Raw genomic sequence first — 144,179 nt, 5'->3', positions numbered from 1 at the left:
GTCTTCCAAAAATTAAAATCATTTAATTAAAATCAAGCTCTACAAATGCTTGAATATTATTAGATAAAGGATTTGATTCCCGAGTTTAATGTTTCCTCTATCTTTACTGCATGTCTGGAGTTACCCTAAAGCTCACAGTCTCTACAATTTACTCCAGCATAATGGGCATTTACATGCTTTAAAATCATCCTGCAAAAACACCCAAGCAAATAGTTATTTAGATAAAAATTGAAATAGAGGGGAAATTAAGTATTTAAAAAATTGTCTAGTCACATTACATGAATAGGAATCATTATGAGCATGGACTATACCCACTATAAAGGGCTGTGTATTATAAATAGGGTGCAAGTAAGAAAATACTTCAATTTTTGACATTGTCATATAAAGAAATTAAAGTAAAAGAGAAAGACGTCAAAATATTCTCATATTTTATTGCAGGCACACATTGTGCGTGTCATATAGAGCTGATGTTGAACATCCGTTTCTCAACTCTTCATCGATACAGTTATTCACACCTTCCACAAGGACTTGTCTTCAATGTGTGGCATGAGAGATATGAGAACCTTCAAAGCACAGAGGCGGGGCCAAATGTTCTACTCATTACCAGTGGATAGTTTTCGGCCATGAAAGCTACTGTAAGCATCTCATTGGCTGATTCGCTCAGATATAATGTTGCATATCACGGTGCCAGATCATTAAATACCTGCATATCTCTGCTGCTTTTGAAGCGCTTAAAACTTTTGGATAACTTTTTGTAACACGTTAAAATGTTTATGTGTGGTTTATACTGTATGTGGCACATTAATGAATAATGGCTTGAGACTTCATGGCAAAGACACTTAGACTAGACTGACCAAATATGGTTATGATCTGATTAAATATCTAGGAGGAGAAAAGGCAAAATATGCACCCAAATTACAGAAAAAATTCAAAATGGTTGACTTCATGTGGGGTTTAGAGCTTGGCTCCCAGATACTTTTTTGTAGGTCTTCAGGTGATTTATGATCGCATTTCGTACCTGTATGTTTAACGTAGCAAATGGGCTGCTCTCTTGAATTTTTGTAGGTGGTGATATAGCCATTTTTACACCCCCATTTTTGAAGGCGATACCACATTTAAATGTTCGCCACATTTAACACATGTGCAACGTTTCATGACTTTTTCAGCTCGTTTAGGCCCTCAAAAATGTGATTCATTCAGTGGTGGACAGTAACGAAGTAAATGTAATTCGTTACTGTACTTAAGTAGTTTTTTGACGTATCTGTACTTTACTCAAGTACTTTTATTTTGGGAGACTTTTACTTTTACTTTACTACATTTTAAAGTCAGATATCTTACTTTTTACTCTACTACATTTTGAAAATTCGGTCGTTCCTTTTTATTTATCAGTGGATAAAAAACTTAACTGGATAAAATAAAGCTGCAAAAAAAAAAAAAAAAAAAAAAACGCACACGTGATGCGTCAAACCACCAATCAGGGTACAGCATGCGCTTTTGAACTTGTTTTGGTTGCCGCGCTGGTTCACGAAAGCTAGCGAGTGCAGCAGCCAGCGTATCGTTTGGAGAATAAAACTGCATTTAAAAACAACGGAGGAAATGACTTGACCGGCCACAACAACAACGGCCTTATTTACGCGAGTTTTTTAAGTCCTTGAAATAGAAGAACGAGTCCTTTGTGTCTTCTCAGCCTGCCTCGAAACTGTGCTATTTCTTTTTACAAGAATACTCCTTCAAATCTAAGGAAACGCGTAGAGGTAAGCCAATTTTATTCTGGTTATATTTTTAAAGGAGCAATCTTAACAGTAGCTTGCAGAAAACTGTTTCATTGTGTAGTTAAAATATATACGATGTTATCATGAATGAATTTTAAGTAAGTTAGCTATGCAGGCTGGAGCTATTTTTAGCCGTATAGTTAGTGCTGCGTTATTGTGAAATGACAATCAATCGCTATCAACACTGTTGTAAAATATAAATGACATTTTGACTAGCCATGCAGTGTATTTTGCTTAAACAGGCAGGTGGATTGTCCTTATACTACATATTATAACTAATATTTTCAAAAGTTTTGCTTCCAAATATATTAATACATTTATTTATGTATTACAATATACATATGACATGCTAAAGCACATTAAATGTTTCTTAAATTATATTCTGTAAGGCTTATTGTATTTGCCAAAGGAAGGGAGACTGGTTTCTAGATATGTATTTAATGTCTGAATCTTTTCTTTTGCAGAGAAAGCATGGTAGCCAACATTAAAAGGTATGTTACTGTAACATCATCAAGGAAAAGAAACCTGGAAAGTGAGGAGGCTCCATCAACCTCCAGATAGTAAAAGAAAACTCCTGTGAACCTGTGCTTAATTCAAGTTTTTACTACACTTAAACTGTTAAATTATTTAACAAATAAATCATGAAATGAGACTTACTGCTCTCAAATCCTGTTATTTCATTTGGTGTTAAAGGAATTGTTTGGCTTTAAGGTTTTAGGCTTATGATAATTTTAATAGACATCAGTGTCTGAATAATTAATGTCCTTCTATTAATAGATTAGTAAGCCAAGAGAGTTTTTTCACATAATTTGAGTTTCGTGACAATATGATACAGACATAATAAATCACAGTACTTTTGTACTTAAGTACATTTTAAGGCAGATACTTTTGTACTTTTACTCAAGTAAAAATTTTAAGCAAGTACTTCTACTTTAACTTGAGTAAAATTTTACCCTGGGTATCTTTACTTTTACTCAAGTACATGATTTGTGTAATTCGTCCACCACTGGATTCATTTAACCATATTATTGAAGGCCACCATGGACACACCCTTTAATGAAAAGCATTTGATTTAGTACAGACTTGAGGATGCTGTCAAAGCAAAACTGGCACGTACTGTATACAAAGAAGTTAATATAAAATGTCAAAAAAAATTTAATATATTTGCATTTTCAAATTAAGTCTCAACTTATTCGATTTTTGGCATTCTTTATATACACTGCATTGTGCATGCTCTGTTATATGGTGTTTTTATATAACGTACAAATGTACTCTATGAAGAGCTTATATGCAAAACTCTAAGTGTGTCTTACATTTTATTTTTTGTAAAATAGCATTTTTTTACCAGGCTTTTATGTTTAGTTTCAGTAATTTCACTTTAAAGGCAATTTAAAATGCCTTATTTAAATGACACTTTTAGTCATTTCATTGCTATTTAACAAAGTTGACTGTCTTTAGCTGTAAAACTCTCGCATGCAAGGTTTTTTTTGCGACAACCTCCACTTCTAAAATAAAGATGCAACTAGAAACATTTCAAATGATAAAAAAACAGAATTCAAAAGGTAAAAAGTTCAGAAATTCGTTCTGTACACCTCCTTTAGTCAGAAAAAAGCTCGACAACTGAAATCCGATGTACACGCGCCGTTGTTTGTTCATCTTCTATGCACTTAGAGGATTTTGCTGAAAAACCTGATGTGGGTTTAACAGATTCTGCCACCAAACCAGTATTTCTGAAGGGCCTATATATTATATGAGTAAATGTGTAGTTAATGTATTAACAGCTAAAGGGTTTTCTAAGAAAAGTCCTTATGTCACTGTGTCATTACTTCACCGTTATTATGTTATTTTACCTCACTCACCATTATATTAGCATGAATTAGGTCAGGCAGTAGCATGATTATTTGTGCTCGTATAGCAAATTGATACTCTCTGCTCTTTAAATATAAAATGGTACCTTACAACCTCAGAATATTCATATCACATAAACAAACATCCAGTAAGCTCATTTAAACATTTGAACGCTTGCCCATGCAAGTCATGATAGATTCAGCTAACTCTAACTAGTCTATCCAGTAGGCAGCAGTGGTCAGGACTAGGGTGATATCACTGGTCTTCTGTGGTCAGAACTCCTTTCTTGACAGGAGTCCCATTCTTGGCCAGGACCTTTCATCTCCCTCTTACTTCTGAAGGCCGCAGGACAGGCGGTATATCATTTCAAAAAGAACAGAAAAGCTTTCAAGTAAGCATGTCCCTTGAAACATTAGCCAGACTGTAATTATAGTGTGGATTTGAGCTTTGAGCTGTGCTGAAGATAACTGTGGTGACTGGGACGATTGCTGCCCTGCATCTCTTGAGAGAGGAAGAACAAGAGGGAGAACTGATGGGTTTGGGGGTTCAATCATGTACTTCCTCAAAGTACCACCAAGATTTTCTTGCTTGCACTGAAGCGCACAAGATGATTTTCAAATGATTCAAGTGAAACACGGATCAAAAGGTTCTGCACAAATTTGTAAAGTCTATGCCACTATCCTAAAAATAAAGATGCTTTGAAAGGTTCTTCAGTAATGCTACAGAAGAACCATTCAATCAAAAGTCTTAAAAACAATGTTTCTTAAAGGAAAACACCACAGTTTTTTTATATTTTACTATGTTCTTACATTAGCTTAGACAAATTAATACATTCCTATCTTTTTTCAATCTATGCACTTAATCCTTGTACAGCGCATCATGAATGTGTTAGCCCCCATTAATTCCTATGGATCCAAACAGGGATGAATTTAGAAGCCACAGAACACTTCCATGTTTTCCCTTTTTAAAGACTGTTGTGAGTAGTTACACAAATAAGTATGGTGGCACAAAACAAAACTTGGTGATTTTTCTAAGTAAATAAAAAACGAAAACTATTTTAATATGGCGGAAAAGCACGTACAGTAGTTTGCAGCACTTTGAGATCGGCGTGCATTTACATCATCACTTCTTACTACTCACCCTCTCGCTCAATCTTAAAATAGTAAAATATTGGTGTTTTCCTTTAAGTAAACTTTTGTGCAATAGAAAGGTTTTTTTTTGGATGTTAAAGGTTATTTATGGAAACATATATCCAGATGTATTCATGTATCACCTTTATTTTTAAGATTGCAGCCTATATTGTCATTGTTGTTATTACAGCAAAAAAGTGAATACCAAAAATTAAGACATTCTACAATTTTTCAGTTCCATGTTTTACCCAGAATGTTAATATAATTTCTAACAAGAAAGGTAATAAAATGAAGTATTTACACCAGATTTTTGGATCTCAATGTAATAAAACACATGGAACAGACCAACGGCAAAGCAGGTAATGGCTATTATAAAAATACAAAAATAATGATATGGTCACATGATAACGTCCTTATTTTCAAGCATCGGGTGAAGTTAGTCATACGCAGGCTCTTTTAAAACCATTTTACCATCTGTCTCACCAGCATACTGTTTTTCAGTTCTTAAATCTGTGTATGTGTCTTAGACGTTTCAGTGGAGGAGGAACTTACAAACGAATCAAATGAACCTGATGTAAACCAGATGTTTGGGTTGGGTGATCAGGTCAGATCTCAATCCCAAAACTATTAATCCAGTGTTTTGCTCTCCTCTTTTATTGTAAAAGTTTAAGCACTTGAATACAGTCACAGCATTACACATCTTTAATACATGTCAATGTCACTTCAATAATGACAGTCAATTTGTTTTATCTAAAGCAATCATTTAAAAATATATTGATATTGCAGTATTTTGACCCTGGACCATAAATAACCTTGAACACTGTTATTTTTGCTGCTGACGTAGAGACTTAAACTCACAGCCAGCAGCTTCTGCCAAATTGCAAACTTTATTTTTTATATAAATATATAATGATATATGTTTAACATATAAAGATAATAAAAATTATTTAAAGCAACCTTAAATAAATGTGACAGGCTATGAAAGATAAAGCCAAGTTTCATTACAAAAAAACTCTAGTGTTGTAATAGGGATATATATATAGAAAATAATTAGAAACTTACAGTATTAAAACTAATTATAAAAACGAATTAAATCTGCTGTTAGATTATTAAAGTGCACAAGTTCGCTTAAGGAATTATGCAAACATACAAGCAGTTTCCTATTGTGCAATCTGGTTAAACCATTGAGGGTGGTTAGTGTAAAAGGACATAGAAAAATTAAAGAAAATGTTTGTACTAGCTCATTGTGACAACACAATGCATATCCTTGACTTCAGGTCAGTGTAAGCAGCTGAATGTGTCTCTTTAGCGTTGTATGAAGCTGTGGATCTCATCCTGTACATCTTTAGGTATCCAAAAGCTGCTGAGCTACTTTGGGCCTCCTGCAGGGTCGCTGTGCCGTAACCTTTCCCTCAGCATCCACAAATCACCTCTTTCTGAAGGACCTGTCATCCACACGGCAGTGAGATAGCGTTAGAGAGAGACCTCCATCTTCCAGCAAACAGTCGAGAGATTGTCTTTGTTTCCTTTGGCAGCTTTGTTGGTCTTACACTGTGGATATATAACTTGTTCTGCTGTCTACATGTGACAGTTCATGCGAAAAAAACATTACATTACAGCACAATGCATTAAAAGTTAAAAGGTCTGAAGCCACTCATAAAATGTGAATTCATCATTGTAAATTTTATTATCATCATAACAATTGAAGTAAATAAATGGACAGTATTGTACAGTATATCCAACTACACATGTGCAGGGAATGTTAGTAAATCCTGTGTGGAAGCAAGGAAATTGTCTACAAAAAAATTCAATTGTGCTGAATCTTTATTTTACACCCTCTAATCAATTTCAAGCTAAAAATAAAAACAAATCTTTGTTTTTGCTCCAAAACTTTTAAACCCATCAGTGTATTTTAGGGAATGTGTTACTTGGTCTTTTTAAGGTCAGAGGTGAAGGTCAAAGTTCATGACATTCACACACTGATAAGACACATACTGTAGGCAGATGATCCGAACAGACCTGGTGAAAAGCCGCACTGAAGGGCTCTGTCATTGAAACGTGCCCGCTTTGACCTCCGGGTCACCGAGGGTGAAATTCTTGCTTAGGTTAGCATGCTGTGTCAGATTGCATGAGGGTTTGGTGGTGATGGAGGAGTGGACAGGTGTGTCTGTTCCAACAGCTGTGTGTATAAATCATAACATGTAGGGCTTCGCTGTGGATATTTTATCTTTTCTCACATTGATACAAGTTTATATAGTGCCTTTTACAATTTTGCATTGTTGCAGAGCAGCTTTACAGTAAATACAGATTAGGAAGATTTACAGACAGTGGAGATTTAAAGCTGCAATCTGTAACTTATCCCCTGTCTATCGCCATCTCTGTTTAAAATATAAAATTGCTGGTTACCTTAAAGGATTAGTCCATTTTTAAAAAAAAAAATCCAGATAATTTACTCACCACCATGCCATCCAAAATGTTGATGTCTTTCTTTGTTCAGATGAGAAGAAATTATGTTTTTTGAGGAAAACATTGCAGGATTTTTCTTATTGTAAAAGACTTTTATGGACCCCAACACTTAACAGTTTTAATGCAGTTTAAAATTGGCACAATTTGTGCAATAGAAACAAACAGCACACTGTCGAAAATAAAGATACAAAAAAGACACAAAACTGTACCTTTTTTGTCACTGGGGTGGTACCCTTTTTGCAGTGGCGGCTGGTGACTTCTTTTTTTGAAGTGCACAATGCGAAGGTCGTCACAACATGTATGGCAATGGCAATGGCAATTTTATTTATATAGCACCATTTAAAACAACACAACAATAATACAAAAAATACAACACATTAAAAACCCATACTAAAAGAACATATAGTACATATACTAATCTAAAAAAATGAGAAAAAATTAGACTCTTAAAAATAAAAATCACTTAAAAGATTGTCACATATTAAAAGCTAAAGAAGACAAATGTGTTTTTAATTTTGTTTTAAAAGCCTGTACTGTTGGTGCGTCTCGAATATTGTTAGACAAACCGTTCCATAATTTTGGTGCTGCAACGGCAAAAGCAAAACGCTTGCGTTTGCCAGATACTTGCATAATCTCATGCGTGATCAGAGTTTACTGTTAAGGGAGTGTCTTGTGTGTATTTAGGGAACGTGAGCGTCTCTTTTATCATAAATGGTTTTTAAGCGTGTGCAGCAGGCACTTATTTTGACAAAACACATGATGCACACAGGATCTCCCCACACGCAGGACACATATTTTGAAAAGGAAACCACACACGTGACAATCCGAACACTTATTTTGAATTAGCGCATCCTCGGAAGAGCAGTCACGAGCCGGCACTGCCTTTTTGGTTCATTTTTGTACCTTTATGGGTATACAACACATTGAAATGCTGTACCTTTTAAGGAACAATATTGTGTAGCAGGCACAGTTTCTCAAACCTTTACGGTGTGCCCCACCCCAATTATACAATGTAGTGATGTTGGTTAGTAGGCTTATTTTTTGAGGTTTAATTACACAGAAATTATGAAAAATGTATATATTTTATAAAAAGTTATAAAACTGGGGCACCGTTGTGACCCCCAATTATGCCACGGTCCCCAGTTTGAGAACCACTGCCTTAAGAAAACATTTTGCCATTTTCGATTTTTACCTTTGAAGGTACACAATAGATCCTTAAGGTATAGTTATGTACCCAAAAAGGTACAAAACTGAACCTTGGGGTACCCCAGCGAAAGAAAAAGTACAGATTTGTACCTTTTATCTGAGTGCACCTCAAATTCTGTGGCTTGGAAAAACGACCAACAGTAGACTTGCATTGAGTAAAGGATTAGAGACATCACAGTGGGTTATTATGTCGTCTTTCCATGAAAATCTAGTTTAAATAGTTTACTCATGGGAGAGTTAAAGTGACAAGCAGTGTTACACATCCATTTACATCATCAACATGGGTATAAATTTCCATAATTGCCTTCAATGTTTATAACTTTTTTGGTAAGCAACAGTTGTACACTATTTACAGGTGTACTGTATTTTTCCAGTATTTCACCCTGTGGCTGAATACAAATGCACAGCAGGCTTGCAGTCATTTAGTACCATTAAAGGCAATGAGGCGATGCATACCTGAATGCTACTGTAGAGCCCAAACTGGCCATGCTCTGGGGATTATATGAACCAGTGGCGGCTGGTGCTAAAAAAATTTGGGGGGGCGCAAACACACTAAAAATCAAACTTTTACTGTAGTAATGCAGTACTCTTAATAGCCATTTATCAGGTGATGAGTATCATTAGCATTTAATGCTGAAAATGTTACAGTTGAAATCAAACGTATGAAATAAATGTACTATGAATCTGTAATTAACTAATATCAAGGTAATCATTCACACGCACGCACGCACGCACGCACTCACGCACGCACGCACGCACGCACGCACGCACACACACACACACAGAGCAACGAGAGAGAGAGAGAGAGAGAGAGAGAGAGAGAGAGAGAGAGAGAGAGAGAGAGAGAGAGAGAGAGACATTTTCAATCTCCGTCATTTTTTTTTTTTAAAAACAGCGTTGTAAAGAGTCCTTCGCAGTCATTTATTATCCGTCATTTCATGTTTTAATTATTTTCATTTTCGTTCACATGTCCATTTCTAATCATAAACTTACAAGACGAGCATACAAGTCAAATGTGTTTATTCATTTGTTTAGAGAACAGATAAACTGAGACCGTGCATCACTTTACCATCACACGAAGCAGATGAATTAATGTTTTTTTTCTCACAGTGACAGCGGAGGCAATAAAACACGGAGCTTTATGCTGAACAGGCAAATATGAACAAATCAAATAACAAAATACTACTGCGATTATAATATCAATAAACATGTAAAAATCTTAATTAAACTAAACTCATCTGAAACCATCTTATGTAATAAACGCATGAAGGCAGATTAATGCAGACTCTTGTCATTAGATTTTGTATCTTTACCTTAGACAGGCGTCTTGTTGCAGCGCTCCTGACCTGTAGTGTTTAACTTCAGCAGCCATGCGCAGACCAATCAGTGTATGACATCAAAATATCGCGAGAATATCTAGAAACCAGGGCGTCATTTGAGCAACACACTGCCACCAACTGGACATACATAGGAATTACATTCTCAAGTTGAGTTGTATGGGCATCTGCCAAAATGGCGCTCATATTTTCTTTATCCTGCTTAAATTTTCTCCGTCAAAGACTTTTCTTTTAACGCGACCGAATACACACAAAAAGAGACACTAAAGTTGCCTAATCACAGGCTCGTATGTTTCTTTTTGCTTTTATAGCAATAGCACAAGCACATTTTTCCCTCACAACAGGGAGTACATACAGTCCATCAGCTCAATATGCACGGTTCGTGAAGTTTCCTTAAAAACAGTTGTTTTCTCGTGGGTGCTTTTTAAACTCTACAACACTGTACAACAACAAAACTAACAACAAAGTTGACCAAGCCACGAAATATACCGGATTATATGAGCAGCACTCGCTCTCATTATGTCCACGCAAAACAAGCTCAAACGCGCCACAAAAGTTCATGTCGTGACGTGCACGTCTATCACGCATTCAGACTTTAAAACAGCAAACAGGGAAAAAATAAAACTCAAGAAGACTTACATAATATCCAGCTAGCCAACTCCGTTTGCCATGAGAAGTGGTGGAGAACACAGACTGCCATCATTTGACTCCGTTGGTCGATCTAATCCAAGCTTCTTAATCCTTTATTTATTCATCAATTAAATACCTTGTAAAGGGTGATTTTGTAAGGATAAAAGCATATTTTCCTTCATCTCAAGATATTTCACTTGCTTTCGCTGATCTGTACTGTAGCTATCAGTTAACACAGCAATCTCCAACGCGGTTATGAGACTCTTCGAACCATCCAATCACAGGAGGTAAAAAACATTAAAAGCAATATTGATTCGCTTTCAACATAAGTGGGAGTGTTTGGGACGCACAGTCCTGCGCCCCAGGGCGGATCCGAAACCAGCCACTTAGAGCTCAGCCTCAGGTCACATGTTTTTACCCTTTTTCCTGACCTACATAGACACTCATTAGGGGTGCGCCCCAGACACACAAACATGACACACACACAACGAACTCAGTTTTGATTTTTAATTGTTTTAAATAAATTATAACATGACTAACAGTGAAATAGTACAACTAAATGAATTTATTTTGTATTAATTTGCACTATATATTTAACTTTTTGGTAACATGTTAAAGTAGCTTTCCTCTCTGGCCAGCTTTAAGGGGGCGGCGCCCCACCGCCCCCTAGTGACCAGCCGCCACTGATATGAACGCTTCCTCCCCAGGGTCAAGGACTTGGCTCGGTTTGCGCTGCCAACAGGTCACCACCCCATTATCAGTTCGGCTCCAGAGGTCAATGAACCTACTTTACAAACTCTGTGTGGTTGGCCACATCTATTAAAAAGTGGAGACGGAGCTCAAGTCATAGCCTGTGTGTCTGTGCTGAGGACACAGTCCTTTAGTGCAGATGTGATAGTGCCCCCTACTGGGTATAAAAATCCTTAATAGCATTTACAGTGATGTATACATTAACATTGCAATGTGATTTAGGAAAAACAAGAGTGATTTGTTTTGAGGACGGAATATCACCCATGTCAGAAAAAAGTACCGCTTTGCACCTTAAGATTACTACCTTAAAGGTAATTAGTATTCCACATGTATACATATCTGTACCTATTAAATGGTACATTAGGACCTTTTTAAAGGACACTGACAGCTGGTGTATATTTTAAACATTTTGTGAATGACATACAGTCCAAGGCGTATACAGTACATCTATAAGTGTGTTTAAGTGTGCCAAAATAATCATGAAAGTGGAAGAATTGAGTTGTGACTATTATAATCATATCATGTATTGTACATGAATGTAAATACTAGGGGTGTAACGGTACGCAAAAATCACGGTTCGGTGCGAACCCCGGTTTTGAAGCCACGGTTCGGTTCATTTTCGGTACAGTAAGGGAGAAATGCAAACATTAAACTGCAGGTTGTTTATTACTTTAAACTTTTTTTTACAATTTGTTTACACTTTTTTAAACACTTTATTAAAGTATAAAATATATATAAAATGAAAAAATAATAAATAAAATACTACTGCAAAGTTATTTTTTACATTATTTTATAACAGAAGGTAACTCTTATCTTAACCTTCTCTTAAACTTTTTCTACTAAAACCTTGAACTAACAAATTCAATTCCTGAATACATTAATGAACTATTAGCCTACATTTTTGCCACCAAAAATGTTCTGTTTTGATTTATTTTGGATTGTTTAACTCACAGAATTGAATTGGTTATGTACCATCTCTGTATAAAAATAATATTACTGCTCTATGTGTAACTGCATAGCAAGCAACATGATGATATACTTATTATACACTCATTTTGAGATTAGTGAGCTGCATACATAGCCATCTTTGATCTTTTGCACGTTTCTCCTAATCTTTGCTTGTGTCATCAATGTAAGCTGTGACTTTACTTACGAACCCCTCCGCAGCTGAGTAACAGCTGAGTAAGCCCGGGTTACAGCTCTTCTCTGTCCCGACCAGCTGATCGCATTGTGACAATGATATGATTGACGTGATATGCAGATGAAAAATCTGATCACGCATTCCTTATTCTTGCTGTCACAGAAAGCGCGTCTCATGAATGCGTAGCAACGAAAGACGTGCATCCTCTCACGCACTTTTGAAAGAACAAAGCAGCGCGTTGACACGCGTTTAACATGCGCTTTTAGATACGACACGTAAACGTTTACATCAATAATCAAACGGATATACAACTAAGTAAATAAAAATCTTTCTGCGGGCCGAATTATGTTATATGTTTGACAGAAGACTTGCGCTGAACGCGGAGACTTCCGCCACTTAATATGTTCGTGCGGAAACGCACGTATTATGTTCCGCACAGGCACACACAAAATACTTTCGGTGCACGTGCGCACCGTGCCGAAAGCCCTGAACCGAAACGGTCCGGTTCGAATACACGAACCGTTACACCCCTAGTAAATACACATTTTTAGTCTTATGACTTTGTTTATTGGTCTGTTGTCTATGCAGGGTTCAGTACACTATCAAAAAACATTTGTACCACAACTGGGGCGTTACCCTTTCATAAAAGTACAGCTTTGCATCTAAAGAGTTCATGATAATAGCCTAAGAGGTGCATACTGGTACTAAAGAGTGCTTATTAGGATCTCAACGGTACATATTGGTAAAAAAAATGTATTAATATATTTACCCAATGGTACATACATTAGGATCTTTTCAAAGGGTACTGCCCCAGTGACAGGAGGGGTACATATTTTTTCCATTTTTTCTAACAGTGTCCAACACATTGTTTTTATGTGTGAGGTTGAGGTGATCTGCTTTTCCTCGTAATACCTAATGCTACTGCTTCTATATTTATCCGTCATTGTTTATATCCGATACTTATCGTAGACTTCAGAGAGACGCACACATGAGCAGGCTGCGTGTCACCGTGCCTTTGAAATTCAACACTGTTATGTGATGTTGTTGCGGTAACTGACAAGCCAATAAACAAGAGGACTAAACAGTATATATCAGAGTTGTCAGGAGGTAGTTAGTACACATGACTATCACCTTATCTTTCATCAAAGCAACAAATGACCTGGAGACAAATATCAAAATAAATTGACCAAAAATACAGTATTATGCTTTTTGTTAATACTGTAGTATTTTACATTACATACCTTGCAGTGCAAGTACATGTGAATGCAATGGTATTACGGTGCCAAAGAATGCATTGAAATAATATGTTCCATTTTTTTCTGATATGTACATAGAAGGTATGTGGCTTTATTAAGAGCAAAAATTATCCAGAGATGGTTTTGCATGTCCATTTACAACCCTAGTGTTTGCCTTTAGAATGAAATGGTCTATTATTACCTTATTTAAAAGGGTCATGCAGCTCTGCTTTGATTGGCTGTTTCACAAAGCAGCTTCTATCAGTAGCTCTGTGTGTGTAAACAGACCTTGGGCTCTATTTTAACGATCTGAAACGCAAGTGCGAAGCGCAATGCGCAAGTGACTTTGTAGGCGGATCTTGGGCGCTGTTGCTATTTTCCCGGCGGGAGAAATAACTCTTGCGCCAGGCGCAAATCAATAAGGGGTTGATCTGAAGTAGGTTCATTATTCATAGGTGTGGTTTAGGCGTAACGTCAAATAAACCAATCAGAACGCTATCCAACATTCCCTTTAAACGCAAGGGCGCAAGTTCCATGGCAGGTTGCTATTATTATGACGGATTTACCAGGCGCACGCCAGGAGCGGTTTACAGCCGAGGAGACCGACGTTCTTGTAAGAGCAGTCAAAGACAGAGAAGTTGTTTTGTATGGGGATGTTAAAAAACCCGCCCAAATCAGCGTCGGTTAAACAGGTGTGAGAGGAAATAGCCACAGTCTCATCAGCTGACATCCCCATCGTTGCGCCAAGCGCTACAATGATGTCAGGAGACGGGGGAATCCCAAGCTTGCCAGCATAAATCGGGCACGCCGTTTAACGGGAGGGGGATCTGCCTCTACACAGACGCCAGCAGAGGACATCGCTGCGTCCACCCTCACCGCTGAAAGGGTTTGGGGGCTTTGAAATTGGACCCAAGAAACGCAAGCAAGGTCCAACCCCAAAGTACTCTTACAAATCAAGTTCATATACATTAAGGTTTCTTATGAAAATATTTTAACCGTTATTTGCATGAGAATTTTTTAACGCAGCCACACAATAAATAAAAACTATCACCACAATGCTCACCACAATGATTCCCCTTATCTCGTGTGTTAATATTTTTTATTGTAACAATTTATGATTTGCAAAAATAACTGTTGCATCTGTGTAGATTAGATAAGCAAAGTGTGTGCGCGTTGTGCACGCTATACATTATGGTCAAGCATGCGCCCTTAAAATAACATAATGAACCACGCGCAACGTGCCACTGACTTTAGACTAGTTTTTTTTTTTGGTCAGTGGCGCAATTGTTTTTTGAAACTGCAAAATAGCATCAGGGATGGTTTGCGCCGCAACACGCCTCCTTTTGTGCGCTGAACCGCCCAGGGAGCGCAAGTTCATTCCCTAGTTTGCTGACGTGCGTCTGTGGAGGGAAAAACCCGCTGTGCGCCGGTGCAAAATACGAATGATACATGCGTCACTGACAAAGTCAATTGCGCTGGGTGCAAGATAGGGCTCCTTATGTTTGAGTCTGTATCAGACAAATATACAGATTTTAAGGGAATAATCAATTGTTTGGAGATTGTTAATGAAGTTTCTCAGTTGTAAGTTTAGTATGGACCTGCAAAACATAACTGTAATGTTAACAGTAGAACTTTAGCTTAAACACTAGCATAAAGCATGAACTAGCATATACTCATCAACCACAACTTTGTTTTTACCATTGTAACAACATTTTAATTCATTTAATGTGTAATTTAATGTTTGGGGTGTACATCTCGAATGTAACGTCACAGTCTGTGTTATGTTGACATTGGTCTGTTTTCCAGCTGTCTTTTGCATGCACAAGGTTTACATAAGAAGAGGAAATAATCATGTTTGAGGCTCGCGATGTCATTACCATGTACAGAGCTTGTATTATTTATCTATGTCTAGTTAAATAAAGTTTTACATTCTACAGCACCTTTAAATCTGATTAATATACAGTACAGTACTGTGATACCACTATAGTTGTATAATCTGATACCCTGGAACAAGACCACTTTTTTGCATTTGTTGCACTGCGATTTAAGTTTGGATACACTTGACTACATGTGTTTTATACTTTTTTGTAAATTATTGATATGGTACACGCATGAAATTAGAGTTGGACAAAAATGTGACCCTGTCTGTGAAATCCAATGAAATTATGAGATTAAAAGCATCAAAGTTTGATTTCAATAATTGATTTAAATTTTTGAAATCCTTACTTAGTCAATATTAAAGATATCAAGGTTATATTTCACAGAATGTTCTTTACATTATGTAAGATGATTTTATGTAATAAGAAAAATGAAATCACAAAACTAATAACTTTAGCTGGGTTTCCACAGACAGGGTTATAAATATTTTTAAGAAACAACCCAGCAAGCAAAAACCAAGCTGTTGAAATGATGGCTAACTATAGATCCATTATAGTCTGGTTATAAGTAATCCACTTCTACCCTGAATAACCTTGAATTTGGTTAGATGCCATTTTTGCCAAAATAACTTGAAGATGATTTTCCAACATGTAAGCAAAGTCAACAGGTGTTTATGGTGTTTGCATTCATTTGTTTTAAACGTATAAGTATCGTCTATTCTTGGGCTATGGTAGACGTCTATTAGACTTTTACTGACAGCCCAAATTTAGCCTTGTTTTAGCCAAAAATGCTTGCTGGGAAAGTGCACATCCCAGGATGCACCACGTGACATTTGTCCTGAACTGAATATGCAGAACTGAAATGTGGCTACTTTGCAAGAAGTAAATCATGATATAGTTTTGGTTTTTCATCCTATACATTTATTGTGGTGTTTCTTAGTTTCTATGCTAAAAATATTTTTTTTCACACAACATGCACTGTTTATCTTTATGAGTATGTACTTACTATACACAGAAAAAGAAAAACTGAGTGATTGAGCAGATGGGAACACGGATGCTGGGAAAGACGCTTCTAGACACATCTGTATTTGTGAGGGCAATTCTATACGTTGCTGTCTTCTTTCTTTTTTAAGAAAGACCCCCATTTCTGCGGCGGGTCCTGTTGCCAGCCCGTGATAGCATTTATATCTCACTGGATCCTCTGATTTATGAACCAGACTCTTTTTCCAGATGGATGCAAAACTGCAGCAGGAAGTTCGGCCAGATCCGAAGGCTTCTCCAGGTTCGACATGTGTTGAATGACACACGCTCCTCCAGGTATCCAGCTGATGTTAGAGGAGGGTCTGTTCCTTTTCATGTCAAGCCATTGAGACCTAAAATGAGCATTGGCAAACACTTTGCAGGTTGAACTCTGAACTAGTTTAAATGAGCGATTTGTATTCATATAATTTTAAGTCAAATGCAAACATGTGGGATGGGAAAAATCTGCCAAAACATTTAAAGAACTACAATTCATTAACAAAAAAATCAATGGCTTTTTGGCAAAAATAATGTTTGCGTTCATTCATTTAGCAAAATATAATCATTATAAACTTTTTTGTGGCTGAAGAAATTATAAATCTTTCTCACTTTTCAGCCTCTTCCTTTCAACCACCTGGCTTCAGTCTAGGATAAATCATGTTGGCTCAACTGGTACAGCATGGCGCTAACCAAGCCAAGGTCATGAGTCTGAATCCCATATGAACTGATACAAATGTATTCCCCAAAAGCACTAGGCTACTTCAGATAAGGACATCTGTCAAATGCATAAATGTTATGCAATGCCAACTTTTCCCAGCACAATCAATTCCGGATGGATCAAATCATGCACTTAAATTTTCTGTTTGATTCAGGAATACATCATGAAAGTAAAACTCGCAGGTGTAAATCATATAATCTCATTCAGTAAATATGAGGTCATGGAAAAGACATCATTACAATCTTAAAAATAGATCCAAGTCATTTTACTATGATGAGGAAAATCTAAGCTTTTTCCCAGGATGATAAACTCAGTATGCCAGCTCTGTCGAGCTTTTCATCAACGATTAGCCGATGTCACGGAAAACATGCTGTCATCGCCATCCCGTGTATCTCACCTTGCATCAACACAAAAACAGGCACTTATTCAAGCATGTGTGACATTAGGACTGGATTCACTATTGCTGCTCTTGTTAACAGGGAAGCTGTCTTGTTCAGTTCACACACTTCTAGTGATCTATATCTCCCTGTGGGAAGAGTCAAGGGAACTCTTGTAATGCAAAGTAACAGAAGAGTGACATACGGTATGTGACAATCTGCTCCGCTAGGCAGCGGATGCAGAGATTTGTGATGCACTTAAATTTAAAGGTCTCTGAGGGAAAATTGTGCGAGTAATCCTGAATGTACATAATCAAACAGATTCAGTAAGGAGTAAACATCCCTGCTAAAAAAATTATAGAAACCATCACAGAAATTCTATTGGATTTATTGGTTTTAATGGGCATTTTATTGGTTGTATTGGAAACTGTTGGTCCCTACTGGTATCTGTTGGGTTCTATTGGTGGGGCCATTAAATCCTAATGGAATATGTCCCAAAACACACTACAAAAAGGAATTTTGTAGTGGTTTTAATGGTTAAAGCTAATGGTTGTTATTGGTATTTTAATGGAAACAATTACGAATTTCTGTAATGGTTTTATTGTTTTTTTCAGCAGGGTTAGTGGCCTGGTGCAGGGGTTTCCAAACTTTTAATTTCGACCCACCCACCAGTATATTTTTAACTGGAAAAATATGAGGAATAAACTGCACTGTAAAAAAATGGTTTAAATTGAACAAAACATGAGTTAATACAACAACAAAAAGGTTAATTGTGTAATTTTTAAAAGGTTCTCTTGACAGAAATGCAGTATAATATACATAACAATATTATCAGTGTTTACATAATAAACTGTATTTTTAGCTGTTTTATCTGCATACACCATGTGTCCCTTACATGGCAATCGGCGTCATTTCTCTACAGTAGCCCTAAACGGAGTGTTTCATCCCTACGTTGTCTCAGATGAACATGTTTGTCCTGTGACTGTTACCATATGTGTTTTATAATTGACCCTTCACTCGAAAACCGCCACAGGCCAATCATGGTTTAGCAATTGTAACTAGGCGCGGGGGTCTGACAAGCTTTTGAGCGAGGGAAACATGCCGAAACGTCGTGAATATGGATTGTGTAAATCTGATACCCGGTATCCTAAGAGTTTGGATGGGGTGGTGGATTTTCCCCTTCACGAAACTTAAAACCCAAGTAAAGAAATGTTGGACGTGGATCAAGCATCGACAGGATTAACAAAAACACATAGGCTAACCCAACAATGGTTTAAAACAACACAACGTTTTGGGTTGAAACACTTAACACTTGATTAAAAATAACCCCACTTTTTTTGAGTGTGTTTGGCAGGGAAACATGCAAAGATCGTGATATCCTTTGACGATTAATACAAATGAAAAGATGAAAGAGACAGGTTTCATCAATATCACACCAAAGAAAACATCCTTTCACGTCGTTTTTTATCTTAATAATCTGTTGTGTTCGGTCACTCTGGCATTCTTCATAGAAACATGGATCAAAGCAAGCGGTCAGCTTTTCTACAGCTGCATTGTGTGTCCGCGTGTGTGTCTGCATGTGTGCGTGTGAGTGTCACAGTACAGTGTACAGTAGTTTCGGGTTGGACCAGAGCTACTTTGTAACATATAGGATAAAACCAGGCATGATTTTGCTTGGTTCGGAAATTACCATAATATGCACGACCAGAAATATCAAAGTAAACATGGTTGACAAATACTTATTTTTAGACAGGCCTTGTCTAGGTGAGCATTTGTGTCACTTTAACAGGAACAGGAAATACTGCAGATTGCCTGGGACTTGATACTCTGCCAGGTTTAAATGCCACCTCTATATATATCCGGCAGGAATGTTCGACTTGGCAAAGGGGTAAGGTCGACGGCCCTCAGTTTGTCGCCACTCTTAAGGCCTATATTGACACGGCAGGTCCTTTTGAGCGCAATCTGAAACTCTTCCTCTGTTTCTCTCGATCTCTGTCTCTCGCTTTACAGCTCTTTCTGCAGTGGATCTCTCCATTACTGGCCATCAGGGGGCGGTTTAAACAGAAGTGGGGCTATTCCCAGCATCCCAGGGGTCATTTCTTATTGAGGATTTTGGTCTGGTGTGGGAGACGCCCCATCGCCTGCTTGTCAAAGTTTAAAAATACCTGGCAAGGGGAGTAATACCTTTGAGTGCTGAGTGTGATGGTTGGGGTTTTTGCTATCGAGTCATGACTTGGACAGGACAGTTTGTCCCTGTTGAGGACTCCTCCCAAACAACCTACGCACTTGTCTTAATATCAAAAATATGGATGGTATTATAAAAAGTATTTCTATGTGATCTTGTATCAATATTACACAATTTAAGTATTTACTAAAATAAAAAAAAATTGGATTGAAAGGCACCATGAGATTATTGTTAAAGTTCTGTGTTTAAGTTTTAGATTTTGGTTGTGTGTAAATAAAAACAAGCCATTTACTAAACCAAAATTTGGTAACCAGTCACAAATTAGTATGCGAATATTTGTATTAAAAAATTAAAAAATACACACCTAAGCCGACATTTTCTAAATACGCTCTCATTAAGTGGCTGAAGTTGAAATAAATGCAGAAGTTTATGTTTGCATCTGTGGTGAAAAATGCCTGGTGGAGTGTTATAACATTGAGCATAAATGATGACACAAAAGACTATTAAATTGTGTAATACTACAATGCAAACTACTATGACTAACCTACAGTAAGAAGCAGTTCAAGTTAAACAACCTGTGATGGATATCAGTCAACACAATAGTAAGCATCACATCCCTTTGCTAAATGATACCAAAGGGCAAGAAGACAGGGAGGGAACCACCATCCTGAGGAACAGAGGTTAAACACCATAGAAAGGAAAGATAATAAATACAAATGTCCAAGTGAACATGCTGTACAAACCACAAGGACGTTGTTTTAGCATTGTGTGAACCAACAGTGAACACACCTACAAAACAAAAATGATAAATGAACACTGTAAAAAAAAGTAACTTGGTTTTGCAAGTCAATTCAATCTACTGTTTGACCTGAAATAAGTTGACATAACTTATTAAAACAAGTTGAAATTGTTTAACTTCATATATTAAGTTAAAGTAACATAAAAATATATGCTGATTTGACAAGAATGCTATTTTTACAGTGTATGTTTATGTTTATACACACATGCACACTTAACGTAACATAACGCAACCCTGCACAAATATACATCACATTACAATCTTTCAAAAACCAAGTCATTGTTAATATCCAATACTGTCACTCTTTTAAATAATAATAATGTAACATGCAGTGAAAATCTAACCTTAAGGTCATGTCAAAGGTCATGTCAAAGATTGAAATCAATGTAAAATCAATAACTGAAATCAGACATTGATGCTCCTAATCTCATCATTATTTTCTGAGACTTTTACCTGGATTTCATGGGAAGGGTCTTATTAAATGATAGCATTTGAGTTGTAGATTGCATTTAATAGAGAATTAGAATTTGAATACACCTTCAGGTGCTACTTGGACACGTCATCAGTGAAGAACCCGGGGTCATGGGGTGTTTCGGGTCTTTAATCTTCATACACCCTCACCCGGGCGACCCAGCCAGGGGTGATCAGTCCCCGGCTTGTGTCCAAGTGGCATGTTGCTCCACGGATCCCCCCTACGGATCCACAGCCACCGAGAGGCCCTCTCTGCGGCCTCTAAGATGTTTGTGGTGGCTTTTTTCAGTTGCAGTCCTTTCACTCCAAGGAGTTTGAGGGTTCGCAGCAGAGAGCGTCCAGCAAAGCCTCGGCACCCGACCTCGACTGGCTCGCAGCGAGCTTTCCAGCCGTTGTTCCGGCACTCCGAGCTGAGCTCTGCATACTTTGCCTTCTTACGCTCGTAGGCCTCTTCAATACGGTCTTCCCAGGGAACAGTTAATTCCAGGATAACCACTTGCTTTGTAGACTCAGATGTTAGCACCATGTCTGGGCGGAGAGAAGTGGCTGTGATGTTACTTGGGAACTTAAGCTGTGTTCCGAGGTCGACTTGAAGCTGCCAATCACGAGCAGTGGAGAGGAGCCCCCCCATCGAGCTAGGCCGGTGGTGTTGTTCCTTCTGCCCAGCTCTAATGAAGGTGATTGTTTGTTTGGGGGCTGCCTGGGTTTTGCTGAGCTGGATCGCTGTGCAGATGGAGTTTGCCAAAGACTTCAGCACCTGGTCATGGCGCCAGCGGTACCGCCCCTCCCCTAGCGCTTTTGAGCAACTGCTCAAAATGTGCTCCAGTGTGCCCCTCTTCTGGCACAGCTTGCAATCAGGAGTGTCTGCCAGACCCCAGGTGTGCAGGTTAGCTGGGCTTGGGAGGACGTCATAGACGGATTGGACAAGAAACTTGATCCGAAATGGCTCTGCTTTCCAGAGCTCTGCCCAGGATATTCGGCGTGGATCTGCATGTTCCCACCTGGTCCATGCTCCTTGTTTGGGCATGCCAGCCATTTTGGTATAGCGTTCTTCCTCCACCTCTGCTCGAATCTCGTCCTGAATCAATCTGCGCCTCTCTTTTCCCCGAGCCAGATCGTAACGTGGCTTGGGAAAACAACCAAGACCCGCTCGCCCCGTTGCCACTGAGCCCACCACCGTTTTGTGCCTTAATCGCGCCTCTGCTTTAGTGACTGCTTCCTGCGCCCGCCACTTCCTCCCGGTCTTCACAAGTATTCCTGCTGCTGCGACTTTTCTGTCTCTGGAGTCCCTGTACATCAACACCTCTCTGGAGCGGGTGACTTTGAATTCCTCCGTTAGTCCAGTCAAAGGAAGATGCAGCTTGGTGGAATGGCTGTACAGGGCAATGCTGCTCAAGGACCGAGGGAGCCCCAGCCATTTTCTGAGGAACTGGCTGATGGACTTCTCTAAATCCTCGACTGTTGATGTTGGTACCTCGTAGACTAGCAGGGGCCAGAGTATTCTTGGCAGGACTCCGTGCTGATAGATCCAGGTTTTAAATTTTCCGGGGAGGCCAGATCTGTCAATCACTGTGAGCCAGGTAGACAGGTCGCGCTTGGTTTGTTTTATTGCAGCTGAGTCCTTCAGGGAGCTATCAAAGATCTTCCCCAGGCTCTTGACCGGTTTTTCAGTCACCGATGGAATCATGGTCTCTCCCAGGGCAAAGCGGAAACGGTCGGACACTTTACCCTTCTTTAAGACCAGAGACCTGGACTTAGTAGGCTTGAAGCTCATTCTTGCCCAGGAGATGAGCCGTTCAAGCCCCTGGAGGAGCCATCTGCACCCTGGAACTGATGTTGTCATTACTGTTAAGTCGTCCATAAAAGCTCTTATAGGGGGCTGACGGGTCCCAGATCTTGACTTTGGCCCTCTGCATTCCACCTCGGCCGACTTTACAATCATGTTCATCGCCAATGAGAAGAGAGATACGGAGATTGTGCAGCCGGTGATTATCCCCTTTTCAAGTTGATGCCAGGAGGATGTTACTTGCCCTGAAGAGACTCGCGCGCTGAAGTTATCGTAGTAGTCCATGATGAGGTTGCGAATCTTCACAGGAACGTGGTGTCTAACCAGTGCGATTTCGACAAGCTTGTGTGGAATAGACCCGTAGGCATTTGCCAGGTCAAGCCAGAGAGTTGCCAGATCTCCTTTGCTCTCCTTAGCCTCCCGGATTAGCTGTGTCACCACTCCTGTGTGCTCCAGACATCCAGGCACTCCTGGGACTCCTCCCTTTTGGACTGAGGTGTCAATATAGGTGTTCTTCAGGAGGAAGTCTGTCAAACGTTTGGACACTATTTTGAAAAAGATCTTGCTTTCAACACTGAGCAGCGAGATGATACGAAACTGATCAATGTTGCAAGAGCCCTCCTCCTTCGGGATCCAGACTCCCTCAGCGTACCTCCATTGTGCAGCAACTTTTCCTCTCCGCCAGATCACCCTCAGGATCTTCCAGAGACGTCTGAGGAGCTTCGGGCACTGCTTGTAGACCTTGTAGGGGACCCCACTGGGACCGGGAGCGGAGCTGGATCTTGCCGATCTAACAGCATCTTCCACCTCTTTCAGCGTGGGTTCAGCACTGTCGAATTGGGTCCCTGGTTCAGGTGGCGCCACCAAATTCCTACAAGGTCCGAGGTCGTGGTCCCTTGAGGAGTCACTAAAGGTGGCATGGAGATAGTTGTCTATCTCCTCTACTGTGCACGCGAGGTGGCCACTTCGCTTCTGGCCCAGTAGTTTCTTAATAAAGCCAAAGGGATTACCAATGAAAGCACTGCGTTTCCGAGCCCTTTCCTTGCCCTTCCTTCGGTGCCGTTCTGCTCTTCTCAGTGAAATGAGTCTTTTCCTTATGATGTCTGTGAGTTCTGACAAGGCAGTCCTTTCTTCTTCCTTGGCCATCTTGAACTGACGTCTCAAGGATTTTAGTTCTTGTCTCAGCTGACTGATCTTGACTCCTCGCCGATTGAGCTTTGCTGGATTACTGTCTCCTCTTCTTTCCTCAACACCAAACCTCTCTGCTCCCATATTCATTATGATGGTACACATGGATTGGAGCTTCTGGTCGACCCTACCTTTTGAGATGGATTCCAGGCATTTGTCTACATCCTCATCCAGCTTGCGCCACTCCTTGTTGTTTGCGGCAGGCCACTTCACCCTTCGGTGTTCCGATTTCCTGCTTGGTGGGGGGTTTAGTTTGGCTTGGAGGTTCCGGGTACTGTGGGGAGATTCCGGACCTGGCTCCTCCTCCGTCTCACCAGGTTCGGCAGCCGGCATGACAGTAACTACTGCCCCAGCTACCGTACCTGAGCGTAGCTTCACTTGATCCCTCCTAAGGCAGGCCATCTTTGCCTGGTGGATCTTCAGGCCCTTCAGGTTTTTGCAGACCTTGCCGCAAATGCAGACTGCACACATATTCCGTTGTCCATTATCTTGGTTCGTTACCAGTAATTCCGTCCGATTGGGATACTCACTCTCCCCCCCTCTCGGGTATCCCTGGGGGTATATTTCTGTAGGGTTCTTCGTAGCTTGCTATAGGCGCTCCCTCACAGGAGCTGCAGGTCGGGGGGCTAGCCCTCCCTGCCCCGATTACCGTCTTTCCGAGCTGTCAGCTGTCTCTCCAGCCGTCGCCACTCTATTCGTGGATGTCATCCAGACTTTCCTGGAGGTCACTGGCTATGCCAGGTGGGTTAGAATTTGAATACACCTTCAGGTGCTACTTGGACACGTCATCAGTGAAGAACCCGGGGTCATGGGGTGTTTCGGGTCTTTAATCTTCATACACCCTCACCCGGGCGACCCAGCCAGGGGTGATCAGTCCCCGGCTTGTGTCCAAGTGGCATGTTGCTCCACGGATCCCCCCTACGGATCCACAGCCACCGAGAGGCCCTCTCTGCGGCCTCTAAGATGTTTGTGGTGGCTTTTTCAGTTGCAGTCCTTTCACTCCAAGGAGTTTGAGGGTTCGCAGCAGAGAGCGTCCAGCAAAGCCTCGGCACCCGACCTCGACTGGCTCGCAGCGAGCTTTCCAGCCGTTGTTCCGGCACTCCGAGCTGAGCTCTGCATACTTTGCCTTCTTACGCTCGTAGGCCTCTTCAATACGGTCTTCCCAGGGAACAGTTAATTCCAGGATAACCACTTGCTTTGTAGACTCAGATGTTAGCACCATGTCTGGGCGGAGAGAAGTGGCTGTGATGTTACTTGGGAACTTAAGCTGTGTTCCGAGGTCGACTTGAAGCTGCCAATCACGAGCAGTGGAGAGGAGCCCCCCCATCGAGCTAGGCCGGTGGTGTTGTTCCTTCTGCCCAGCTCTAATGAAGGTGATTGTTTGTTTGGGGGCTGCCTGGGTTTTGCTGAGCTGGATCGCTGTGCAGATGGAGTTTGCCAAAGACTTCAGCACCTGGTCATGGCGCCAGCGGTACCGCCCCTCCCCTAGCGCTTTTGAGCAACTGCTCAAAATGTGCTCCAGTGTGCCCCTCTTCTGGCACAGCTTGCAATCAGGAGTGTCTGCCAGACCCCAGGTGTGCAGGTTAGCTGGGCTTGGGAGGACGTCATAGACGGATTGGACAAGAAACTTGATCCGAAATGGCTCTGCTTTCCAGAGCTCTGCCCAGGATATTCGGCGTGGATCTGCATGTTCCCACCTGGTCCATGCTCCTTGTTTGGGCATGCCAGCCATTTTGGTATAGCGTTCTTCCTCCACCTCTGCTCGAATCTCGTCCTGAATCAATCTGCGCCTCTCTTTTCCCCGAGCCAGATCGTAACGTGGCTTGGGAAAACAACCAAGACCCGCTCGCCCCGTTGCCACTGAGCCCACCACCGTTTTGTGCCTTAATCGCGCCTCTGCTTTAGTGACTGCTTCCTGCGCCCGCCACTTCCTCCCGGTCTTCACAAGTATTCCTGCTGCTGCGACTTTTCTGTCTCTGGAGTCCCTGTACATCAACACCTCTCTGGAGCGGGTGACTTTGAATTCCTCCGTTAGTCCAGTCAAAGGAAGATGCAGCTTGGTGGAATGGCTGTACAGGGCAATGCTGCTCAAGGACCGAGGGAGCCCCAGCCATTTTCTGAGGAACTGGCTGATGGACTTCTCTAAATCCTCGACTGTTGATGTTGGTACCTCGTAGACTAGCAGGGGCCAGAGTATTCTTGGCAGGACTCCGTGCTGATAGATCCAGGTTTTAAATTTTCCGGGGAGGCCAGATCTGTCAATCACTGTGAGCCAGGTAGACAGGTCGCGCTTGGTTTGTTTTATTGCAGCTGAGTCCTTCAGGGAGCTATCAAAGATCTTCCCCAGGCTCTTGACCGGTTTTTCAGTCACCGATGGAATCATGGTCTCTCCCAGGGCAAAGCGGAAACGGTCGGACACTTTACCCTTCTTTAAGACCAGAGACCTGGACTTAGTAGGCTTGAAGCTCATTCTTGCCCAGGAGATTTGGTAAAAAGTGTTTTCTTGTCCTGTTTTTTCATTGCAACCGTTTTGATCAGCATGTGTCACCATTTGTTTGTATGTGTTTTGTGCATATTTCTGGATTTTTGTGTGTGTTTCTAGATCTGTTGTGTGCTTGTATGTGAGATTATGAGAGAATGATACAAGAGACGTATGGGTGCTGTTGTTTCTTTCACAAATGCATATGTTGCTCGACAAAAAAAGAAACATTGATCAAACCCATATATATTATGTAAACTGCACCTTTTGGAAAAACATTTTATTTGCATTGGCCATTTTGCTCACATTCATGGCACAATGGCCAATGGATTTGAAAACAATATGTGTTTTAAATGAACAGAATATGGTATCGAGTTCACATTAAAGATCTTAATCTTAAAATCTTAATCTTGTTATGCTTTATGTTTTTATTACTACTCTGCCAGGGCTACATATTTTTGGGGGAGCAGTCAAAAACTTAGCACAGTTAAAGTCCTTCTCTGTTAAAGTACAAAAAAGTACTACAAAATATGCAGAAGTTGAAATGAGAAACCTGAGCGTATCAATTATGACAAAATTTAAGAACATACTGTGACAACATGAGGAATATATTGAAGCGTAGGTTTGTGGACGCCATGTATCAGGAATTATGGGTTTTAGTCTATTCAAAAATGCATAAAAACAAAGACTTAAAGGAAATAAAGCATACATTAACTATAATCAGTTATTATTGTTTTTGGTTAACATTCTCCCGTGGCCTTTGTCGCATAAAGCCAGTTACTATAAAGGTGCTTCAAGATGCAATCTAAGAATCAATTTTGGTTCCTCAAAGAACCATTTAGTCAAAGAAGGTTTTTTTTCTGGCATCGTGAAGGATGTAATTCTTGAAAACTAAAACTTGAAAAATTATCAATTAAATGAGTTTCTGTAAGCATATGTCATACAGTGGTTATATATGTGCTCAATATAAAAGAGATGGTGGGAGCCCTTGTATACCATGTCCAGTCATTACCAGTTTATTATTAGATAATTCATTCTGTGGCTGCTGACTCAATCACATACTTTTCCCCAACATCATCCCCTCCTAAAAGGAAGACAGGCTCTATCCCCAAAAATTGCTTTGAAAGATCATGCAGGGCTTGGAAAATCATTTTCTCTAGCATAAGGAATCAGCCACAAACTGAGTATAGCAGATTGAGGCCCAACTAACCTGTCCATTGAATTTTTTAAAATTTTTAAAAATAACAACATTACATTTAGTCATTAACATTTAGTAATTTAGAAGATGATTTTCCTTGAATTACATTACAATAATTCAGGGGTATATCTGGTATTTGTTAAGGGCAGGATACGTGTAATGAATTTAGGGCTGTAAATACAGAATAATTAATTTATCATTTGTTTACAAACCGACACAGAAAAATAATTCTAAAAAAATCTACATTTAAAAGTTTAAGAATTTGCTATTAGGACAAATACATATTACAGATTTTAAAATAGGCCTACAGATGTGTAAGGGTTGTTTGTTACTTTATTATAACATTTATTAGGAAAACATAACAATCATTAACAAACATAACATGGTGATCAACACATCGATAGTTAAAAAAGTAAAATGTTTCTGTTTTAATACATTTCACTGTGCAAGGCACACCTGGTGCATTCATTCAGAACCTGTTTCATCTGGCCTTGTCTGATAGCGCTCCCTTGTGGAAAAAATGAATGAATAAATAATTCAACAGAATAGATTACAATGGTGGTCTTTTACTGCCCTCTACAGACAGTCTGTAATCTAACAGTGAGGAGACACTAAACGTCACTGACAGCTAGGCCACATTATTCGACCCTTGTGCGATTTTGCATTAACCAAAGATTAATATTTAAACCTGAAAATAAATGTTTTATTTAAATTCATTAGAAGGTTTGATTTTTAAGGACACCAAATTTGGGAACACGTTGTAAGGACGGGCTTAGGTTTGTCTGTATGTGCATATTTTTTAAAAAGTGCATTATAAAAATTGCGTAAAAGGACAATGAATTAAGATCAACGCTCCCTATTGTAGAGGTCAGCAAAAGTGACATTTTATAGTAAGTACTTATTTATAACAGACACCTGCAGCTGTTAATGACAAAATGCATTTGCATGCAGGTCTGTACAATCATGGTATACATTATTGTACATATATATAATATTTTGGATGCATCTATAAAATGCATTACTGAGCGGATATTTTTTTCTCTTCTTTTTTGGTCTAAAGCCTGCCTCCATCGACAGTACGGTGGTACTGAATGCTGTAGTTTTTCCTTGCTCTCTATTTTTTTTTAGGAACAGCAGAGGCTCAGCACACAAGGACGAAGAATAGGAATAACACCAGGAACTCTTCCTTTTGCGCCTGTCTGAAGACAGATTTATTTCGTACATGACGCATTTATAGAGGACAAACAGGTATTGTGAGTTGATGTTTCGTATATTTGCGCTCGCGAAGCATGCGAATACTTCCTGATGATTAGCTGGAGCCCCCGCGTACGCCGCACGCGACGCGCGCGAACAGACCAGATCGCTCCCGTTATAAAACCGACGCAAACAGCGCTCGCTCGCACATCACACGGCTTTATCAATTATAATGGCAACGTTGTAATTGTGTCGCGACGCCTCTCATCCCTCGCTTGCGATGCAGATCGGCTCTTGCTCTGTGTACAGTATATAAACGCAGCGGAGGGAAAACAAAATGGGGGTGAGTTGGGGTGGGAGGAGCGCTGTGTAAAAGCAAAAATATGGCATTTGTGCACAAGCAAACCTTTATTTAGCAACCACTTTCGGCTTGAGTTTGCATTTGAAATCAAATGCAGTGAAGTTAAAGCGAGTGCTGCTTTTATTTGTGCGCGTGCATGCCGGATTATTGGGTGATGGCCTCGCGCGCACGTACCGCATCCTGAGGGGTGAATATAATGCTGTTCATGTGCTGCTGCTGGATACTCGGGAAATATTTTCATATATTTGACGAAACTTTTTGTGGGGAGGGGGAGGGATGGCGCTGTGTTATTATTAAACATGCTGCTGTTTGTCAAACATGCCTCGCGTCTTTAATAGTGGATATCTCTGTGGGGTCGCTGCAGGCTGTGTGGACCCTGTGCCTTTCACTTTCAACCAACAATTATATGATTTTTATGCTTTTAGTTGACAGGGGAATTATTGCTCAATATTGTAATTAGGTTGGTTTAATAAAAAAATGAATAAGAAAGACTCTAGACCAAGCAGTGATCATTTATATATATTTTTTATATTTATGTAAATTTGTCAATAACATTCATGTGTTATGAAAATGCATTGTATTTTGCATAAACCGCTAGTTTTTAGACGATTTAAATTGTTTTGCATTTTTCCATGACTATTAGGAACTTTCCTGAGCCCAATTAGAGAATATTAATAAAATGAATGCGAAATAAGTAAATAAAAAAGTTGAATTAAGGCGTCCGCTAAATTAATAAATATTAATGTAATTTCCATGCATGTTCCTAATTACATTAAGTGGATTTATTATTTATTAATTATATATTTATTATAGATTTATTGATTAATAGTTTAGTCAAACCCCCTTGACCTAAATTATTTATTTGAATTATTTTACTTGAAGTATCCCCCTGACATTTTACTTTTTTAATATATTTAAAATGTTTAATTTAAAAACATTAATTTTTTATTAGTTTTTAAAGTTTTTATCGGTAGTATTTAAATAGTTATTTTTATTATTAAAGGTTATTGGACCTTCATCTTGTAATTGTCTTTGTACATACATATTAGTTCATTTTTGCATGAGCTCCTTAGTTTTCTGATATCTTTATTCTTTGCATCATTTCAGCATCTATGGCTATATTTATGGCAAGCACTAGTAAATCCATAAAGCAGTTAATCCATACACAGGTTGGGGGAGGGGAAATTTAGTGTCTCTAATTTTCCTAACTTGCATGTTTTTGGCCTGTGGGAGGAATCAAAGTAAACCCACGCTCCACAAAGAAAGGTCACCTGACCTAGCCGGTGCTCGAACCAAAAACCTTGTTGAAGTGAAGAAACAGTGCTACCTACTAAGCCACTGTGCTGCCCTATTTACAAATATACTGTTGTGTAATGGTCACACGACATAAGGTGTGTTTTATTTTGATTTTTTGATTTTAAAAATTAGTTTATTTTAAGAATTAGTTTTATTTATTTATTTATAAGAAAGAGAATGGGTTGCCTTTGATCTTTATCCGTTTGACGTAAAGGAATCTGAGTTCACATTCAGAGATCGTAATGAATTTAATTTTTTTTCACTGTAGGTACTCCATCCAGTGGCACTGTGAGTTTAGAGGAGGTGAGTCCACTGTCATTTACTCTTGCAGCGGATGCATCTATTCATTGTGTGTTGTCGTATGGACGGACGTTTGGATCAAAAGATGATAACAGTGTATGTGTTTATTTTCTTTACAGCAAAGGCAGGATGTCAGCCAGAGGAGGAAAGAAGAAGACCACCAAGCTGTCTCGCTCTGCCCGGGCAGGAGTTATTTTTCCTGTCGGGAGAATGATGCGTTATCTGCGCACAGGAACCCATAAGTATCGCATTGGCATGGGTGCACCTGTGTACATGGCAGCTGTCATTGAGTACTTAGCAGGTAAGGGCTCAAAAAACACAATCCTCCACAACAGACAGTTTTCCTGTTAGGACCGGTCTGCTTCTATCATTCCTAAAATGTTGTCGACTGTTGCATCACCACTGATGTTTCTGTAGCTGAGATTTTGGAGTTGGCTGGAAATGCAGCAAGAGACAACAAGAAGGGAAGAATCACTCCAAGACACATCAAGCTGGCAGTGGCCAATGATGAAGAACTCAATCAGGTAATGAATGATTTGTTTATATAGGCCAAGGGCTGGTAAATATTTGGCATATAAAAATATGTTTACATGCCATACACTTCTGCACAGGTTTTTGCTAAAGGGCACATTGAGCATTCATTTGTTACAGACTTTTAACAAAAATTATTACAAACACATTTGTGAACATTTGCAAACAGAAAGCTATTTAATTGACAATCTACATTTTATTTTTTCTGTGTGTGTGATGTTCAAACGTAAGATTAATCTGGAACTGATGAAGCTTTTAAAAGATTTATGTGACATCTTAAAAAGTCTTGTGAAATGTGCCCTTTAATAAATAAACAAAATCAAAACTGCAATAATGTTGATGTATCCTGCTGTAGATTTGGCACCTTTTCATCAGTAGTTCAAACCTATACTAGTTGTGCTACTAAACTCCTCCACATATTTAACAATTGAATTGAATTGAATTGTGCCTGACTCTGTTTATAGCAGTATTTTTAATGCAGTTTGTTATGGTACTAAACAGCTCCTCAGAGGGGTGACCATATCAAACGGTGGAGTTCTGCCTCGCATCCATCCTGAGCTGCTCTCCAAGAAGAGAGGAGGCCGGGTGAAGGTGGAGACTCAGGTGGCCGTTCCAGAGAAGAGGGCGAGTCGGATGAAGGCCATCAAGAAACCCAACAGAAAGAGCAAAGGAAAACCAGGCCGCAAGCCCAAAGTAAGGACAGTTAGGGCTGTCACGGTTATAAGATTTGGCTGACGGTTAATTGCCTAATAAATTGTGACGATTATGACAATTAATTGCCTGTTTTAGGGCTTTGACGTTTAATTCTCAAGATTTTTTTTTTCATGAAATAATTTTCACACATTGTTGTGATTATTTAAAGTAAATCTATTGCAAGGTTTACCTGGCAGTAAATATTAACACACATAACACATATTTAAACGTAATTATTTAATGAATATATCTTTTCAAAAACTGTAAAAAAAATCCCTATATTTGTAATTCATACTACTTATCAAAGTTTTGCAGCATTTCTTTAAACGCAGTTTTTTCCATTGTATTTAATGGCTTTGCAATGTATCATGTTATATTGTCAGTCAAGGAGCGCCATTTAATACTGTCTCGTTTGTACAGGCGCTGCAGCTCCCCCTTGTGTTTTTTAGAGAGAAATGCAATCATTGCGGTGATCTGAAATCATTGCGATGAGGTCAAAAAAACACGATGAGATGATTATTTGATCATTGTGACAGCCCTAAGGACAGTATCAGCTGATAAACCTTAGTGCTGTTAAACCAAAATGAATTATATTAACTCTTTCCCCACCAGCATTTTTTTTATTGCAAGCCAGCACAAGCATTTTTTTATGATTTTCACAAAAGTTTAGCGCCTTCCCAAATTTTTTTCTATAAATTTATAAACATACAATATATCAAATAAAAAACAGACCCTCAGCTTTCACAAAAATACAATGGGAAAAAACTTTTTGTTCTACAGTACCTTCATTTGTTTGATTTTACCATCTCTCAAATATGGGTAGGTTTTGAGATAATTGCATTTTTTTTAAAGGATTTTTGTTAGCAATCGGATTCAGAATAATGATCAAAACAGTTTTTACTGTTTTTGTATCTGTGGGCGTTTAAGTGTTTTAACTCGTCAATGGTGGGGAAAGAGTTAAGATCTTAAATGTGACACTGCCTGTGAAAACCCGGCTATAGTCTTTATCTTATACATTAAATCATCCTACATAATGTAAAGAACATTCAGTGAAAAATAACCTTGATATGTTTAATATTGACTGAGCAAGGTCATATCAAAGATTGAAAACAATGTTAAGTAAGTGAATGAAATCAAACTTTGATGCTTCTGATCTCATCAGTAGATTATGAGACTTTAGTCTGGATTTCACACATGTTTTGTTGTGATACATTATTTGTTTCTGAAAATGAGAACTGTTTTGCAGAAAAGCACAGAAAATGACAAAGAAGCAGACGCCAACACAACATTAGAAGATGGACCAGGAGAAGGATTCACCATTCTCTCCGCAAAGAGCTTGTTCCTTGGACAGAAGGTCTGCAGCTTTGGATAGCTTTGTTGTACTGTATATCAGCTGATATAAATACAGTAGGGCTAATACACTGGTGATTTATGGTACAGTACAGAATTAACCTTGTATCCTTCAGCTTTCCCTTACAGAGAGTGAAATCAGCAAAATTGGATCAATCAAAGTGGAGGGAATCATCAATCCCACGAATGCAGAGATTGACCTGAAAGAGGGAATCGGTCAGTAGTCTACAAGAATAACATTATGCTTAAACATAATATCAGGCTGTCAAAACTATCTGTAAAATAGATTTTATGATTCAAACTGATGTATTCTGTGGATACAGGTAATGCCCTTGAGAAGGCAGGTGGAAAAGATTTCCTCGAGACCGTTAAGGAGCTGAGGAAATCCCAAGGCCCCTTGGAAGTCGCATCAGGTGAATTTTCAAGCACGCTCCGACTCCCTTGACACTAGCAGACAGGAAACTGATTTGATTTAGTTTGCATGATCTAGCAGCGTTCACAGTGGTGGGAAATGACCTTGATAAAACTGCAAGTCTTAAAGGGATAGTTCACCCAAAAATAAAAATTATGTCATCATTTATGTTGTTTTCAAACCTGTATCAATTTCTTAGCTCTGATAAATATGAAGGACTTGCATATTATTCTTTTTTCCCACTATGGAAGTGAATGGGGCTCATGATTGGTTTGGTTACAGACATTCCTCAAAATATCTTCCGTCTTGTTTATCAGAAAAAAATAAATGTATACAGGTTTGTAAGAACATGAGAGTGAGTAAATTCATTTATTTTTTTGCGTGAACTATCCCTTTAAAGTTGGAAAATATTTTATTATTTGCAAAAATATGCACACAAACAGTATCCTCCTATCATCTATGATATCTCCAGTATTTACAAATAAGAACCGTCATGGAAATGTATTGGTGAAAAGTGTGGGAACCTTGAAAGTGAAACAAAAGATAAGAAACCCATTGTAGTCTCTCTGCTGATGGAGTTGTGATCCCAGCGTTTCTTATTCCCTATGCTCTGCAGTGGCAGTCAGCCAAGCCAATGGGATGGCAGCACGTTTCATCATCCACTGTCACGTCCCCCAGTGGGGCTCAGAGAAGTGTGAGGACCAGCTCGAAAAAACTGTCAAGAACTGTCTCTCAGCTGCCGAGGAGAAGAAACTCAAGTCGGTGGCATTCCCCTCGCTACCCGCCGGACGGTGAGCTACGATCGCAACAAGATTAATACTAGCCATTCTGACCATTATAATCTCCTTCATTCATTTCAATACCAGTGACGCATCTTGTAAATACTAAATATCTTTCCTAGTGTCTTTGAAGTACCCTAATGATGTACTACAAAAAAATTGTAGATCCATGCACATGCCAACAGCTGATATTATCCACAATTCATTGCGAAAGAGAATTTAATAGACAAAATTATATTATAAACATTGCTTAAGAAATGATCGAAAAACAGCTTAAATAAAATTTTGCGGCTTTGGTTATATGTTAAAGCGGCAAAATAGAAAAATATCCATATTTTAAACTTTATAAAATTATATAAAACTAGCTTCCGGTAACAACACCATCTTCCTGTCTTATGCCATCTGTCTGCACGGTGAAAATTATTAATCCTTTTTGTTGAACTTTATCAGTAACATTTAAACCTTTAAAAACTACTGAATACTGATAAGTTACAAATTATTAATTTAAAATGTAAACCTTTCAAAAATATTAGCGGTGTTTGTCATATATATGCATAGCTGTTTATTGTTTCCTTCATTTGTATACATTTATTCATTCCACTATGGAGAAAATTTGTAGATTGAAAGATCTAATGCGTCAAGGCATCAAGCGCAAGTGATTTCAATGTTAAGTTAATGTGAAGACGCGTTGATGTGCGTCTGGAGGTCTCGCGGCATGAATCAGGCGTTTAGTGCGGCGCGGTAGATGCGACTCCATCTAGTTCGTGCGAATGGCGTGAATTGAGCGTTGCCGTGAATTGGCAAATGCGCAAGTTGAAAATTTTGAACTTTGAAGCGAATTTTCACGTGAATGTCTCTGTGACTAGAATTTCACGCACAGCTTTCACACGCGAATGAAGCGAGTGAACTCAAAATGTTCAAGTGGCAAACTAGACACGGTAGATGCGATTTTGACGCCTCAAACGCACACTGGAATGAGCTTCCCTCCCATGTCGGCATGGATTAGCGACTAAATTGAAAATTCATTTCGACTGCCACTAGGGGGCGAACTCCGACAGTCGTGTCTAAATGTTGTGCACAGTGGAATGTGTAAAAAGTAATGTTTGAGGAATTATGTATGGTTGTTTCAATGTTTCATGCTGTATTGTTTGCAGAAAATCTAAATAATGATGTGACCTACTATAATTTTTTCTCAGAAATGGTTTTCCAAAGCAAACGGCAGCCCAGCTCATACTGAAGGCCATTTCAAACCATTTTGTCTCAGCAACCAGCTCGTCTCTGAAGAACATTTACTTTGTGTTGTTTGACAGCGAGAGTATTGGAATATACCTGCAGGAGATGGCCAAGATGGACAGCAAGTGATGTTCAGTCATGGATTTGATATATTTGAAAGTGTAACGGCCTTGGACGCCTTTCTGTTGTAGCTTTTGTTTGACTCTCTGCCTCAGTGCTGTTAGATGGTACCATGAATTGAGCAGACAAAAGCTTTAGCAGATAAAGCATCTAGGCCAGTAGTGGGTTGTTGTGCAGCTTGGTGAAAGATGTTGTAGGTATATGTTTTCGAAAACAGATTATTTGAAGGTGTTTAAACAAGGATGTTTGTGACGTACTGTACACCATTTCTGTTTCACTGTTCTTTAAAGAATAGACATTCATTTAGATTAGATCAAATTAATCATTGTTTGCCATTGTTATCCTTAGACTGATCTTGGTTTTACATTCCATGTTCGGAGTTAAACTTTTGACAGTTGTTTTTGGCTAGATATGTGTGATTTATCAAGTTTTGATTTATCGAGGAAAGTGTTTCTTGTTCTGCTTTGAAATAAAAAAATGTTTTACACCACAGTTCGAGCTTTTTTCTTCCACAGAATACTAAAAAATGTCAATTAACTGGCATCTATTTAAAGCGTGAGTATTTGGGGATTTACTAGCTTTTAGAAGTAGGCAATACTGTACTGTATATTCTGCTGTAATATTCAACCAATAATGAGATTTGAAAGCACTGAAGGATTTTTGTTTAAGTAAATGTTCCAAATTCCAATCTAAAATCTCCTGAGAACTTTAAATACAAGTCATGCGGACCACCATGATATTCTGGAGATCTCAGAAAGAGCAAATAACTTGCCATCCACTTTTCTTAAATACAGTAGTGTCCCTGTTTAACTCTGTGGTAGAGCATTGCTTTAGGAGTGCAAAAAGACTCGTGGATTTGAACCCAGGTGTTGACATACTGATAAAATTTTTTTACCTTTCTTAAGGTCACTTTGCATAAAAGTGTCCCCAGGTATAATATTGCACATAGTAGATATTTAATTTTGTACTTAAGATACGAAAGATTAGTCTTCAGTACTTCTAAACTTAAGATCACTCAACTGTTGTACTTAAAAGGGAAACTACACCACTTTTTTTTTTTATATTTTACTATGTTCTTACCTCAACTTAGACAAATTAATACATACCTATCTTTTTTCAATGCGTGCACTTTTAATCTTTGTACAGCGAATCTTTGTTGTGAATGTGTTAGCATTTAGCCTAGCCCCATTCATTCCTATGGCTCCAAACAGGGATGAATTTAGAAGCCACAAACTACTTCCATGTTTTCATTATTTAAAGACTGTTGTTACATGAGTAGTAACATGAGTAAATATGGTTGCACAAAATAAAACTTTTGTTTGGAGCCACAGGAATGAATAGGGCTAGGCTAAATGCTAACACATTTACGACCAAAACACATTTATTTCAAAACAACAAAAATCTATTTAAACATGTATGGTATATATTAGTATATTTTAGTACATTTTTAAGTACACTAAAGTGCTGGTGAAGAAGATTAATACTTTAAATGAGCAAATTCGTAGTGCTTTTACACTTTTATGCAGTAAAAAATAACAACATACTACAAATGTACTTGCTGGTATTTATGTATCTCCAGTGTTGGGGAAAGTTACTTTTAAAAGTAATGCATTACAATATTTAGTTACTCCCCAAAAAAGTTACTAATTGCATTACTTAGTTACTTCTCATGGAAAGTAATGCTTAAGTTACTTTTAAGTTACTTTTGCATTACTCTTTCTTACTTGGCTGAGGCTTGATCTCTTTCAGGCTTTGCAGGTGTTTTTTATGACAGAGAAGTTCTGCATTCAGGAATTGCATATTTCCATCGCAAAAATGTTAAGTTCTGGCCTGCCATCTCTGTTTCTGACATAAACTGTTCCCGCTCACCCGCAACACATAGAGTGTGTACTTCTACGTTAATATGTAAGGTAATAATTGATGACGGGCCATTGAATTAGTAAGGAATAATTAACGACGGGCCATTGAATTATAAGAAAATAATGCACACCCGTGCCGTTACACCACAGGTGTGCATTATTTTCAAATAATTCAAAGGACTGGAGTCAATTATTCCTCTTATACCACGGTTACCACAAACATTGCTCTGGTGCCTATTTTTAAGACATTTGACAAGTTAGGTGTGCGGTTATAAGAAATTAATGCATACCACGAAACATTTCTCAGCCAATCAGAATACAGCATTCAACATACCTGTGGTATAATTGAAAAATAATGCACACCCAACACCACGGAACCAGAGTCAATTATTCCTCTTACACCACAAACATCGCTCTGGTGCCTATTTTTAAGACGGGTTAAGTGTGCAGTTTACAGAAAAATAATCAACACCCCTGGAACATTTCTTAACTAATCAGAATTAAGCATTCAACAGGCCCGTGGTATAAGTTCAGTTTAATTCAATACATAATTTTTTATCAAATTAATTAAACTGAAAAGTAACTCGCATTACTTTTTTAAAAAGTAACTCAAATATTAATGTGTACATTTATAAGGTAATGCGTTACTTTACTCGTTACTTCAGAAAAGTAATATTAATACGTAATGCAAGTTACTTGTAATGCGTTACCCCCAACACTGTGTATATCAATGGTGTAAAAGTACTTTTACTCACTACTCAAGTAACTGGACTATATTAAAGTATTTTTATTTAACAAACTTTTACTTTACCCTTAATACTTAAAAAAAATAGTACTTTCTTATTAATACTCAAGTAAACTAGATATAGTAAATAGATTTAATATTTTTAATGAAATTGGGCATTAAAGTGCACCCATTTCATTGCTAAAAAACGCTATTTTGTGTATTTGGTATAATACAATGTGTTCAAGTAGTTAAAGGTTAAAAACGCATTATTTTCCACATAACACACATTTTTTGCTCCAGATATAATGTTTTCCTCAAACACATTGATTTTGTACAAAACTCATCGATTTGAAAAGTTCTGTGTCCCCGATTGGCAAGCGAATCTGTACGTTATGATTGGTCTGAATACGTCTGACGTCAGCCGGAAATGTGACGCTCCTTTCCATGTTTGAAAGATTCGCTCACAATGCAATGCTAACAGGAGTTAACTTAGAGGCTGTGAGACAAAGCGGGAGTAATTATGATAATGTCGGTCTTGTCCACGTCAACAGACCCAGGAATTAAACCGTTGCCTACAATCCGTGTGTTTGTTGTAGTCCAAGAAAAGAGATTTACGTTGGAGACGATAAGTCGCATCATCGTTTACTTTAGGGTACGTAACTTTTGTAAATCAATAACATGTACTAATACACACTTACACACCAGAGGAAATGTAAAATTGTGAACTGGACGATAGTTGCTCTTTAAATTAAATTTAATATGAAATGTAGTGGTTTTAAAAGTATAATATTATGTTTTAAAATGTAGTAAAGAAAAACACTGATAAACTACAGATACTTGAAAAATTTACTTTATAGTACGTTTACACCAGTGATGTATATTAGTACATTTGAGTTAGGGGTGTAACGGTACGTGTATTCGAACCGGACCGTTTCGGTTCAGGGCTTTCGGCACGGTGCGCACGTGCACCGAAAGGCCGAATGCATTTTGTGTGCGCCTGTGCGGAACATAATACGTGCGTTTCCGCACGAACATATTAAGTGGCGGAAGTCTCCGCGTTCAGCGCAAGTCTTCTGTCAAACATATAACATAATTCGGCCCGCAGAAAGATTATTATTTACTTAGTTGTATATCCGTTTGATTATTGATGTAAACGTTTACGTGTCGTATCTAAAAGCGCATGTTAAACGCGTGTCAACGCGCTGCTTTGTTCTTTTAAAAGTGCGTGAGAGGATGCACGTCTTTCGTTGCTACGCATTCATGAGACGCGCTTTCTGTGACAGCAAGAATAAGGAATGCGTGATCAGATTTTTCATCTGCATATCACGTCAATCATATCATTGTCACAATGCGATCAGCTGGTCGGGACAGAGAAGAGCTGCGGGCTTACTCAGCTGTTACTCAGCTACGGAGGGGTTCGTAAGTAAAGTCACAGCTTACATTGATGACACAAGCAAAGATTAGGAGAAACGTGCAAAAGATCAAAGATGGCTATGTATGCAGCTCACTAATCTCAAAATGAGTGTATAATAAGTATATCATCATGTTGCTTGCTATGCAGTTACACATAGAGCAGTAATATTATTTTTATACAGAGATGGTACATAGCCAATTCAATTCTGTGAGTTAAACAATCCAAAATAAATCAAAACAGAAAATTTTTAGTGGCAAAAATGTAGGCTAATAGTTCATAAATGTATTCAGGAATTGAATTTGTTAGTTCAAGGTTTTAGTAGAAAAAGTTTAAGAGAAGGTTAAGATAAGAGTTACCTTCTGTTATAAAATAATGTAAAAAATAACTTTGCAGCAGTATTTTATTTATTATTTTTTCATTTTATATATATTTTATCTGTTATATTTTAATAAAGTGTTTAAAAAAGTGTAAACAAATTGTAAAAAAAAAGTAGTAATAAACAACCTGCAGTTTAATGTTTGCATTTCTCCCTTACTGTACCGAAAATGAACCGAACCGTGGCTTCAAAACCGGGGTTCGCACCGAACCGTGATTTTTGCGTACCGTTACACCCCTAATTTGAGTAGACTATTTTACCTGGGTCTTCTAAATGCATAAATGTATAGCTGCTTGGACAATCAGTCCAAATCTTTTGTTTCATGGAAGGCAGGAAAGAATACGAGATTTAAACGAAAAGGGTAAATAATAAAAATGATGGGGTAAACTATTTTTTTTTAAATAATACAAAACACATTATATATAGGAGGCAAACACACAAGGACACAGGATTATAATTTTTACCATATATATTTATTACACTGTAAAAAGTACATTTACTTTTATTCATATATGTATATATATACACTGATAAGTTTCATTGAATGAACTGTTGACTACAGATTTAGCTCCGGCTGTATCTAAGAATGCAGTACAACAAGAGGCAAACAAAGAAAAGACAATGTCTGTTTCACTTCTGACACGTGTTAGGTTTGTGTCAGCGCCATTTAAAGACTGCTTTCTCTAAAGTAAGGCAGTGACGATCTATATTAAATTAGAATATTATTCCTTAAAATCTACAGTTTCTTGAGCCATGAAGGTGAAACCACCAGTAGTTTCTGTCAGGATCACATATTGTTCACTGTCAGATGCACTATATACTGTAACTATTCTTTTGAAACAAATAAGCTGGTCTTGACTTAAACAAGCTGATGGCCTGAGAACGATTACATTTTGAATAAGGGACTTTTTTAGCTCCTTTAAGGATGAACTTCTCAGGTTCATGAAGTGGTTAATAGTTAGAGATAAACCATAAATAAAGAGGTTATGCATTATTACTGCAAAGAAGGGCCTCTGTAGTGTGCATCTGAAAGTGCCCGGACTGATCTACGTGTTATTTTTTTTGCAGGACTTAAAGCGATACTCCAGGAAAATATCAAATTTAACCCATGATTTACTCACCCCATTTGGAGTTATTTTAGTAAATGCCCTTGCTTTTTCCAAGCTTTATAGTTGGAGAAATCAGGGAACAACTTCTGACATCAAACCCCAAAAAAGTGCATCAATCCTTCACAGAAGTAATCCACATGGCCACAAGAGGTTAATAAAGGTTTTTTGCGGGTAATCTCGCTTGTGAATCCAAGATGGCGTCACTACCGGAAGCTAGTTTATAAAGTTTGAAATATGGATATTTTTCGTACAAAAATTAACCCCTTGGAACATGTGGACTACTGTGAAGGATGAATGCACTTTTTTGAGGTTTAAAGTCAGAAGTTGTTCCCTGATCCCTGATATCTACCATTATAAAGCTTGGAAAAGCAAGGACATTTACTAAAATAACTCTAAATGTGTTTGTCTAAATATGATGGACATATGTATCACGGATGGTTTGAGGGTGTTTAAATCATGGGGGTGATTTTGATATTTGGCTTTAAGAAGTTTCTGGAAGTCTTTAAAGGTCAGAACTGCCAAAATGATACAGCAGACAGCATGAGAAACACTATGATCTCTCTTTAAGACAACTTATGAATAAAAAAACATAGAATAAGATAAAAACCTGACATTTTTAGAAATCTGCTGTATGATTTCATAATGGAAAAACAGAAAACCGATTGAAAATGAACAAGGGTGGAATGTAGTAGTGGTGCGCAAAATAAATTGAGGGCATCTCCAGTCATACTAGACACAAGCTGCAATTACAGCGTTTTTATCCAAAAGGACCATTTTGTAGAAATAATCCACAAATGTCTGCCATCAACGATTCATTACTGGAAAATACAAGTGGCTGCTGCTATGTAACTCCGTCTTTGGACCAATTATGGCAAAACGAATGTAAAAGCCAAAGAAACGTCCTGTAAATTGTTTTCTTCATTACCGTACAGTTTACATTTAGTTTGAACTGTGATTAAAGCTGTAATGATTGAACGGTTTCTTATGGTTTCTTTTGCTGAACCCGCTTTGCATGCGGTCCCAATTAGACATTCTCTGTGATCAGCGCCTGAGTAAATCTCAGGAGAAAGAAATTAAAATCTGTGCAGACGGGTACTGTTAGCCTTGACTCGGAAATAAATCAAATCCCATCAATAATAAAACTGCCCTTCATATTTTCAGTGGCACCTTTCTGGTTTGAATAAATATTGTTATTTATGTAGCACATCTAACCGAAGGACGTTCAAAGTCCAAATGATCTGGGTGTTTCTTCAACCATGCAAATCAATGTCCTCTGTCTCACGCTCTCTTATTCCACGTCCTGCTGTTTCATTTCATTTAATAGTGTGAAGGAGCGTGTAAGCAGACAGGAGAACGGTGGAATAAGATGGGTTTTATTCCTTAAAACGTCACAACACTCTCGTGCCTTTTATCTGACGGCTGGGTCAGTCGGTTGTGGGCCGGGGCAGCAGGGGCACAGGTGAGGTGGCCTCTATAAGAGCAGGGTTCAGAATGATTGGCAGAGACATTGGGGGCACGCCCACTTGCAGTGGCGATGCGAGGGGCTGTAGGATAAGTGGAGACTGACTGAGAGGGGGCGGGGCTTCTGCAGAACTCATCTTTGACGGAGTGGCCATGGGAGGTGTCGAAGGAGGTACTGGAGATGATCTATCTGTTCCTGTCAACAGAAAATGAAGCAGACAACAATACAATAAGACTAATACATTTAGGAAGCCTAAATATATATAAAGAAATTTGCTCAATTTAAATATATCCAGGGTGTGATTTGGGGGGATGGGGGGATTATCCCCCCTTGCTCTTTATATCCCTGCCTCTGATTAATTATTTTTATTCCCGTTGGAGACAAAATGCATCCCCCCATGATTAATGGTCATCAAACATATAATAAACGCTGTCCTCCTCTGATTTTTTTCACAAATTACACCCTGTGTATATCAGTATAACAGTTTAGCATCATAAGCAAATGTCTAAATAAAGCTTCTGATCACCGTTGGCACTAGGTGTGGGGATATCCTGAGGTGATGTAGGTCTGCTAGGGACGTTTGGCTCTGCAGGAGCCGCTGGCACTGGCGATGGGGCTGGCACTGGGGGAGAGGCTGGCGTAACAGCGATAGGGGGTGGGACGGGCTCCGCAGGAACATTACAGACCTGTTCTGTGGAAGGATGAAGAGACCAAACTTATGTTACTAATCTAAGTATTCATTAGTCTGCGACAGACGTGTCCGTGTGGATGCAATACCTTGAATGACAGCTTGTTTGAAGAGCTCTTCTTTGAGTCGGGGCAGGAAACAGTCAATTCTCTCCCAGGTGATTTCCCACAGGTCCGAGTAACCTGTACGAGAGTCTGCACTGTGAAAGATCCCTGCGGTGTCCATCACCAACAGCATGTTCTTCAAAGATTCAGGGATCGCTTCCAGCTGTAAACCAAAGTTAGATAAATGACAAATTCATCAATGCTGACCAAAACTGACTAGATCAAATTAATTTAAATTGGGCATAAACTGCTCCTAACCAGATGTTGGAAAAAATGTGCACACCCTATATACCCATCATAAATAATTTGTGTCTTCTGGCGTGAATAGTGGTGCAGGAAACAAGTACAGCTGTCACAGTATTTCAATATGTGCTCCACCAACAGAAGAATGCAAACATGCATGCAAGTCAGGAAAATCATTCGGTTCTGGTATTCCGACTGATTCCCAATCTCAGTCAACACAGTAGATAACTCAAGCAGTTCTCACCAGCAGGTCGCTGGAACCAGCATGCATGTACTTGTCCATGAAGTCCAGAATGGTGAGCCAGAGGGCAGCAAATGTGGGCAAAGAGAGCAGGGGAGAGAGATGCTGTAGGAACACCTGAGGAGGCCATTTGATATTTATTAATAAATAAAAACAACTATTATATACCTCTATGATTTGACTTTTTATATTCAAGATGGAAACAATGAGATGAATAAATATGGCATACTTTAGAAAGCAGCGTGCATGCCCTCATCCTGGTCTCCTCCATACCGCCCACATCGGCTGGACTGACGTTATCTAAGAGTTTGGTGAGCAAAGGAAACAGGACCTGGGTACGGAGAGAAACTTCAGTCAGTTCTTTGTATAATTTTTAAAGCGTGGTGTTGCTACCAGCAATAATTGCTCACCTTGTTGAAACAAGATTCCCACTCCACAGCGTCCAGAGTTTGCAGGTCATGAACCAGCAGCGCCCTCTGCAGGTAGGTAAGCGCTTGCATGCGCACTTGTCTTCGTGCGTCACAGCACAACCATGCCATGCCTACATGGCCAAAACACATAGTCATTGAAAAAAGCTCATTCTAGGTTGCTTAAGGTTTATAAAAAAAATCATAATTTTTTCCATTCTCCATGTAACCAATTAATGGTGATCATCATGGGTGTCAAACCAAATGTATTTTTATTCTGTTTATGTTTGACTTATTCAAATATAAACTGGAATAAAATTAGAAAATAATATATTTTTTTATAACATAATCAATCTCCATCCACGTTCATTGTATGAGAGAAAGCTAAACTTCTCATTTGGTGCTCCACAGTTCAGACAAAAAAAATGATGACAAATATTTAATTTCTAGGTAAACTATGCTCAGGTATGAATTACTCTTACATAAGCCCTTCCAAGTATTGTAAGCAGATTATTGCTATTATTTTATTATTATCACTGGGGTAATCTCTAACCTTGAAGCAGAGGACACCAGCAGCTGGACCATAGAGTCTGAGAGTCCGCCTCGATCTTTCTGCCACTGGTCTCAAGATGGCGCTGTTCCTCTGCCCAAGAGCTGTAGATGCCGGCTGCTCGTGTGTGCAGTGTATGCATCAGATCTAACAACTGCATGGACAAACAGGTACTTTAATAATCCCCTAACATTCGGGACATTCAGTTTGAGGTATTAAAAATAAATATTTACTTTATTAAAAAGAATCTACTAATGGTCATAAAAAATGATTGTTATGCACTCAATATTGAGACATGACAAATAAACAAAGAGACAAAAACTCATGCAACATGTTCAGAGAACAGTATTGTTTATATGTCCTGTTAGGGCTGGGCAACAAAATAGATTTTTCGATTAATCGTTTTTTTTTTTTTAAACATGGTCGATTAAAAATCAATTCTCAAAGGCCACGAATCGATTTTTTTTTTAATTAAATAACCTGATTCTGTTTGATCAAGGAATGCAAGTGTTTTGACTTTTTTTCAGCATACATTTTTCATCTTGCATCAAAATTATATTGTATTTAAAATAATTGTATGCATTTGAAAATTAGAGATGGGTTCTGTTTTAATGAACCCAAGTGTACCTAAAATAAAAAAAGTGTAATATACAGGTTGGTGGCTCTTAATTTCTTTTTAATAATTAACCACTTGTAAACTTATGTTCACTGTTTTATTTATAAATAAATTGTATTACATCTATATTCATTGAATTGAGTTGAATCGAGAACCGTGTATATAAAATCGGTCCGATAGCTTATGAATCAAATCGATCCGGAAAATCTGAATCAATACCCAGCCCTAAGTCCTGTTTAAAATCTAGAAATATCAATAAAATATTATTTGCAATAAAATTGTCAACAAACAAAAATAAGCAACAATAATTTTTATTCTATTCTTTATATTTGATCCATTATCTGATGTATATACAAATGCACTTAACAATTTAGCATAGTTTTTTTTTTTTGCAATTTTATGATTAATAAAACTTGATTTTGAATGATTTTTAGGGGGAATGAGAGCGAGTGTTTTCAGATTTACTGATTATTTAATTAATTGTTTGTTTTTTGCTTTACTAATTGAGTACTTCTAACTAAACACCTAAAAACTTTACAAAAACTAACTTTACATTTTACGTTTTTTTTTTTTTGTAGTATATTTGTTTTGTTGCTTTAATAAAAATTACAAACTTTAATATTTACAAGCTTAAAAATTGAAGCAATGCTTAGTTGGGGAAAAGTTACAATTTAATTTAATTTGTTAATATTTATAACATATATAAAAAATGTGTTCTCAATATTAATGCACATTCGTTTTGTAAACAAAATTGGTAATCTGAGACCATAGAGCTCAGAATAGTTTCAAAGGCAAATCATAGCTGTTTGTTTTATTACTGTAGAGATTTTAATGTGAAACATTTCATCTCATTTCCCTCCGAGCAGATCAGTAAACATGATGATGGACAGATAAAGGTATTAGGGAAAGGGCTGTTGTACTTACGTCCAGACTAACCTGAAAAGACACCGTGTGGTAACTGGCCGGCACGCCCTCATCTTCCTCATCGTCGCTATGGGAACGGGCGGGCCGCTGACTGGACGTTTTGGCTCGTCGTGATGCGCCTTCCTTGTCCCTTGGCTTCTTTCTGAGCCGGCTTTTGGAGTCATATTTGTGAATCTTTTTCTTCTCGTGTGTGCGGTACCCTGTGGAGGACGTGGAAACCATCAGCAGATTGACAAACAAGAGAAATCAATTTAAGCTTTCAAGCATACGTCGACCCTTTCTCGTGTCTGTCAAGCACTGTAAAAGCAAGCGGTGTTTAATGATGACTGCAAATAAGGTTATGACAATAATTCACATCAAGCTTTCTCTACCGTGACTGTCCATCTTCACACCCTTTCATTTACTCTGTTAGAAGAACCTGCATGTGACATATCTAGATCAATTTTGAGACTCCATGAAAAAATACTGTATTTTGTTTCCTGTTAAAGTAAAATAAAGCAAATATCTATGTCTCTTCATCAAAGTGCTGCTTCCATTAAACATTCAAAACATATAGCTTTGATCAATAGGTCTCAAAGTAAGCGTGTAAGCCTCTGCTGACAGCAGGTGTCTGCCCAAATAAACAGAGGCCTTTAAGTCATGAAAAAGCCTTGCTGAATGGCAAAGCAAAGCTACAAAGTGCTGAATGAGTCTCGGTCGAGCCTGCTGTTGATCACCGACCACCTCGAATACAGAAACAGGGGTTGAGGGAAAGATGAATGAAAAGGGTGAACAAGGAACGCAGTTGGATTGCCCTGGGGTTAAATGACTCAATAATACACCACAGTTCAAGATATACCACCAAAAAGTTTGCAAGCACAGACACATCCTATCGCAAAGCTTTTGAACCGAAGCAGAAGCCCTAATCCCCTGAGGAGTCAAACGGCCCATATGAGGTTTGACTAAAATGCCCCCTAAAACTACTGAAGGCTTGTTTGGGTTGAAACCCATTAGAGGAAATCATTGTGATGTATCATGGTAACGTAAACCAGCTGCACTGGTTTGGTCCTATATAAAGACGTACCAAATAGCACGCAATGAAACGTTTCTCACGAAATACAGAGCAATTAAAACATACAGATGAGTTATTTAAAAAAAAAGATACGTACCTCCGTTGAGGCTCGCCTCCACGAACACTCGTATGGCTTTAACACAAAGCTCAAAGTTTTCCGGTGTGACATGGGCGGCATCGCGCACGATGAAGGAAAGCGAATCCACGCACTTGATGAGGGACTTGGTGTCATGCAGACCCATGTCTACTCCGAGAGTTAAACTGTACTGGTTAATGAGAGCAGGGAGCAGGGCCTTTGGAGCAGGGACCACCGCTGTCTTACTACCATCCAGGTCATCTTTGCCCACCTGCCAAAAAACAGGAAGCAGTTGTTTAATTTAGTACATGCTCCTAGGGATGCATACCTAGATAGCAGAATAAAAGTTTTTGTTTACATCATATATGTGTGTGAACTGCGTATAATAATTATGTATATATAAATATGCACACATGCATGTAAATTTTAAGAAAAAAGTATATGTTTATATATTAAGTATTTATATATTATATAAATTATACATAATATACAAATGTATTTACTAGGGCTGTCAAAATTAACGCGTTAATAATGCGTTAACGGAAATACATTTTAACGCTCCTATTTTTATTAACGGCGATTAACGCAACGCCATGGTCCAGCCTGTAGTTGGACATATTGGGGCGCAGCCTTCCTGTGACCGGTGTTGTCTAAATGAGTCAGAGGTTTTCATAAAAATAAAAACATTAAGCTCTCATCTAGCAAATCCAGTGCTCTAAATAGTCGTTAAACATTTAAAATGATTTTTTTTTGTATGTTTTCTAAGAGGTGAACCGTCATAAATGATCTAATGCAAAGATGAGTCTCCATCCACGTATTTTGGTTTTGCTTTTAAAGAATTCAGACATTTAAAAATAAAACGATGTTAAAAGGGCTATTAAGAGAGATAAAGTTCGGGACCGGATTAATATTTAAAAAAGTTATAAAGAGCAACAGGACTCAAAAACGATCTTCCTTGCATGCAGTTTTATATAATAAAGAATGTCAAAATATAAAACATTTATATAAAAAAAATTATACACATTTTATAAACATTTGCTCATTCCGACTTAATTTGTCAGCACAGCTCGCAAATGATGCAGCAGCAAACAGAAATGGAGAAAGAAAAGTGTCTTCTGAAAGGAAACTTTATATACAAAACAATGGCTGATGGTTCTGTTCACTCTTAGAACGAATGTGTTAAAAACAATACATTAGTGTTGATTCTGGGATAACACACCAAATGCGTTGTCCCAGAATCCACCCAACTCTGTTTTATTATTGAAACAATAAATTTTGTGTTACTTTAAACACAACTTATGTTATATTTTAACACAAAACCAACACAAAATGACACATACTGTGTTAAAATTACACATAATGTGTTAAAAGCTTAACGCACAAATATGTGTAAAAAATTAACACATCTTTTCTAAGAGTGTTGAAAATGTAAACAGGCTGGTGTAACATAAATTTGCATATAGCATATATATTTGTCCACACCCATGTTTATTAGAGTATTAAAAAACTGAAAATTGTTAAATTAAAGTAAATTTAGAAACAGATAAAAATCTGAGATTAATTTGCGATTAATTGTGAGTTAACTCATGAAATCATGCGATTAATCTAGATTAAATATTTTAATCTATTGGCAACCCTGGAATACACACATGTAAACATTTCTTAAATATATACATGCATGTGTGCATATTTATATACATAATTATTATTCACAGTTCACACACACATATGATGTAAACAAAAACTTTTAGTCTGCTATAGATTAATCGCGATTAATTGCTATGCATCCCTAGCCCCTATCCAAAGCAACACACAGTACACTTATTGAAAAGACAAACCTTGAAGTAATCTTAAGTTAAATGCTCTGCTCAGATGCACAATGGTGACTGAGTATCTTAGTGGAATTCAAACCTATAAACTAGGGCTGTGCAATATTTAAATAAATGCAATAACTTGCTAAATAATGCGATACAGTAATGCTTAAAGTTTGTAAAATAAATTTAAATAATAATAAAAAAAAATTAAAAACTAAAAATTATATAACAATATTGTGTGTGTCATATTCCAATAAATTCAGTATATCTTGTAACCCTACTATAAATATAGAAATGTTTGGGTTAAAAAAAATCTGTCAACAGCAGCTGTGATTTGCTTAATTACCGATCACATTAGTAAAAATAGGTAAATCTGTAAAAACAGTAATCAAAAAACTATGTGTGTTTACAGTAATCCACTAACAATGAAAGATTAACACTTAAAGGCGGAGTCCATGATGTTTGAAAGCCAATGTTGATATTTGAAATCACCTAAACAAACACGCCCCTACCCCAATAAAATCTGGACCTTCTGTTGATAGACCCGCCCCACACATACGCAACCCGGCATTTGATTTGATTTGATTGGCTATAAGTGTGTTTTGGTAGTCGGCCCGTCTTCTTTTCCAAACCGTTTTTCAAACATCGTGGACTCCGCCTTTAACGCTCCAATAAAAATGTGTAAATCTTTAAATCTGCCTTTTTCTTTGAGGTGGAGCACCTGTTGTAGGCAAATTAATTTCTGGTTATGTTTATCCTGCGGATGGCTTTTTCTCTATGTAAACAGTCTCTTACTGGTATCATTGCACCTATTGAGCAAACGCTTACGCCAAACCGAATATATGCGGTCATGACGGGAGTTGACAAACCGAAAGTAACCGGTTCAATTAGAGGCAAAATGTGTTTCGTGAACACTTACCACAAGCCACCCCACATCGACATCTGTAGCCGAACGAGGTAATCTGGACTTGCCATGCTCGGTGTAAACTTCGGAGTCAGACGTGTAGCCTCGGTCAAGACTGACTTCACTGTGGTGATATGAGCTTAGCTCACTGTCTGACTGAGCACCTGGAGAAAAATCATACAATAGTTTGTGTTTACACCGTGCCAGTTAACATGGTGAAAAAGATTTACTAATACAGCTAACCACTTACTTTGGACCTTTGTGTAAAAGCACATAAAGAGAGATATTCTGATATTAAAATTATATTAAATTTCTAGAGTATCCCATGAGGCAATGGCTATAAATGATCTGGTGTGATCGGTTATCCAACTTTTTGTATACTTCCTGGTGATATAAAAGATGCTGATGGTGGTTCTGAAGGTGGTACAGGACGTTTTGTAATCAGTGAATAATGCCTATTTAGCAGCAGTGTCTGCTTGCTTTGTCCTAAATTCGACAATGGGCCGGAGGATTATACTAGATAAGCCACTATGTAAATAGTCATCCGGAAATGATCTTCACGTCACGGTCTGCTGTATCTGAAGTTGCATTACAGATCCTATGGCTGAAAGCATGTGGGATGATTAACTCACCCGTGTCGTTGTCTGGGCTGCTGTTGGCAACCTGCAAAGCAGCCGGAGGTTTGACCCCAGTCCCGATGCATTCCAGAAGGGAAAAGAGCGTGTACCAGTCGTCAGTACAATGTATGTTGGCAGCGTTGGTTTTAAGTAACTCGTGTAAGCCGTAGGCGACCTCTCTACAGACTCTGGACAGAACGTGAGGCTTCATCATCAACAGCAGGCGAAGAGACAGAAGAACCTGCATATAGACAATGGGACAAATACTGTCTAAAGGTCAAAAGCAACTGCCTGATTTTGACTTTCTCTGTGTGTGTCTCGTATGTCTGTGGTCTAATTTGGTTAATTGTGAATAGTAGCACAGATGTCCCAGTTCTTAAAACCCATCTCCTATCCTGCACACACTCGGGTTCATTTCTATCCAGAGCTCTCTGGAATTAGTGCAACACACATTGAGGTGTTAGGGAAGATATTTTTAAAACTGTACAGCTACTTGGCGGCCATTTTGTAACATTATAACAGGTAGTGAGAGTTTGCATGCGCATCGTACCTGTGAGCCGATGTCCTCTCTGCGCAGCAAACGTATCGCAAGTCTGAGCAATCCCACGACAGCTCTCTCCACCAGGAAGCAGCTCTCATTAGCGTGGACACACAGCTGATATAAGTGATCCCGTACCGTCTGCCATACACACGATACCCTATCCCTGTAAACACACAGTTGTGCCTTTATATCACAGACCATCTTGCTCTTTCTCCAGTGACTCTTTAATGTTAAATTGATGTACGTGCACTACCTGTTTTCAAGAATGATACGCAAAAGCATCTCTAGACAGAAAGCAGCATCTTCTTCATCATACGTTTCCTCATCAGGGGTCACAGAGATGAGAGCCTACAATAAAAACAAAATATATTCAAACACAGGTTACTCCCTTGCTCCCAACAGGCATTTATTCCCTGTGTGCACTGTTTTTTTCTATGGCCGGCATAGCATGCATAGCACTCACGCTTCATAAATGCAGCAACATTACAAGTTTAATTTATCATTTCAAATCAAGCATTTTTTTGTTAGAAGCGCCTTGTTAAGAGCTTTTTCCTCTGTTATGCTCCTGTCAATCTTTCGCCATCTCTCACTCTCCCTCTTGACCCTGACTGAACAAGCACACGCGCGTCCACTGCTCAACATAAGTGCTGCCTATTGTCGCAAAAGTGAAATGTAAAGGCTGTGCGTTCGACCGTGGGTGTACGTTCGTGTACACTTAAAAACGGTGTACGCGAAACCCCGGGCTAAGCGTCGTTACAAGTTTCTTAAGTTGGAGTAATGAATATGTAATTGCATTTTGTGCAATAAAATAGAAGATTGGATTAATATCCGTTAAACCAAGACTCATTTATGTGGCCGAATGTAAATGGAAGAGTTTTAACAATTTTAACAGTTTTCCAATCAGAGAAGTGACCCGGTGTAAAAAGACCCTATAATGTGTGCTGGAATGTTAAAAAATGTTTACTGTTAAATAATGTGAAATAAATATTAGTAAAAAGGAATTTCTGAAAATGTGACTAATTCAATAGTGATAAAATTGGCAAAATAATAAGGAAAAAAAAAAACTTTCAGTTGTTCGGTTTTCGACCTTCGGCTGAGTGTTTCATTTATTTCCGCTTCGCCAAGAATTTTTTTGGACTTGAAGGACGTGGACCCCGTAACTTCACATTTAATTAACTAAAAGATCTAAAACATTTTCTAAAATATCTGAAAATGTGTTTGTCTGAAAAACGATGGACATATGCGTCTCAAAAACCTTTCCATTAGGCGCATTTTCAAATTGTGCAATTTGAAGGGTAATGGAAACACGTCTAATGTCACTTTTCACATAGCTATCCAATCACAGTGGAGGAGAGCGGGACAAGCACCACACCAACCAACCGTCGCCTTGTACAACGAACAGAAGTACCATGTTTAAATGCTTTGGTTGAGATAAGGCCTTTACTCTCATTCGAACCAACTATGATCTACCAGTTGTGTTAAAGGAAAGCTCAAATCTTATAATAAACTTTTTTTTCTGTGTATACACCCAGTTTTGGTCAAAAGGTCCACCTCACCTTCATGAGCTCCTGTAAAGACTCCAGCTGCAGGAACTTGCTTTCTGTGATCAGTTTCTCTGGGTCACATTGCTGAGATTGAGAAAAAAAACTTTAGAGAATGTCCTCATTTTGTTCACAGATCTCTGAATGAGTGATAAAGCAATTGTGTGATATGCACCTTTATGCAGAGGATAGCAGCTTGTTTGGCTTCTTGGTTTTCAGTGGATGGGCCTCTGTTTCCAGACTGCTCACTTAACGTTAACCAGCTCACAAAGCTCAATACGGCGGACTCACCCCTTAGAGTAACAAAAATACAAAAATCGAAAGATGAATTTCTATTATTACAAACAAACAGCCCTTTCAAACTGGTATTTTGATACTACACATTTCATAACAACATTCATGTTACAAAAGTGTGAGAATGTGTGTTTAATGTGTGTACTAAAATAAATCCCTACACTGACTGTGTAGGATAATATAAACAAACATTACAAAATATACTGGCTAACAAATCCTTAGCCGCAAGTGATGTTCAATGTCATCACTTACTGTAAAAGCATGCTTGGCTATTGCGTAACCTCAATAATTCGTCCAATATAAACATTTGTAAAATTGTGTTTTTGTAACTCAGCCTGCTTTCAATAAGCTACCTGTTTGATGGCGTTTCTTCACGCTGTAAAGAAATCTTCTCATTCGGGTCCACAAAGTCCTCAACCTTTAAATGACAAAGATTATGTCAGTAGGTGGCAGTGTTGCATGATCTATGTAGACTGGACAGCTTGACCATACCCATCAGCAGAATATGCATTCAGTTTCTCTTACGAAATTATAGTAGTATGTTAGTACTGCACGTCAACACTCAAATCTCACCTCGACCATGGACTTGGGTAACAGCTCGGCCCTGAAGAGTTGCAACATGGAGTCCATGATGTTCTTCCATCCCTCTCGTAAGATGTCACCGTGACGATGGGCCAGACTGAACACAGTTTTGGCAGCGATTTGAGCCTTCCTGTTACTGCCAAACACGGTCGGCAGGTTCTCTACAGACTAAACGCACAAACACAAAGCCCAATCAGTCCCGTATTAACATTACCGTTGTGTACTGAAGACATCTGGTTAGGGTAGCTCAGGTTTTACCTCGGAGCTGAGCGTAGTGAACTTGCAGAGTGAAATGATTAAGTTGTCAAAAACATCGCTGAAGCCGTAGTGTGCAGATATCATGGCGCATTTCCTATAAGAGAGCAGAAGATTATAATATCATCTCACAAGCATTTAAATCATAGAAAATGTGTGACTATCATTAAATACACAAATTCTGGGATGAGGTCAACATTATGGTTTAAAGGCTCCTTTTGAAACACCCAAAATGTAATTTTGATCAAATAAAAAATATGCATTACTTAAAATAAGCATTGTATATGAGCTTGGTTATCTCAGAAGTCATACATTTTTCTAAACCATGACATTATGGTGGCTTAGAAAACAGTCTAAAAATACCTTTACACAAAAATGATGTTTGTTCGTTCATTGGTAAAGGATAACTGCAGCAAGAAACTAGTTTTGGTTCCATGCACAGCCAAATATTGTTTTTTTCTAACAATGCACCAGATATTTCCTAATCTTTCAGGATCTTACCTAAACCCAGCAATGGCCTTCTGAATGATTGTGTCATCCAGACTCTTGTCAAAAACATAGGAGAGGGCGGCAATAGTGGGTCCCCAAGTCATGGTGAAGAGGTCACGATCGTAACTGCTATCTGGCACATGGAGGAAGAGCCCTTCGGGTGATGTCCCTCTGTGCAGCAGAACACTCCACACATAGTTTTCCTTTACCAGTCCCGTCTGCTCATCGGGCATCACAATCTCCTCATTCCTGCAGGACAACAAACATTTATCTCAGCTGATCCCACTGTGTATATCTTTAATAAGAGCCATGCACTATACAACACAAGCGCTATGGGTGATGATAGCGTTAATAAATACAAGAGCTCAACAATAAGGGGTTTTCCTGGTGGTCTAGTCTTTAGATTTAATCTAGTAGTTCAAAAAGACCTCATAAACAGATATATATTTAAAGGCATAGTTCACCAATGATGACAATTATAATTTTGGGGTGAACTTTCTCTTAAAGCTTGAACTAACTTGATGGCATTGTAGATGTCTTCCAGCATGTCTTGATCAAAGTCATTCCCTCCGTTCACGCCTTTCAGATTCTTCTTGAATTGCTGTACAAACAGAAAAAAACAAACAAACAGCAGGAGGAAACTGATTAAAATGCCTTCATTCCAATCAATTACTGCGACATCCTCAAACTATCGCCTTTCAAATCCAATAATTGGTCTCGGTTTATTACCGCCGGTGTCACTTAATAGGTGTTAGTGTTAAGCGGGCTGGTCTAAGGCCAAGCTCAGCTCAAATAAACACACAGACGTCTGCTGCTGAGTGATGGCGTTAGGCCACTGTTTTACTGCATACTTTCTTAATGGCAGGTAAAGCAAAGGAAACTCGAGCTCCCCTCGAGACCGAGATGAACAGAAGGAGAAATAAACAAGAGTAAACATAGGGAGGGCCCGCATTTTCCACGGCCAGGGGCAGACGCACACATGCAGGCAGACGCAGAGAAAAGACAGCTGGACAAGCCGTCTGCCAAAAGGCCGCTCGACTTTCACTCTGTCGCCATTTATCCCCTCTGTGCCGCGGCTGAATACCTGCTGATTGCCGTCCTCGCTGCTCTCTGTATTCGTTTACAACGCGGCACGGTTTGCGTGATGATGTGTTTAAATGGAGCTAATGCTAGTGTGTGGAAAACCTGGGGCGTCTGTGGAAGATAGCTAAAAGAAGATGCCGACTGTGGCTCGTTTGTATATGTAATAGTGAACCTAGCACCAAAACATGCCCAGATCATTTCACACCACAGTAAGGAAAATTAATACTATTTAGCCATTTGAAAAACTATTATACCAATTTTCTTATAGTGAATAAATATTACTATTATAGGGAGAAAATTAAGCCTTATGAGGACCAAAGGAATTAAGAGAATACTAGAATATAATTTTCAGTTTTTCTAAATGTACTATTTATAGGGGGTTTTTTACCAAATACCGACAACATTTCTGCCAAGTTTCAATAAATAAAAATCATGGGTTTTTTTTGCATTTATTTACTAAAAATTTAAATGGGAAAAGCATGGTCCAAATAACAAAAAGATAAAGCGTTTTCAGATTTTGAATACTGCAGAAAACAAGTTCAAATTCATTACTCAATAACAAAATGCTTATGTTTTTACATTTGTTTTAGGAATATTTCTGAAATATTAATTTTATGGAATAACCCTGATTTTTAATCACATCTTTAATGTGTCATAGTATCCACTCAGTCTTTTACATTGCTGTTGGGTCGCTCGTGAGGTTTGCTTTTGTTGGAATTCAACAGACACTGAACATTAGTCCAATGGTCTAAATTGGGGCGGAACAGACCGGAACCTATTTCGGGGGAGGAAAACACACCCACATATATAATAAAAAATAAAGACCTTACCACCTTGGGTGTGCATTATTTTCAAACAATTCAAAGGCTCGTCATCAATTATTCCTTAGATATCATGCTGTAACAACGCTCCTTATAAAAACATAATAAACTGTAATTTTAAAGTTTTTTACGTCACTATAAAAACTATGTATTAATAAAAAAAATTACATTATATTTAGATTTATGCCTTTGACAGACTATTTAATCCAAAGTGATTTATAGTGCATTTAAGCTACACATTAGTATATTTGTTCCCTGAAATCAAACCCATGACCGTTAAGCAGATAATGCAATGCTATACCAAATGCAACATATTAGAGTTAAATCGTCAATTAAAGGGGACAGAGAATGAAAAACGATTTTTACCTTGTCTTTGTTGAATAATGGTAGTCTACCCACATTCACGAACATACAAAAAGTGCTAGACATCCTAAACATCTCAGTCTCATAGAAATTCCTCTTTTAGAAATGTCAGCCAGAAAACGGCTGAAAAACTGATGCTTATGACATCACAGGCATCTCACTGCCCCTCTACTTTAAAATAATTGGCCACATTTTTTGAGTGCCAGCAAAGTCAGCCAATCCGTAATGAGATTGCAAGTTAAGACAGTAGGGGGAGCCAATTAGGCGCAAAACCACTTGTTTAAAATCCCCCACCTTAATAGAGCTATCTGAGAGGGGTTTTTAGGAAGCTTCTAAGGCATTACAGACCCAAACTAAATTTTTTTTGTCTACATGTCACATCACAGAACAAGGATAAATACCCCGTTCAATCATTCTATGTCACCTTTAAGAGAAAATGCTTCCCTGCCAATGACGAGTATTTCTGGCTTTCCACAATACCGTTATTATCCTCAAGTAGCGCTCTTCCACAACTTATAAAACCTGAAAGTATCGCCCTAGGGCAAACAGCTGGTATGTCCGTGTATGATCACTCTGAATCTGATCTCTATCAAAAGTCCTTCACAAAAATGAAATTATCTCAGCTTTTTGCTCAAAAATTTTTATTTTTGAAGAAACCTACCGATATTTGAGACTTGATAAAAAGAGAACCAATGAAGGTAGGATGAAACTTTTTTTTTTAAAGCAAAGCAGATGGTCTGTTTTTTCATTTGATATATAGTAGGTCTAATATTATAAGAGGAACATTTTCTGGAAGGCATTAAACTTTTGTGAAAATGCTGGCACTGGCTGGAAACTTTTTTTAAAACGCTGCCGGAGAAAGAGTTAAAATATATATTTTTTTTACAGTAATATGAATAAAACATTTTCACCAAATCGCTTTCATTTCTTTCATTTTCATTTTAGGGGAATGTTTGCAGAATGTAAAAAAATTGTCTAGCAAATTTCCTTTCATATAATATCCTATTTCTTTTAAGTGTGAAATATGACCAAGACCGTTTTTGTGAGAAGTGTAACACACATAAAACACATTATGTTTGCAAGATAACAAATAACAAAAATAGAAAGGACACATGCAAGACATGGATACATAAATTTCTGTTGTGCTGCTGACCATTGTGTATGAATCATGTACCAGCAAAACACTGATGCTATTGCAAAAATACCCAGTTTACAGTCTGCCATGATTCATTTATTTTGCTAGTGAGAGAGTCCAGTAAAGGAGGGTTACGAAGATGGTCATGTGATTTCAAAATGTGGGTGACACAATCCAAAATAAAACAGCTTGTATAAATAGTCAGCAGTCGTTTTCATTTCTCATTAAAGGATAATTCCGGTATTTAACACTTTGAGTCTCATTTCTGGTTTGTTTTGTATGAACTACAGTGACGGACACAGAAATTTTGACAATGGGTCGTGTCTTGAGTTTTTGACTCGTTTAGAAGCGTCTCTTGACTGCTTCAGAATGGAAGTCAATGACCATCCACAAACATGTCATTAAAACAACACTTAACGTTCATTTTCAAAACTGTACTACTCACTGAGTGGTTTGTGGTGTTCGTTGATGATTAAAAACAAATATATTGGCGCAATGTATGATTTCAATCCGTGTTATTTGCTATAGTGGAACTATTTTTTCAGATACCTCACAACCGCGTATATACTGACGTATAGACTAAAGCTGGTCACTGAGCCATCAAATATGGGAAAAATTTCTTCTGAGAGAAACTGAGCGAAAAAAACTACAACCACATGTAAACAGACCTTTTTCTATTTCCCGGCCGCGGAGTGATATATAAGCGAGCAATGAGTCTTCCAAGAGAAGTCGATGGAATTTTACAAAATTCCAAATAAAACACAACAGAAACTGTATTTCGCTACACAACTTGTTTTTAAATAATCAACGAACACCACGAACCACTCTGTGAGTTTTGAAAATGAACGTTAAGTGTTGTTTTAATGACATGTTTGTGGATGGTCATTGACTTCCATTCTGAAGCAGTCAAGAGACGCTTCTAAACGAGTCAAAAAGTCAAGACACGACCCATTTTCAAAATTTCAGTGTCCATCACTGTAGTTCATCCAAAACAAACCAGAAATGAGACTCAAAGTGTTAAATACCGGAATTATCCTTTAACTGCTGATCTGAAACCTTTGAAGGTTCGTTCACTTTTTGCGCAAAAACTATCCAATCATACTGCAGACACTTCAAGTCAAACCAGCATTTGTGTTTTTGTTCATACAAGATTTCCCAGCGTGACATCTTTGTTTTTTATACAGTACCTGTGCTTAAATCTTTACTCAACCGAAGCTAATAGGTCTGGCTGCATAACAGCAACCTGAATGTGTGTCAACATCTGGACCGGTGGTTTCATAATACACATAACATGTAATACACTTATCTCATAGTGTTAGGTCACAGAGGTGAAACTGATCTCTCATAGACTGCGTGCGTGTGAGACCCTAAACATGTGAGACCTTAACTTACCTCTACAGTCATAGGGATGTTCTGCTTACGAACATTATGGTTGTGCTGGTCTGTGTTTAGCATGATGACTGCGTAAGCCAGAGCGAAGCCAGCATCGTTGGTCAGGAAGGGATTACCGTTCACTTTCTGCACACAAGAGACAAGTTCACACAATCATCGGAGGCCACAAGAACACGATCATGTACGCTCATCTTTACAGATTCGCTTTAAACGACCATTTACCTCGAGAAAAATATGAAAGGGCACTGTAATTCCTCTGGGGTTTCTTCCTAGTGTAAATGTCAGAAACTGAATCTATTCCAGGTTTGATACATTGCTGCATCGGCAGGGTGCAACCCCTGTATCTACCCATGAGCTCATTTAAAGCGACTGAGAATGGAGACTAAGAAAAGAAATTACTAGGCATACTTTCCAGGTCACTCGCGAAGAGCTGCCTTTAGTTCACACGTAGTGAGCATGTTCGAAATGTCCTCGAGACGCTTTCTGCGGTGCATGGATAGAGTATGTCTCACTTCCCACCGAAGCATTTTCCTCTACCCTGATTACCTGCGTGACTAAAGACCCTGTCCTTGATCTCCAGTGAAACGCTGTTCCACTGTCCATAATTACCCGATGATGGGGCCAGTTGCTGACCAGGATTGCGGTAATGGAAGAACCGTGTCTGTGTGACAGCGGCTAGCCTACAACCTATTTCAAGGGTATATATGTCTGTTCCAGACCCGCTGTATATACACTTCCCTGCCGATACGAGGGCGCGTTTGTGTTTTTACACGGCTTGCAGCTGACTTACGTGCCAGTTGTCCGTGAAGGTTTCCAGGAGACGATGAATGACGGGTGCTTCGCCGGGAAGACGGAATGCCTCCAGATACAAGCGGAGAGCTTCGTCTATGCGCAGTCCTTGGAAGGTGAACGTGCTGTGGATTGGAGAGAGATGAGGACAGATGTCAAATAACTTTATGGTTAAATGATTAGAATAATACTTTTAATGCTAACACATGGTTCAAATTCTTAAAATTCAAGGACCTTTCAAGGACTTTGCAGGTCAAATACCCTCAAATTCAAGGACTAACTGTGGGGACACATTTCAAGTGAAAGCAAGGTTACATTGTGTTACCTTAAAGATACATTATTACAGTTCCCTTTTGAGGGAACTCTCGCTGCGTCACTGCGGTGACACTTTGGAAACGCCTCCGCACGTAAGTGCGTCTAAATGTTTTTATCAAATTCAACCAATGTTGAGGCTTAACAACAAAGACAGTGTGACGTGACAGACAGGAATTATATAGCTATCTGAAATATTGCCAAAGACGACGGGACGCAGGAAGTATGGCAAGGGAGACACAGCGTCTCGTTCCCTTCTCAGGGAACAACAGTTACATTTTTAACCAGAGAAGTTTTCATTTGTCAAACACAACTATGCAAAAAAGCATTTTGGTATGAATCAACATTCGCATAAAGAAGATATAAGCATTCAAAGCAAACAGTTAAGCACGTGTGCTTAAAAAGTCTATTTTTATGATATTATCCTACACTACACAGGGAATAATATAGATTTTTTCCAGAAAACTTCTTTTCACAAACTTTCAACGATTTCAAGGACCTGTGGAAACCCTGCTAACAGCACACTATTCTTGACTTTAAACACCTTGACATATGTGGCCAAGCTACTGTACACAATCTGCCTCCTAACAGATTTTTCTGGTTTTAACCCATGTTAGCCCAAATTGCATAATTGGAAAATGTAAACTACTAACTAGTATCAGTAATTACTTTGATCTTCTTCAAAAGTTGTTGGAGAGGTGGGATTGTAGGCCCTTACTGCAAGCACGAACCCTAACAGCCAAAATGTCAAATGCAGTCAAATAATAGACTGCATCCTTTTAATTTATTTTCAGCCTTTTGACCACTATTATTTAAAGTCATGGTGAAGTGATGATAGGATATAAATAGAAGATGGATGGGGGTAAATTTTGTGAACCAGTTTGAAGCTCGTATCACCTACATGAGTGTCGCAGCTCAATCTTCTTCTGTTTCCAGTCGGTGAATGTGACAGACCCGCAAGTGTGGAGTGACAACATTTCACAACATTTGAGAGGAGCATCCTCTACCATTATTAAGATGTTTCAAGTCGGCTAGATGGCAGGTGACCCAACCCTTAAACCCAGAAAAAAATGGCATAAAGAGTTTTACTTGACAAAACTGTCCAGCAGGTCTGTGTTTCTGCGGTCGCTTATGAACTCTCCGATCATCTTCTTGTCCAGACGGGGATTTTCTTTCAGCCACTGGGCCACCTCATTATTGTCCATTGGACTGCTGAGCAGGCCTTTCTCCTGGAGGAACTGAATGCCTTTCTTTGGAGACTGATTGAACTGCTCCGTACCGGCGATGAGAAGCTTCAACATACAAAAAAGCAAACATTTATATACATATATGGGTGATTCTCACGAAACCATTGAAACAACACGGCATTAATGATTTATATGAAGCTATAAAATGTGTAATATAGTAATATTAAAAAGCATCAGAATTAACACAATACTGTGTTCTACCTTGCACAATGTGTGAAGAATTTATAATTTGTCAATTTTATCTCATTTTCTGCTGAAATTCTCATTACCGCAATATGTCCGGCTGTGTTTGAACATGCGTTATGTTGTAATTTAATCAAATTAACTCAAAAATATTTAGAAAAAAATAAATGGATGTTTTGCTAGACTACTTTAGATGACAGAAAAAATATTTACTGAATATTCATGTATAATAATAATGAAGAAAAATTAGGAAAATGATGTGTCCATGCCTGATGTTCTCATCCTCCGCAACACTTTTTGAGAACAGTTTAAGCACACATACAGAATTTTAATAAAGTTTGATTTTGAGTGACCAAGCACATGGACCAGTTACTTCAATATGGCTACCAGGTAAGATCATTTTTTACAGTTAATTTGAAATATTGTCTTGTCAGAATGCTTACACGACATTTTGATTATCATTACCGCAACAGATGCTTATTAAATGTTAATTTAATTAATAGAAGCATAATACTTTGATTTTAAATGCATGTGCAGAATCTCCAAATTATGTTCTTTCAGGTTTGTCATGTCATTTTGAAAATATGTCAGTGTTGATGTTTTCTGACTGTTGCGGTAATGACTAATTTTTTAAATTATGTTACAAAAAGTGTTAAATGATAAGTAAACGTGTTTAAATTAATGTTCCCATTTACTCCAGACTTTGTTTTTCAATGTCTGGTGGGAAAAAAAGTAAATTTAAGCAATTTTTATATTTTCATGCTTGACATTTTTAAAACAGTTTTCGTGAGAATCACCCATATAATGTCAAGAAAAACTTTATACATAACTTATAAACATTAGAGATTTAAAAAAGCACAAGCACCTTCTTCTTGTTCTTGATCTCTAAAAGTTCCTGAGAACCTGGCAGACAGCTGGTAAAACGTTGTGGCTTTGTAGGGCTTTTCTTCTCTGCTGGATTATGACAATGAAGCATTTGGTTACTCAAATTTCTATGAGGTTCGCTGCAAGCCAATGACTCTTATTTGTTGTGTTATTTGTTTGTTGCATTTCACAGGCAAAACACCAGTCAAGTACCTGAGTCAGACTCTTCCTGGTCCTGTCTACCTAATCTCATCTTCTCTGCCATCAGATGACCACTGGTTGGAGGACCAGAGTTGGCCTCTGATACCACACTATTCTGCCCATTGGGTATGGATTTGCCAGCCTCTGTATGCAATAAGCCAAATAGTTAAACAATTATGTTGGTTAAACACAACAATTTAGCTGAAGTTCATCCTTCGACTCTGCCCACCTGTGGTTGAATCTGTGAGTGTGTTAACCGAACCGTTGGCTTCTCCTGTCGTTGATTCTGATTGGTCCTGCTGTGCATCACTGTTTAGCACTTTGGCCTGACAGTGAGCCTCTGTGCTGTCAATCACAGTCAACAGGGCTTCAAGAGACAGGAGATGGGTTGTATAGAGCTGCCCAGACACTGGGAAGGCGTTCTGCAAACACAATACATAAACATAACATAATCAGAATAATCTTTTTTATATCATGTTGTCCCTTATGACATATATGCATCTACAGTGTCTATCATACGGTCACCAAGATGCCAAAGCATGTTAGATGTGTTCAAATCGCATATCATCACTTGCATTTTACATTTTACTTTGCATCTGGTTGGGGTGGCTCACCTTGGAAAGAAGTTTGGTGAGGTCCTCAAACAGGTTGGAGCAGTAAAAATCACAGTCATAATTTATATAGAGCTCTGTAACAAAGCTGGGGATTCTCCAGAGCTGTACGACAGCCTCAAGGGCCATCTCCTTCATTTCGTAGGGCATTTTAGGGTTTTCTGAGGTAATAATGTCCATCAGCTTCTTCAGGTACATCTATGAGAGGTACAAAGAATGACTTTCTGATTCTGGGATGATGGATGAATGTATGGTGTACGTCTTACCGCAAACATCACGACGCGATTCAATCAATCACATACCTCAAGCTGAAACTTCAGATGCTCCCTCATGCTTTCGAATATAAGAAAGCAAACGCGTATGGAGGCGGTGTACAGATTCATTCTATCTATGTTTAACAACTGCAGAGGAAAACAGAAAATGTTTACTACAGTCACAAAGATAACCAGAGAACAACACCACATTTCAAACACTGTGAGCATTCACCTGTATTAGGTGCCTACAGAGCTCATCTTTGACCAGACAGAGGAGTGACTGATAGGGTGCAATGTGAGCAGCTTCTAGGGCCACGTTCAACAGCTGCAAGCCCATGTGCATCATCACATCCGAGTTATGCCGGTCATGTGGGTTAGTGAGAGAGATGAGGAACCGGAAGAGCTCTCTCAGACACGGAAGTCCGTACGGGACTAGAGCAGCACCTGGAGAAACATACATTTACAATGACTTTCCAGCCAGCATGAACAATAACTGCTTTCATATCTATTCGCAGAAGTTCTCCTACCTTCTCTCTGGGTGGACTGCATGAAGCGCACTCCTCTAGGGTTTACGTAATCCATATCATGGATGGATGCCGAATCTGACTGGTCAGCCAGCAAGTCTCGGTCTTCCAGGACTTCAGGAATGGATTCCACTGATGCCGACTGGGCATGCTCGACTCCCCTGGCCTCAGACTGATGATACAACACAACACCAACCATCACAACCACAATCTGTCATGAGAAGCAGCGGTTCTGAGGCAAGATGTAAGAAGTAACCTAGTCTGGGCCCCAGATGGCATATACTCAACTTTGTGGAGGATTTCTCAAAAAAATATGGAAAAAGCTTTTTTTTAAAATAAACTGCAATCAGATTCAAGTTCATTCAGTTCAACACAATTTTTAGCAGTAGGGTACAAGAACAAGGTATTCCAGGAAACAAAACTGTTAGGGGAGTCATTTCACGTCATTTGCGCGCTCAAGTTTGTTATTTCAAATGTAGACACAATGGGTGGATTTTTATGTCCAAACATCTTGTAAAAGTGGATGTTGCATAATAGGTGCCCTTTAAGGGGCGGTTCAAATTTCACGTCTAAAACCGCGCGGAAAACGCAACTGTCTGTTGGTTCGTTGTCACATGACCTGCGGTGTGCTTGCAGCATTCTAAAAAGTTGAAATGTTTTTAACTTGATGCGTTTTTTAACGAGTTACATTCTATTATGAGCATGCATACCGTGCGGTTTTAGACGCAAAATGTGTTTTTTTTTTCAGTCGCGTCTGCACCGCATCGAGTTAAAAACATTTAAACTTTTTAGAATGCCGCAATCACACCGCAGGTCATGAAACAAGAACCAACAGACGGATGCGTTTTCTGTGCAGTTTTAGACAACCTATTATGCAACATCCACTTTTACAAGGTGTTTGGACATAAAAATCCACACATTGTTTCTTTCTCCACTAAACGAAGGCAGTCTCATTAGACATGCTGTTTTGATTTTATTGTTAATGTGACATCACACTGATAAAGCGCCACCTATGGCCACTTACTGACAGTTCTGCGCTCACATAATTTTCGCCCTCAGCGAGTTGTACGCTCTCCACCATATCTCAATAGTGAGATACTATTGTCTCAGACTGTATTAACTCTTTCCCTCCCATTGACGAGTTATTTCGTCAATTAAGAGAAAACGTTTCCCTGCCAATGACACTTTCCTGATGAGTTTTACAGTAATCTATAATTCAGCTAGTTGAGCTCTTACCCAATTTATAAAAAACTGAAGCATCAACTAATTCAACAACATTGTAAACTCAGTGTATGTTTTGATCATCGTTCTGAATCTGATCTCTAAAAAAGGTCCTTTACAAAAATGCAATTATTTCAGCTTTTTGCTTAAAATTTTGTGTTTTTGAAGAAACCTACACATAAAGTTTTTTTTTTAATTTTGCTTGTTTATTTGTTTGAAAGCAGAGGGTCATTTATTTGATATATTGTATGTTTCTATATTAATAGAAGAAAATTTTCCTGGGAGGCATTTTGTTAAAACATTTCTTGTAAAAATCACAAAAAATTCTGGCAGGCAACTTTTTTAAAAAAGGCTGGTGGGGAATGAGTTAACAGGAATCAAATCTATTTTAACTGAACGTGCTCACATTACTTTTGGTAAGGGAGTGAAGAGCAGTAGCTCATTTGCATAAGTGGGCAGTTTTTTTACAAAATAAACTTCAGTGTGGATCAAACTAATGCCAACAGAAGAGATTTCGGGTTACCTGTGATTCTAGTCGGCCTGACTCTCCAGAAGGCGTTACAGGAGTGGTGGCCGTTGAGCTGCTCTGCTCCAGGTCTGTGAGATCTTCCTTAGAGGTGGTTTTTGAGTCAGCGTCCATGCCACTATCAGTAGGGCTGGAGATAGAGGAAGTTGCACTGTCTGGACCTGGAAGAGCGAGGGAAACTCCACTCTGCTGTTCTATGAATGGAACTCCACCTGCAGATGAAAATTGGGATGATATGAGTTGCCTGTACTTAATCCATACACGGTGTGATGTGAATAGTTAGATAACTTGTGCTCTGTTTGATATATCAATATACCCGAGAGGTTGTTGGTAAGAGTACTGGACTGGGCTGGATCCATTTGCCCTGAAGCACTGCGCACCATGTGACGAGGGGGTCGGGGTGATCGCTTTTGCTTCTTCCACTTGGACGACTCGCTCATTCCCCCGGCTCTCATCTTTAGCTTCAAAACAAACATGAATTCTTGTTCAATTCTGAGTTGACTGCATAAAGTCAGGACAGCAAGACATAAAATATGATGAAATATCAAGTTAACAAGAAAAATGCTAACACACGAACAGATTCAGAAATACAAAGTGTTAGTGCACAGAAACCCTCTTAGTTTTGTATGTATGCTAGTTGATATACATAAAAAGATCCAGCTCTAATTTACATAATCTGCTTGAGCTTCACACCGTTACCTCCGTTTTAATGTACATAAACTTTGCATTAAAGTAAGGCCAACATTCGGTTTACATACTTTTTTATTATCGCATTTATTTTACTAATACTGCTATTTTGTACGTTGTTACCCGAGCAATTCCATTGTTACGGATGTGAACACATAAGATGCCGATATTAAATACCAACATGAACATGACAGAGTTTATCCTGGACCTGGCAAAAATGTCAAAACACTGACAGATCAAAAGCATGGGGCTTGAACAAAGTGTACAGTAAGTCTAAAGTCTCTTCTTCCTTACCTGTACTCGTTTGTTTTTCCATAAGATATTGTAAGCCTCAGGAGAGAAGGGGCAGGCCCCAGGATTAGTGATCGTGTCACAAGCTTAGACGGAGACGCGTGATGTGGGAGCACATATACAAGACCACCATGCACGGGGTAAACACATGGGAGCAAATGACACGCATACCAAGACTACGTCCATGCATTTCCAATGGGGAAAACGACAGCACACACACATACTCCTCACTGTCATTAATTCATCAACACGCAGAGTCCCAATGCATCTCTAACAGGAAACAGGGGGTGGCATCTCAACACACAGGACATTACAAACAAACATACACTAATTGTAGAGACTAACTAAGAATAGGGAATGGGTTCGACGAACAGACCAGAAATAAGCAAACAGAGCATGCAAATAAGCATTCAAATAGGATTTCTGGTCTTTGAGAAATTAAAAAAAGAGAGACATTCAAAAAATACTATATTTAACAAAACTGTACTTGTATGAAAAGTGCCCGTGTGGTTTAATCTCATACGACTCATTTGCATAAAGTGGATTTTAAATATGTAAAATTGTTCATCAATCACTCTTCATGTAGGACTTTAGCAATAAACTGACATTCATTTCCTCAATATTTTTTTTCACAATACACCGTTATTACAGCTAACCTTTCAACAATACTTGCCCCTGGATGTGTGCATTATAACTGCATTACTTCAAACGCAAATTACAAAAGGAGTTCATTGTCTGTATTTATCAATGCCACAGATGTTGTTTAACAAATGTTAACTTGCACTGAATCCAAATCATTCCTCTGATAACGCAACAACATCATAGTTGCTAAGTGGTCCTCACCAACATGCATACAAACATAAAGCCATACGTATTTAAATGCACTAGCTGCTGCAACCCAATAAAAACGCTGCTTTAATGCAAGTAAATGTTCGATACCCTCTCTAAGCCCGTCTGATTGGCGTTTCTAGGCTGATCTGCATAAATAAAATCCTGTGTGTCCAGAATACAGCCTGGGATCTGTGAGTTAAAACAGGCAAATGGGCAAAGGATGAACTTGACGACAACAATCAGGTATGAGAAGACAAGAGAGGAGTGTTAATCCTTCAGAATTATTGCGGAGCCGGGGTCCAAATGTAGAACCCTTACTTATCTATCGTTAAAAAACACAGTTAACTCTGACTAGATACTATTTCAATCTCCTGATCTGATGGGTGACACACACACAGGTATTATAATCATTTACGGATATGGGGGCATCCAAGTAATACAAAGTATATGAATGAGGAATGCAGGCGGGGAAACAGGTGTAAAGGATCTGGAGAAGAGGAAGATTTGGAGATCTGGGTTGATTTCATATTTACCTTCTTCATGTTAGTTCCTACATAACTCTTGGCCTCTTCTTTGAACTGTGGTAATCTGCAGAAACACAAATATGAGTTCTTTGCACATGTTTCGTATAACATTACCATATTACAGGTGATGTGTGCATCACTATTTTTGCATCGCTAGTGATCCAGCTGGGCATGTAATGCTGGGTCAACATAATGGCATTAAAAACTTTCGAAAAGCACCACTGGATAAGCAATATGTCCGAGAGGCCACCAACTTTGTTCCCAAGGCGTGACTTTTGACCCGCCTTGCCGGTTCATTAGCCGAATTAGATGGATGATGTTTTCGGCCGCTGGCGCATTGTGCGTATGTGTGCGTTTGGTGTGGACACTGCGGCTTTTCCTTCGAGTGAGATGTTCGGGTGGGCTAGGAGCCGGCTCCTGATGTTAACTCTGCTCTGCGTTAATGGAGTGTTGTCTTGCCGGCTTGATTATGGGATGATCTGTGAGTCCAGCAGATTAACATCCCTAATGCTTTCAGCAGGCTGCTTAAGCCTCTTTCTGAGTACTCAATAAGATCCGCTGTTCATTACTCTGGCTCTCTCGACCACACACACACACACAGCACATCTATGGCTTATTACCCTTAGGCACACACAGAAATACACACACTCATTATTAAGGCCTTTCACACCCTCATTGTGAAGACGACGTGGACAAGAGGGTCTGAGCAATAAGAACGTGCACAATGGGAGCAGCACAACTCAGGTTGTGTGAGAGTTTGTGTTTGTGTGCATCACAGATTAAAAGACGCCATCAGCTGTAATTAAAAAAATGTATTAATCAAAGCTTCGCATTGGTGCACGTTTGTACAAACGGGATGTTTACGTGGTTTGGGAACCAGGTCAAAACACCATATTATTATTCAGGCGCTCATGCTGGATGCAAAAAATGAACAGTGTTCATTTTTGATTTATTATTTCATAAGACACCAAATGATGTCTTTGTTCCAGATATAGGTGTGTGCGCGTGTACATCCCCTAATCTATATGCAGATGGTAGAGTGAGATGTGTTCGCGGTCTCATCCTCTTGTCTGTGCACGATGTGACTGGAAGTCTAATGCGAGTGGATACGTACCTCTGATAAATGCCACCCTATAATCATGTTATTGCATTAGAGCAGCAGTACACTATGACCCGCAAAGGAAGTTTAAGGTCTTCCACTTACAATTACTGCACAATTATAGCCTCTGTATTTTATACATGTATATATGTATGCATTATATATGTATATGAATATGTGTACTGTATATGTATATACACACATTTGTTTATTTATTTGTTTATTTAATTGTTTATTTATTTATTATATATAACCCAAAAGTGTATCATTTTAGATTTGATATAATTAATGCTACATTAAGGTATTAATTAATAAGCTTGTATACTCATATATCCAGTAACGTGCCTATAAAGTGAACTATAGCTGTACTTTGTATACTTGCATCAATACATTTAGGTATACGAATTAGCTGGAAAGCCTTGGTAATTAGCAATGCTTTTCACTGTCAGAAGCGTTCACCTGTCCCTATTTGTGTGGGAAGTTAAAAAACCTCCGGAGGTAATCTGAGAAATGTCCGAGAGTGAAATCGGAACCCATTACGGAGACAGACCCAGTTTCCTGTTGTGTTTGGTCTTAGGTTGGGTTTGATTATGTGAACAGCAAGAACAGGACTCTCTCTCTAATCCCCATTCCTCCATCCCCTCGTCCATCCCGTTTTCTAGTTACCTGGAGAACAGCAGCTGCACCATGTCCACCAACGTGTGTTCAGCTGACTTTCTCAGCAACTCTGTGATGAGAAAAAAGCAAAAACAAAGAAAAACAATAGAGGAAATCTTAGTCCAGCGGACAAGAGCAGCTCTGGGTCTGGAGTTTGTTTGGTCAGGATTAGTAAAGGGTTTTTAAGGTCCTGGAAGTTCAGGACTATAAACTGATGATGGATGCTTTGTATGCTAAGCAACTTATGCTTTAAATTATACATAAAATGTATTTTTACATGTATGCATTTGACAGACTGTTGGTCCTTTTTTATACTTTATTCGACTTACCGCTTAATCTCATTTCAAAGCATATACGAAAACAGGACTGCATGATCTCACAAACGGACTCATTAGTCAGATGGGCTCCTACTGGAGTCAGCAGCAAAGTCCTCAAAACCTGGAAATATCAATAAAGGAACTTATATTCTTCTAGCATTTTAGACAAGCATGCAACTTTGTCTGCTACATATATAATTTTACACAAAATTTATATAAAACTCAGAGCACAGTGTGCTTTCCTCTAACCTGAAGGATTTTCATCAGCACCACTTCATCGCTCGCCGGGTCTGTACCTACAAATCTCGCATGTGTGACAGCATCAGCCATGTTCTCGATGCCCTCTGCTGCCGCTTCATGATTGGCATCTGTGAAAGAAAAAGATGGCAAAATTTGAAAATGTCCTAATATATTAACACTCGTTGTCTTTCTTAATGCATCTGATTCTCGGCCAGATAACTTGTACGTCGGTCATAACGACCTGACCACAGTTACATGACTAATCTTACACAATTAACCTGGTCACCAGTTTACCCCCCCCACCGCTATCAACTGACCACACTGCACCACACAGCCATCTGACATCTAATCACCAGATGTGCACTCTCGTGGATGGCCTGCCTGTAAATTGGCTGTCTAGGCAACGATGTTTTGAAACCAAAGCAGGGTCAGATAGCAGGCTGGGGCCGTGCTGCTTTCTTTCCCATCGCCTTTAAAGAGCATTTCATTAACTAATAAGCGGAGGCTGCCTGGGGAGGAGGCCGGGTTTGTGACTGCAGGTAAAGCCTTGACACAAGAGTGCATTTCACTTATTAGCAGGCAAAAAAGGGAGAGATTGAGACACAGACCAGCCTTTAGCAGCTGCCTAGTTATTAAGGTCTAATGGTTCAAACCACCCAACTCTTTAATATTCACCCTTTCATTGTGGGGGTGATATATGGCAAGAAATGATAAACCAATAGAATGCGAGTATCATTTATAGTGCTATTAATACATAGTACACAATGTGTGCTTAATACTTTATTTTTAGACACCATGCAATACTAGAGATGCAGGAATAGCATGGGTGATGTGGAACTGACCCATGATTAAGCCACGCCCCCTTAATTACAAGCATAAAAGGGAGAGAGGAAAGTGATAGGAAATTACTTGGGATTATTAAAATAACATCCGGAGTACTAATTTATTTAACGTAAAAAAACAAACGACGCTATCATTCACATAAAAACATTGTGTCATTCATTACTGTAGATTTTGAAATGTAAAAAAAGTCGTGATGTGTAACGTCAACCAAAAAAAATCTCTCTAGCGGAAAATTTGCAGCGAGTGAATTGAACAGCCCTGAAGAGGCAGGCCCATAATAAACACAGGACCCCGTTCCAAACAGCCGATCTCCACGGTAACAAGAGCCGGAGTCTATTCAGCACAACATCAGAAGTCATCTAAAACACTAATCCTCACTTGGCACGGGCAACATAGCCGAGCGGGAGAGTCATTGTTGAAATAACTGACGTCTGGGTGGGGCTGGAGGGTCTTTGTGCATGTGTACGAGTGCGTGTATCAAAGAGGCTCAAACAGCTGTCATGTACTAAAAGGTTAAGCAAAAGTACATTCAGACACCAGGGTGTCCCTCAAGTAAAAGAACTGCTCATCTTGGAAAAAGGTGCGTGTTTTAACCCTGAAAAAGCGAGTGCGCGTGGGAACACCGATCTGGCTCTGCAAACAAACAAAATAGAATATGGCCTGTCTACGGGTTGTTTCGAGTCTATTGTGTCAATGGAACGACTAATGAACAAACCTTTTCTTATATTGCTTTTTAAACAAAAAATAAATTCTACATCCAATTTCATGTAATGTACAAGACACTGCACATACATCTACGAGTGCGTGCGTGTTGGCCGTTGTACTTTTCACCAAGATAAGTGGCTATGTAAGTGAGCCTTTGGTTTGAGTGCCGGCCAGGGAAAAAGCAGAGTGGGAAAGAGAAAGTAGGAAAAGTGGGATCTGGATATCTGTCAATACGGCCATCCCCCCGAGCCCACCGACCTCAGGCCTGAGATTGAGGGGAATTAGCCATTCACCAAACCGAACCTCTGAATGTGTGCATGTGTTTTTGGAGACAGAAAGAGACCCCCCAGTACGGGGCTCGGGTCACACTGTATACAGTTAAGAGAAACAAGGCTTGGGATGACATGGTGAGATTAGCCGAAGAAAAGAGGAAAAAAGGCTATCCTTCATAAGCGAAGCTTTTGCTACTTGTGTCAGACTCACCAGTTGGGTTTAAATGGTTGGACTAAAGCAAATTTTTAACTTGTAATAAAGATCTGATCACAAAGTAGTGATGTGGGAGAGGTGAACAACTAAACAATCTTAATAATTAAACTAGGGGGTGTGAGATAATGCGGGGGGGGGGGGCCCAGTTTTATGACATTTTATAAATATATATATATATATTTTTAAACACTATTTGTAAATTTTCCAAATAACACATATACAGTTGTATTCATTATATTACAAATTATTTTATAAATTAATTTAACATGAATTCTGTGTAATTAAACCACTGAAAAATAAGGTTACTAACCAACAACACTATTTTATCATTTGATAAGTTTTGTTTAATTCATATTCCAAGTTTGAGATTGTTTTACATCATACATTTTTTTGGGGGGGGGGGTGCATGGCGATGCAACGGGGAGCACATGCCGAAAAGTTGAGAACCACTGCTATAGGGATTAGATTAAAATAAACCAAGCATTTTTTATTGTCTGGTCAATAGATGGCAGTATTCTGTCTCTGTACTATAAATGGTAGTAAGTTGAAGACTCACTTGCCAAAGACACTTTATCCTCCTGGGATTCAGCAATTCACTTTTGTCCTCTGTAGAGGTGATTTGCTTGTAAATAATTACTCTATAATTTATCTAAAAATGTTTGACAACACAAATTCTCAGCAAAGTTTTATTAATTTTTAAGTAGCAGTTGTATCTTAGCATTCGAGTCTAGCTGTTTATGAAACTCTGGAATTTATTAGATTCATTATCAGATTTAAGTTGCTTTATTAGTTGCTTTCAAAACACATGAATAAAAAAGGAACACCACTTTTTTTGCTCAGATTTCATGAATTATGTAAAAGCCAAAGAATAAAAAAAATTAATAAAATTCTGTAGTAGGGCTGGGTATTGCACCCAATTTGGCAGTGTGATTCAATTAATTTTATATGGTTCATAATCTTACTCAATTTTGATTGAGTCCAACATTGATTAGGTAAGGAATAATTTACAATGAGCTGTTGAATTATTCGAAAATAATGCAAACCCAAAGTGGTGATGTAGCACGACGCAAAGTGCTGTCACACCGTGGGTGTGTGCATTATTTTTGAATAATTCAAAGGACTGGAGTCAATTACTCCGTTTATACCACAGACATATATAGACATTGCTGGTGGTTATTTTAAGACATTTAACATATTAGGTGTGCGTTTTACAAAAAAATCATCAACACCCACTGAACATTTCTCAACCAATCAAAATAAAGCATTCAACAGCCCTATGGTATAATTATCAACATTTCATTCAAACTTATTTTCAAACACAAATTTATTTGGTGTACTGTCACTTTAAGAAAAAGGTGCGTGATTGTGTGAATGTGAACAATTATGGCATTTTGAAAAAAATTCTACAAATTATAAGCATGAACCAGTACGTGCGTGATGTCTGAGCCTTAAAATGTGGCTTGTGCCGGGCGTGTGCTTAGGATGAGTGCATGCACAAAACTTCTGAAACGCTCGTGAGTAGCACACAGAAATCTGTTTCGTGTCATCTTTGCTTAAATATTTAAATTGGCCTGACAAAAAACATGTGCAAATGATAAACTTTCGTGATGATGTGGCACTGGACCGTGCGAGCAAATGATAGTTTTGTCGTCTGTCCCGAGCATCATAAACGGTCGCCCTGGGCTATAGTGTAGTGTGCACTCCTTACAACCTCTGCTTCTGAAGTAAAGCACGCACATTAAGAATCTATATATCGATATTGTTATGTTTAGAGAATATTGTTCCCAGCCCAATTCTGAAATGATTGTCTATAATTTTATGAGACATGATAAATTATATCCAATGAACATTTATGCTCAACACCATTCAGTAATCATGTAAAAACTAAATATTGCTATCTACTAGCAGTACAAACATACTACAAAAGCGTGCACAGCATACTACAAAAGTTTTAGACCCCAGAGTCATATTAAGCTGTGACAGAGCTTTAAATGGAAGAACTATAGTGTGTGCTTGTATGTCTATGGAATGCTAATTGGGAGTAATGATAATGTCACTCTTCATGGCAGATTAGTGGAGTCTGAATGAGCATAACCCATCAGTCAGCACACAGCCTCTCACATACCTAAAGGTCATTTAATCACACACTCGTACGAGTGCATTAATATGTCACGCCCGCCAGGAGTGCTCACCTGGGATTAGCACAGCTCTAAGAGTGTGGATGTGCGTGTGAGAAGAAAGAAAGTAAGATGAAAAGAAAAATAAATGTAAAAGTATATTATAGCTCTACTGGGGGATGAAAGATTGTGTATGTCACATCGGGATGATGTTTTGTGTTATTTACATTCATACACTATTAGACTGACCTGAAAGATTGACAAAGGGCCTATAACGTCTCAAACATTTGGTCTTTGAACTTAACTCTGATCCTAAAGCAAGGAGGGCCAAGGTTTGGGGAACTACAGAGACGGTTGCCATAGTAACCCTCCCTGAGCTTCCTGATGAGATGCTGGCATCAGGGGGGATTACTGTATGAACAGTGGGGGATCTGGGGTGACAGAAGCTGTCAGGATGTCTGGAATTCATTTATTTGATTGGGGGAGGTGTTTCTATGAGTGCATCTCATTTTGATGGACATCTATATGATTGAAGTATACATTCCCTCATTTTATCACCTAAACTTGGGGTTCCGAAGTATGAGGCCACTGGTGCTTCTATACTCTTATTTAAAACACATTTTATTATTAGCATAATTTAAGTAAAGAGTGAATTCCATGCCATTTTCTTCTATTCACTAAGGATCATTACTATAAAGTTTTAAAATTCACTGTAAAGGCAATAGCTGAGTCCATACCACAAATTGAAAGATAAAGGTAAGGTAGAAAGATATCGTTGTGATCCCGTTAAATGCAATTTTTCTAGTTGAAATAGCAAACAAGCTATGATAAACCTAAATTTTGATGGTATAAACTATAGGGTAACACTTTACCTGAATGAGTGTTCATAAGACTGACATGACACATTAATAATCATGACATGACATGTGCCATGAACATGAAGGAGATTTTATGCACGTTATGACAACTGTCACTAAGTGTCATTTGTTGAATTATTTCATTTTTAATGCAAAGATGACATTGTTTGAGATGTCTTTGTTATGACAACTTGACATTAACCATACATCATAACTTGTCATGAAATCTTGACATTACCAAGACAACAACTGACCACTTTTTACCAGTGATACAAATGTAATTTGTCATTTAAATGTCATTAAGTGTTAATACTCTTTTAAATAGTTTTATAACGGTGTCATAAATATTTTTATTGAACTACAGTGGTACAAATATAATTTGTCATTAAAATGTCATTGTTTATACAGTGTCAAATAGTTTTATAACAACATCATGAATATTCTTCAATTCATAAATGTTTTATTAAGTTTCCACAATGCGTTTAACAAATAAAATCAATCATTTAATAATAATATATAAAAGTGATAATATTATCACGTGTCATGTCATGATTATGAAGACGTCATGTTAGTCTTATGAACACCCCTTCAAGTAAAGTGTTACAAACTATAGTTATCATCATAGTTATCATTATTGGTCTGAACGGGCCTTGAAAGAGTTAACATTAGGGATGCACCGATATGGAAATTTTGGCCGATACCGATAACCGATAAATATATAGGCCGATAAATATTCATATTAATTTCACAATGAAAATCTCCCAGACCGCGGACATCTTGTATTTGCGCTAGACTAGCATACTCTTCTTAAGCCTGCAACATGTGTTATCTTGTGCTATGTCACAGAAAGCACCAATCAAAACTCCACATGGCCAGCAATGAGCAAGTGAAGTGGTTCAACAAACCGAAATAATCCATCATTTATCGGCTTTCATTTATCGGCCTAATTTTGCTATCAGGCCGATAACCGATAATATTAAAAATAAGCAGTTATCGGCCGATAACGATATTCCAGCCGATATATCGTACATCCCTGGTTAACACAAATTTGCTTATAATTGATGAATAGTGACTCAGAAATTGTGCAGAATCCTAAAAATATATATTTTTAAAATCCTTATTTTACTCAATCACATATTAAATTAGATTTTGAATCCCAGATTTTCTATGTGATCTCAGTCCTTTGGACCCCACTGTGACTGAGAGAAATAAACGGACCAAGATTAACATCCAAGATGTCCGATTTTAGGTATTTCTTTGAATTACACAGTGGTAGGCGTCTCACCACTCTTTGCTTTATAAAATATGCCTTTGAATGTGCAAAGCACACATCTGCTTGACAAGTGTTGTATTTATTCAATAACTCTGACTATTTATAGGAAGAGAAAGAAAAATTAGCAAAGGTTAGCATCTGGAACCTGGAGCATTTTCACATTATGGATAGCAGCATCTGGCCCTACGTGAGGACAGTTTGTGCTAATCAGCTTACTGCAAGATTTCCTACGTCAGTAAGGAAACATGGTTCACCCATAAGAATCTAACACGGCAGATAGCGGAGAACTGGCTTCATAAATGTGAAAACCTGTTAACAACATTACATTCAAGAATGGCCTTAAGTGCAATAATAAAAACTAGAGGCTGTTTAAAGGATAGTTCACCCCAAAATTTTAATTTACTTACACTCATGTTATTTGAAACTCATATGAATTTATTCAGTTTAGGACTAAATGAGTTCAGCAGAATGTCTGAGCAGGTCTCTTTCATAAAATGAATGTGAATGGGGGCCGCAGCTACCAAAAATTGCAAAAAGAAAGTGTTCTTAGCCACATGATATCTGTGAGGAAGTTGTTATCCTATGAACCATTTGATGTTTACTCAAATTATATAAAAAAGTTTGGACATTCAGGTATAATTCTGGTATTATTTACAAAACATAAGTTGCACACACAACAAAAAAAAAAAAAAATAGTTGTTTAAAATAAGAATTATTTCTGATGTTTTAATGTTTGAAAATTAGAATTATTGAATGATGTTTAAAATGTGTTAATGTAAAAACTTTTATTTTATGAGTTAAATGCTGAATGCAGACATTAAGCATATTTAGACTCTACATATTCGGAGGAGCCCAATCAAAGTCCCCATTTATAAATAAATAAATAAATAAATAAACTTTTTGCTAAGAAAAGTAACAGCACACCTCTTGCAGGCACCTGTTTTATTACGCTACCAAACACTTTCAGGCATAATAAAAGCTTACCTATAAGGCCATATGACAAGAACTTGTTGACAGAGGTGAGAGCAAGGCCCGTGATTGGTCCAGTTGTGTCCTCTGAACGAACGACCTCCAGAAAAGGTCGAAGGAACACATTGGGCTCCACATCAGAGAGATCTAGAAAGACATGTCACAAGGTCAGAGAACAGCCACTACTGGTAAAAACACATGACAGATGACATACCAGCTGTTTATCTCAAAGGACAAATTATTCAATTGTCGAAACATCTTATGAATCAGACTTCACAAGCGATGACATAAATGTGGCGTCAGATGAAATGATTATTAACTTGTGCACAAAAAGACGTAACGGGAGAGAAAGAGAAAGTCGGAGAGCGGGTTAAGCAAGGGCTGTTTCTTATTCACCTTGGTAGAGTCGGTATCTTATTACAACTCTGTTTCCAAAAGCTTTTTTAAAGCAGCTGTGTAGGATGTAGGATTTAGCATTAATGAAAACGACTGAACTGGCTGGGGTGGGAGGACACTGCTGGTCTGCAGAAGGAACAGCTGCTGGGAAAATGAAAACCTCGCTCACATCATTAGAGATGTACCAATACCACACTGACAGCATAAGAGTAGTCATACTTTTGGGTTTTTAAATCACCGTAATCGATACCAGTATTTTTAGTAATAAATGCTGTAATTTTCAAGAGGGTAGTGGACCGACTCCACTATTTCTAAAATGCATACGTGTTATTTAAAAGCATTTTAAAGGCACTCTATACAAAAACGTTTCGTTTTATTTTTTAGTTGGTGTCGCAAGTGTAGGTTACACAGGAATGATAATGTGAGACAAATAATTGAAAACATTCATGTGCAAACAAGCAAACAATTGTCAATCAGGCTATCGCTATTGGGGATATGACATTGGCACAACCTTAATTTGCGTCCTCTTATCATTATCAACCGGTTTGATGTTGTTATTAACACAAAAAATAAGCCAACCATGTCTTTTAGGTTGTAAACAGAATAACCTAAAAGTAGCAAAAAGTACAAAGTAACAAATGCGCCATAAAAATAGTCAAGAGACGATAGTCAAGTCATATGATAGCCTAATGTTAGGAGCCTTGTGGGTTACTGAAAATCATACCCTCTTTAAACGCTCTCAAATAAAACATGCCAATTGTGGAAAGTAAGAGTAATGCCTTAAATTTCAGTATACTTGTTACACAAAGTCAACTTCAGAAGACTTGGGATTTTGCGGAGGAGCCATATGAACTCGTTCTCGGGTGTGGATGGGAAAAAGACACTGCACTTGAAGTGTGTTTACATAGAAGTACAAAAATTCTCCATTTTGATTTACATCCCATATAGTAATTTCTGATAAGAAAAAGACAATAAAACAAATGCTCAGATGCGATATATGAACACAGGCATCCAGCTTTGAGTTTATTGATGAGTTCTTATAAGAAATAAGCTTAAATCCACCACACATAAACTCTTAATCTAACAGAGCCAACAAAACACAGCTGCAGCCGAGGATGCAACACACTTCATTATCCCCGCCGAGCTCTTTATTTGTGGATGGGAAAGCACCCCGGGCCAATCCACCAGGGCTTGGGGAACAGCTCCTCTGAGAGAAGCGGCAAGATGGGGGCGAGGGCCACAAAATACAAACCAGGTAAAACAACAATGGAGAAATTAGTGGAGTCACGAAAACCTGCCGCGAGTGTCGATCTGAGGCGCTGCTCGCCGTAGCAATACTCCCTGGATTAGGGCTCTCTCAAACAGCTACTTTGACGCATAAAATAACTTGTGACTTCAAAGCCGGCGCCAATTTTACAGAGCGCACACATGACCGTCGAGTATTAGCTCGTGATATCTAATATGCCTGCGGCTTGTTTGGAGATAAAATATAAAATAATTTGAAAATTTCCACACTTTGTCTTATCCCCGGCCAGGTCGCTTCTAGACTCGCTTCCAAAAGCAAATCTTACTTTGGGGGACTTGATGTTTTCTTTGTATTCTCATGGGAGAAAAAGCTCAGAAATGCTTTATTCCTACAGTGAAAACGCTTTGACACTCTTGCTGTATCTGATAACCGAGGTTTTGAGAGCTTACAGCATAGCTAAAGTTCATGAAAGAAAAAAAAGAGAAGAGAATCGCACAATTGAAAAATAACAAAGTTACTTTAAAAACCAACTCTGCAAAATGTTTGCGAAGCTTCAAAAACAGGACACAATAACTAACAATTTCGTCAACCTCTGAAACTTTTAAAGGTGGGCTTAGACTATATTACTTTACAGTGGGAAAAGGGGAGTGTGAATTGTGGGGGGTGATGAAGGAAAAGGGATCTCAAATGAATCTGTCAATAGAGGCTAATAAAGTCTTCATCAGAGGCGATCACCCCATAAGTGCCACCTTCGCTACGGCTAGTCTCACAGATTGGAGAACTCAATTGTGTTGTATTGATCCGTCCAGCCATCGGCAAGCAGAGGCATTCCATCAACGGCATGCTCCTACCCCCACCATGCACCAATTTTCTTAAATAAAGCCTAAATATGACTCGGTACTTCGGAGCAATCTTCAGGAGCATGAAGGGAAATAAAGAAATCACGGAGTTGGACCATGATGGTGAGACAATCACAACGTAACCAGGGTGACCTCTGTGTGACATTGCCAAAAATGAAAAAGGGATTAAAGTCGGCCACCCATCCATGTTTGCTCAGGTTAAGGGTTTTGAGTCTAGAAGTATGCGAGTGTCCTTGGAGAACAACCTCGGAGAGTAAAGCAATGGCATGGCACGGCTCCTAACAATCTCCCCTAAGGTTCAACAATGCCTCTACTTAACTAGCAAAGGTACTGTAAGTAAAAATAGATGCCGCAATATGAAGTTGAAGGCTTCATGATGTAGTGCTGTTAGCAAACTTAACAAATTCCCTTAGTGTTTGTACCGGCCTGCACGGCAAAACGCAGGTGTACTTTGTTGCCATATCTGCATGGTGTAGATCAACTTGAAACACTGATAAGTGGTGGATCGAGTCTGGTTTAAAAGCAGCAGAGTGTGTCTGGGACCACTGCAAATAACCTCAGACCCTCGACCTCCGGGGACGCCCTAGAGCAAAAGATGCTGCTTCCATACATTACACATGCACATCTATTGGCACTGATGCAGAAAGGGCTTAAAACAGAGCACAGTTTAAGCGGTTGAGGGTCTAAACTATGGATGAACAAAGCAGCAGGGCACAGTTGAAGATAGAGCTGAGAAACCACATTAAAACTGTCTTTAAGTGATTCAAAGGGATTTAAAAAGAAGTGGATCAAATAGTTCTTACAACGGCAAGGAGCTTAAAATGGTACACAATATACTGAAAACTTGCTAACTACAGTATAATGCAAATGTTGTTTAGCATGGTTTTAATTTAAGATGATCATTTAATCCATTTATAAAATGGTATACACATTTGCACAGCTACAAGGGAAAACAGTCAAGTCGTAGAAAAATAGTTAAAACTAACATTGCTTAAGTCTAGCCTTGACCTAAATTCGCATCTCTGTAATTTTGGGCTGAATTGCGTAAATATGTACATGTTTTCGACAAAGTTTACATTGAGAATGATTTCATTGGAGATGCACCGAAAGTTCGCAAATGAAATAATACGTTCGAAAATAGCTAAACTCACTTTCGGTGTTCAAAGAGCGAATACATTTTACTGAACAATGAGGTCTTTGATGACACAATCAAATAACAACCAGGGCAAAGTGAGAGGCGAGAAAATGCAGCAAACATGTTGGTGAAAGCGCTTTAAAGCGTGAGAAAGACGTGAAAACACACAGCACTACAAGTTTCTTTTATCATTTAAAATCAAGACATCCTAAACAACATGCACTGTATAAAAAGACACGGCGGTGATACTGGCTATTTGTCTGCTGAATGCACAACCACGAAGAACAAAAGACTTTAGCACTTCATCTCATGTCATAGATGAGAAGAGGCACGACGAAGAGTGACTGAATGTAATAAAAACTACCTAGAAGTCGAACAATGACAACAAAACTTATATTAAACAAGAAATAAAAAAGCTTTTTGTTAGACTGAAGCGCTTTAAGTTTTTTAAGTGCCTCTGTCAGGCTCCTGTCAGTCTCACTCTCCCTCTGCTTGTGCTTGACCGTGAAAAAGTTTATGTGGAATAAATATAGTAATATAGTAAAAATTACATTCTGAAAATAATAAGGAAAATGAAAAAAAAAACAATTTAGGTATTCGGCTTCAGCTGATTGTTTCACTTTATTTTGCTTCAGCCAATAATTTTCCTTTCCGCGCATCCCTAGTTTACATGCAAGTCAATTCTTCATGTGAGATGCCACAGTCATCTTTATTAAAAGCACATGATGAAAATACATTTTAAAGATAGGGTTTTTTCTACCCGATTAAAAATATACAGCTGCACAACATCTCAGCTGGTTGGAACGCTAACGTCTGACCTCAGTGTACATTTCTGGCTGAGCTTCTGTTTCAAAGGAGGGCCATATTAGATCATACCGATATAGACGATATTGTCTCATCCCATATCCCACTACATTACCAAATCTCCATTTACCACCCAGCTCTAGTCACAGCTGTACATAAATTAACTTTTACAATCAGTTTCAACAGGACAATTATAAATCACTATATGTCGCTTTAACTATTTTTTATCCATTTTTATACTAAAAGTGTCACACATTGTGCACTGCTTAATCGCATGCTAAAATTTCAGTTTGATTGGAATTTATAAAGGCATAAAAAGCAGAGAAAAGATTTAACTAAAAATTGTTCCTCAAAAAGTGAACTGGTTTTGGTTATACCACCCACCCCATATTGGTGGGTTATTACACAGACTTTAAATAGACCATTTTCTACACAATCTACACAAATGATCCCATATCCAGTTTCTCAAACTGTTTAAGATTTCCCCCTTGTAGTAAATGTAACTGAGCCACCACAGACACATTAGAATTCCATAAGAGCCACATGTTACACCATGCAAACAAGAAAAAGCAATTTTCCACTCGGTTTTATAGACTGTGCATGTATGTGTGTGTGTGCGCGTGTGTGTGTGTACTGCTATTCAGAGCAGCAATGATTAGGCTACACCAGCAGCAATGCAAACAGTGGCTGACTCTCAGTACTAGACTTGCTGGGCCTTTGTATTTGCTTAATTTCAACACAAAAGAATGAATAACTTAATTTACTAGGCAGCGATGTCACATATTTTAGTCAATTACATGAGCCTAGTGCCTTGTGTCAGGCTATAAACAGCTACAATGCCCTTTACTATCAGGAACTTAATATTACAAAATATAATCACATGCTTGCAAAACTCTAACCGGGGAATACAACTGTAGACTCTCAGAAAAAAGGTACAAACGCCGTCAATGGGACAGCGCCCTTTTAAAAGGCCCTAATATGTACCATTTATGTAGACATTTGGTACCAATATGATGTACCTTTGAGGTACTAAAATGGACTATTTATATACAAAGGTGTACTTTTTGAATGGGTAACAACCCAGTGACAGCTTTTGTACCTTTTTTCCAAAAGGAACATCTAAAAATGTGCATTCATTATAGCTCCATTGCAAAACAGGCTGCCTTGTTGTCTATAGCCTAGATAGGCAACTGCCTTCAAATGAATTTATTTATTGAATAAATTACAATTTTAAAGAAAGTCCAGCATGGATTTTCCAGTGGTGCTTTATAACATTGTCTTCACAATGGATAAATCTGGGTATATAAGAAACTGCAAAGCTATAAACCATTGTTTAGTTTTTGCTAGTATTTCATAATCATGTTTTATGTCTATACTAATTACCATGTCTATACTCATGTCAGTACCAATATTTATTTACTGTTAAGCTGCTTTGCAACAATGCAAAATTGTGAAAAGTGGCATAGTGATTTGAATTAAAATGAAAAATTTTAATTTGTGAAATTAATTAAACTGATTCAAACAGATAACTTGATTTTCAAAGTCTGGTTAATCAATGCATTAAAAAGGACAAGAGCCATGTATGTACTTTCTTAATAAATAAATTCTTCCCATACACCCTGTTACTCAACCAACTCAATACAGGCAGTGCCAAATGAGACTCAATAGAGACACAGTTCACAAGCTCACAGTAAATATTACCTCCAAACAAAATGACCCGCAGACCACAAGGGTTACAAATGGGGGTTAGAAAGCAAGGGGTTGGAGAGGTGGGGTTGCGGGATCATCCCATGACCAACCCAGCAGCCCAAAACCAAATACTGATGGTTATTGATCTGCTAGTGGAATTAGAGTCGGACCTTTCCAGCAGCACGCTCTAATGCTGTGAGAGAGGGGACGAGCTAACAAGGCCGGCACGGCTAAAACGAACCCTCCGAGACTTCTCATCTCAGGCCCCAACCACAGCCTGATCCATCAGCGGGGAGGAGTTTGACGCATGTCAACGCGGCTCTCGTCCGCCCGCTCTCCTCTCTTGAAGAAAATTGGCACTTGTCGAAGAGGGCAATTAGGTTGTAACAATGTTATGGAACTCCATATGGTCGTTCTCGACAACCCGCAGCGGTGCTTTATAAATGCGCCGAACAATGCTCACCACAACCTAAACAGGCAATTTGAAAGCCCCAGAGAAATTAAAACTTTTCCAAGAGCTTCCAAAGTAACTCATTGAAAATGTATTTTCTTGTATAGTGTCATATCACAGCAGTATTTTAGCATGAGGTGGATAAAATATTGCTTGTATTCAAATGGTTGAGGTTACCTGATTTATCAATTTAATTTACCATGAAAAAGTAGCATTGAAATGTTTAAAATTACATTTACATGCTTTGCTCTTATTCAAAACTATCAGCAGTGCATTCAAGCTATACAATTGCACTATGTGCATTGCAACCCATGGCTTCTGTGCAGCTAATGCAATGCTTTACCAATTGTGCTATTAAATACTAACATATGCTCTTAAAAACAACTTTATTTAGACTACACAACATGCAAAATGTAAAAAAGGCAAAAAGGTGCATTATAAATTGCAATTCAGCAAGCACCTGTTTTTAAAAACCAAGGCTTTTTACACTCTAAAAAATGCTGGGTTGTTTTTAACCCAGGGCTGGGTCACTATTGGACAGAACACACTGCCGGGTTAAAATTACCCAACTGCTGGGTTGTTTTAACCCAATTGCTGGGTTATTGTCAATCAGCCATGTTGAAACAACCCAGCAGTTGGGTTAAAATAACCCAGCAGTTGGGTCATTTTAACCCGGCAGTGTGTTCTGTCCAATAGTGACCCAGCCCTGGGTTAAAAACAACCCAGCATTTTTTAGAGTGTACATTAGTTAAGCTAATACGCATGGGACTGCAGAAGTGCTCCTACATTAAACCACTACCTCACAGAGCACGAGGCACAAGGAGCAGCGTGTTTTTCATGTGGGGCATGAGAAAGTGACAGCACAGCACTACCTTCACTTCACAAAGATAAACAACTGGGCTGTTTAGCTAGTCCTCAACCCTAATCCCTGCCTCTCCTCCACCTCATCACTCTCCTGCTCTTGAGGAGCAGCCAGGGCTTTGTTTGCTGCACCTTGAGGCTGATATTAAAAAAAGTGCCAAAGAGATTTTGAGTGACAAAAGCAAACAAATAAACAGCAGGGCCGAGGACGACCTTTGACCTGCGGGGCTTTGTTCAAATCGCCCTGCAGTCATTTCAGGCAGTTTTAAACGCTGCTAGGTTGGACAGGGGTGAAATGCTGCTAGTGTGAGAATGTGAGAAGATTTAGGGGAGAACGATGATACAGATTTTACACGTAAACCTGTATATGCTAATAAACATACTCATTTCTTCTCTAACCGTCTAAACAGCATTTTAGCTACTGAATTGGCTAATGAAAAACATGATCAGTGTAGGGAATGTTACTTTAAAAAGAAATAAGTTACTAGTTACTTCTCACAAAAAGTAACTAAGTTAGTAACTGCGTTAAATCATTATAAAAGTAACTAAATATCAGGGAAAGTAACTAACTAGTACTAACTAGTAACTTCAAATATTTTAAATAACTTGGATGCCCCAATATTAAATATGATAAATGAATAAAATCGACACTAAGGAGAAAACCCTGATTTTGTTGCAGCATGTAATGATGTGAGGTGCTTCATTAGATCAGAATTACTTGCCACAGACGTGGAGAGACTCTTTCTTCTTGGGCATAAGTTGCATGTTACATAAACATTTTTGCCTTTCACCTCAACAATGGAAAAGTAGTGCTTATTCAGGCTTCCCACACCTTAGTTAACTTCAAATTCAAGGACCTTTCAAGGACTTTCCAGGTCCAATACCCTCAAATTCAAGGACTAAATGTGGGGACACATTTCAGGTAGCAACGTTATCATGTTATCTTTAAGATACATTGCTAAGTTCCCTTTTGAGGGAACTTGTGCTCCGTCACTGCTGCGACACTTTGGGGACGGCTCCAGAGGTAAGTGCGTCTGAATGTGTATATCAAATTCAACCAATGGTGAGGCATAACGACAAAGACAGGGTAACACGGGAGCCAGGAAGTATATCGCTATCTGAAATATCGCCAAAAACGGCGTTACAGGGCCGCAGGAAGTATGGCAAGGGAGACGAAGTGTCTCGTTCCCTTCGCAGGGAACAATAGTTACATACGTAACCAGAGACGTTTTCATGTGTCAAACACAACTATGCAAAAAAGCATTTTGGTACAAATTAACATTCGCATACAGATGATACAAGCATTTAAAGCGAACAGTTAAGCACATGTGCCTAAAAGGCTAGAAATTTTTGGTATTATCCTACACTCCACAGGGAATAATATGGATTTTTTCCCCAGATTCACAAACTTTCAAGGATTTCAAGAACCCGTTGGAACCCTGTTATTATACTTCCAGTGTTTGCGAATGCTACCTTTAAGCCCGTTCTACTTGCCATCACACTGTCGTTGTGGGTGTTTGCGACTCGGAGGGATTGCTGGGGCGAGGACCGGGCTGCCTGTGAGGGCCCTAAATCAGGGATGGGACCCACAGCAGCATTACTCGCAGCTCGTTCATCAAAAAATTCCCTTTAAATCTGCTTAATCCCAGCCTCAGGCATTCAGAAACTTCGGTTTGTTGGCAGAATCCTTTTTAAGCAAAGTCCTCTAAGTGCACAGAAGATCAGGTGAAGGAGGTATACTGAATATGTTAGGATACCGATCAAATTTTTAAGCATTTTACCTTTTTTCAGAAAGGACAGTGTAGGGTAACCGGAAAAAGATAGTGTGGGAGGGGAAAACGACAATGACAATTATACTTGGGTTCTTTGTAAGTACTTGGACCTGAATACAACCCTAAAGGTGGTTGAGTTTCTCTAAACATGAGCTTGATTAAAAGATGCTCAGTTAAACACGAAAAAATGTTAGATGGGTTTTGCATCCAACATTTTTACGTGCCCTGATAAAAAATATACACTGAATACAGTATAGACTGAAAAGTCGCTATACGTTGCTTTGGATAAAGCATCAGCCAAGTATAAATATAAAGATAATGGATGAGACATCTTTAAAGCCATCTAATTGGTAACATTTCTTTTTTACATATGCAAAAACTATTTTTCATATATAAGAATTTTAAAACATCTATTTAAAGGTGTAACTTACTCATTACAAAACAAGATGTTTATCAAGAACATATTGTAAAATACATAAAAAACAAGAGCCCCTAGTCCAAAAGTGATGCATTCATAAACCATGACTTCATTAGTGGACATTCCCTGCCTAGCTTGCACCTGTTATCCTGCAAATAAAATGTATTTTGTATGCTGCATACTTTGAACAGAAGCCACATTATTCCGGCGGACCGCAGACCAGAGCAGAGATGGGCAGTGAAGAGCAGGCCTGGCTGTACTGTAATGTGTTTCACAGCTTGCTGTCTGCTCATGATGGATGGACTTGTGCTCCAAAATACTTTACGCTCAATCACCTTATAAATAACGGATGTTTTATCATGCTGAATTAAAACATTTGAGAGATGGCAAGCATACGGATTCCAGTTCCGCTGTACTTGCGTGTGTGAGCGCGTATCCAGTGAGCGCTTCCTGAGGAATGTGCGGCTGAAGGTTTCTTCCTGCGGTGGGAAGTTTTCAGGAAGCGCGCAAGTGCATCCTAGTTGCAGTTGATTTACTGACGCTGGCGGCGTGATGTGGCAATCCCAACGAGTTTCAGTGCTGAAACATTAACAACCGTGCGAAGTTGCCACAAATTTTACAACTCCAGTTGCCTGTTTCCATGTTTGTACACATGGAGATTAATTTCATCTGATGCAATTCAATGGATTACAGTTCAAATTTGAAAGCATCCATGTTTACTCTTTAAGTTTAAAAGTCTTAAAGAAATAGTGCACCCAAAAATCTAATACACACACTTTTTCTTCCAAACCTATATGACAATTTTCCTTGAGATGTCAATTCCAGTGTTCCTCAATAAAAGTTCACTTTACATTTAACATTTCTACTTTCTTTAAAGGGCACCTATTGTTTGATCCAAAGTAAACGATGACACGAGTTATCGTCTCCAAAGTAAATCTCTTTTCTTGGACTATAATAAATGGATTGTAGGCAACAGTTTACTTCCTGAAATTGGTGATGTAGACAAGACCGACATTATCATAATTCCTCGCGCCGGTAAGTTAACTTCGGTTCATTGTGAGCGAATCTTTCAAACATGGTAAGGAGCGTCACATTTCCGGCTGACGTCAAAGGAATTCACGCCAATCACAACGTACAGATTAGCTGGCCAATCAGGGACACAGGGCTTTTCAAATTCGTGTGTTTCAGGAAGAGAGTAAAATCTGGAGCTACAAAAATGTACGGTATGTGGAAAACGATATGTTTTTTAACCATAAACCATTCAAACACACTGCATTATACCATATACACAAAATAACGTTGTTTTTAGCACAGAAATAGGTGCCCTTTAAAGAAGACAGCCACATAGGTTAGGAAAGCCACAAGGATGAGCGAAAAAGGAGTTTTTAGTAAACTAATTTGTCAACTGATAGTGATGACAGCTCTTGATGATGACATTGAGACTAGCATACATGATCTCCAGACAAGACGTTCTCTTCCCAAAAACTATTTCACACCACTTATGCTCTTATATGTAGTAAGATTCAACCATATCCTTTTCATGCAGATATGGAAGAGTGCTTAGTCCGTCAGTCGGTGGACATCATGTCCTTCAGCTGGAGCGGCCCCAAATTAGCACCTCTATTTAGAGAAAAACAAACAGCCAATGCAAGACCTGCTGTTCCCGCTCCTTTTCTCTGATCAAGGACCATTGCAGGATCCTCATGTGTCTTCAGCGAGGGCATAGGGGCCAGCGGGGGGCTTGGCTGGCCTACACTGAGGGGTTAAAACAGGGAGAGCGGTCAGCTTGGCAGGATAAATCACCACACATGCTCTGGCTCGGAGCACATTTCACAGCACTCCTGGTGAGTACCATCATCCACAACTGCATGGAAAGAACGAGAGAGAGAGAGAGAGGGAGCGAGAGAAAGAGAGAGAGAGAAAGTGAGGTGACGAGAGGGAGAAAGAGAAAAAAAATCTGGGCCTTATTCGTTTCACCTGCTGTGTTCCTTCAGCTCTACACTAATGGCATTCCCATGGGGTACGAGAGCATATCCCACAACCACGCACTGCAGATTTAGACAACAGGCCTGGGCTACTGTGTTAGCAAGATACGATAACCACAGACACAGAGGCGCATACTAAAACAAACCCTGCCTACAATTAGAGTGCCGCTTCAGTCGGCACAGGAAAAAAGGAGAAAGGAAAGAAAACCTGGTTGAAATGTGCAACTTCTGGATTCATACATATGGAATTGGCATGTTCTGAAATGCATGCAGGTCCTAATCCCAACATGCAACATTTCTTTTATTTTGTCCCCCAATCACTTCCTGTCCGTTTTTTAAAACATTATAAATAAATTCCCATGGTCAGAAAGATCTATCAGATCTATCAACTATTATGAGTAAATCAGTGACAAAGGTGCTTAACTTTACATTTTATGAAAATTCTAGTTACACAACTAATGACCCCAAACCTTCCAAACACATGTTAGTACAAGTTATGGACAGGTTATGCACTGAAGTTGTTAGTGTGCATCTAAAGGGGTCTGACATTAGCTTGTGTCCAGCTGTGTGCTCTCTGTTGAAGAAGAGTATGTCTGATGTCCCGGGTGCTGAGTTTTCTCTTGGGCTCCTCAGTTTAAGAGAAGGCAGCTGTGTTGCTGCTACCACAGACGGTCTGGATATTACCATAACCCATAGAGCGAAGGATTTATCCATCTAAGCATCAATCGGCATACAAATGAAACCTGGGATAAACATTTATTTTTTTTACTGTTTGTATTGACCGACAATAAATGAAAATGACTTTAAATAGGGATTCGATACACCAGACTCAGACTGGAATCTCCTGCATGTGCATCACTATTGAGCGCTCTAATTATAAAATAAACTGATCTAATGTGCATGCTTCCTCCCTTGAGAAACCCTCTATCCACACTCCATCACAACACGAGCTCTTCATTCACCATGCAGCAAAGTCTTAATCAGAATTAAGTATTAAGTATCAGACCGGGGTGTATTTATAAGTGATGCTGTGTTTCCAGCCTCCAAGCATTGACAGCAAATCCTGCGTGTGTGTTTTATAAAGTGCGGCGGTTAGATGGGCTGGATTAGGCTCAAGTCACCTAATGACTATATTATGAGCCATTGCATTAAGGAGGATTAATCTTAATCTGAGCTGTTTCGGTGTGCTGTGTGAGAGAGCGAGTGAGAGGGCAGAGGAACAGCCCAAACGGAGCAGAAGAGTATTAATGATAAGCTCTGTAGGGGCTGAACTGATCAGCCCTGTGTCCATTCTCACCTTTGCGAGTCAGAGAGGCTGTTTACACCTGGTATTAAGATGCGTTTTGGTCGATCAGATCACAAGTGGATGATGCTAAATACAGGTGAAAACGGGGTGTAAAACGTTTGAGCTCGTCCACTTCGACACATCGAAAATGCATTCGATCGGATTGCTGGTATAGACGCACGCGCATGTGATCGAATGTGTTTGAGCAGCCACAAAAGACTGCATACTCTCTGCCTCTGATGTACCGAGCACAATGTTTTTACATTGGACATGACTTCTACCATGAACCAACAATGTTCAGTGTGATCTTTAGGCTTTCATTGATAAATCTGGAGTGGCTGCTCTCCCGCTGTCGTTCCTCCCGCTCGCAGTTAAACAAATGCAGAGGGACTCGCCCACAGTCTCCACAGACCATCTTCACAAAGTAATCAGGACAGAAGCGGTCGAAAGTGGACAAAAGAGATGGATTAAAATTCCAGGTGTAAACATGAATGTGTCTTTTTGGTCCACTTGTGATCCGATCAACAAAAACGCATCTAGAGTGCTAGAGTGTGTTAACATTTTAGGGGATGCTAAAGCTTTGGGTCTATGTTGACTAGATGTGGATCACGTGACTTCAGTCGCCCTTGTTGAATACATTAAGTGTGATTATTCATTAACTTATTAACTAATCAACCAGTGGGCTACTTTTCTGGATGACAAGTCAACAACTGGTAAAAATAAAGAGTTGGTACAGGGGTTCTTCTGCAAAATGCAATTGCGGTTAAATGGACCACACTCTTATAAATAAAGGCGCTACAAAAACGTTCTTCACAGCAATGCCTTAAGGGGATCGCACACCGGCCGCGCAGCGCAGCGTTGTGCCTTACCACATCGAGTCGCGTCTAGGAAAACTCGGAGTTAATGTAAACCGGAATTGCACATTAAATAGCGCGAGCTTCGTCAGATAGCGTCTACTTCAAAATGCAAAATTTATGTTAGCAGCCAATGTTAATCGTTAATGATTTGGGACAAATATGATGTTATTTAATGTTAAACTATGTGAGTGGCGCTGTGTGGCGTGACAGGGATTTGAGCAACTTCCTGAGTCACAGCTGGGCGGTGCGGACAGGCGCCACTTGGCGGCGCCGGTGTGCGTATACTCATAGAAAACAAGGTGTTCGATTTTTTTTAGAACGCCACGGCGCTGAGCAGCGCGGTCGGTGTGCGATGCGATCCCCTTTAGAAGAACCATTTTTGGTTCCCCAAACATTTAAAAAAAAATGCTGGGTTATTTTCAACCCAGCGTTGGGTCAAAAAGGGACACACCCAGCCGTTGGGTTAAACTAACCAAGAAAATGTTTGTTTTTGACCGAACAATAGATTAAAACAACCTATCATTTTGGACTGAAACAACATAGGCCCAGCATAGGTTAAATTACAACCCAACAGGTTGGGTTCGTTCCCTTTTGACCCCAAAAACCGGAACAATTTTCAGAGGGAATCATTATTATAGTCTAAAGAAGCTTTCGTGAACCAGAAAGCTTCTTGAAGGATTTTTATGGAGCCATACAGCCAAAAATAGTCATTTATATGGCATTGTGTAGCACCTTTATTATGAATAGTGCACAAGCATCTCATTCCTTCATTTCCGTCTATATTAGACAAAGAGCTTATGGGCAGTGCGATACAATTTCCAAATCATGTCTGGTGATCTACAAATGGAGTCTCTGCCATGTGAAACTAAATCTTCTCAATTTTTTTACATATTGGTAATGTGTAACAAAAAACATTCTGCTCATATAAAGTTTACCAAACTGAAATGCCTTCATCTAATCATGTATTCAACTACAAAGCAGTGTATTTCAACACTGGAAAAACACAATCGGTGTGTAATCATCCACTGACACCAGATGAACTGCTCATGTCAGTGCCAGAGACTCTCTCCATGGTAACAGCTGGTGACTTTGGGTAACACAGGCTCGGGGACAACATTTCTGTGCAGTGATACCATAGGGTCCCCACAGTGGGCAAACATTAAAGCCTATCGGGTGTACTCCCTGCGGGATATTGAAATGCTACGCTGAGAGTGGCGGGCAATGCCCTGTACAGCTTAGCAGACCAAGGCGACAACTGTCATAAATTACTCCCCTGTGGGTCAGCATGTCTGCAATACTGTAACCGGCCCTGCATGGAAAGAGGGTGAGAGAGCACAACGTGATCTCAACAGTCCAAAACTATTGTGACGATCAAAAGCAGGCGGGCACACAGCGACGCACACACAAAGTTCAGACGGGGAAGAAAAATTACAGAATGACTTCAAGAACGTGCACGACCTCAACTCCCTCTTAGTTTCCATTCACGGGCTGAGAGTTTGAAGAGCAAAAGCAAAAGTACTCCAGCCAAATTCCCATCCCATCTCAACCTTTCCTAGTGATGTCTAAAGTGCACTTCCCTGGGGTTTGCTGTTTGTCATAAAACATCTCTCAGCACGTAATTTACCCCAAACCGGAGAAGCAAAAAAGAAATACAAACACAATTTACAGAAGTGGTGGAAGACCAGAATACTGCAGCAGTTTGCCAGGAGTGCGGTAATTTTAAACCATGTGGCGTTAAGTGGTTCTTCCACCATACTGTGTGGTAATGTGGGACAGCTGAGCACATGGGCCCTCGGCCAGGGAGTGCATTATCTTTATGAATTCATGACAAAATTCTTCGTAGATAGCAACACAAGATAGGTGTTTGTAAACATTCAAGCTCAGTTTTCACATGAGAACGTTTCGAACAAATGGAGTACTCGAAACGTCTGCTTACTACGTAAGCCGTCTTTCGTGTCCTTCGACTGCACCAGGGGTTTTCAAACTTTTTTGTCAGCTGACCCCCCTAGACCTAATTATTTACTTGAAGTTCCCCCTGAGATTTTAAGTAAATATTCAATAAATTAATAGCACAATTGTATTTTAAACTTATTTTATATAGTTCTTTTTATTATTACATGTTTATGGACCTTCATCTAGTAATTTTCTTTTATTGGTACACTAAACTTTTTTTAGTTTTCTGATATATTGTAGTGATTAATTAAAGTATGGTATTAAATTTATTAAATTATTATAGCTATCATTAAATCAATAATTTGATTTTAAATTCCATTGTAATTAAATAATAGCTTTTAATCAACTCACGAACCCCCTGCAATTCCCTTGCGAACCACTAGTGGTTTGTGAACCCCAGTTTGGGAACCCCTGCTTTACACAATGTCCAAAATAACTAGAAGTACATGGTTTCTATTATTCATTAAAAAGCCAACACGATGTAAAACTTTGAAAACATTTAAAAAATGTCTAAAAACACAAAAAAGCATGAATCAAATCATACATACAATCATAAATAAATTATTAAAAACAAACAGTCTAAGGAAAACAACACCCATAAAGTATGCCCCACGCTCATAAAATGGTCAGGTATGATCTAAAACTATGCTCTACGAATCCACATGCCAGCAATGCTCTGAAGATTTTGGACTAAACTTGACACAATGTTGCTTACATTACAGGCTTTGCTAGGATTAGTTTGTAAGTGCATAATTGAGACCCTCATTCCCTTTTACACTTGTCAACTAGCCATGTTTTGTAGCCAGTTCAAAGATAAAAGGATGACATTGCGCAATTAATAAAGTCATATCAGTGACAATTGAACAACTTGGTGTAGGGTATCCTGCAATCTGTTTTCATTTATTTCCTCTATGGATTTAATATTTAAAGGAGCATTGACACATTGGTGACAAATTTATTTTCTTTAGCGTACTTCTAGCTCATCAAAGTTTGCATTTCATCACTTGTTTTTTGTTATTTTGTGCCTTATGACAGAATTCCTTCCCATAAATCAAGTTTTTGCAGTCTGTTGCATCTCCATCTCGGCCCGTTCATTCTGCACACGCAAGGCTGCGCCTATCCAATCCGACTGGCATCACGGCCATGGAATGCTGAAGTCCACATTTTTCCCATTCAGCAAGGAAAAGCGGCCTTTCAAAACCAATCAACTAGAAATGTTGCTTTGTTTTTATTTTCAACTGAACTTCCTGGAACCTATTATGAAGCTGTCAGGGATGTATATTTAGCTATGGCAACAGCGGGCCTCTTCACTCACTTGCGCCAATGGTCATGTCACCTCTGATAAACAGAAAAACAATTGGCTATCCGCCTTTGTCACCTTTAAAGAAAATGGCCGAAAGTGCACTGGGTAGAGATGGCAGAAGATCTAAAACTTTAAGATCTGATTAATTTGGTGGGACTTTTAGGAGGAATAGGGGATGTGTTTCATCCAATTGACCACCAACCTTTAAAACCTTTAATAGGCCTTTTCCTTTTAATGAAGGGTCCCATGAGACGGGGGCTAACTAATTCAAAGAGATTGATTAAAAATGTGTACATGGCACAACATATTCAAGACACTAAGTTTCTCCCTGTGCTAAATTATAAAGATAATTACAAGATCCTTGCCAAAGCTTCCTTACACATCACTTTAATAACCAGGTAATGTGGGACCCATTTCACATTCATCAATAACTGTAGTACATCATAAAGATTATTGTAGGTTCTTGGCTTGGTATATTAAGATCAGAAGTATATGTGCTGTTGTTTTTGATGGAATCTGTGTATTAAGCTCAGGATTAACCCAGCCTAAACTTGACTAAATGGTAACAGAGCAGCCTACTGGTTAACAAGTTCAGCCCACTGTGACCTCAGCCCCCAAAACTGACACACAGCAACTCCATACATATTGCCAAGTCATAAATTCAGAGTCAAGCTTATATCCCTTATAAACACAGCCAGTTAAGCAGAAATGAGTACAGTTTATCAATACTGGCTTATGAGCATAACTGAAATAGTTAAAGTCTGCCCTGTACATAATAGATCAATGAGGGGATAAGATGTGACAATCGCACAGACAGATCGGTGATAAACACACTATTAAGCATGCAGAAAACACTGTTACTGAGATCATGCTGTGCTACAATCCCAAATGTTATAAAACGTTTCCTTTCTGCTGTTACACTCTAAAAATGTATGGGATATTTTTGACCCATAATGGGTAAATATTGGACAGAACATACTTCTGGGTTAAAAATGACCCCATTGGGTCATTTTAACCCAGCATGGGGTCATTTTGAACCCAGCATGGGGTCATTTTGAACCCAGCATGGGGTCATTTTGAACCCAGCATGTGTTCTATCCAATATTTACCCATTATAGGTCAAAATAACCCAGCCATTTTTAGAGTGTACTAATACTTATAAAATGAGAATTTATAAAACAAGTACATGTGCATTTGGGTAATTCATGTGAACCTTTAAATTTGAAAAGATTAAACTTGCAATTAGATCTTGCCAATATATATTTTTTTTACATTACAGTATTTTTTATATTTTTTATTTGGCTTTTAAAAACCACTCACCAGGGGTAAAGTTAATAACTTTAAGCCATTTTGGACCATAGGACTACAAGTCAACAATTCACAGAAAAAACAACAATGTTGTAAATTAGGCATGGGCCAGTTACCAAGGTTTTAAAGAGTCAAGGTTTCAAAACCACAAAAAAATGTATGTGATACCGTTTTCAAGGTGTTTACACAAAATTAAGTTAAATAATTAAGTCATGTAATTGATTTGATGTTCACATTTAATATCATTACTATTAATATATTTTAATTGTATTATTTTTATAATAAAAAAAAGATTATAATTTTAAGGCCTTATTTTTGCCTGGCATACATGTTGTATGTTGCTTAAAAATAAAATGAATTGTGTCCAGTTGAAAAGTTGTTTGTTTATGCAGAAATTTAAAAATAACACATTTTAGTGTTGCAACGGCAATACTGCAACACTGTGAAACCGTCGTATTTTTGCTTAAGGTTATCATACTGCCAAAATCTCATACCGGCCCATGCCTATTGTAAATCTGTTCTTAAATGCTTTGTAACTTGAATTATACTGTAAGGAATCTATGCCTAAATTCATCAACATTATTTTACACATATTCTTTATTTATAATAAACAGTAAACAGACTAAATTTATGAGTACTACAAATGTAACTATGAGAATTATGATATGACAAGAACATTTAAATAAATCAAAACTGGGACTGTAAAAAAATGCAGCATGAAGTTAAAACAACTTCAAATCAAGAGCAAGTCAATTCAACCTACTATTTTAAGCTTTGGCTTGTGATTGTGAAAAGTTGAGCTAACTTACAAAAATGTAGTTAAACAATTTCAACTTGATTTTATAAGTTAAAGTAACATAATGCCACTTTTTTGGAATACGAGTACGAGTACTTGCATTTCAGTACTTGCCGATAGCGATACCGAGTACTTATTCAAAAAAACATGATTTAAATTTACAGGTAACAGCTTTGGTAATATAATAAAAAAAAAAAAAAAAATAAAGGACTAGTTTTCTAGTTTGTTGTAAATTCTGCCTCTTTGGACAACACAAGAGGCATTAACCCCTTACACGCCGCTCAAACATAGACAGGTATCGGGGGACTTTTAACGAGTACGAGTACTTTAGAAAATGTGGTATCAAGGCCGATACCAGTATCGGTATCGGTGCATCCCTAATAAAATATATGTTGATTTGACAAAAATGCTGCGTATTTTTTACAGTGTAGTTATATTTAAGCATCTTGAAAGTAGCAAACCTGTAAGTACAATTTGCAAAAATGTTTTTTTTTTTTGTCAATTTAAACAAGCAGCTTCATCATGACCAACCCTGAGACAGTTAAACAGTAGTGAGTCAGTTCACATTAGTAACTTTTTTCACCATGATTGGTCCAAGTAATCAATTTCAAAAATATTTTTAAAATCAAATTTTTGCTTTGTAATTAAGGAAATTACTATGTTGGCAAAATTATAATTGCAAACATTTAAGCATACATCATAAAAAAATTGATAACTATGATGAACAGCATTTAAGCGTGACCTTAAACTTTTAAACTATAGGGTATACTTGCATTACCATGATCTATTGCATAATCAAAAAATATGAAAATATTTGCCATGTTATCATTATTGCCAATCCGTACATGCAATGCTAGGTCAAAAATCTTAAATGCTGCCAAGTCTTTGTCTGTGAGTGGAAGCTGAATTGCAATGGACATCACCATGCAAGGCAGTAAAAGAAGCATGAGGGTTTGGGGAGGGCTGCTGGCACTGCAGCACACCGGCAGGTCTATTTTGCTTTCAGAGCACTCATCACCTTCTTGTTGTCCTGGGTTGTTAGCATGTTCCCTGGTCAGCTGTGGGGGCTGTGCCCGAGCCGCAGTCTCCTGTCCCTGTCAGCATGACGGCTTTTGTTAAAATTTGTAATCGGCGGCGCTGATCTGATTCTATTTAGGAAGGACTCGTCAACAGGTTTAAAAGACCGGCCGCACATGTCACCTCTTTCGATCGAATATTTATGCAGCCACCCCCCTCACTACGAACGGCTGGCAGTTGTTTAATCATCTAAGAGCGTCTGTTTCTCCCCCGCGCCCCGATGCCGACAAGAAAGTTCTGACCCATGTCACCTTTACAACGCGCTCTAAACTCAGCTGCCACCCAAAAATAGTAACTGTTTTTTTATGCCAGCCCACTTGAATGTTATTGACATTGCCAGCGTTCTGTTCTTTGCCGACAGCGGGCAGCAGGTTTAAGGCCTTTAATTGTACGGTTAAGCTTTGTTACAGCGGTTCAATGAAGAGTAATTAAGAGTGATGGGCAGCACTGGAAAGTGTCCATGATGGGCAACAGCACCACATGGGCTTGGACGTAGATGTGGAAATATTTTCAAAACATCTTGTGTATTTTACAGAAGCTAAAGCCTAGAGCTAAGGAAACATCCAACTGCTTCCCTTCAGATTAAGACCACAGTCATTTTCATTAGGTGAGGAGAATGAAAAGAGGCTTGTGAAATGAATGACAGCCACAACTAGCCCGATAAAAATCCAGAAGCTGAGAATCTCAGCTTGAACCTGCACAATTTGTCCAGATGTTGAAATATTAGTAAACTGATATAAATCTTCCTTTTTATTTAAATGTTGTTTCACTTAGAAACTATCCACAGTGGTACCAGAGTTGCAAAAATAACACTTATCATTGATCTATTGCAGTTGTTTCCAAAATGATGCCCGCGGGCACCAGGTTGCCCACACAGAGTCTGTGAGTTGCCCGCCAAAGCACATTCTATTTGCCTCAATTTTAATATTTATTTCATATTTGTTTTTATATAAGCTTGGCTTCTTTTGTGTGTGTTAATATTTTAAACAACGATAAAACATATTAACAAGTCAAATAAAATCAACAAGTAAATAAAAAGTTTTGAGTAGACTATTTTAAAAAGTAGCCCTCCAGATTGTTTTATCAATAGTGGTAGCCCCTGGTCACAAAAAAATGTTAGAGACCACTGATCTATAGGGTATTTGGACCTGAAACTTCATAGGCACATCCTGGGCACACCTTAGACTAATATTACATCCTGAAAATTTGCCATATTCATACCTTTAACGAAGCTAATCACATGGGCAATGTATACAAATACATGTGTAATGTATATAATACAGAATACACTTCTGAACTCAAATATGTGGCTTGAAATATGGTTGGGAATTGTAGGATATATTAATCATTAATCAAGTGTTATCTGGCAAAGCTGATGTTTTTAAACATTTTTTACCATGATGTTTGGGCTGTGACTATTTGGAGAGCGACAGGATTTAAAATCTGTGCCTGTGCGCTTTAATAGCACACCTCCGACACGCCATCAGTGACCAACAGAGTGTATCGTCACTGTGTTAGCATCTAGCCGTTTGGTTTGGTTCTGTACACAATCATTATGCAGATTTAATGTACACACGGTCGTCACGACCAGAAATGTTCTGGAGCGAATTTGGTTAGAGTATGCGGTTGTCGCTCCCATAAATAACCAAACTCTGTGTGTACAGAACGGGCTCAAGTATTCAGAAGAACAGTGATGGATGCAACTACCTTCAGGGCATGTGACCAAAGAGTGTTTGAGCAGTTTTGAATAACTTACATTAACCTGTGTCCTCTGGCCGCAGTTTACGCTTTATCCAAATCTAGCTTTTCAATTCAATATGAAATTGACAAAAAAAATTAAGAGAAAAATAATGGATAAAAAATCCTTTAACCAAGCTTCAAACATGGTTAAATAAAAAGAAAAAAATGTTTTAAATAATAAAGAAAAAAACAAATAATACGGCTACAGTACAAGGAATAAAGCGTTAAAAAGTATCAGTGACGAAATACCCATGAAACACCATCCACCCATAAAACTATGGCTTTTGTGTGCATGTTATTTATGTGACACTGAGAGAGTATTTGTTATAGCATTGGCATGGCAAAAGCCTTTAGAGGTTAATTCGCCAATAAGCGAATTTTTGTCTGTGTATGTGTAGAGCAAGGAGTGGGACAAGACAGTTGGACTTGGATGCACACACCGATGCCTATTTAATTAGATATGTGTATTAGAATGTTCGTGGTCACAGGGTCCTTATGGGGCATGAAATAACAAGCAGCTGTGTTCGGGGTGTGTATGCATGTGTGTGTGGAAAGGTTTATTAGCTTGGTCCATAAAGGCAGTCTGGGATTCACATAGGGACGCCCTAGGCTTAAGATCTGAACGGCACACAAGCAAGGCGCTGCCTGTGAAATACTAATATTGGCCCTTATTTCTGCAAACCCCCCACCCCAGACCATTCCCCCACTACCAGGGCTTAGCCTGCTGCTGGTCTGCTGTGTGCTTTGATTTCTCCAGCCTGAGAGCATTGCAAAAAAAGAAGCCTCTCAACATCGTAAGTCTCTCCATTGTCAATAAAATCCGAGTAATCTCTACTCTTGCTCTAAGGTTGTTTCAACCTTTGTCCTCAAAGAAATCGGACACCATTATCATACATCTTTTCTATTTTGGCTTAGCTAACGCTTGCCAGATGAATGCAGTCAGCAAACACAACAACAGATATCTCTAAAGCCATCGAAGGGTAATCATTTATTTCAGAAGTGGATGTCTTTGCATTGATTTAGCTATGCCTACATGTGAACCGGAGCCGATTTTGTAAGATCTGGTGTGATGGGTTTCAGGACAGAATACTTGTAGTTATGCTGTTGGATGGATAACCACTTTTTCTGGCCTTTGCTGTGTAAGAGTTCACTAAAAACTAAATGATTTAAATAATCTTTTGTTAAAAAGCTCTGCACTATAAAGATTTTGTGACATAATTTGAAGCAAAATAGTAAAAAGCAAAACTATTGTTTTTTTATCAGTATGGGTAGATGTTATTCTAAGTAATCGAATATTGTATCATCACAGACATTTTGTATCTGTGAATCCCTATTTCAGAAACAATACAAAGTATTTTATATATTATTCTCAATAATGACTTAGTCATGCAGAAAAATTAGAATCCATTATACGCACAAGCTAGATTCAGTGTTGCCCACCTATGCACTACAGTTAAACGTACTGCACATCCACTTACCTGCTAAGCCACAGTCCAACAACCTTATCAATCTTTAAGACATTAATGGAAAGAATATTGATACCAAACTGGTTTAAAATACTCTCTGACTTCATACTTGACTTAAACACAACCAACAAATGGTTTAATTCTTAGTCTTAGCTTGGCACCTTACTGGTTTACAGGGATTACAGGGAAAACAAAAGTAAGTCTATGGGACCTTCTATGTTATGACAGGAATGCAAACTGCAGTTCTTCAAAATAATTGATCATACATAGACTCGTGCTGGTATGAGACGCCAACAAAACGGCAGATAAAAACAACCCAGAAAAAAGACACAACAATTGAGCACCTCATCCTTCGCTAATTTTACCCCAGCCTTGTGTTGGTTAAACATAGCACCAGTCAGTACTGCACAGCGACGCACTAGCCGCTTCCAAAAACTGCAGATACCTGGTCATTTTGTCAATCTTGGAAAAGCAAACTGTCCCATCAACATGTCAGCACACTACGCCATGGGTTGTTTTTAGATAGGACCCTCATCGGAGTTGAGGGATGATGGCAGAGGTGTTGAAACTGCCCGAACCCACCTTAATACCCCTCGCTTTATGAATGTCCTCAGCAGTTATTTGGGGCCAGTGCCCTCTCTATCTGTGGTAACAGAGTGTACAGGCTATCACAAGTCCACAAACCTTGGACAAATTACCACCTCATATGAATATGCTTAACAGAACATTAAAGAAGAATTCAAGGGGCGCTTCGCAGAAACTCTCAATCTTTCTGACGATTACAGCTGACATCACAGACTACAGAGGAACCTACAAGATTCAAAACACAGATCAGATCAGTAAACATTTTTAGTGAACGGGCTATTAAAAATGAATGAAGAAACTGTCCTGTTTATCAGGATATTTAAAGTCCCCATGTGGAGAAAAACAAGTTTGCATGTGCCATGTGAATGCTTTTGCATCAGTGCTTGTAAACATCAGCCCCAAAATAAAATTAGTGTTGCAAACACATAGCTCACGTATGCATTGTGAACTCGAACTTTAGGGTTGTAGCGGTGACAGAATTTCTGACACCGCCTAATCAGCGCGTGACAAACCTAGTGATACCGGTATCACCAGGTGGGATGGGCTTATAAATGCGCATTGGGCTTATAAATGTGCATTTTACTTTCGCTTTTGGAATAGACGCAACCGTTTAAATGCATCGCTTACATACGCTGTGTTAAATCACGTATGAATCTGCATGCAATGCAAGTGCAAAAGGTGGTTTAATCAAGTGCTTAAGTCAATGTGCGCATGTACTTTTGACAGAAATCCACCAGTCCCAAGCTGATTAATCGTCTCTTAAAGCGCTGCTTGAATAAAAGGTTTATTATTATTATTATTATTATTATTATTATTATTATTGAAAAACTTTTCTTGCATTATATACGCATATTATAACAAAAACGAGTAAGCACGCGGCCTCTGCCATCGTCTGGTCAGTCAGCTTGCCTCGCACACTCTGAAAGTAATAAATTAAATCTGACACCTGCTGCTCTGTGATGTGACGCTCGTTCAGCTCCGCTGAATTTAGGCAGAAGACACATTCATTTAGTTTTGTTAGGGCGCACTCACACTATCCAAACCAAACCGCGCTTGGGCGCGTTTGACCCCCAAAGCCTGGTTTGTTTGACTAGTGTGATCGCTCTGTTCCGTGCCCGGGCGCGGATTGGTTAATCGCGCCGCGGCCAGGTTGCAAAGGTGGGCCGGAGCGCGGTTCACTTGGGCTCAGGCACGGAAGGCTGTGGTGTGAGTGCAATCGCGCCTGAGCGCGATTCAAAAGGTGAAGACGTCAGTTGCGTGACCACTCACCTTCATCTGCCTCCGTAAAAACCTTTTGATGCGCGCAGCGGGGTTACATGAATGTCCGAGCTGCACACGTGACAGATCAACTAAGCAATATGATGACATGTGAGAGGGCTGTCTGTAATCGCGCACCAAATGACTCAGAATAAAAAACACAGACTTATCATTACGGTGGGTTCCAGTGTTAAGAGAGAGCTTTACTTCCTGCTTTTTTCAAAACAAACGCATCTTAATGACGAAAGCGCGCCCGGACTCGGATCGATAAAAAGTACAGTGTGAGTGCGTGCACCTGGGGGAGTAGGGAGGTGACAATCGCGCTGGGGCATGGTTTGGTTTGGATAATGTGAGTGCGCCACTGATCTATATAAATGACTGGATTGCGCATGACGTCACACTTGTGAAGCCACCGCGTCCCCATGTTGGTATACCCAAACGTTTTATTAAATCAATGGACGTTATCAGATTTTAGGGATAAAACATCACTTTACTCGTCTTCGTTTTTATATGTGAAGTTACCATGTACATTATTACAACACAAACGTCCTAAGCATGTAAATAGTTATTTACTGAAAGTTGTACATTTTGCGTTTTAATCGGTTATTATATCATCTTTATTACAGTATCAGATCAGCAGACATATTTAGTTTTAATGACAATAAACGTGCTCATTCTGAAATCAAAATAAATAATCATGCTTTGTACCGTATGTGCATGCAATAATTTGCTAGTTTTGTAATTAGGTTGTAAACTTACAAGTTACCTAAACTTATTTAGAGAAATAACACTGACCGTCACAGTGTAGCTGAATGTCAAAAAAACTTTATGTATACCCGTGTCATTAACAAATGCAACAGACACACTCACCTTAACAGTTTTTTATAAATCCATTATCCTGCCCGATTAAAACATAAACATTGCAAATAACACCAGAATTAACAAATAATTAACGTACACATATCCTAAAAATTAACCTCGTGTAACTGATACGCTGTAAAGGGGGTACATTTTGATCATGATTTTGAATGGAAGTCAATGACGCTCTCTGCCGGTTGGGTATACCAAGATGGCGGCTCGAACTCTGCGCTGGCTTCACCTCATGCAGTTACGTCAAGCGTTCTATGCGCAATCCAGTCATTTATATAGATCAGTGGAGTGCGCCCTTGGAGAGAGCAAACACGAACTGATTTATTTACAAAAAAAATCAAAACGACAGTGAAAGACGGTGTCGCGAAAGACGGTATCACCGGTTATAGAGACTATCGCAGCAAGCCTACCAGACTTAGCAGATTTGTATCTGAAACTACAGAATGTAGCATCTATGCACATATATATCTATGGACTACAGTTGAAAATTAGCCTGCTGGCTAACACTGGCACATTTACAGAAACTTACAGTGTCATGTACATCAGGGGTTTTCAAACTGTGGGTCAGTCCAACTAGTGCAGGGCTGGGCATCGAGGGCCACAGTCCTGCAGAGTTTAGCTTCAACCTTAATCAAACACACCTGAATGTCATTTTCAAACAGTCCTGAAGACTTCAATTCAATTTTTCAGCTGTGTTTGATTAGGGTTGGAGCTAAACCCTGCAGGGACACTGGCCCTCAGGACCAGGAGTTGCCCACCCCTGAACTAGTGGGTCACACAGTGGGATCAGGTGGGTCGCACAAAGTTACTTCATTGTTGTAGTGAATGACACAAAAACAGCTTTGTCCTATTAATGCCAATTAATCCTGGGTGATAATTCGTTAATTATAATTTTCCCCGATATAAGTTTTTCCAATAAAAAATTAATACTTGATGGATGGATGTGTTTTTTGGAGCTTCACCATGGACCCATACCACAATAAAACATGATTGCATTTTAATATAAAACTGTATTATATTTGGGTGAACTACTATAAATATACTATAATATATTTGCAGAAATGAATTTTAGGGTTAAACATGATTTTGAAAACGAGACATTCACCACACCTCCTTACATGATGAGCGAATAAGTCAAAGCTGGTTTGAAGGACATTTTATGCTGCATTGAAGGAGCACTGCTCTCAGATCAGCAGAAGCTCTGTTTACATGAGAGCAAAATTAATTCAGAAGGCAGAAAGTAATTAAACAGTCTTGTTTGCTAATCATCATCTGCGGTGCTGATGAGGGATTACTGCAGACCTCACAACAAAAGCTGCCAGTGTAACTTGAGTCAATTAGCATGTCTTCACCACTCTCCACAAGAGGAGTCTGACTGTTCTCAGAGTCTCAAGTACAAATCAATTCTTCCTCAGTGCCACACAGAACTACCACTGTACATCTATCGGTCGGTACAGTCCATTATTAATTGAGAAGTTAGGTAAATGGGCAAGCCAAAATGGTTTTGTTGATATGAGTGGTAAATAACAATAACCACCATAAAAATCCAACATATATAGTGTAGTGTAACGTTACACAAAAATCACTGTGATACAACGTCTGTGCTTTACAATTGTGCTTTACCATCTATTCCTTCAATTATGTAAGCGTATGAAGAGATCATCTTTAATATTTACACAAACCAGGGCTTAATATGGGCTGAATAAATGAGTGGATCCTTCATCTAATACATCTAAATTTTCTATGCAATAAAATAGAGAGCAGCAGGGATGATGTAGGCAACTCTCTGTGATCAAAAAACATTATAATGCTTACATGTTTTATCCAGCAAAAATAATCTTCACAAATTAGCATACATTTTATTGTCCAAATGCATTGACTACAAATAAAAATCTAACCTTAGTCTATAAGCATATTACACCACTGTCACTCGACTTTAACATCAACGCCAAGCTTCTGACAACTTAAACTCAAAACTTTGTCAAATACAAAAAAAGGTTTCCTAATAAAATTGTGGATGAATCTTTTATAGGAATTGTGTCCAAAATGTATTGCTATTGAGATTTTCATGCTTAATGATTAGGGCTGTTGAATATAATCACTTTTACAATGCATTGCGATGGTGAGGTTTCTGCATCGATGCATAAAACAAATAAACAATTATTTTAAAAAGCAGTGAGTGTGCGCATGCATCTCTCTCTCTCTCTCTCTCTCTATGAGGCAAGTGTGCGTGTGTAGGAGACTGTGAAGCACATTTTATATTTTTGAACTTTGACCGCTGTGGATGTAAAAATGTAATGCGCTTAATCAACATGTTAAAGATACCACATTGCGTCTCTATGCAATATTATCAATGAAGCATAAACCTCTGGAGCAAAGTTTTAATGCAGGACTTTGACAAGACAGACGAGAAAGAAACGCAACAATAAAAACGTGAAGGAGAAAAATTGCCTGTGCAGTAATATTAAAGATACACGTTTTTACATTTCCTTTGATGTGTGTGTATTAGTACTAGGGATGCTTAACGATTAATCGCGATTAATCGTTAGCAGAATAAAAGTTTTTGTTTACATCATATATGTGTGTGAACTGTGTATAAAAACTTTGTATAAATAAATGTACACACATGCATGTATATGTTTTAGAAATTTTTACATGTGTATATACATTTGTATATTTATGTATAATTTATATTATATATAAATATAAATACTTAATATATACTTTTTTTTCTTAAAATTATACATGAATGTGTTCATATTTATATATATAAATATTTATTATACACAGTTTACACACATATGTGATGTAAACAAAAACTTTTATTCTGCTAACAATTAATCGCGATTAATTGTTTAGCATCCCTGATTAGTACGTTAACGATATGCACAAGGTACACACCCCAAAGTAAATGATGACAAGAGTTATCTTCTCAAACAAAGTTCAATTTTCTTGGACTACAACAAACAGATTGTAGAAGGGCTGTCAACTTTAGTTGTTTAGTCGACTAATCGGTCGATGCCGACTTTGTCGCCTGAGATTTTCATTGGTTGACCAGTTGCATAATTTATTTATTTTCACCAATAAAGAAATTTTCATTGATTTACTCCTTGATATTTATTTCTTGTGTTCCAAATTATTAACATTTACGTCTTTTAGGCTATAGGTAAATTGCAGATTAAGTTTTGTTTTGTAAATCCTCAGACATTATTATTACCACTTAAAGGAGCATTTCACCCGTAGAAACATTAATCTTTATTGAAAGTGTGTCATATCTGTAGTCGAAATGTAACATACATTTAGAATTTGGTGCCTATTTGACCAAGAAAAGGGGTGTTTGTAGTCTCATCCCCTCAACAAAGATATTGGACTTCCTTCTTTCAATGATGCAAAATGATGATTTTTACATCATCGAAAGAAGGAAGTGCAACACTGAAATCTGTATTTCTCCTGTCTCAGTGGCAACTGAGGAAATGATGCATGACCATTCAAAAACATGCCTTGGGTTCTAACTATACAAAGCTTAATGCAAATGGGTGAAGTGTCCCTTTAACTAAGTTTTGCTTTATAGAAAGCATTTCTTTAAAGTGAATTTCGTTTTGTATAAATTGTTTCTTAATTTTAATAAATGTTTCAGCAACCAACTGCATGTATTTAATAACTTTTAAATAAAAAGCAAATATAGCAGACAATATAATAACCGCGCATGGAGGCGCCAACACGGCGCGTTCACTTGCATTGCATTGTTAACTAGAACGCACCTCGTTATCAATTAATAAAACTCAGCATATGCCTATATGCCTCATACATTAGCATTTAATATCTTTGCTGCGTTCGTTCTAGAAGATGACAAGGGCATTTCTCGCACACAGTGAGTTAGACCCGCCATGGCTGGTGTGTCTTTTACGCATTCTTAAGGTGCCTGTTTTATCCATTAGTTTTATTGTGTTCCAGTCTATTCAGCAACATTCCGCATACGACGTGCTTAGATTTGGAAATATATTACATCTACATTTCAGTGGTAACAGATACGGTGATGATGATCATCTTCTTTCTTTATTGTATCTCAAACTAAAGTGGAGTCTCTTCGGAGCTGTCATTTTCTTAAATGAGCTGCGGCAATGTTTCAAATGAGCTTCTAACACTAGACAAACGGCTTTATTTTCAACACGATCACCTTTTACCCAAACCATTTCGAAACTAAGGAGCCATTTGTCCTCCGATTCGGCGTTTGCTGGACTTATGTTTTTGTTTTTATTTGTACAATTGACACGTTTAAAAATAACTTAAATAATGTAACAAAAACATAATAAACCTATAGGCCATCCTACTATACAGCCTATTATTATTAGGATTGTTTTTAGGCTATTTTTGAGTGTGTTTGTGTGTGTGTTTGTTTTAAAACACCTACAACCCCAAAACAGAAAAAGTTGGGACACAGTAGAAATTGTGAGTAAAAAAGGAATGGAATAATTTACAAATCTCATAAGCTTATATTTTATTCACAGTAGAATATAGATAACATATCAAATGTTGAAAGTAAGATATTTTGAAATGTCATGCCAAATATTGGCACATTTTGGATCTCATGAGAGCTACACATTCCAAAAAAAGTTGGGACAGGTAGCAATGAGAGGCCAGAAAATTTTAATATACATATAAGGAACAGTTGAAAGACCAATTTGCAACTTATTAGGTCAATTGGCAACATGATTGGGTATAAAAAGAGCCTCTCAGAATGGCAGTGTCTCTCAGAGGTCAAGATGGGCAGAGAATCACCAATTCCCCCAATGCTGCAGCGAAAAATAGTTTTCTGAGCTTCTCAGAGAAAAAATGCAATGAGATTGAAGTTATCATCATCTACAGTGCATAATACCATTCAAAGATTCAGAGAATCTGGAACAATCTCTGTGCGTAAGGGTCAAGGCTGAAAAACCATACTGGATGCCCGTGATCTTTAGGCTCTTAGACGACACTGCATCACATACAGGAATGCTACTGGAATGGAAATCATAACATGGGCTCAGGAATACTTCCAGAAAACATTGTCAGTGAACACAATCCACCTTGTCATTCGCTGTTGCCAGCTAAAACTCTATAGGTCAAAAAAGAAGCCATATCTAAATATGATCCAGAAGCACAGGCGTTTTCCCTGGGCAAGGCTCATTTAAAATGGACTTTGGCAAGGTGGAAAACTGTTCTGTGGTCCAACAAATCAAAATTTGAAGTTCTTTTTAGAAAACTGGGACGCCATTTCATCCGGACTAAAGAGGACAAGGACAACCCAAGTTGTTATTAGCGCTCATTTCAGAAACTTGCATCTCTGATGGTTTGGGGTTGCATGAGTACGTGTATCATGGGCAGCTTACACATCTGGAAAGGCACCATCAATGCTGAAAGGTTTATCCAAGTTCTAGATACATATGATCCCATTCAGACGTCGTCTCTTTCAGGGAAGACCTTGCATTTTCCAACATGACAACGCCAGACAACATACTGCATCAATTACAACATCAAGACTGCGTAGAAGAAGGACCTGAGTACTGAAATGGCCAGCCTGCAGTCCAGATCTTTCACCCAAAGAAAATAATTGGTGCATCATAAAGCGGAAGATGCGACAAAGAAGACCTAAGACAGTTGAGCAACTAGAAGTCTGTATTAGACAAGAATAGGACAACATTCCTATTCCTAAACATTGGTCCTCCTCCAGCTGTTCCTTATATGCACATTTAACTTTTCTGGCCTCTTATTGCTACCTGTCCCAACTTTTTTTGGAATGTGTAGCTCTCATGAAATCCAAAATGAGCCAATATTTGGCATGACATTTCAAAATATCTTACTTTCAACATTTGATATGTTATCTATATTCTACTGTGAATAAAATATAAGTTTATGAGATTTGTAAATTATTCCATTCCTTTTTTACTCACAATTTCTACTATGTCCCAACTTTTTCTGTTTTGGGGTTGTAGATCGGCTGGACAAAAGTCAACCCATAGCTTTAAATTAAAGAAAATATACAGCCTGTATAAACGAAAGCTTTTATGAGTTTTCATTATTTGGCAGTTTTAGCAGTTATATTTTTTGTAGCGTGCGGGTGTGGTCAGGTGCGCGATTGTGACTGTCACTATAGACCTAGTACAGAGCTCCTCACTTTGCAGTAAAAAATTATCACTTAATTTTCAAAGAATTGTATTATTATAGTTTTATGTATTATTATTGATGTTTTTTCGTTGTTGTTTTATAAATTCTCTATGACAATTGTTTAATAAATGTTCAAATCAAAACATTGCGTCTTTTTTTATTTTTAGTCGACTAATCGATGCGCAGGAGAGGACTTTGGTCGAATAAGCATTTCTTTGGTTGACTACAGCCCTACATTGTAGGCAACAGTTTACTTCCTGGGATTGGTGATGTAGACATGTAGTAAAGAGGAACATTATCATAATTCCTCCCGCTTGGACTGACAGCCTGCACTTTAAAATTTGAGGATGCAACGCAACGAAATTCACATCCCCATTGATGACATTTAAAGTCTCAGAAAACATCTTAAAGAGGAAAAGATCACAAGTGGGGGGGGGGGTAACACTGGTGTATTTTATATTGTACAATATAACGTGACAATATCTCGAACTTGTGTTATCCCAAGATCTTAGCACTCCCTAAGTGCTATAATGCAAACCAATTTCTGGGTTTTGCAAAATACATCACCCCTGCAACTCTTTATAATGTTTGTAACATGAAACATAAAACCCACAAAAAAGTAGTGACAAAAAAACACAGACACAATTATAAAGTAGAAAATCCTGCTTGTAACAAACTTGTTATAAATCTTATTTATATATTCTATTACTTTCAACCAACTTTCAAAGTAAGCACCAACTAAAACCTACAGACAAAACCAGATTTTATCTTGATACACATTGTATGACACCACAGAATGTATTTCACTTCTTTGGCCTTTATAGTTTTAGCCTTGCAGCTCACACACTTTTAAAGTTTCCTCTATAGAGCCCAAGGGTTGGTGAGTTTAGATGTGTTAAAGTCAGGACTCATGTTTTCCAATGTTCCCATTATTATATCGACCTCCCCCCCACCTCCACCATCTCAACCATACACACGTACCCACCTGCGAGATTTTCACAGCCCCAGAATGATTAATAGTTTTGCACGCTGGGCCCCTGGATGCACTCAGCACATTGTTGAGAGGCACCGAAACAGGACAACAGTTGCATCCCCACCTAACACCGGACCTAAGCCCTGACTGTCAGTCTCCGGTTAGAGCACTGCTAACTGGCCAGATTTACAGCTACTAACTAGCACTGGGTGGCTGCTTGGCAGAGAGGAGACAAGCATCCATCATCACGACTTATGGAGCATTTTATTGCAGCGGGACAGAGGCCATGATGAGCACGCTGCCACCCCGAGTGACACCAGCACAATGCCGAGGGGTGTTAAACTTACCACAGGGACGGATTACTTACATATGAAGCATGTAGTCTGGATTTACAGTGCTAAAGTCACACTTCAACACACCTACATATGAGAAGCTAGGGATGGCCAAGACATCCTAAGTACAACAATCTAAATTTCACATTAATTTATTCCTGTAGTAAACAATAAACGATAGCTCAAAATTGGGTCTCATTTTTAATTTTGGGAATGATTGCGGCATTTTTTTAAAAACTTGATGTACATTTTTAGAGGCTTCAGTCAAAAGTCCTCAACACTTACAGGAGTAACTTTTGGAGTGCAGTATACATTTACATCCCTATAGGCTTAGGCTACTACTTTTGTTAGCCATCTCTACAACTCAATCTAACAGTAAACCATGGTGACATACTGCAGTAAACTTTCATACGAACAATAATTTAGGCTTGTCAACAAGTCAGCAAAATCAACAACATGTGGGATCAGTTACAAGGCCAAACATTAAAAAGTGATGCATCCCTTGCTCTTAGATCTCATTAAGATGCGCAGACGAATGCGGCAAGGACGACTCGGGGACAGTTGATTGTTTTGTGATGGAAACCCGTGATGCCAGATTTGGTGTAATGGAAGGAGGCCTTCCACCTCAGGGGACAGCAGTTGTAAATTCCTTCCGGCACTTTCATCTGATTGTGAATGGTACCCAACATTTAAACCTTTAGCTTAGAATTAAAAGTTCATGATAAAAGTTCAAATTAGGTTAATATGGTAAGATGCATAAGAGCTTGAACAGAAGTACACAAAAATAAGGGTCATGTAGGATAAACGTGTCAAGCAGAACTTCAAATTCTTTCCATATTATTCTGTAATTTAAAACGTTAAGTGATGTCCCTGCAGGAGCAATCATCACATTCAATATTGAGAACACTCTACTTACTATTTGTTTGCGGTCTCAGATGACGTTACCAAGGACATGATTGGCCGACCCCCATGTGTTTTTTTTGCCTGACCCATGTAGACTTACAGATTATTGAGACAACAGCTGATTGGCCACATAAAATATATATAGATATATAGATATTATTAATAGGTTATTGCTGCTTAACAGCACATTATGACAGTACTTTTTTTAAATAATCAGTACGGTATACATTTAAACACAAACAGGAATTTTTTGCTGCTCATGCCATAAGTAAACATACAGTATTTACATATGTGGCGGTCTCAACAAAATTATGATCTCTATGATCTCAGTGTTGAGCGGAGAACATTCCTGCAATTCATCTGGGTATGATATACATGCGGATATCAAATGGCAGGAGAGTCCATAGGGTCTCAAGAGAGCAGGATATTCCCACATGCCCCGAACGAAAACCATGCTGGGACAGCGGCACACAGGCACAGCTGTAAGCCTGCTAACACTTGACCTTGAGCTCTAGGACACTTTACATGCATGTTAAGATTGAGGGTACGTTTACACAACAATGATGTGCTAAAAACCAAGAAGTTTTTCCCAAAACACTGTATTATGCATGCCAGACCAGTAGTTGGCGACATCACATGATTTCTAAACTACGTTGACCGAGAGGGAAAAACAACAAATCCAAAATCAAAACGACAACAAAAAGAAACACCAAGGCAAATCTAAAAATAAACACAACAAATCCAACAACAAATTAGTGTTGTCCAATTAGTGATAACTTTTCCATTAACGCAACCTTTTCAGGGGTGCTTTTCCCAAAAGCATCGTTAACAAACTAATGTCGTAAGTTTCGTCGTTACTGACAAAGTTCAACGATTTGGTGTTTCCCAAAACCATAGTTCAAACGAACATTCGCAAGCTGCATCGCAAACTTGTGTAGTTTGAACGACAGCTCTTCACCTGTCGTTAGAAGCATAGTTCCTTGTTATTATAATAGACTTACGCTGATCATGCTTTTGAACAAAATAAACAAAAAACATGTAGTACAACGTATATCCATCATTCTAAATATATTAAAAAATTATTTTACGTCTAAGTTTGTAAACAGAATTAAAGTGCTGCATTTGAAAACCGATCTGTAAGACCCTGGGGAATCCCTGGGAGGAGTGACGTAAGAGGGAACTTGAGCATGAATTAAATATCTTTAAAAAAACAACAGATAACTAAATAACGATAACAAAATCAGTCGTCCTGTGCAATATATGTTATTTACAGCAGTAATCTGACATTAAATCGATTTGAACAGATTAATTAGTACTCTACCTCCCATGTGACATCATCAACTATGTTGTCGAACCAACATGGTTCAAAAGACGAATGTGCGACAAAGTTACTATGTTTTCGGGTCTTGACAAGGTAGTTCGTTTTTGCATCTAACTATGGTGGTTCAGCAGCGAGTTACGTCATTGTTCGAGAAACGCACCCCAGGTTGGTAGATTTGTTGCGTTTTGTTTTCTGACTTTTGTCATCACATTAGCTTTTTATTTTAGTTTTGCCTTTGTGTTTTTAATTAATTTGTATAGCAATTTTACAGTTTACATTGTCGCAAGCAGCTTTACAAATGGAAAAATTAGCATTTTATTGTTTTCAAAAACTTGTGCTTTGAAAGCTGTTCTTAAAAGTTTGCGGTTTCAGGCCCCAAATGCCATCGTTATGTAAATGAATTGCCAAACATTCTTGAATTTTTTTTTTTTATAAATGGTCCCCGAGACACAAGAAAAGTGAATCTTACAAAAACGTTTGTAGAGGCAAAGTAAACTAGACAATTTGGTGGACAAACATCTTCTGGTCTTTGGGCTAAAACTTGATAGACACTTGTGAAATTTACACACAAACAGAAGAGTAATAATTTAGCTACCTACTAACAGTGCAATAAAAAAAATGCACAATTAAAGTTACTATTAATGTGCATTATATCATTAATATTGAAGCAACATGTAACAAACATATACTGGTAAAAACCATACCACATTTGAGGAATGGCTTTGGGTACAGACTCCGATTAAGTGAGAGAGTTGTCAATCAAATAAAGCTCTGGTATTGGATCTATTGGGTGTCATCTTTATACCTGCATTTGTATGAATAAAAATGAGAGGATTTAGTCTTCCTCTGCAGACTTGTCAAAAATCTGACCTCTGATGCAAAGGGAGGGGGAGGGCTGCTAGAAAGATTCAAAGCTTCAGGAAGACTAAGGCTGGGGCTCACCATCGTATAAAAAGTGAATACTGTGAGCAGGTGAGACATCTTCATTCAATGCATCGTTTTCATCTCTATACCCATTGCCTCTTGTACGACAAAGCAGATATCAAAAATATCCATGGGAATTACTTGACCTCCTACTGAATCCTAGTTCTCAATTTGATGTTAAACAGACAACGTTTTACAGCTGGAATATCTCTCTTAAAATACCGGGAGCTCTATAAAGCAGTCATACACCAAGCGAGACAGAAGATCTAAAGCTTAGTTCTTCAATATCACAAAAACCCAATGTGTTTGCGGATTTAAAAAACAAAGACTTTAAAAACTACAGCTAGCAAAAAACAACACATTTGTCACCCAAAGTTGCTGTTTGTATTTCCATAGGGGATTAACAAGAACATCTTGAGTGGCTTCTGTTGTCAAAAGAGAAAAGCAATGTAATATACATTAATTCTATACGCATTATATACAAGTACAAGGATTAAAGAAGCTACCAGAAGTATATTCCTTATCTATGTAAACTTTAAGCCGTGCATCATTTAACAGCAGGCCAAAACAGAACCGTGGCCAGAGACGTTTTACGTATCACCCAGCATTTGTGTGCTTATAAAACATTTGGTTTGATTCCTTGGCACTCAATACAAAAACAAATAAAAGTACTACATCTATATCTCACAATAGTGGCCTCTTTGTGCTTTATCATAAACTAAATTCTTGCAGAAATAGGTGGTTTCCATTTTATTTGCTACTCTAAACTTTCACCAGTATGCAAAACTTTGAAATTTGTGGAAATAAAAAATATTCAGTATGCAAATCTAATTGCAAATTGTGGGAAAAACTTTGCAGTCCGTTTCTGAAACTGGTACACCATGCACTGCTTGCATCAGGTGTGCGTGTGGGTGGGGTAGCAAAAGTGGCAACAAATGTTTCGGAGATACAACAACAATAACTGGTTTGTTTCACAAACGCAAAAATTCAAGAGAATAGAGCTGGTGGAAAGGGAGACAACACTTCCTTTCCCAGAACAATCTATCTCTTGAGTTGACAAGACTCCCTGCTATATTTACCCAACCAAAACTGCAGATGATATACTTCCAGCTGCATACTGCCGCCATATGACACATGTTCCTGCCAATCAAATGCCTGGTGCAGAGGAAGGAGAATAAAACTTTTATCGAGCCAAAGAAAGTGGCCAGTAAACCTTTGGGGCTAATCCACATTTCCTTTGGCGGTGGCTTTTGTTGTTGGCTATGATAAAATGGCCACAATGAGAATGGAATTGCAAAGCTTTCATTAGGACGACAGCTGGCCAACTAAAGCCCACCCAACACCATTTAAGAAATATACAAAAAAAATTCATTCATGATACATGGAGACCAACCACTGCCAAAAAAACAGTAAAATCGTTTTCACCCATTTCAATCCGTTATATCATTCTATAAGTTCTTGCACTTATGAAAACGGATGTGCAAACAAGAAGACAATATTTTTTCTGTGAGGTTTGGGTTAATTATGTGATGAATGTCTACAGTAAATACACAAATGCTGCTGTATAATAAAACAGACAGACGTTTGTGCACATAAGAACACCGGCGCTATGGTAAGCTAGACTATTTGCATGTTATTTGCTATTAATCAACAAACTAAATGGACATGTTCAGTACAACCTTGACTGATGATTTTTGTGCCCTACCCAGGCTTACAGAACAAGATAACATTGTAAATGGAAGATTATGAAGTAGGTGAATGAAACCCAACACTTGTTCCACAGTGCAAGAGAACTAACAAGCCCTTTGCAGTGGTTCAGAGGGGGAGTTTGGCAGATTTCAGGGTTCAGACGCAGGTGCTGCCGTCCATCTCAGAGCGGTACGATGCTCCCGAGAGGGCTCCCCGTCCAGGGCATCCATTACAGAGGAATGACGACATGCAGACAGACCAGAACTCATCAACTCGCACTCCTCCATTAATACCCACACAGAAATCCACAATGATGAATCGGACCAGGCACGCCGAGCGGGACGTTTGGTTACTAAAGGGAAGTCATGGTAGTAGAGTTGGTGAGAGGTGGCTCTCTCACCCAAACCAGAATCTGAAGGACTTGTTTTAATTTGCCATCACGCCGAACGTTATAAATGTCTTTAAGATTTGTGTCATTTTCAGGGTTCCTACTCTAAGCCAGATGTCAAATTCCATGACTTTTCCCTGACAAAAAAGCTGAATTTCCGCATTTAAACAATGGATTTTCATATTTTATTCGTACAGAATAGAAGACGACAAACCGTTAAATTATTTAAAAATAATGCACACCCAAGGTGGCAATCCTGGCACGAAGCGGGAGTGCCGTTACACCACGGGTGTGCATTATATTGGTATAGAAAAAAGACATTTTGAAAAATGGAAACTAAAAATCTACAATATTCCACGACTTGGACTGAAAAAAAATTCCCAGACTTGGAACACCCGTGGGAACAATGAATTTTATAAACATGCTGGATGTAATATAAGTGAGAACTTTATAAACACAGATCATTGAAAATGTTAAGCTCTTAAAAAAAAACTAGTTTTTAGGTGATATAGAGAATAAAAAAATGTAGATTAAAAAAATTAAGAACAGTTATAACATGATTACTATACTCTTTCATAACCAGGAGCATCAAAGAGAGAATTTTCATTTCTTTTTGAACAGAGGAACAATTGCACAACACAGCATAACATTTACCTTTGCAATCCAATTCATTAAGCAGCATTTGGATAACTTAATGAACAAACACTGACATAGTTTCCATGGGACCCCAAAAATTATAAGGCGGCATAAAAGCCCAACAGTAAGACATTGAGAAAGATAATATTGACTGATTTGAAAAGGCCATCCCTTTCCTCTGAGGAAATTTAGCATACACCTGGTTAAATTTGCTTTCGTTCTGTAGCAGGAAAGAAGCACTTTTGCGAATGCTAAATGAGTCTGTTTAGTTTGGTCCCACCTGACACGGCTTGTTCAAATAGAGTCTCAAATGGCGGAAAGGATGAAAAGGTGTTGTGAGCAAATGCAAAAATCACTTGTTTGATGATTTAATATTTTGTTTGTCTGGAAGACTTTTATTAAACAAATCTTTATAGCTAGGGTAAATGTAAGCAAACAAAATTGCACCTTTGACAGCTGAGATTACAGAACTATGTGGCTGGATAAATGTAGGGGAGAGTGGGGTAAGTTGTCACTGTTCATAACTCCAGCACAAGAGGCACTCTCAAAAATCAACATTTTGTATGTCGACGACTTCTAGTCAAATTCGTGTTCACATGTGGTAAAGATCGCTCTAATCTAACGTAGCAAAATTTATGCAGTACAACAGTATAAATGTTAAAAACTATTATTTTGCACAAAATAGAAGAGACAATAACGTGTATCTTGATACTTTAGCTGACATGCTATGTCAGTTTGGGGCAAGTTGTCTTAATGACTTTGGGGCAAGTTGTCATATGCTTTTCAAACTGGAAATAGTTAACTCCAGGTTATTCTAAACCCCGGGTAAATGGAATCCTGGGTTATCTGTTTCACGCTTCACACTGTTCATACTTAACCAGGGGTTAAGAGATAACCCTGGGTATTCATAATATGATGTTTCACACTGTGCATTTCTAAACCCTGGGTCAGGTGTCAGAAACTCTGCTCCTACACCTGTCTATAATTATCAAGCAACCCTGAACACCTTGATTAGCTCAAGGTGCGTTTGGCACCACAATGCATGGTTAAGCCCACAAAAGCATGGCTAGCAGGGTTTCAAAACCCTTGGTTAATTTCAGAGATAACCCTGCTTCTAAATTAAAAGTGTGAAACGATCCTTAACCCAGGGTTAAAAACAGGGTTTAGAACGAAGATAACCCAGGGTTAAGGACAGTGTGAAAAGCCCTAGAGTTAATATTACCAGCTCTGGTTTGAATTTACAAATTAAAAATCAATAATCATAATAAGTAGTGTTCTTCTATTAGATAATCTATTGTGACAACTTACCCGCCGATGGGACAAATTATCACAAGTAAACATTCTCTATTCATTAGTCTACAACTCCATAATGAGATAAGATATGAAAATGTCATGAATACAACATATGTGCCCAAGACTTCCTTCTTTTATTTGATATGAGATTTATACCATTGTGATGTATGGTGCTCGGTAAATGATAGACAGTGTGAAAAGTGTGCCAACTTAACCCGCTCTCCCCCATCTGACTTTAAAAGGTCTAAAATCTGTCTGGACACCTACTTCAAAAACTATCTGAATTGATCTAGTGCAACCCTAAATAAGGCAACATCTAACCTTTTATGTTATTGAGAATCTCTTTCAAGTTGCTGAAGCTGTTGAGAAGTGGGTCCTGTTCTTCATCCTGTAAAACAAAATTAGTTGTTAACAACAATTACGCCGGTATGATTTCTAAAAAACATTTTGTTTCATTTAGATTGACTCAAGACTTCAGGGAAATTAAAAGCCACTGAATGTGTATTCAAAAACAAATCGGATCATTTAAATAGTACAGATGAACCGATTCTAAGGTCAATGTGTAAATCATTTCCTCATATGTCTATAAGGTCTATGCAGCTTACCAAAGGAGTATGGGTACTCCATCTGGAGTTCCTCTTGATAGCAGCAACAACAATAGAAATCTCTCCTTGAACAATGTATATATTCTTGTCCATCATGTATCTAGAGTGAAATTAGAAATATGCAATTACACACTCATGAGTAACAACAACTCTATAGCAACCTAGCTATACAACAGAGAGATTTGTTTACTGCACTTTATCAAAAGAACCTTAAAAGGAATAGTTTACTGGAAATTAAAAATGACCCCATCATTTGCTGTTAAAAAATGTTGGCATGTCTGCTCCACGTCGGTACAGATGATTGCTGGTTCTCGCGTGTCTCGCAATTGCGCGTTTCATCACAACGCATACACTCTTAAAAAAAGTGCTTCCTGATGCCATAGAAGAATGATTTGGGGATAAATGGTTCTAATGATAACCAATGATCATCTTACGTACCAAAGAGGAGCCTGGGTGCCGCCATTTTATATCTAGTCGTTTTTACGTTCAAAGGCGGCATATCAATCACCAAATACACTTAAAATATGAATCGTCTTCTCTTACAACTAATTAAAAAGACAAACCCACCAGAGTCATATGGATTTTCTTTTCCTAATGATGGATGGCCTTCAAAACAACGGCCACTATTCAATACTGTTACAAAGCTAGGAAGAGCTGGGATATTATTTAGTATGTGTTTGGCTGAAGAAAGGAAGTCATGTACACCAGGAATAATATTAAGGTGAGGAAAATGATGGGGTTATTTATTTTTTTATTTTTTTCGTTTAACAATTCCTTTAAGCTTTCTTACCAGGTTGATCACATAGTACATTCATTGTTGATGTCAAATAACACACCATAATGTTGCACACAACACAACAATTACAGTGGTTTTGATCTTGATGGAGTTTGATCTTGATGTTGTATCACCCAATACAGCAAAGTTTAATTGCTAAGAAGGTCAACATATAAAATGCAATAATATTTCATAGTTAGCATTTGAGATATAGAGGAATGTTAGCCTTGTAATTAGACAAATATTGCATGCCAAAATGTGCCCTACCTTGTATGCAAAATACAGGCTATGTATTAAAGACATCTAAAGTTACATTTCACTCATTGATTTTAATCTTTGGCATGGTCTTTCTCAGCCAATATTAAAGATATCAAGGTTTTATTTTTACAGAATGTTCTTTACATTAGGTAGGATGATTATTTGTAGAGAACAGTAAAAGACTTGGCTGTTTTTTACAGACTGGTTATAAGTTTATAAGAATTAAGGTGAGTGTGTGTATATGTACTACAAGTAGGCTTCCCAACCAGGGCCTACCCATGAATGTTTATAGCCACGTACTAACAACCAACATCATGATGCTAATGAGAACATCTTAATGACAGTCCTCAACCCCACTGCTATGTATCCATCATATCCAACAACCTGGACAATGTGATCAGCATGTGGTTTCACACAGTCTATCTACAGTCTTTTCAATAAGCATATGATGTACAATGGTTTATGAGGATTGTAAATTGATTTAAGGTTGAATTGATTAGCAGGCCAAGTAAGATAGCATGGATGCTAGCTGTGACAGCTACCATTGCTTGTCAAAGGCAAAAGCAGATTTTAAACGTCACGGACAACTAAAATGAGCATCTACTTAACCTCCCATTTGCGGATGTGAATATCAATAAAGAAATCTAACGATTTATGAATAAACAAACAGAAACTGGCATCTATTTCAACCTGTCAACAAGCTAGCAAGTTGTTTACCACACCGACTTTCGCTATGAAACTACACTGACAAACGCAAAAAAAATAGTTTTCAGGAAGTCCCTCTCGCTGCGTTTAATAACAGGCTCCGTCTCTTTCTCCTTGCATGCAACTGTCAAAACAGACAATAAATATAAACACTGTTGTTTTTGAGACAGCGAATCCAAAATGGCGTTCAGGTCTATTTCCACTCATTTGGCTAACTAGCTTAGCAGGTTTTAAAAGTGAATGGTCAATGGGCGCAGTGTTCATTAAAATATAAATCGCGAAATAACTGCGTTGAACAAAGGCTTACATTTAAACAGGTCCACGAAGAGTTGTCATGCCCTGATGTTTGTCTGTTATAGCAGAAAATTAGATTGATATTCTGTCACCGGTAGGGTAATCTCCTCCACAGGCAAACTTACTGACGTGGAAATGGTGCAGCGCACCCAACCATGATATTTCTTGTTAACTGGCAACTGTTTCAGCCAATGATCTTTTGACTCTACGACCGTACGTTCAGTGTATTTTAAAGAGGACCCATCGTTCCTGTAACAAAACACACAGCATAAGTTTACATTGAAAATATACACTTTATCTATTAAAGTATTGTTACATCGCTGAAAATGTTTCGTTGGAGAAAAACAATAAGACTTTCATTTTAGCGATCAAAGTAGGCGGGACTTCGGCTGCAATCAGTGTTGGTTGAATTTACTGATGACGAAACAGTGGGCTGTCCTCACTGGAGGAGGGTTCAGATGCATACTCATGTGTTTGTTTCTCTACTGTCAAAGTATTGAAGATCTACTAGCATTAGGCAGTTTCATAAAGAAAACGAATAAAACAGCTGTTAAAAATATATTGTCAGATTCTTTCCGGAGATTCTGACAGAAATACATAAACTCAATGAAACTTAATGACCGTGTAATAAAAAACGCACTTTTATGATGATTACTGACCATTACAGCATCATTAGATCCTCAAGAAATAACAAAGTGTTTGGTAATGGAGATAACATTAAATCACTGATCAACAGACCCATTTTGTCCGAAAAATTAAAAAAAAAAATCCCATCCACATTTAGCAAATGGTAGATGAACTTATAATATAATTATAAAAGTCGTGTTTCTCTAAACATTTGATTTTAATGTCAACAAAAATCGTCAAACTCTTTATTTTCCACGTGTGGTTACACTGAACTTAAAAGCCTTTAGTTTTCTTTTTGACTGTAGTCCTCTCTAGAAGCTGGATCTGCAGACACAGGGATGCCTGCTTCAATATATTTTTATTATGCAAAATTACATGATCACTAACTAAACATTTAAACATGGTCGCAAAGTGACTGAAGACACCAAGCTCAACCATATGGTTAAAATCGAATTAGCCTACTATGGCATTTTATATTGTGTATGTGTCTATTCGTTTGTTCACAAAATGTGAGTCATATCTAAGAGTTAATCCAAATTAATTAGGCACCGACAATGTAATTAATACCAAAGAGAGTCACTTACAGAACATTTTTTTGCTTTTGAAATAAATGAATAGCCTATATTATAAATATTAGCCTATGAAACTCAATTAAGTAGACAAACATTTTGTTAACTGTATAAAGGCAATCTCTAGTGCAATAGAAAAAATACCTATAACTAACCTATAAATGTTCGTGTGTAGGTTTCAGACAAGCTGCAGGTAAGTAAGTAAATTATACCGCAGCCTTCACTATGCGCGAGGCAGCGTGCGTGTGTGTGTATGAGAGAGAGAGAGAGAGAGAGAGAGAGAGAGAGAGAGAGAGAGAGAGAGAGAGAGAGAGAGAGAGAGAGAGAGAGAAGGGGTGGGCATTCCTGTCTGCTGTGGACCTGTCGCACAAGGTATTTAGCCTAAAGTCAGTCCCCCCTCTGCATGGGGATCAAGCCTTCACTCTCCGCCAAAACTTATGACAGACAACACCGACACATTTACACACAGAGAAAGAAAGGAAACCCAGTCTTTTCGCTTGCTTATCCAAAGGAACTTTCTACATGACGACTGCGTCCTTTCAGACAAGCAGCTAACCCACGACAAAGTTGTAGGCTATATTTTTCGAGGATTACCTCTACTAGACCGGGATTTCATGTAAGTAGACGTATCATTATGCTGATCAGGTGTGATGTGATGAGCAGGAAATGCTGTCCAGTCCTACGATAAATTAGACTGAATCCAGACGCGTCGTGTTAGACAGAAATTATTCATTCACGTAGAATTCATTACGATCAGTTTGATTATCAATTGCTTTGCAGTTAACTGTAAGGAGAGAACACGAGGCAACTGAGACGAGATAAACAACGTCACTTATCATCGTGCTGAAGTTGATGTGATGATGTCCAACTGTGTAGAAATGTGCAAACTCCAAGACCTACCAATAGGCTACTATAGTGTTACTACACTACAAGAAGGCAACTTTAAGTCCACAGCACGCAATGTCCATAAGTTTAATAATATAATAGCCTAGTAGCCTATAGGTTAAATGTGTAAATATTTGTTTCAAATATTTTTAAATGCGTGCTTTCAACTTGATCGCACTGCTTCTTTACATTTAAAAAGTGACACATTTGCTTGATGAAGTTTAAATATGCATTAGTTAGGGGCTTTCAATTTACAGAAAAGCTACATTTTGACTATATAAAAATGTCTACCTAAATATATTATTGGTGGAACCTTTAACACTAATAATTATTTTATTTAAACACTTGCATGCTGATTAAAAAGGCTTCTGGTTGAAATCAGATGTGTTGTGCAAACGCTTCAACTAAAGTTAAATTAAAGCCAGTTTTGCCTTATGTTATGTGAGTAAAAATTAGTTATTTAAGTAGGCTAATTATCTACGTTTAGTTAAACTTTGTTTTCTCGTCTTAACAGTGATCTAAATCTCTGTACAGCAATAGGCCTATGGTAGGCCTAATTGTATTGAAAATACATATTACCGGTACATTACAAAAACAGCAACCACAAAATACAACAACAAAAGTTCATTATCTCGTTTTTTTTATAATGGTTTGTTTTATAAATCAAAACATTCATGCTATAGGCCTAGCCAAATTGATAGGTGGCAGGTGCTCCGAAGCCGCAAGAGACCAGTAAAAAAATATATGTAACTCCCCTGCTGTACACCCGCGCTCATCGTCCTACAAAATACATTGTAATAGATTTTTTTTTATATAAATGTAAAAATTCGATTCGTATAATTTAAATATAGAACATGTAAAAATTTATTTTTTCTTACATGTTTATTTATTGTTAATTATTTTTCTAGGCCTACTAATAAAGGGAATTTCTTTTGTCAGATACCAAGGTGTAAAAATGCACAGCTGTTTATCAAAATATATATGCGGTTTATAAAACAGCCAAACAACATTAGCCGAAATTAACTTTTTCATTTAATATTTTCATGTTAAAAATGACTGACTGTATATATTTACGTATTCTGAACTGAGCACAATATCGCTTGTTTTAATGTTTCTTTTTTAATATTTAAATAGTTATCTTTGTTACGATTAATGCTTTTTATGCAAAACAATTTTAAAAAGTACAAAAAAGATTTAAACAACGTTATACATCGTTGAAATCAAATAGTTAATAAAATGTGTGGTTAAACCACATTGGCTGAACAGAGCATGACGCTATTGTGTTTGGTCATGTCTCATATACAACAAACACAAAACAGGCCTGAACTTCGGGTTTAGCTCCAATAGAATTGTGGGGATTTCACTCAGATTTTGCTTCCAGTTCTCGCTCTCTGTAACTCGAAGTAACTCTCTTGAATTTTGGGGGTGTTATGTTCATTTCATTGTCGAAAGCATTTGTATCCCGGTTGAACAATTAATACTACTGCGTGAGTAGCCTACTGTGTAATGGAATAAACATGACCGATCTTATACTGAGATGAACATCTCCCGGTACATGGATATCTCGAGCTGTGCGTGTAGAGAAAGCCGCGCTTTTGACATACACACGCAAATGCAAATGGGTGTTAGGAGGGGAGAAATTAACATCTACAAACATTGGGTTGAAAATCCATCTGCCGCCGGCTCGAGTGGCTCCTTAATAAGTTCTCAGACAGCAAAGTGACACACATCTTAATCAACTCTTAATCCAACGAATTAATTCTCAACGCGTTTATGAATAATTCCTGAGATAATGCACCAGCAGCCCCTGGAAATATATGGTGTCGAACCAACAGATGGACCACCAATCTTCTAAAAAACGAGAGGATTTTACCTCGATTATCTCTTCTTTTATTGGAAATATATTTTTTAATGAGATCGATGTCGAGTATAAACTGGACCAACACACGACCTGCATTTCCTTGGCCATATCAGTAGGAATATTTTAAAGACTGCGTCAATTTCGTATTATACAAAAGGCAAGCAGACATATTGTGTGTCACTGGTGATAGAAATAAATTTTACAAGCAAACACATTTGCAGAAATATTTCAATAATTCAAATAAACTTACAACGAGGCCTATTAAACACATAGCACAAATGTTCTCTAGAAATAACTCTAGCTAACTACTATCCAGTTTCTTTTTATTAATATTAAATTACTATATTATATTGCCACCAAATGAGTTATGTAGGCCTAGTCCAAAGTTGAAAATTAAAGCCCCAATAAAATTAAAATTAAACTTTTTCCTTTTAGTATAAAGATGTTAGGCTTAAGAATAAATATAAACTGGTATGGTCCAAAACACTGACAAAATTAGCATTCAAAACCTACAGTTTTGCACATTAGCTAAAACAAAGTGTAGAATGTTTATGACATCACTCTACACTTCAGCTTCTCATTAAATTTCCTGTCCAATGAAATGCTCTTCAGATGCTGAAATGTCCTGCCCTCTAGATTTTGTTACAATGCTTCTTTGCTGGACTGTGCCATGAATAAAATGCTATTGGTTATTTTAAAAAGGAGGGTCTTCTGGATAGTTCTGTTGTTTCATTGTCACCACATCAAATAATGCTGAACATTCCAAGGCACTTTAGTGGGCCTATAACAAATCATATCAAATTAAAAAGTGTTTTAACTGGTTCATGAGGTGAACCAAGGTCAGACAAAACTGGTCACTTTCCCTGTTCGTCTCCCACTTGTTTATATTTAAGAAATCTATCTATCAATAATCTATGAATGCATCTTTGACATTTGCATGAAGTCTTTGACTACCCTTGTTGGCCTACAATCTTTATAAGACCCTTTATAGAATTTGAAATATAATAATGTCAAACTTCCTTGGTGTCGTTGACACCTTTACCATTCAGGATGAAATAACCAGATTACAACACCTATACCTCTGACCAAAGTGAGGAGCATTAATTAATTACATTTAGTAATTTTACAGCAGATATCACACAAATTTAAAATGAAATGGCATGCTGTCCTGTGCACACTGCAACAAAGCATTATAATTTAACAGAACACCCACCTTTGGCAAAGCATGTATTTGTTATCCAAATGTTTTCCTTACGGAGTCATTACATTGAGTTCAGAACAACACTTCACAACCTGAGGCGTCTACTTAATGCACACATCATTCTTTATTTAGCTCCTATTTTAATTTTGTATGGACACAGAATTTGGAAGTGTACTTAACACATTCCATCACATTTTCTGTCGCTACTTGAAAATCGAAAATTGTGAAAACCGGTTGTTTATTATTTGGTGCAAAACTTGATGGAAAATGTGATTAAGTAGACACTAGATTTAGATGTTTTGGATGAAAGCATTTTAAATCAGTCATATTAATATGTCATTGTTATTTATCTTCACTGGTAATCTCTACATCCTGAGGGTCCATCACCTCATGAATACTAATATTTTTACTTGAATCACACTGCTGTTACTCAATGCTTTCCTCAAATGGATTGAAGTATCCATGTCTACCTTAATTTATTTTGCAGATAAGAAAAAAGAAAGAAAGAAAGAAAGAAAGAAAGAAAGAAAGAAAGAAAGAAAGAAATTATATATCACATAATTGTAACACTTCACTTATTAAAGAAATTATGATTAATTTATAAGCAGGCATTTAATATAGAATGACTATTGAGCCACTAAATAGGCTGGAAAATATATAAAACAGGACCTTTTCAAACAAAATGTTTAACTTCCTAATGGTTTTCTAATGCTATTTTTTCTATAACATTGCAAATCACAGTTTTAAGATCATCTCGCGCCTTACTGTATAAAAGAGCAAAGTCTGATTTACAAAATCACCCCGTAAATAGCTCGTTATTAGGAATAAATGCCATTCCTTGTTCCGGGACCTTGTGCTAAACAGTAGGCTAACCAAAATATTTAGCAAAATATTTAAGAGTTTATCTAGGTACTTATAACGAACAATCTTACATATAGCTAGTATAAGCAGATTTCAACCCGCCACTGAAAATGTTTATTATCATTTAAGAGTAATTCTATTGCAGGGTCACAACAATGTTAGTGAAAAAAAATAAGGGCCTAAAATTGGACTCAGTTATGCTTCAAAATGAGTTGTTCCATGTTCTCAACTCAAGGTGACATGCAAAAAATCTGCAATTTTTTATAGATAAAGCGAATTGCCTTGTTTTAGTCAAAATGAATAAGTATAGTTAATTTTGTGTCATTCTTTCCTTGATAAACCGTGAATGCGGATGAAAGATCCTCTAAAGTTGCAGAAATTACGTGTTGCCCGAGACTCTTTTTAATTTTAAACGTTTAAAGAAATCTTTCTTCAAGGTCGAAGAAGGGTTTTTTATCTATAACTTTAGCCTATCATAAATACACTTGTGTAAAGCAAACCCCCAACTGACAGACCGTCAGAAATATATTCTCAACATGATACATTTCTGTGATTGATGGATATTGGAATATAAGTTTCGTGCATATATTTATTAATTTATTTATTTGATAGCTAATTATATAAAATATTAGATAATTATATCGTTAATAGAAGATTATGTGTTTAAAAAATCTAATGTAAAATGTAATAATAATAATAATTATTATTATTATTATTTTTAAAATAAATCTTGTTTGATTCACAAGGTTGAATGGGTCACATTTTAACAATTTATAAATCCAGGAAGCTAAAATCCGACAACGGATGAACAAGCGAAGTAAATCACATGTTAAGTAGCTTAACACTGTTTGCGTTCATTATTGTAAACTCTTATCGGCGGCACGCGGGTTTTCGGTACAGTAAACCTCATTTAACACTTCAGACAGTCAAGTCCAAGACGGGGTAAGAGAGTGAGTGTGTGTCTCCATATCTCTAGGGTGTTAACTGCCGTTATATAAATAAGCGAGCTGTTATTTTAGGCTCTATTACGAGGTTGTTATTTAAGGCTATTTAGTTCACGTAATTTTGAACGTTGAGTCTTGCAAAGCTTTGATGAAGACACGCCAAATTATGTTAAGAGAGATGGGCTGCAGTAGTAAACGAATAAACTCGACCTGACATTCTGGGGATTTGCAACAAAGCTAATTATTTGTATTAATAAATATTTCAGTCCGAATATTTTTAGGATTGACAGTTAGCACAAGTCCATCATGCCTTTTTAGTTTAGTACATTTTGTGTGTATTTTAGCTACATTTTGTCTAACTTGGGTGAGTAACAATGTGATCTTAAATCTATAAGCAACATGCTTTTTTCTAAAGTGTTATTCTTGAATAAGATAAAGGTATTTTAAAAGAACATATAAAGGAATTTATTAAAAATAAAAAGGAATTGAAAATGAAAGTTAATGCCCGACTCTGTCCTCGCGTGCAGCAAGAGTCGGAATAAAATGAGATAAAGTGTGAACCAAAGTAAACAATGAAGGTTGTTTCTCTTGGTTCAGCTTGTGTGTATGATGTAGGTTATCGTTGAAATGAATTGTCATTTATGTAAATATGATGCTGTGCTGTTCGCAGAGCCTGGCGGTCGAGGTTATGGATTTTAACCTTCTAACGGACAGTGAGGCCCGTAGCCCGGCACTGTCTCTGTCTGACTCCGGGACTCCTCAGCACGATCCAGGATGCAAAGGCCAGGACAACAGCGGTCAGTTCATGGACACATTAATCAATATTGAAACATTTAAGTGTCATGAATATGCTATATACAAGTAAAAATATAAAGCATATTACAAAGGCCATTAAGAAAATAACAAATAAGAAAATAATTTTTGAATAGGCTATACAGACTTTAATCTTTTTTTAAACTTTCCGTTTCCTCCTCAATATCAATGATGTGTTTGATTGTGATAATGACAGTGGCCCAGCTGTTAGACTTATTGTTTACCTAAATGCCTTTATTTATGTCAGTTTTTTTCTAGTTAATTGTTGTTCACGTTGAAGTGTACGTGTAATAACAACTCCACGTCTTTGGGTGTAGTTTTGAATAAGCTGGGTTCATTTGAATCCAGGCCTACGATTTACAGATGTTGGATAGTCTACCATGGTGCTCTGTGCATGGACAGACGCCATGTGAAGGAGAAGATCCCGGCCACCCAATCATGTGCTACACGGTGCATAAATTATTCATTCCTGTGCAGCCTCAAATTTGGTATCCAAATGACTAAGTCAATAGGCCAATGCGAATAAACCCAAACACCTGTGGAAAGAGAAAAAATATAAGACGGCGATATGCGATATGCACAGATGAATGTGCGCTTACTGAAATACTGCAGACCAAAGGATGACGCAGTCTTAAATACAATAAGACAAAATCAGTTCAGACAATAAAATGATAAGTATTTAACTTACTGTAACTATATTATATATAGGCATAAAGCCTAAAATTGCACAGAATAATCACAACAATACACCCTTTCAAAAGGCGCAAAAAAATAACAGATTAATCAAAGCAACATTATTTTTCAATTAGTGTGGCTGACTTCTTGTGCTGGACCTATACTCAACTTTAACATAAAAAACTGAAATCGACAAATCAGTGTTATAGAACTAGGCTGTATTGGGACCGAAATTTAAGTTTTAAACAGACTATGATGAAGTACCTTCGTCAGCAGATGGCAGTTTAATTATCACAAAAAGTCATATCTAATTAGTCAAAAACGGAAAACTCATCAATTTGTAGCCTATACAATTTTTTATACTGTATCATATTGCGTGTGAAATGAGCTTCATTTAAAAAAGCATTGTTACTAACTCCTATAGAAAACTAGGTTGGGCTTTAAAAAAATTAGTTAAAAACACAGAAGTTTATCTGTATAAAATGTAAGCATGCTAAAACCGTAACATCATTAAAAATCCTTTAAATTACCCATTTCAGCTTTTAACTTTGGTTGTATGCTTAAATTTCAATAGAGAAGCACAATAAGACTTATTCAAGTGTGGTAAACAGAAATTTAAGGCTTCGGTAAAAGATTTGTCACTAAAGAGAAAAAAAGTTTTTAGGCTATTTAAGGCGGAAATAATTTTAAAATTATCTACGTTTTTGCATAAGCTTGTAAAACCAGTACACTCAGAAATGGTTCAATAATATTAAATAAAATATATTTTAATGAATCAAATGTTTATGGTTCTACATTTGTTTAAAATAGATTAAAAATCATGTGTTGAACGAAAGGTTTATTTTTAGTCAACTAACGACTCTATTTTCAGCGTGCTTTCAGAAAGCAGATCATTATTCTCTTTAACTAAAATGTTTTCCCGCATTATCATAAATAACTTAACAACAAGTTAACAAGTGACAGTAATGCAACAGGCTATAGTGATTAAATAAAATGCTAAATTTATTAAACGGCCTTCCATTAAACCGATAGCCTAGATGAAAACTGCAATTTAATATCTAGATCTCTCTGCAATTTCTTCCCATCTTTTTTGTTTAGTAAAATATATCTATACAAGCTATTATTTAATTTAATTTAACTCTTAATTGACGAACACAAGAATTTGTGGTTTGTTTTATTTTAAAGATATGCTTAGTGGATGAGTTTGTAAGAGTTAAAGGGTATCTGTCCACTGACAGATGGCAGCATGATGTCTTATTGGTTTTCTTGGAGGTCCTGTGGAGTCCTGGAAAGCTTGCTGATTAGTTAGAAATGCTCCTAGAGAGTTAAGCTCTTGCCAAACAGCCCCAAACCTGCCCTGTCACTAATGGCTGATCCCAGGATTATGTGGCCAGCTAATTTAGTCCTTTCAGTGGGGTCTTAAATTTGCAATTTGTAGAACTCTACACCATAGAAGGATTCTCATCAGATGTAGAAAATATAGCCTCCATCTCATTCTTGCTTTTCTTAATGGGAATGAACCAAATCAGAAATGATAATAAACAAAAATATTTTTTATATAGTTCAAACACTCCAAAAGATGCTAGGTTATCTTCAACCCAGCGTTGGGTCAAAAAGGGACGAACACAACCTGTTGGCCTAACCTATGCTGGGTTGTTTCAACCCAATATACTGTATTTTTTTAACCTATTATTAGGTCAAATAAACGTTTTGGATTAATTTAACTTTATGGCTTTTTGACCTAATACTGCTTTGAAAAAAAAAACTTTTTTGTAAATATGGACAAACCCAACCACTGGGTTTACACTTTAAAAAAATGCTGGATTATTTTCAACCCATGTGTGCCAAAAAGGGATAAGCCCAGCAACTGGGTTGAAATTAAACCAGAAAATGTTTAGATTTGACCCAAAAATGCATTAAAACAACCCAGCATTTTGGGTTGAAACAACCCAGCAGAAAATATATATTTTTAGAGTGATATGCGGAGTTATTTTAACCATTGGTTGGGTCAAATATAGACATTTTTAAAATTAATTAGTTTTTCCCTATTTTACCCAACTATTTATTGTAAAAAGGTAGCATTTTTAAGAGTCTATGAGAGCTCAGATGCAAAAGCCGCTAAATGCCACCTCCATCAAGAATGAGATAATGATATTAAACAAGCCTCGACACGTATTATACATTCATCAAATACTTTCGCTTCAAATCCGCTTAATCCCAACGTCAGGCCATTCAGAAATACCGCTTTGTAGGCAGATGAAAATGCTCATTAACAAGAAAACATGTCAGATGCACTTAGAGGTTTTTGCATCTGTGCTCTTCGTTTATCCACAGCTTTGCATAATTTGCATTGTTTATTTGACAATCTGTTGTTGTATCCTATATTTACTCAAATGCATATACATATATGTATGTAAAATGTTGTAAACAGTAAGCATTTTTGAAGCTGTTTATCAATGCTCTTTGTGACTCTGAACAGACACAGAGAAGTCCCATCAGAACCACACAGATGAGTCAAACCCAGAGGACGGCTCTTTAAAGAAGAAACAGCGCCGGCAGAGAACGCACTTCACCAGCCAGCAGCTCCAAGAACTGGAAGCCACCTTTCAGAGAAACCGCTATCCCGACATGAGCACACGAGAGGAGATCGCTGTGTGGACCAACCTCACAGAAGCAAGAGTACGGGTACGCATTCCTGTAGCATTGTGTTATCAGCGCAAAGGTCATGGGATCAATCCCAGGGAACACACATAGTGATATATGAAAAATATATTGATTGATTGTGTCGCTTATGTGTACACTGTCAAAAATAAAGGTACAAAGCTGTCACCGGGGCAGAACCCTTTAAAAAAAGGTCCTAATATGTTCCATTTAGGTACAAATATATCTTTGAACTGCCAATGTGTACCTTTGAAGTACATATATGCACTCTTTGGGTACAAAGGTGTACCTTTTTGAAAGGGTACTGTCCCAGTGACAACTTTTGTACCTTAAGTTCTGATTGTGTACCAGACATCAGCATCTTCTCGAACATTTCTGTGGCCCCACTGTGAAAGTTTTTGAGCCCTTGTGAGTTTGGTCAGTGAAGCACAACACAAAGAGAGCAGGTGGGCTCCCGTTCTGATGGATGACAATACAATCGCTACCTCCTCGGCTGGCTCACATCTAATGGATCAGATTCATGTTGGACAGAGGAAAGGTCACATAGCACGCAGTCTTGGTTGTTATTTTGAAAGAACAACTGAGTTAGAGATACCTCTATCCTAATGTCTACCAGTGGCCTCCTGAACTGTGTATGTGTGTCACTAATCCTGGCTGGAACCTTATGCCACATATTCCGCATGCTTCTGCTGTCATATTGATTTACGCAATTGATAGAGCATGTGCTCCTAATAAACACACAAACCCTAAATCATGGCCCTGACCTAATGCCAGCTTGACCCAGGGTGCTTTAAAAACTCTTTGCAATGGACCACACATGACTCATGAAGGTTTGATCTCCAAATGCTGTGGCCACGCATGGTTTCCATGTTCATTTTGCACGTTATGTCTTAAAATACAATTACAGCAATTTGCTAACATTTACTGGTGACTATTCATACAGAACTTTGAAAAACACATATAAACATTTTAATCTAAAATTAAAGATTGAATTATGAAATACATGCATGCCAAAACAGAGGGAACACACTGACTATCAAGCTATATTTGACATCCAGTTATTTTGGTACGGCTTTAAACACCATTGCCAGAGTGTCAGTGGAACATTTACAAAGACGGGTATTCCCTGTCTCCCGATATAAACTGCTATCATTTACACTATGCTGTAAATGATATAAATAGATTTAAATAGATCTTAAATATTTCCAGAAAACTGAATCGCAGTTTTGCAATAATGCAAACCCTGGTAAAAAATCTAACAAAATGGAGACAATTCTTCATAAATCTTTTAATTTCAGAATATTTATGTACAATGAAAAAAGTTATTTAACCCAGTGTTTCTTAAACGAGAGGCAAGCCCCTCTCTGGAGTTGCGAGATGATGCCAAAGGGTCCCAGTTTTATGACATTTTAAAAAATACATTTATTGATCATAAATTCTTTGCAATTAAACCTTATAAAAATAATTATTAAAAAAAAATTTGCTGTAATTATGCAGCTAGTTGCCAGTAACTTACTGTAGAAGATAAAGGCGGAAAATGTTTCATGTAAATGTTCATTTAACTTTGAACAAACTGTTGCCAGTAAATAACATAAATGTTAAATCTACAGTAAGTTACTGGCAGCTAGTTGCCAGTAATACCCAGTAATACACTGTAAAAAAATTCCATAGAAATTGCAGCTGGGTTGCCGGTAATTTACCGTAGATTTATATTTATGTTTTTTACTGGCAAGAGTTTGTTCAAAGTTAAATTAACATTAAACATTTACAAGTCTTTGTCTTTACAGAGTAAAACTAAAAAAACAGCATAAAGCAAAACATTCTGGAAAACAAAATCTGAAGCAAAAACAGAAAAAGGTTGATGATGATTTCTGGTTCCCAGAATGCTTTGCATGAGGCTGTTGTTGTATAGTTTTATTCTGTAAAGATAAAGACTTGTTAAAATTTAAAATTTATTCAACTTTGAACAAACTCTTGCCAGTAAATAACATAAATGTAAATCTACGGTAAATTACCGGCAACCCAGCTGCAATAATATTGTAATTTCTACAGAATTTTTTTTACAGTGTACTGTAATTTCTACAGACATTTTTTACGGTGATAATTTAATATGTTTTGTTTGATTCAAACTCTATTTTTGTTTTATGTCATGAATTTTCTTTGGGGGGAGGCACACGCCAAAAAGTTTGAGAACCACTGATGATCCTATGCTGGTTTGTTTTAGCCCAAAATGCTGGGTTGTTGTTTTAACCCATTGTTGGGTCAAATATAAACATTTTCTGGGTTAATTTAACCCTGAAGCTGAGTTCATCTCTTTTTGACCCAACACTGGGTTAAATAATAACCCAGCATATTTTTTTAAAGTGTAGGCCCTCTTCATAAAATGATTTATAGACTTCAAAACTGATGATCCACATTTTTCATTGATCATGTACACATAATAATGGCTGGGTTATTTTTGACCCAGGTTTTGTAAATATTGAGCAGAACACACTGCTGGTTTAAAATTGACCCAATGCTGGGTTATTTTAACCCAACTAATGGGCCATTATAAACCATGGTTAATTCAACTATTAATTCATAATTAGTTCATAACAACCCAACATTACGTTATTTTTAACCCAGCATTGGGTCATTTTTAATGTGTTTTATCCAATATTTTCCCAACATGGCTCAAAAATAACCCAGCCATTTTTAGAGTGTATAATGCATAATATGGCAAATTCATTTTAATGTGCCTCTCTCATATAATGGACGTTTCACGTACAAAAACCCAACATATAAATGAAGGTATTTAAAATACAAACCTAATAATTAAACCAAGCTTTAGAGGTTTGTTTTTCTTTACTAATTACAAACTATGAACATTTACAGAGAAAAAAGACTGACAAAGAAAAAGGATTCATAATTCACACAGAGAGCTAAATAAAAGACGTTCATTTAAATTTTCACATTAAAACTTTAATCCATCCAATATCCCCTAAAAATAGGAAATAAAATCGACTAAATGTGAGGGAAGTTTTTAATGACATTTCTCGCAGAGGAAATTCATAATAAGTGAATAAATTAGTTTAATAAATCAAGCACTTAAATTCTGCCTGCATGGCAGAACTTTTCTGGTTTGAATCAAATGATGAAGGGTGTTTAAAATGATTAAATATTTAAAATTAAAGTTCTGTAAAACTCTATATTAGGAACACAACAGTAATACTACAGTGATACAGAATATGCCCTTTCAGATTGAGACTTGCTTATGTGCTTTAACAACAAATAATTGATTTGCATTGGATGACACTGACAGTGCATGTGCATAATTATACTATTAATACACTGGACTTGAGGTGATACTGGGGAAGTAAGGTCCTAATGTACCATTTAGGTAGAAATATGTATACATTTGGTACCAGTATGTACCTATGAGGGACTTATATGACCGTGCAATTATGTACTTTTTGAAAGGGTACTGCCCCAGTGAGGGACCATTTTGTTTTTAATGTATACTCATTCCCATTGTGCTAAATATGTGTTTGAATTGTATTTTCACAAGCTATTGTGCAAAAACTGTTTTGACGTCATTTCCCTGCTGTCTTTCAAACAGGTGTGGTTTAAAAACCGCCGTGCCAAATGGAGAAAGAGAGAAAGGAACCAGCAAGCCGAGCTTTGCAAGAACGGCTTCGGCGCCCAGTTCAATGGACTCATGCAGCCATATGACGACATGTACTCGGGCTACTCCTACAACAACTGGGCGACCAAGAGCCTGACCAGCAGCCCCTTATCGGCCAAAAGCTTTCCTTTCTTTAACTCCATGAATGTAAGTCCCCTGTCCTCCCAGCCGATGTTCTCCCCGCCCAGCTCCATCCCCTCCATGAACATGGCCTCCTCCATGGTGACCTCTGCCGTGGCAGGGGTTCCCGGCTCGGGCCTCAATAACCTCGGAAACCTGAACAACCTGAACAGCCCCACCCTCAATTCTGCAGTGGTTTCAGCAGCCACATGCCCGTACGCCACCACGGCCAGCCCGTACATGTACAGAGACACCTGTAACTCCAGTCTAGCCAGCCTTCGGCTCAAGGCCAAACAGCACGCCAACTTCGCTTACCCCGCCGTGCAGAACCCCGTGTCCAACCTAAGCCCCTGCCAGTACGCTGTGGACCGGCCGGTATGAAGCCCACGACCCGAACTTAACGCACTCGTCTAGCCAACACCCATCGTCACACCCCCCCGACATCTCACTCCGAGGCATCGCGCTGGTCTGGAGTGCGAACTTGTTTATATTCCGGAGGAAAAGCTCAGCACGGACCGCGAGAGAGAGAATTTAAGCTCACAATGGACCATGCCTCAAAGAACTCGTGCGAAAACATGTCGAGACTTTGTCGCCGAACAGACCAACTGTTTAAAAGCTTTTGTCCACTGCATGATTATGAAGTACAAAGAGGACCGAAAAACTTTCACTGCACTAACGAGAAGACCTTGAATCTCGCACCATCAGTTCATGTGATATTGGTACAGACGAGGGGGTGTACATAATGGATTCTGTATTGTACGTGATCATTTTTTATTTTTTTTTGAAATGTAGTATTTTATTGATGAGAGAAGCATGTTCATCAAGAGCAAAGCCTGGACTGATGTACCATGATGTTCCTCCTTTGAAGAATTTTAATCTTTGTTGTGAATTCCATTCACTTAAGGTCAGAGGTCAAGGGTCAAAGGCTGTTGTAAGATGACAGAGACAAAACCTATAGCAGTGAGTAGCTTGAGAAGAAAAAAACTCTAAAAAATTAGGACGTTACATAAAAAGAAATGACTAAAAAGCCATTGAGTAAATAGATTTGTGTGGTGTTCCAAAAAAAGGAGTCTGTAATATAATGTATGTAAGAGTGCAGTTGTTATAAAAACAAGCTTTTTCTGGTGTAGCCTGCTTTGTCTCATTAAAAAAACAAAATAAACTATTATTAAGGAAACAGGTTTACTATCCATGACGTTTGGGGTCGTCGCATGATGCCAACCTGGTCAAAAGCGAACACAAAGTGTTCATGACGCCATAGCAATGTAACCTCAGGTCCGCGGCAACATTATACCACAGAAGTGTCAGTGCCGGAGAACAAGAGATGCAGCGATATAGATGTTCTCGTTGGCCTGTCACTGATCCGTTTGACCTACAGTCTTGGAGAGACTTCCACAGAGCTCCGCTCGCTATCCCGTAACGCGGGAATTCTTGGTGCCGTGCCTCGAACTTCCGAGGGAATGATGCCAAGATTACATGTGTGCATGAGACAAGCCTCTGGAGGGTGACAACAGAACAACTTGCTCAGGTTAACAGCCACAGTGAAATTAATACGATTAAACCTTTACAAAAACATTCAGTCATGTCATCTCAATAAGATTAGCAAAAGTAGGTAAAAAGTGAATCAACTTAAAAAATGACTTCAATTGGTAACACCAAAAAAATTTCACTTTAGGAGAAAAATGTAAGTTAAAACAACTTATTTTTTAGGTGTTACCAATTGAAGTATTTTTTTGAGTTGATCAAACTTTTCACTTGTAGAAAATACTATTTCTATCATTAGAAACTAATAAAGTATGTATTTTAAGGACTGTTCAACAAAAAACAAACAAACAATTGAATTAAAGAATGTCATATTGCAGGCCTGACTTGTTTGAAAGCCTTGTCTACTACCATTCTGTTTACAAATGTACTAATATGCAAATTCACTTAGTGTTAAAGGGAATACATACAACAAAATAAAATCAAACAACAGCGTGACAAAGAGTTAATTACTGTACAGCCTTCCCGAAGCAATTGAAATAGCATATAGCCGAGGCAGCCTTGTAAGACGAATGGTCACGCAATAAAAGCAGTGGAGTCTATCCGTTTGGGAGAATGATGTGTGACTGGAGGTGAGGAAAGGTCAAAATGATGATCCACGTTGAGTACTTTAAATCAATATCTCACTGGAGGGTAAACATCCTCTGTGCACCTCACAAAACAGACAAAGATAACACATTTACAATGGGCATGACCTCTGAAGCTACCTGTTATCGACAAACTCAAAGTTTCATTTTAGGACTCATATATACAGTAATGCATATTGTTTATTTAAAAGCATGCATGAAGTGTGTGTACATACACGGCATTATAAAAATTAAGGTTGTGTTTCTGAGGGATTTCAGGCATGACCATTTTACCACAACTAAGTCAACTGCACACAAACAATCCTTCAAAAAGTGTACTGTAGCTTTGTAGCATGACATCATGCAAAAGAGCATGCTTTGCTCAATTACCTTAAAGTGTAATTGGGTAAGATTTGACATACAAAAACACCACTCGCATGCCTATAGGGCATTGTGACATTCTCTGCTTGTCTTTGGTGAAGATTCACTGACGGAGTGTCACAAAATGCTTACTCCTTCAACTTCCATTTCTTCAATTTCATGACTTTATGCATAATTTATTCAAGAGCAGATTGTAAATCAAGCAGCTTGTTAGAGTTTACAAAACATAAATAATTGCTGTTGTAAATTCAAATCAAATACTTTACTGCCAGAATTCATAACTTAGTACAATTATTTTAGAATATAAGGACTAGGAACAGGATATTATGAAGATTGTTACACAAAGGACAATTCCTAAAAAAAAAGCTCATTAATAAAACTCATCTAACAGTTATGGCATTTTGTAACAAGAACTGCTGCCCAACATTGGTAACTGCATAATATATTATTGGAGGTCGATGGTTTAATTAGCATTGGTAATTTTGGTACAGGGAATTCATGTCACAGGGCACAAAGATAAAATTAAAAGTGAAAATTGGATAAACGTAATTGAAGTGTGAACAGGTTGCCTTTGTTATAATAATTAGTATTGAAAATAAAAACAGACAGACAGCTAGACTGAAGAAATGTCATGTATTTTTATACTATGTTCCAAATGAGGATTAAAGAAATTAAAGTCTGCCTGCCTGGCTCTCTCGAATTATTAACAAGACAAATTGATCAAAGGCAAATGGAAACTCTCTTATCTCAATAATATTTGTTTCATGACCTACTCGCACGACGTGCCAAATGCTGAGTATATTTAATGAACGTTAGAAACCTTCAATAAAATTTGACTTTAAAAATGAGAAAAATGCTTTATAGTTTTGCTAGTCTTTAGTAAAAATTATCTGATATGCCATCGCTTTGGCACATCAAATAAAACTCATATATTTTTACCATCATGTCCTGTTCTAAGAGAGTTCAGTGTATTCACCCTCGAAAATCATATTGAGCATTACAATCATGACTTTTTTCTACACAAAGTTGCATTACATCTGTAAACTCCAAATATAAAATAATAATAAAATGTACAATATTTACATTTTGGTATATAAAGCATTGTTGTAATTCTCAACAGTTACCTTCATTTATTTTATTTTTCTACAAATCATTTTTACTGCCATCAAATGACCCAAACAGAATCAGCATAACTACTTTGGATGATAGTCAAATTTATGAAAAGTGCATGTCTCTTTTCTGATACAAACAAAAGGCTTAAAGCTAAAGCCATTAACAAAGGAACACACGGAAATCCCTAACGCTGTTTGTACTTAAAAAGTCAAGCAATCATTACTTAAATTTTGCATTTTGGATGCATAATTTAACCATTTTTGTTCATTTAACTTAAACTTAAAATTCAAGTGCAAATAACTTTAAATTATCCGTTCAAAATGCTGTGAGTACCCAAATGCATTTCATTTAATTTTGCTCAAAGAATAACAACTGATAGGACATATGAAAGAGTTTTACACTCTTTTACACTGTTTTTTTTTTTTGTAAATAATTTTTTTGTGAAGTCACCATTTAGGTGATCAGTATTTCCATTCAGTCTATGTGGCCACATTGTTACATTAAAAATGCCTGGGTTATTTTTGACCCATAATGGGTAAATATTGGACAGAACACGTGCTGAGTTAAAAATCGACCCAATGCTGGGTTATTTTAACCCAACTGCTGGGTTATTATACACCATGGTTGCATGACAACAACCCAGCATTGGGTCATTATTTTTAACCCAGCACGTGTTCTGTCCAATATTTACCCATTATGGGTCAAAAATAACCCAGCCATTATTAGAGTGTAAGTGAAGTTAAATATATATGTTTTTGGGGGAACCATTACAATTGAATTGAGGGAACAAGTTTGCTTAAATAAAATTAGTCAACTTATCAGGGTTTTCAGTGCAAATTAAGGAAATTAAATGGCAAAATAATTTTAAAATTGCAATCATTATTTATTTTGTTTAAACAGCATTGGGGTCTTTTCTGTTTAGCTACCGTACAATTCTGTAAAATGGTTAGCATATAAAAATACAGATGAACTAATTCTTCTGTATCATTCCTAAAACCATAGCAGACTATATATGACACCTGGAGCCTGAGTCTGCTTACAGCTGAAATTCTTTCTGTCTAAACGGCTTCCAAAACTTTATCTGCTAAGAAACGCAGCGTTCACAGCAGCTTATCTGCCATTACATGATTAGTTGTAGTCGTCTTTGTGCCCTGTTAGACAGATCTCAGAACATAGATACAATAGAGATTGTTAGAGTAACCCCACACGCTGATGCCTGGGGCAGGTGTAAATTCACAGACCACACAACGCCTCACACCCATTCACTCCTGAGAGGATACAAGATAAGAGCTATTCCCTTACAATTACTTACAAAAAAACACAAAGTACTTCTTTGCTAAACTTAGAAGCCAAACATGCAAAAAAGTGTTTCAACCTTTGTGGATTACACACGGTATATCTATTATTTGCACTGAGTTCTAATAGCTTTTCCTCCAGATAAGACAAGAGCACCTTTCTGCCCCCGAGACCATGCCAGTGTTATAGTCCTAACCCTTAATTGTAATACATTAGCAGGATTAAAATTCCAGAAGTAAATTGTAAAGAAGCTGGCAGTTATTTTGCACTCTTCCCTTTGGCCTGAGAGCCTGCTTCATCTTGCACGTATACAGTAATTTTCATTTCTTTCTCTCTAGGAATCATGTAAGTGAGATGCAGATTCGGTCTACCTCCGAAGCAAATAGGACGACACAACGACGAGTGATGGCCTAAATGTTTGCATATTAAAATAACTCCCTGACCATTAAGATATAGTCTGCATCGATTATTCTCTGTATGGATTTCAAATAGTCTGAAATAGGCTATGTATGCACTCATTAAAAGCCATTGTGGCTACAGATGCACATCCGGCTGTTGACCTCACCCATTTGGCCTACAATGCAGCAGACACCTTTCACAAATCAGTACTTGCACAGACATCTCACAAAGACAAAAAATACCTCGAGGATATTTTCAAATAGGATTAACATGGGTTTGAGAACCAATTACTAAATAACCAATAGATACCTCATCTGGTAAAAATTACAGCCTACGCCTCAGTCTTTTCACTTTCTTTTAATGTTTTTTGACATTTTGCAAATGATCAGTTTTATTTACATTTATGCTTTTATTATGGCCTTCTTACAATAACATCAAGACAATTAACCCTTACAGCCTCATTCATTTCCCTTAAATCTTTTAAGCCTATCGGCGCCTAATAAGAATGAGTCCTGTGTGCAAGAATTCAAAATGGTGGGAATAAACTTTTATAAACTATGAGTGATAAAATCATAATTTCTTTATTTTTCATAAATGAGGCTTCTTTCGATTTCATTGGGGTCATTTGCTTTTGCTCAGTGCACTCTGCTGCCATCTACTGGTATTGTATACATTTCTACACGAGTACAGTACTGTTGGTTTGATATAATTATAAAAAGGTTGAATGCTCTGAAAGTGGTTTTGGTAAAAGCATAAATGTAAATGTTAATGATTACTTCAATGTCTGACATATTCATTAACAATAACTTAGGTCTGTTAATTATAAACATATCAATAGTAATTGTACAGTATTTACAATTTAATGACAATGAGTAGAAAACATTTTTATACATTTCATTTGTAATTATCTAATTATCATAATTACTTGTATATCTCACAGTTTCTCATTGAATTAGGTTATGTTGAGATAACCTAATTCAATGATATATGTATTAGGGCTGTCAAAAGATTAATCGCGATTAATTGCATACAAAATAAAAGTTTGTTTTTGCATAATATATGTGTGTGTGTGCACTGTGTGTAATTCTTTTGTATATATAAATACACACACATGCATGTATGTATTTAAGAAACATTTACGTAAATAACATTTATGTGTATATATATTATATATAATTTAAAAATATACCTAAATAATATTTTTCTTGAATTTGTACATGCATGTGTGTATTTATATATTTATAATAATTATACACTCACAAATATATTATGCAAACACAAAATGTTATTTTAAGAAATAAAATTAATTAAGATTTGTATAATCTTTTGACAGGCCTAATATATATATATATATATATATATATATAATTCTATAAAGGCTAAATAAAAGTCCTTTATCTTAAGGCAAACATTGCAGCAAGTTGATATTCCTATAATGCAGTACATTTTGTGTAATGCCTTAGTAATTTGATAAATTGCTAAACATATTGTAAATAAATGTACTATGAAACCATGCTGTGTGCTAAATAAAACAAAATAAATAAAAAGAATAGCAATTAATTATGGAAAAACAAATTAATTTCTCGAATTTTCTATTTAAATGTTTGAATAAATATTACAAATAATTATTTAAATGCACATGCTTATTTAATCTGTTCTTGAAAACATTTAAAACATCTAAAAATATTTTATGCAAAATTAGCTAAATTAGCTAATTTTTGCCATTATGTAACTTATAACTACATATTGTGTAGACTTATTATAGAAATACTTCCCTAAAATTATAGCACAGGCATTGTTTTTTTTTACAATACAGAATTTGAAAGGTACTGTACAGCAGAAATGACTTATAAAACAAGCACAGCAAACTATCAAAAGCTGCAATGATGAATAATATTTATCTTTTAGTATTTTTGGGTAATATTTGGGCGGTTTCCTGGACAGGGATTAGTCTACCGGTAGTCCTAGACTAAAATAAATTAAGAGCTTTCCAAACTGAAAACTACTTGCACTGACATATCTTAAAATACATCAGTGCGCTTTGTTTTGCCCCAAAATGCAAACAAGTAATGTTTTCAGTAAGACATGTTTTTAAAAATTAGTTATATTTCCTAATTAAACTAAGGCCTAGTCCTGGTTTAATATAATCCCTGTCCGGGAAACCACCCTATAATGTTTTGTTTTCAGATGTGGCTGCTGTGGATTTTAGGATTTGGGAACTACTTTTTAGAAGCACCATATAGCCAGCCACACATTATTACAATTTTCAATTCATATTTTATTTCTTTCTGATAGTACACTGTAAAAAATGCTTGTGAAATCTACAGTAATTAACTGTGTTCATGCACAGCAAATAACTGTAATAAAGTTCACAGTGGATAACAGTGCATTCAGTGTGAAATCACAGTAGTGTTTTAAAACTGTAAAAATCACAGTAAAAAGGTATGTGCTGTAGAAAA

At 37.9% G+C, this 144,179-nt stretch overlaps 3 protein-coding genes across 10 annotated transcripts; 2 read left to right on the top strand and 1 right to left on the bottom strand.

Moving 5' to 3' along the window:
- Positions 1 to 28,703: 28,703 nt before the first annotated feature.
- On the top strand, positions 28,704 to 36,374 carry macroh2a2 (macroH2A.2 histone). 3 transcript variants are annotated; one of them, XM_065297288.2, is made up of 10 exons: positions 28,704 to 28,861; positions 30,733 to 30,767; positions 30,884 to 31,065; positions 31,182 to 31,288; positions 31,797 to 31,988; positions 33,235 to 33,342; positions 33,455 to 33,554; positions 33,662 to 33,751; positions 34,367 to 34,541; positions 35,726 to 36,374. In XM_065297288.2, the coding sequence occupies exons 3-10, from the start codon at positions 30,894 to 30,896 to the stop codon at positions 35,889 to 35,891; spliced, it is 1,110 nt and encodes a 369-aa protein (XP_065153360.1). In that variant the 5' UTR covers positions 28,704 to 28,861; positions 30,733 to 30,767; positions 30,884 to 30,893; the 3' UTR covers positions 35,892 to 36,374. The 3 variants fall into 3 exon arrangements, with proteins under 3 accessions (XP_065153360.1, XP_065153361.1, XP_065153362.1); XM_065297289.2 differs by having other exon boundaries at positions 28,707 to 28,866; XM_065297290.2 differs by lacking the exon at positions 28,704 to 28,861 and adding an exon at positions 28,927 to 29,150.
- Positions 36,375 to 40,709: 4,335 nt separating this feature from the next.
- gbf1 (golgi brefeldin A resistant guanine nucleotide exchange factor 1) lies at positions 40,710 to 121,671 on the bottom strand. Of its 6 annotated transcripts, none has more exons than XM_065297286.2 (41): positions 121,556 to 121,671; positions 119,511 to 119,610; positions 119,227 to 119,293; positions 78,204 to 78,335; positions 70,948 to 71,066; positions 70,711 to 70,819; positions 70,391 to 70,451; positions 68,635 to 68,689; positions 68,210 to 68,290; positions 66,609 to 66,753; positions 66,290 to 66,504; positions 64,549 to 64,717; positions 64,254 to 64,465; positions 64,070 to 64,168; positions 63,771 to 63,965; positions 63,386 to 63,578; positions 63,169 to 63,300; positions 62,957 to 63,045; positions 61,751 to 61,953; positions 60,351 to 60,474; positions 59,561 to 59,686; positions 55,285 to 55,367; positions 54,779 to 55,015; positions 54,281 to 54,374; positions 54,014 to 54,190; positions 53,794 to 53,858; positions 53,322 to 53,439; positions 53,162 to 53,233; positions 51,859 to 51,953; positions 51,615 to 51,768; positions 51,080 to 51,305; positions 50,463 to 50,611; positions 47,751 to 48,000; positions 46,603 to 46,802; positions 45,066 to 45,216; positions 44,516 to 44,646; positions 44,335 to 44,436; positions 44,109 to 44,222; positions 43,607 to 43,784; positions 43,356 to 43,520; positions 40,710 to 43,024 (listed from the first exon to the last, which is right to left on the bottom strand). In XM_065297286.2, the coding sequence occupies exons 2-41, from the start codon at positions 119,604 to 119,606 to the stop codon at positions 42,792 to 42,794; spliced, it is 5,616 nt and encodes a 1,871-aa protein (XP_065153358.1). In that variant the 5' UTR covers positions 119,607 to 119,610; positions 121,556 to 121,671; the 3' UTR covers positions 40,710 to 42,791. The 6 variants fall into 6 exon arrangements, with proteins under 6 accessions (XP_065153358.1, XP_065153354.1, XP_065153356.1 ...); XM_065297282.2 differs by lacking the exon at positions 68,210 to 68,290 and adding an exon at positions 67,274 to 67,309; XM_065297284.2 differs by lacking the exon at positions 68,210 to 68,290 and adding an exon at positions 67,274 to 67,309 and having other exon boundaries at positions 46,615 to 46,802.
- A 1,446-nt stretch (positions 121,672 to 123,117) lies between these two features.
- Positions 123,118 to 137,550, top strand: pitx3 (paired-like homeodomain 3). Its single transcript, XM_065297281.2, has 4 exons — positions 123,118 to 123,354; positions 129,161 to 129,287; positions 132,458 to 132,663; positions 136,238 to 137,550. The coding sequence occupies exons 2-4, from the start codon at positions 129,179 to 129,181 to the stop codon at positions 136,802 to 136,804; spliced, it is 882 nt and encodes a 293-aa protein (XP_065153353.1). The 5' UTR covers positions 123,118 to 123,354; positions 129,161 to 129,178; the 3' UTR covers positions 136,805 to 137,550.
- Positions 137,551 to 144,179: the final 6,629 nt, after the last annotated feature.

The sequence above is a fragment of the Paramisgurnus dabryanus genome, chromosome 20, assembly GCF_030506205.2.
Source record: "Paramisgurnus dabryanus chromosome 20, PD_genome_1.1, whole genome shotgun sequence".
Classification (NCBI taxonomy): Eukaryota; Metazoa; Chordata; class Actinopteri; order Cypriniformes; family Cobitidae; genus Paramisgurnus; species Paramisgurnus dabryanus.
Note: the sequence above shows the minus strand (reverse complement) of the source record. Positions and strands in the feature narration are given on the sequence as shown.

Coding starts and splice junctions, on each gene's coding strand:
- pitx3 (XM_065297281.2), top strand. CDS start 129,179: ATGGATTTTAACCTTCTAACGGACAGTGAGGCCCGTAGCCCGGCACTG. Junction 129,288..132,457: donor CAAAGGCCAGGACAACAGCG/GTCAGTTCATGG, acceptor GACTCTGAACAG/ACACAGAGAAGTCCCATCAG. Junction 132,664..136,237: donor TCACAGAAGCAAGAGTACGG/GTACGCATTCCT, acceptor TCTTTCAAACAG/GTGTGGTTTAAAAACCGCCG.
- gbf1 (XM_065297286.2), bottom strand. CDS start 119,606: ATGATGGACAAGAATATATACATTGTTCAAGGAGAGATTTCTATTGTT. Junction 44,437..44,515: donor GGGAATCTTGTTTCAACAAG/GTGAGCAATTAT, acceptor CTCCGTACCCAG/GTCCTGTTTCCTTTGCTCAC. Junction 43,025..43,355: donor CCCCACACCTAGTGCCAACG/GTGATCAGAAGC, acceptor TTCTGTTGACAG/GAACAGATAGATCATCTCCA.
- macroh2a2 (XM_065297288.2), top strand. CDS start 30,894: ATGTCAGCCAGAGGAGGAAAGAAGAAGACCACCAAGCTGTCTCGCTCT. Junction 31,066..31,181: donor TGTCATTGAGTACTTAGCAG/GTAAGGGCTCAA, acceptor ATGTTTCTGTAG/CTGAGATTTTGGAGTTGGCT. Junction 31,989..33,234: donor AACCAGGCCGCAAGCCCAAA/GTAAGGACAGTT, acceptor ACTGTTTTGCAG/AAAAGCACAGAAAATGACAA.